The 144,179-nt window shown below is 40.0% G+C and overlaps 2 protein-coding genes and 1 pseudogene across 6 annotated transcripts; 1 reads left to right on the plus strand and 2 right to left on the minus strand.

Moving 5' to 3' along the window:
- Positions 1 to 19,098: 19,098 nt before the first annotated feature.
- Positions 19,099 to 68,558, minus strand: NDC80 (NDC80 kinetochore complex component). Of its 3 annotated transcripts, none has more exons than XM_062201424.1 (17): positions 68,429 to 68,558; positions 66,249 to 66,400; positions 64,989 to 65,066; positions 62,022 to 62,145; positions 61,746 to 61,918; positions 60,659 to 60,761; positions 52,763 to 52,852; positions 50,575 to 50,668; positions 49,224 to 49,330; positions 48,345 to 48,489; positions 40,766 to 40,971; positions 38,506 to 38,658; positions 35,677 to 35,766; positions 32,471 to 32,563; positions 30,901 to 31,031; positions 27,054 to 27,156; positions 19,099 to 19,402 (listed from the first exon to the last, which is right to left on the minus strand). In XM_062201424.1, the coding sequence occupies exons 2-17, from the start codon at positions 66,347 to 66,349 to the stop codon at positions 19,265 to 19,267; spliced, it is 1,929 nt and encodes a 642-aa protein (XP_062057408.1). In that variant the 5' UTR covers positions 66,350 to 66,400; positions 68,429 to 68,558; the 3' UTR covers positions 19,099 to 19,264. The 3 variants fall into 3 exon arrangements, with proteins under 3 accessions (XP_062057408.1, XP_062057406.1, XP_062057407.1); XM_062201422.1 differs by having other exon boundaries at positions 66,249 to 66,351; positions 68,429 to 68,557; XM_062201423.1 differs by having other exon boundaries at positions 66,249 to 66,357; positions 68,429 to 68,557.
- A 72-nt stretch (positions 68,559 to 68,630) lies between these two features.
- METTL4 (methyltransferase 4, N6-adenosine) lies at positions 68,631 to 103,442 on the plus strand. 3 transcript variants are annotated; one of them, XM_062201425.1, is made up of 9 exons: positions 68,631 to 68,898; positions 70,229 to 70,628; positions 72,881 to 72,943; positions 74,324 to 74,693; positions 76,287 to 76,356; positions 81,396 to 81,570; positions 86,727 to 86,833; positions 87,512 to 87,603; positions 102,575 to 103,442. In XM_062201425.1, exons 2-9 carry the CDS (start codon positions 70,236 to 70,238, stop codon positions 102,718 to 102,720), a joined length of 1,416 nt encoding a protein of 471 aa, XP_062057409.1. In that variant the 5' UTR covers positions 68,631 to 68,898; positions 70,229 to 70,235; the 3' UTR covers positions 102,721 to 103,442. The 3 variants fall into 3 exon arrangements, with proteins under 3 accessions (XP_062057409.1, XP_062057411.1, XP_062057410.1); XM_062201427.1 differs by lacking the exon at positions 86,727 to 86,833 and having other exon boundaries at positions 102,575 to 102,663; XM_062201426.1 differs by lacking the exons at positions 86,727 to 86,833; positions 87,512 to 87,603.
- LOC133766560 (large ribosomal subunit protein eL6-like) lies at positions 82,784 to 83,639 on the minus strand (annotated as a pseudogene).
- Positions 103,443 to 144,179: the final 40,737 nt, after the last annotated feature.

The following is a 144,179-nucleotide window of genomic DNA, read 5'->3' on the forward strand; positions in this document are numbered from 1 at the left end:
TAGTATTGTATTGTGCAGGTAAAGCTACAGCCTGCGACACTGGCATCTCATTAGGCTACTGGTTTGAGTCCCAGTTGCTCCACTGCTGCTCCGGCTCCCAGCTGATGTGCCTGGGAATGCAGCAGAAGATAGCCCAAGTGTTCGGTCACCTGTACCCATGTAGAGGACCTGGAGGAAGCTCCTGGCTTCAGACCCACCCAGCTCCAGCCATTGTGGCCATTTGGGGAGTGAGCCAGAGGATGGAAGATCTCTTTCTCTTTGTGTTCCTCTTTCTCTTTGTCAATCTGTCTTTTAAATAATTCTTAAGAAAAAAATGTTACTTCTCTCATCCAGCTGCAAATCTGTACCAGTTAACAATCCTCCCTCCCTCCTTCCCCTATACCCTTAACAGATTCAGTTAATCACTATTCTATTATCTGCTTTTTTGAGATCAATTTTAGCTTCCATTTAGAAGTAAGAACATGTGCTATTGGTCTTTCTGTCCCTGAAATATCTGACTTAACATAATGTCTTCCAGTTCCACGCATGTTGCTGCAAACAACAGAATTTAATTCTATTTTTTTGTGGCTGAATAATAGTCCTTTGGATACATGTACCACATTACTTTATCCATTCATCAATGGATATCTAGGTTAATTCCATACGATGGCTATTGGGAATAGTAAACCTGTGAATGCTATTGTCTGTTTGACATACTGATTTCTATCCATCTAGACAAGTACCCAGTAACAGGATTACTGGGTAATGTGGTAGTTCTATTTCTAGTTTTTGGAGAAATCCATACTGTTTTCCATAATGACTGTACTAATTTACATTCCCACAGCTTTGTGTGAGAGTTCCCCTTTCTTGTCATCTTCACCAGCATATGTTATTGTCTTTTTGATAACAGCCATTCTAACTGGGATAAGATGATATTTCATTATGATTTTGATTTGAATTTCCCTGATATTCAGTGATTTGGGGCATTTTTCCCACATACTTCTTAGTCATTTGTATATTCTCTTTTGAGAAATAACTTCAGCGGCTGGCATTGTGGTGTAGTGGGTTTAGCCTCTGTATGAGTCACCAGCATCCCATATTGGAGCGCTGGTTCAAGTCCCGGCTTTTTCTCTTTCAATCTAGCTCCCTGCTAATGTGCAAGGGAAAGCAGTGGAAGATGACCCAACTGCCACCCATGTTGGCGGACCCAGATGGAGTTCCTGGTTCCTGGCTCCTGGCTCCCAGCTTCAGCCTGGCCTAGCCATCTCCATTATAGCCATTTGGGTAGTGAACCAGCAGAAGGCAAATTTCTTTCTCTGTCTCCCTCTCTCTGTCACAATGCCTTTCAAATAGATAAATAAATCTTAAAAAATTAATCAGGGAGCCAGCACTGTGATGTAGCAGGCAAAGCAGCTGTCCACAGTGCCAGCATGCCGGCTGCTCCGCCTCCAATCCAGCTCCCTGCTGATGCACTTGGGAAAGCAGCAGAAGATGGCCCAAATATTTGGACCCCTGCACCTATATGGGAGACCCAGATGAAGCTCCTGGCTCCTGGTTTCAGTCTGCCCCAGCTCTGGCCATTGTGGCCATTTACAGAGTGTACTAATGAATGAAAGATCTCTCTCTCTCTCTCTCGATCTCTCTCTCTCTCCCTCCTCCTCCTCCTCCTCCTCCCCCCACCTCTGCTTCTCCCTCTGTAACTCTGCCTTTCAAATAAATAAGTAAATCTTTAAAACATCATTAAGGTGCTGGTGCTGTGGCATAGAGGTTAAAGCTGCCATCTGCAGTGCTGGCATCCCATATGGATGCCGGTTAGAGACCTGGCTGCTCCACTTCTAATCCAGCTCTCTGCTATGGCCTGGGAAAGCAAAAGATGTCTCAAGTGCTTGGGCCCCTGCACCTATGTGAGAGACTGGAAGAAGCTCCTGGGTCCTGGCTTCGGATCAGCTCAGCTCCGGCCATTGCGGCCATCTGGGGAGTTAACCAGTGTGTGGAAGACCTCTCTCTCTCTCTCTCTCTCTTTCTCCCCTCACCACTCTGGCTTTCAAATAAATAAAAAATTAATAAATAATATAAAAAAACATCATTAAGACCCATTTGCCCATTTTAAAATGAAAGCATATACTACTATTATTTTTTGTTCATACATGTTGTTTCAATAACGAAATTCAATAAATTTGATTCCTTACTCATAAAAACTCACTGCACACATTATGTACATGATGCCAAAGTCTACAGCACATCACAAGGGTTTTATGGACTCTGTGCATGGTACCATTACACCGAAGGAGGGAATTAATTAGCAGATATTTAGAGATTAAATTATGGTTATGCACAGCGTATTTGGCACTGTTCATTAGTAAAATCTCTTCCCCTCAGATATATGCATTGTTAGGTCTTAGTCACAATATGCTAGAATTTTCTACTCACATTAAAAACAGCTTTTAAACTTGCTAACAGTAATCAATTAGTTCTAAGAAGCACAACCAGAATTGGGAATGAAATCAACTCTCCAACTTCTTGCTATACTCCAGGCTGCCATCCATAAAGTAGGTATAATTTGGTAATTTTTCTATCATGGGGAGTGTCAAGAAGAATCTATTTAAAGACTACATCCTCCAAACACATAAATATACACAGAGCTCTTGATAAAATTATCAACGTTTTTAGGCATGCAAAGGGAGTCTTGATGATGCATCGTGTGTGTTGATTTAGCAGGCATTCTAGAATGACCAACGCCATTCAAGTAGCAGAGATTGTACTAGCAGTTGGGCCCATAAGGAGAAGGTTCTGAAATGCCTGTATCTGAATTCTGAGCCCTTAGTAACTTGTTTTAAGGGTCTCTTTCCAGGGCTACGAGAGATTCAGGTCATGGGCTACAGACCTACTTTGATGCCTACACTGTTACACAATGCAAGTAGAAAATAAAAGTACAACAACTCAAATGTTAAAACCTTAGAAACTTGTACTATACCCCAATTCATTTGACTAATTCCAGTTTGACAAATATTAAATCCTTTCACTTTGATTAGGCCCATTAAATTTGATTCACTAAAGCTGCACATATTCCAGAATATTTATGAGACATTTATATCTAATGTGTTTATAGAATGCATAAATTCAGTCTTAAGCAAAAATTTAAAAATTAATAGAAGTTGGATCACAGTCTAGGAAACAGAAATGAGAAATTCTTTATTAAAGTTTAGGTACACTGTAGTTTCACACAAAAATTTTTGCAATAAATTGACTTAAAAATGTTTTTCAAAGAAGACAACAAAAAACATTCTTCCAATATAAAAAAGACCATGAGGGGCCGACGCTGTGGCATAATGGGTAAAGCCGCTGCCTGCAGTGCCAGCATCCCATATGGGCGCTGGTTCAAGTCCTGGTTGCTCCACTTCCAATCCAGCTCTCTGCTATCGCCTGGGAAAGCAGTGAAAGATGGCCCAAGTCCTTGGGCTCCTGCACCCATGTGGGAGACCCGGAAGAAGCTCCTGGCTCCTGGTTGTAGATCGGTGCAGCTCCAGCCATTGTGGCCATCTGGCCATCTGGAAAGTGAACCAGCAGATGGAAGACTTCTCTCTCCTTGTCTCTGTGTAACTGACTTTCAAATAAATAAATTTTTATAAAAAATTCAGTTTAGTTGCTTTTATTTCAAGTATATTTTTAAAATCATAATGAGGTCTGTAATCCATAGGTGAATTATTTATTTTTTCAGTTATAAAATTCAACCAATTCCAGATCATTCTCCCCAAATCCAGTCTTCTTTGCTATTTTTCCAGATGTCTGAGAACTCACATGTAGACTACTACATTCTAAATGTACTATTTCAGTAAACTCATCACATATGCATAGATAAGAGTTTTCTGAAAATAGCGCATCAAATATAAAGAATGGTTTCTGAAATGAAATCAGCATATAAAAGAATAGATGTACTCCCATGTTTTTTGCAGCTCAATTCACCATAGCTAAGATATGGAATCAATGGAGATATCCATCAACTGTTGACTGGTTAAAGAAATTATAGTATATATACACTATGGAGTACTAGTCAGCTATAAAAAAAATGAAATCCTGTTGTTTGCAATAAAATGGGTACAACTGGAAACCACTATAGTCAGTGGAGTAAGTCAGTCCCAAAAAGACAAATACCATACATTTTCCCTGATCTGTGGTAACTAATAGAGTACCTAAAAGGTAATCAGTAGAAGTGGAATTGACAATTTGAGATTCAATCATTGTTTATAGCACTTGTCTTGACTGTTGAGGAATAGTGTTTTTTCCTTCATACTATTTGTTGAACTCTTTACTTAGTGTAGAGTTAATTTTGTGAGTATAAACTAAAAATAGATCTTTGCAAAAATTAAGAATGGGAACAGGAGAGGAAGGAGCAAGAAGGGTGGGTGTGTGAGCTGGAGGCAGGGTAGGGTGAAAAGTATCACTATGTATCTGAATCTTTATATAGGAATTACATGAAATTTGTATGCCTTAAATTTTTTAAAAATACAGGAAACGGGCCAGCGCTGTTGCACAGCAGGTAAAGCCGCTACCTGCAGAGCTGGCATCCTATATGGGTGCCAATTCGAGTCCCAGCTGCTCCACTTCCGATCCAGCTCTCTGCTATGGCCTGGGAAAGCAAGAGAGGATGGCCCATATCCTTGGGCCCCTGCACCCGTGTGGAAGACCCAGAAGAACCTCCTGATCCCAGCTTCAGATGGGCCCAGCTTCAGCAGTTGAGGCCATTTGGGGAGTGAACCAGTGGATGGAAGATTCTCTCCCTCTCTCTCTTTCTCTCTGCCTCTGCCTCTCTGTCACTCTTTCAAATAAACAAATACTTAATAAATAAATAAAAATAAACAAAAAAGTCCCATATCTTGGAAACTCCCCTTCACCTTCAGTCAAGCCAATATCTTTTGTAATAAGAAAACTTAATTCAGTGCTTGCATAAAATGGTTGCTGCTACTTACTTAATTATATATGTGTTTACATTGGTAGATTTACATTTACAAATATAATACTTATTAAAGTGGTGAAAAAAAGAAATCATTTATTCATTTCCAAAACAAGAGAACCAGTGCTGTCCTCTGTCATAAACAAGAACATGAAAAGTTCAATTATCTTTGCAGACGTTGGTAACATTTCTTCCACATACAGGTTTCAATCCTATTTTAAGGTTTTTTATGTGAAGTCATCATTGAGATTTTCTGAATAAAATTGCTAGGTGTTATTACATAAACAGGTTACTTTCAAAGAAAAGAGCTGTTTGCTAACTACCCTCAAATGTTTATTTTAAGTGAAAAACAGTTAATGGAAACATTTTTATAAAGCCAACTTTGGGTACTATATAGACTACGCATCAACAAAAAGGTAATCTAAACTGTCTTTCCCCTTAAAGGAAATTTTCTATCTTCACTTTTAACGTTACAAATTATTCATCTTTTTTGACTGCCTAATTCAATACATAAAGGTTTAAAATTTGTTTCGGAGTCGGCGCTGTGACGCTGTGACGCAGCAGATTAAAGCCCTGGCCTGAAGTGCCAGCATCCCATATGGGTGCCAGTTCGAGTCCTCTTCTGATCCGGCTCTCTGCTATGGCCTGGGAAAGCAGTGGAAGACAGCCCAAGTCCTTGGGCCCCTGCATCCGCACAGGAGACCTGGAAGAAGCTCCTGGCTCCTGGCTCCTGGATCTGCGTAGCTCCAGCCATTGTGGCCAATTGGGGAGTGAACTGTCGGATGGAAGACCTCTCTCTCTCTCTTTCTCTCTCCCCCTCCCTCCCTCCTTCCCTCCCTCCTCTCTCTCTCTCTCTCTTTCTCTCTCCCCCTCCCTCCCTCCTTCCTTCCCTCCTCTCTCTCTCTCTCTCTTTCTCTCTCCCCCTCCCTCCCTCCTTCCTTCCCTCCTCTCTCTCTCTCTCTCTCTGGCTCTCTTCTCTCTGTGTAGCTCTGACTTTCAAATAAATAAAATATTAAAAAAAAAAACACGCTGTGTTTCAGTACATTAAGTTGTTTTTCAAAAGATCTTCACAACTCAGACACCAGATTATGGACACCTGAGAACACTCTTGGATCACGTTGTGGACAGTAAGATAATGAAGACACGGAAATGGACGGGTATATGAAGGTAGGCATTCCCCCGCTTTGAAGGTGATAAAGCACCCTCACATTCAGAACACTTTCGCTTAATAAGTCAATATATGAGTCTTCAAATTTAAAGTCTGGCCACTAGGAAAGACTGAACAAAAAACTTACTCCCTTCTTTCCAAACAACCAAGACTGCTCTAACCACCCTCTCTTCTCCCCACAAAAACAGGGGAGTAGGGGTTGCAGCCTTTATATTTGAAGGTTCCAGCTCCTAGAACGTCGCTGCTGTTTGCTCAAAGTTGCAGGTGCATGGCTCTCCCATTTTATTTCCATACATACACGCGTGCACGCACACGCGCTCGCTCTGAAGTAAGGCACTTTCTGTATTCGCTGATAAATTTTGAGGGTATGAACTAGGTGTGTATAAGGTCTCAGGGGCGCTTCATACATCAGGGTCGCCTGGGTCCATCTCTCCAAAAGCCTGCAATCTCCCCAGACGTTGCTGACAGGCTGCATACTGACGCGGGGTAGAGAAAAAGTCCTCGTCACTGACGTGTGCGAGGGAAGGCAGCGAGTCAGACGGTCGCAGGTGGCGGGGAAGAAAGCCGCACGCGCGGTCCACAGGACCCAGGTTCGTTTCTGGCAGGATCAGGGCAGCCGTCGGAACCAGCGCAAGTCGTGAGCGGCTCTCCCAACACCTGCTTTTCCATCTTCTGGGGACAGCGCCTTCACTGCCGGATGGCAGCTAAGAACTTGATCATCCTTGTCATTACTATTGGTGAGTTATGCGGGACAATCCAAGTCCACAGAAGTTCCTCTTAAAATTTCCTCCATCCGCCTGAAATTCTTTCTTTGCGAAAATGCGCTGGTGGTCGCAGAGGCTAACCTAGGCGATGGTCCGAGAAGCTGGTCTCCTGCTCCTCCTGGGTAACCGCCCACCCCAAGGGCACCCCGGCAGCTTCTGCAGGGAACGGCTGGCGGCCAGACTTAACCCCCCACCCCCACCCCTACCCTCCGCGCGCGGGTGCCGGAGGGAGGTGCGGGCGGTGCCTGCAGACCGTCCGGGCGCGTGAAGCCGAGCGGCGCTAGGACCGCGGGAGAGGCGGTGCGGCCGCAGCGCCGCCCGATCCGGTTTCGAGCGCGGAACGCCGAGGCTGGAGGTGTGCGTGCCGGGGGGGCGGAGCAGCGCGCGGCACCCGCCCCCAGGTTCGCGCAGTCGCGTCGCACAGCTGTGGCGCGCGGGCCTTTTCCCTCCGTGCCTCCCCCGCCCCAGCGGCGGCGCGGGCTGTCGCTCCGCCCCGCACCCCAGGGACCCCAACTGTGTCCCTGCCGGCCAGTCGGCTTGCGCCCCGCCGCCTTCTTTCCATTCCCATCTTAAAATCAAGTTATTTGGGCTTTTTTTTTTTCCTGTTGTTTATTATACACCCTATAAATTAATCCTGTTTCAGATGAATAGTTCGCAAAAATTGCCTCCCATTCCGGAGGTCTGCCCTGTTGATCGTTTGCTATGCAGAAGCTTTTTTAGCTTGATGTAATACTATTTTTGCATTTGTTATCTATGCTTTTGGGGTCATATCCAAAGAAAATATTTTGCCCAGACCAATGTCCTGAAGCATATTCCTATATTTTCTTCCAGTAGTTTCGTTGTTCCAGATTTTACATTGAAGTCTTTGATCCGTCGTTAGCTGATTTGGGAATATGAAGAAATGAAGGGATAGTTTCTGCGGGTGGGAGACCCAGTTTTCTCAGTGCCCCAACTTTCCCTTCTCTGCTGTGTGGTATTGCTACCTATGTCAAAAAATCAGTTGGCTCTAAATAAACGGATTTATTTCTGGTTTCTTTATTCTGTTCCATTGGTCCATGTGCCTTTTTTTTTTTTTTTAAAGCCAATCCTGTGTTGTTTCATTTATCACTTTGTAATATGTTTTTATGTGAAGCATTGTAATGCCTCCAATTTTGTTCTTTCACCCAAGATTGCAAATTTAGGGATTTGTTCTGGTTTTATTTGATGAACATTGTATTGAATCTGTAAAGCACATTGAGTGGCAGTGTTGTACCTGAGTGAGTGCAAACAGAGGTGCACCACACACTGATGAAATCTGATGGTCCTTTACTGCTGGCGGTGGAGAGTGGGCTCATGCCCTAAAGAACTCTCGATCCCGAAGCCCAAAGCAACAGGGTTATAAAGGCAAAAACCACAAAATCAGAAGGGTAATACAAGGTTGCAAGGATCAGGGAGAATACATGGTTACTGGGGTCAAGCTGACCTAAAGCCTATGCGAAACTAATATCAATTATAACCTTAACAATACCAGTTACAATCTTAACAATTGCAATTACAATCTTGACATTAATCCAAATATTGGCCTAAATCATATGTAGGACATAGACAAATTACAGTCTTCTCATTAACTCAGGTGTAGCCTATCTGTTTTTAAGCTTGAGTGATCATGCTAGTGGGTTTCTATGCTTTGCCAAGGGTGATGTAGGGGACTGCTATTATCTGAGTGCTTAGGATCATAGTTTCAGACCGGTCTCACAGTGGTGGTGGTGGTGGTGGTGGTGGTGGTGGTGGGGTTGCTTTCTCAAGATGGAGTCTCATGTGCTCCAAAATGGAGTCCTTCCTGTCAAGGTGTTACTTCAGCATTGAGGTCTTAATAATATTAATTCTCCAACCCACGAACATGGAATGTTTCCATTTATCTGTTTCCTCTAAAATTCCTTTCAACATTGTTTCATAATTTTCATTTTAGAGATTATTCATTTCCTCGGTTAAATTCATTCCTGGATATTTTATTTTTTAATAGCTATTGTGAATGGAATTGCTTTTTTTCTCAGTAATTTCATTATAGGTATAAAATGTTAAAAGTTACTGATTTTTATTTATTGCTTTTTGTATTCTGGAACTTTACTGAAGTCCTTTTATCAGTTCTAGCAGTTTCTTGGTACAGTCTTCAGATTTTTCTATACATAAGGTAATTTTATCTACAAATAGGGATAATTTTACCTCCTTTACTATCTGGATATTTTCTTCCTCTTGTCTTATTGATATCGGAATGTGGGGTGCCATACGATATCATCATGTGCTTATTAATAAATTCCCAATATTAATAAACCTGTGTGGTTCTTGCTTAATATTCAGAGAAGAATTCTGAATACCAGGCATAATGAACGAGGCAGCATGATAGGTTTTTAAGCTTTTTATGCAGTGAAAGAAATGCATAGGAGTGAGGGCCCTATCTAAAAGAGACATAAATCTGGGTTCATACAGAGTACCAGGAGCCAGCTACGTAGAGGAACATTTAGTCCAGGATGTACGCTGGAGGCACAGGTGGAGTCTCAAAAGGTCAAAGAAAAGGAAAAAGGCTGTGCACACCATGTTCCAGGCTTTTGATCCACTTCCAAAGGGGAAGTGGTTAATTAACCTGATTGGCTGGTGGGCACACCGGTGTGGCCAGGTAGGGGCATGAGGTCACACAGGGGCATGGTGAAGGTGTGGTCTTCTAGCTCACAAACCTGATCTGTTTTATCCTGTATGCCTGCCTGCATCATTATCACCTTGGCTAATATTTCTTCAATTGTGGCATTTCTCCAATGTTGAATAAGAGTGGTGAAATTTGGTATCCTTTTCTTCTTTCTTAGAGGAAACAGTTTCAGCTTTTCCCTATTCAGTATGATATAGACTGTGGACTTGTCCTATATAGCCCTTATTATATAGAAATACATTCCTGGGGCCAGTGCTGTGGCATAGCGGGTAAAGCCACCACCTGCAGTGCTGGCATTCCATATGGGCACTGGTTCTAGTCCCAGCTGTTCCACTTCTGATCCAGCTCTCTGCTATGGCCTGAAAAAGCAGTAGAAGATGGCCCAAGTCCTTGGGCCCTTGCACCCATGTGGGAGACCCTGAGGAAGCTCCTGGCTCCTGGCTTTGGATCGGCACAGCTCTGGCCATTGTGGCCAATTGGGGAGTGAACCAGCGGATGGAAGACCTCTCTCTCTCTCTCTGCCTCTGCCTCGCTGTAACTCTTTCAAACAAATTATACATATATGTATAAATATATATATATAAATATATTCCTAATGTTTTTAGAGTTTTAATCATGAAAATTGTTAAATTTATTAGATGCTTTTCTTGCATCTGTTGAGATAATCCTATGATTTTAAGTCTTCATTCCAGTGGCATAGCGGGCGAAGCCACCGCCTGCAGTGCCAGCATCCCATATAGAGCCTATTGGCGTTCCAGCTGCTCCTCTTCTGATCCAGCTCTCTGCTATGACCTTGGAAAGCAGTAGAAGATGGTCCAAATACTTGAGCCCCTGCATCCATGTGGGAGATCCAGAAGAAGCTCCTGGCTCCTAGTTTCAGATTGGCGCACTTCTGGCCATTGTGACCATCTGGGGAGTGAACCAGCAGATGGAAGACTTCTTTATCTCTGCCTTTGCCTCACTGTAACTCTTTCAAACAAATAAATAAATCTTTTTTAAAAAACTCTTCATTCCACTGATGTGATGTATTACATTTATCAATTTGCGAATGTTAATGCATCCTGGTATTCCCTGGAATAAATCTGACTTAATACTGCTATATAATCTTTTTTTATGTGTTGTTGGGTTTGATTTGCTAGTATTTTGTTGAGAATTTTTGCATCTATATTCTTCAGGGATTTGATTTATAGTTTGTTGTATCCTCATCTTGTTTTGGTTTCAGGGCAATGCTGACCTTGCAGAATGAGTTTGGAAGGGTTTCCTGACTTCTGGAACATTGGGATAATTTAAGAATTGACGTTAGTTCTTCTGGAAAACTTTGATAAAACTTGAGGCTGGTATTGTGGTGCAGTGGGTTATGGCCCCACCTGCAGTACCTGCATCCCAAATAAGTGCAAGTTCAAGTCCTAACTGCTGATCCAGCTCCTTGCTAGTGTGCTGGGAAAAGCAGCAGGAACCTAAATTTTTGTGTCATTACTGCTGTCTCCTGGGGTCCATATTAGCATGAAGCTGGGATCAAGACCCAGAGTCAGGAATTGAACCCAGCGCTCTGAAATTGTTACCCCATAAGATTAAGGGTAACTTCCTTTGAAGGGGGAGTTAGAAATGAGCCTGTGTGTGTGTGTGAGGGATCTCAGGAAGAACAAAGCTTCCATTAGAAGGAAAGCCTGGGAAGCACACCTTGGAAGCAGTACAAAGTCTTGGCCATACCCTGAATACTTTACATGTGGTCCCAGCCATCCCCCCAAGGAATGCTCCCCAGGAGAATCCTGTCTGCCCAGCAGAGGCTACTCTGTCTGATAACAGGGCCCATAAAACCTTCACAGCCTCCTCCGAGGAAGACACCCTAAGGGAATCTCCGCTGCCAGGCAGCAGGTGGGCTAACCAGTCTGATAACACTGAGCAGTAAAACACTGGGAAGAATTTTACCTATTTTACACGTAGCAAAGCGTTTTTGTCCAGGAGAAGAGGGAGGAGGGGAGGGAGAAATAGAGGGCAGGACTGGATCCCACTTCTAAAAGCCCCAGTCTGAATACAGACTGCACGCTCAGCGCACTCTGCTCTCTCAGCCTCTCCTGAGATGCTGCCGTGGCCGGTCAGGTGTACTCTCTCCATCAAACTATATAATCTTGCTTTCCCCAGCCTGAATGACCTGGCAGATTCTCAGATTCCATCTGGATGGAGGCCCAACCATTCTGATGGGTGCCCTACAGCATTAAACTTTGCTATCTCGCTTCCCACTGCTGTCTCACATCTAAATTCTTTCTTGCTCAAAGACAAGAACCCCTAAGGGACTGTCTTTGGTAACCATATGGAATGCGGACATCCTAACTAGCACTTTAATTGCTAGGCCAAATATCTGCCCTCGTTTTTTGCAATTCTTGAAGTCTATTTTATCTGATGAGGGTATAGCTCCTCCTGCTTGCTTTGGAGTTCTGTCTGCGAAGTCTTTTTCAATTCCTTCACTTTCCGTCTATGTGTGTTCACTGATGAAATGAGTTTCCTGTAAGTAATATATAGTTGAGTCTTTTTTTAAAGATTTATTTCAAAGCAGAAATAGGAGAGTGAGTCTTTTTTTTTTGAAAAATGATTTATTTATTTATTTGAAAGGCAGAGTTACAGAGAGAGAGAGAGAGAGAGGAGAGACAGACAGAGATATCCCATCTGCTGGTTCACTCCCCAAATAGCCACAAAAGCTATAGCTGGGCTAGTCCAAAGCCAGGAGCCAGGAGCTTCTTATGGATCTCCCACATGGGTCCAGCAGCCCAAGGATACGGGCCATCTTCTGCTGCTTTCCCAGGAACATTAGCTGGAGCCAGAAAGCAGAGCAGCTGGGACTCAAACCTTTGCCTATATTGGATGTTAGCACAGCAGACAGCAGCGTTACCTACTTCATTACAGTGCCAGCCCCCAGAATCTTTTTTTTTTTTTTTTAAATCCATTCAGCCAGAGGCCAGCTCTGTGGCATAACAGGTGAAGCCACCACCTGCAGCACCAGCATCCCATCTGGGCACCGGTTTGAGTCCCGATTGCTCCAAGTCTGATCCAGCTCTCTGCTATGGCCTGGGAAAGCAGTGGAGGGTGGCCCAATTCATTGGGCCCCTGTATCCACGTGGGGGACCTGGAGGAGAGACTCCTGGCTCCTGGCTTCGGATCAGCTCAGCTCCGCTATAGCCATTGTGGCCATTTGGAAAGTGAACCTGCAGATGGAAGACCTCTTTCTCTCTCTCTCTCTCCCTCTCCCTCTGCCTCTCTGTAACTCTGCCTTTCAAATAAATAAATAAATAAATCTTTTAAAAAAATCCATTCAGCCAGTCTACTTTAATTGGAGTCCATTTACATTCGAGATTAGTAGTAGTAAACAAAGGCATGCTCCTATCCTTCTGTTAATTTTTTCCTAATTGTTTTGCACTATTTTCTTCCTTTCTCCTTCCCATATTGTTCATTTTTGTGGCTTGGTGGTTCTCTTTAATTAAAAAAAAAACATTTATTTATTTATTTGAGAGGCAGAGTTACAGACAGAAGGAGAGACAAAGAGAGGTCTTCCATCCGCTGGTTCATTCCTCAAATTGCCACAATGGCCAGAGCTGCCCCGATCCGAAGCCAGGAGCCAGGTGCTTCTTTCGGGTCTCCCATGCAGGTTCAGGGGCCCAGGCACTTGTGCCGTCTCCCATTGCTTTCCCAGGCCATAGCAGAGAGCTGGATCAGAAGTGGAGCAGCTGGGACTCTGACTGGCACCGACACCAGCAGTGCAGGCAGAAGCTTAACTACTACACCACAGTGCCACCCCCTTGGTGGTTTTCTGTATTAATCAGTTTTGACTCTTTCTTTTCTGTATCCACTTTCACTGATGAGTTTTGTGCTTTTGTATGTTTTCATACGGTGCTTGTCATTTGTAGTTTTTTCCCTGAGGAAATGCAAGAGTGAGGTCAGTGGGAAGAATGACAGCTTCTGTCACCAGAATTCATCTCAGGGCCCTAGTTGGTCCCCATCCTCTAGCTTCTCTGCTTTCCGTTTGATATTCACCTCACTCTACCACCTGGGCTTACCTGGTGCTGTGACTCAGACCTGTACCTGACAGAGATTTCCCCCACAGTTTAGGGTTGCTACACTTGTGTGTTCACACTAACAAAGGGACAAGGACAGATCAGGAGATGCTCAACTGGATCACATGGTTTTGCCACTATAGCAACTGCAGCTCCTTGCAGAGCTGGGTCATTTGTCCTGATCGTAATGATGGCTCCTATGTTCCCCTAGCACATGGAATCCAAAGTATTCTAAGTGGTACATGTAATCAGTAGGTAAACAGTAGCCTTGTTGTGTCTCTTGGCGAGAGTGTGTCCTTAGGGAACAAAATTTTCCACCCTGCAGTTGTATGGATGTGAAGCACTAAACCCCTAGTGCGTTACTTGGAGTGATGTGAAGTGGAACAACTCTTGGTTCCATTTCTTGATCCTCACTCCCATGTATTTTTCCTGTTTGATAAACAGATTCATAGGTGTTTTATTTATTATTTATTTATTTGACAGGCAGAGTTAGACAGTGAGAGAGAGACAGAGAGAAAGGTCTTCCTTCCATTGGTTCACCCCTCAAATGGCTGCTACGGCCGGCGCACTGTGCCTATCTGAAGCCAGGAGCCAGGTGCTTCCTCCTGGTCTCCCATGCGGGTGCAGGGCCCAAGCACTTGGGCCATCCTCCACTGCCTTCCCGGGCCACAGCAGAGAGCTGGACTGGAAGAGGGGCAACCGGGACTAGAACCCAGCGTCCACAGGGGATGCTAGTGCCACAGGCAGAGGATTAACCAAGTGAGCCATGGCGCCGGCCCATAGGTGTTTTATTTAATAATTATATTGCTTCCCGTAGGATGATATCCTATTCCTTCAGAGTTTCCTCCAAGGTTGACCTTTCATATGCTTCTTTTTAAGTCTGTTACAGCATCTTAGAAGACCAGTATGTGATACGATCAGTGGATCTCACGGTCCTGGATTCACTCCTTTACTTCTTTCAATGATCAGATGTTATGTATGTGGAATTTCCAGCTCGTTAATCAAGTATTCAGTAAGCCCCAGATAACGGTGAGACCTTAGGCTCAGAAAGGACAGAAAAACCTTTACCTAGAATGGGGGCCTATCTTTGTGAGGATGAAGTGAAGGCCCTTTTTTGTGAGGATGAAGTGAAGGCCCTTCTAGTGTGGAAGAGGCCTCATGTAAGTCAATTGGCTACCAACTAGCCAGTTGGTCTCTAGGGTTAGTGCTGAATCAGCAACTCTGTTTTGGTCTTGATGAACATTCAGAAGTAGTAGTTACTAGGTCAACCTTGGTAGGTGGGAATTCTTGCTATTGGGTCTACATGCGGCTTCCATCTCTGACAGCATGCCCGTTCCATATAGGGACCCATCATACAAGTTCTGCTTAATTTCAATGGCCCAAGTATTTTAATCAGCACCATTTCTGTTGTAGATGTTTTCTGGCAGGTGTTGACATGTGACACAAAAGTTTTCATACTTTGTGACCACTCTCATATGTTTATCCATCATGGCTCTACTCCAGGTGATGCTGCTTATCTTTCGGCCAGCAATTTCCCTTCTAGGCCCCAACACAAGGCCAGGCCACTGGCTATTGCTCTGGAATCTGCCTTGTCTTCTCATCTCAGGCCACTTTTCCTTCTACACATAGTGGATGATGAGGTGCTCTGCTCATAGTTTTGTCCATTACGAAGACTGTCCCTGACACAGGCTTCCAGGGCCACCTGTGATTGTGGCTGTAATACACCTGTTGAGTGTTTTCCCCTTATATGAATGAAATGACTCATGTATAAATTAAGCTCAGGACTTTTCCTTCCTATTCCAGCTGGGGCCCTCTGTGCACATACATGGAGACTGGGGAGGGAGCACTGACCCTGTCATGGAGGGTGGAATGAGGACCACAACTGCCGGCGTGGGCAGTGCCAAGGACCTGACAGATGTGCCTGGATGCACCATCCCCACCTTGTGATGGACTGTTCCGATAGAAAATGTTGCTCAGTCAAGTGTTCTGTTTCTACCAAGGCCTATATAACATGCCATGTACTCTTTCTCACAAGGTATGTGCACTTCTCTACATGGATGGCATGATTTATTCTACAATTCAAGAAATCTGGCACTGAAGCTCCATTGTATCTTTTCTACCACTGATTGACAACACTCTAGGGTTTGCAGGATGTTTGAAATGAGTAGGGCTGATTGCATCATGCCCTACACCCGGTGGCAGGTTAGTTGGGGAGGGAGAAAGTCCAGTCTGGGGCCTTAAAGCCGGAGCCGGGAACTTCATCCTGGTCTCCCACACAAGTGGCAGAGACCCAAGAACTTGGGACAGCTCTGCATCAGTAGGAAGCTGGACCAGCAGTGGAGCAGCCAGGACTCAAACCGGCACTCTTGATATGGAGATCTGGCACTACAGTGATTAAACCCACTGTACTGGTCCCCTGGAATATCTCATTGTGCCAGAAAATAAGGAACTACTCATAAAACGATGGAAAAATGTCAAAATAGGACCCACCTCTTTCAGAATAGCCTGACAGGGGTCCTACTAGCTAGACCTGGGTCAGTTTATTTGTTTTTAAAAATTTTTTTTAAATTTATTTCTTTGAGAGGTAGAATTAAAGAGGGAGAGACAGAAAGGCCCTCCATCTGCTGGTTCACTCTTCAAATGGCCACAATGACTGGAGCTGTGCTGATCAAAGCCAAGAGCCAAGAGTTTCTTCTGTGTCTCCCACGTGGGTACAGGGGCCCAAGGACTTGGGCCAACTTCTACTGCTTTCCCAGGCCATAGCAGAGAGCTGGATTAGTAGTGGAGCAGCCAGGACATGCACCACCACCCATATGGGATGCCAGTGCCACAGGCATAGGCTTATTAGCCTATTTCACTACAGCACTGGCACCAGATCTGGGACAGTTTGAACAGTAAAATAAGTGATAACAACCCACTGGATCTGATATACTGATATAATAAATGGTGAGGGGAAAGTTCTCCTTTACAGTAGAACATCAATAAGAAAGGATAAGATTTAAAAGTCACTTTTTGGGAATCATCATAGAAACAGGAGATATCCTGTTTGCAACTTACAAGTGAGTCAAGAAAAATAAATGGGGGTGAGGGAAAAAGATGATAAATGTAGTAAAATATTAGCTAGTGAATTTGAAGAAGTCTATTTGTATTTTCAGCCTTTTTAAAAAGTCAAATTATTTCAAAATTAAAAATGAGGAATTTGAAAACATTTTCATAAGGCTTTAATAACATTGAAAGCAAGGAAAAATAGTTCAATTTTTTAAAGATTTTTTATTTATTTGAAAGACAAAGTTAGAGAGATAGAGAGAGAGAGATAGAAAGAGAGAGGGAAAGTCAGTCTTCCATCTGCTGGTTCACTTCCAAAATGGCCGCAATGGCTGGAGCTGGGCTGATTTGAAGCCAGGAGCCAGGAGCTTCTTCAGGGTCTCCTATGTGAGTGCAGGGGCCCAAGCACTTGGACCATCTTCCACTGCTTTCCCAGGCCCATTAGCAGGGAGCACTACCAGAACTGGAGCAGGCAGGACTCGAACTGGATGCTGGCACTACAGGCTGTGCCATAGTGCTGGCCTCAGAGTTTAATTTTCAAAAAAGATTTATTTGAAAGTCAGAATTCAAGAGGGAAAGAGGTGGGAAGAGAGATCTTCCATCTGCAGGTTCACTCCTCTGATGGCTGCCCACAGTTGGGGCTAGGCCAGGCTGAAGCCAGGAGCTTCATCTGAGTCTCCCACATGGGTGGCAAGAACCCAAGTACTTGGGCCATCTTTTGCTGCTTTTTCCAAGCCATTAGCAGGGAATTGAATGGTGGTAAGCAGCCAGAACACAAACTGGCACCCATATGGGATGTTGGTGTTGCAGGTGGCGGCTTTAACCACTATGTCACAACTTAAATTGGGGAAAGACTGATTTGATCATACAGTAGATGAACAATGAAAAATAACTGATGCCCTTTAATGGATCTGGAAACTATGATAACCCAATTACTTGATGACAAAAAAGATGGAACTAGAGGAAGTTACATGAAGGCAGATTTTGGGAGGGAGGCAGTATGATACACTTCTGAGAAGCAGCATGCTCAAACATCAAACACTTGGAAGTAATGAACGATTTGGGACCGTCCTATCACTGGAAGTATTCAGACGAGGGCTAGGTAACCCTCTGTATTAGTTAGCTTTTTGTCCCTATTACAAATATCCAAGAGAAGCTACTTAAGAAGGAAAGCTTATTAGGTTCACAATTTTGGATGTTAGCCCAAGGTCTGGTGGCCCCGATGGTCTCGTATCTGATAAGGGTGGTTGATGGTGGAATGAATACAGAGGGAGCACGTGGTGAACCAGAGAGCAGAGAAAGCAAATGAGCCTGACACAGGCTTTAAAACCAACCCTCTCCTGAGAACTCCCTCCTAAAGACACACCCTCAATGGCCTCCCACTAGATCCTCCTCCTAGATAATGGAATTGGATCAAGTATCTACCCAAAAGTACCATCAATCCAGGACTTTAGGACTTAAACGTCGGTTATGGTTAGGGAGCCAAATCTTGTTGACATTTAATACCATCTACTGTATATGGTCTTCATTGAATTGTATTTCTGAAATATTTTCAGTCTCTAGAATTCTTGGAATTTTTATCTGGAATAATGTCTCCCTCAATGTTGCTAGTTTTAAAGATAAGCATGTTCTTTAGTGGTGCATCTCAAATTTAGTGTACATATGAACAACTTGGGAATCTTTTTAAAACATAGAGTTGGATTTTGATTTTGATTCAGTAGCCAAAACTATCAGATTTCTAGAATTTTAGGTGAAAAACACAATGACATTGGCAAATATTTCTTAAGTACTATACAAAATGCAGAAAGTGCAAAAGAAAAATGCAGTAAATTGGGCTTCATCAAAATTCCACTTTTGCTCCTCAAAAGATACTATTAAAATATAAAAAGGAATGAACTACTAACACACAAGACATGTATGGAACTTAGTCATTACATGGAATGAAAGATGCATGCCAACAACAAAAAACTGTACATAGTTCAAAAGCCATCAGAGGCCGGCGCCGTGGCTCAGTAGGCTAATCCTCCGCCTTGTGGCGCCGGCACACCGGGTACTAGTCCCGGTCGGGGCGCCAATCCGGTCCCGGTTGCCCCTCTTCCAGGCCAGCTCTCTGCTGTGGCTAGGGAGTGCAGTGGAGGATGGCCCAAGTTCTTGGGCCCTGCATCCCATGGGAGACCAGGAAAAGCACCTGGCTCCTGCCATCGGAACAGCGCGGTGCGCCTACCGCGGCGGCCATTGGAGGGTGAACCAACGGCAAAAAGGAAGACCTTTCTGTCTGTCTCCCTCTACTGTCCACTCTGCCTGTCAAAAATTAAAAAAAAAATAAATAAAAATAAAAAAATAAAAAAAGCCATCAGAGATACCATGTAAATGAATGGATATGACCAGATTTGGCCCACTTGATAGTTTGCTAGTTTAGACCATACTATCTATTTTTTCACTACATGAAGTTAGGCAAAAACAAGAGAGAAAAAAACACTTTACTGATACAATTTTATTAGTTAAAGGTACCTGTGTAACTGGTCTTTCAAATCTAAAGATAACAATCCAACCAGTTACCTTCAGGCTGTATACATTTTCAGCTAATGAACTATGTTTCTAAAAGACAGAAGGTAATCAACATTTTTATCTTCATTCGTCAGAGGCCTTTAGCAGAGCAGCATTCTTCTTATACTTTTCTGCAATCTCTCTAATATTTTCCCAGAGATCTTCAGACATGCATTCTTCATACTCTCTATCAACTTTAGCAATCTGTTCCTCAAGATGTTTCTAGTGGAAACAATTAACAATTGTTAATATAAACATTAACTTCTTTTAAAGTATTTAATCATGAAATTCACAAATAAGAGTATAATATTTATTAGTTATGAACAAGAATAAAAAGAATAGTCCTTGTATTGACCATATAGGCCCCTTTTGTGCACTTTCTTAATTATATGCCCTCTTTTCTTCCCCAGGGATAACCATGTAACTGAATTTTTTTTCTGAATGGTTTTTTTATGTTTCATTATATTTTACTACACAGTTACGTATGTAATTGTAAGTATTATACAGTCATGAGCTGAGAAATGTTCAATGACAGATGGTACACAAGTCTGTGGTCTCAAAAAATTTTATCACCTAGTGACATCTTAGTTTGTGTAGGTACACTCTTTATGATGTTCACTCAATGAGAAAATCCCCTAATGTTGCATTTCTCAGAATATGTCGTTGTTGTTAAGTGACACATGACTGTATTATTTAGTAGTACCTTTTTAAAAAAAAAAAAAAAAAAAAAAAGAGTTAGCTGGCGCCGTGGCTCACTAGGCTAATCCTCCGCCTTGTGGCGCCGGCACACCGGGTTCTAGTCCCGGTCAGGGCACTGGATTCTGTCCCAGTTACCCCTCTTCCAGGCCAGCTCTCTGCTGTGGCCAGGGAGTGCAGTGGAGGATGGCCCAAGTCCTTGGGCCCTGCACCCCATGGGAGACCAGGAGAAGCAACTGGCTCCTGCCATCGGATCAGCGCGGTGCGCCGGCCGCAGCGCACCAACCACGGCGGCCATTGGGGGGTGAACCAACGGCAAGGGAAGACCTTTCTCTCTGTCTCTCTCTCACTGTCCACTCTGCCTGTCAAAAAAAAAAAAAAAAAAAAGAGTTATTTATTTATTTGAAAGGAGGAGACAGAGAGAGAGAGAGAGAGAGAGAGAGAGAGAGAGTGTCTTCCATCCACTGGTTCATTCCTCAAGTGGCTGCAATGGCTGGAGCTGGGCCGATCTGAAGCCAGGAGCCAGGAGCTTCTTCCAGGTCTCCCAGGTGGGTACAGGGGCCTAAGGACTTGAGCTATCTTCTACTGCTTTCCCAGGCCATTGCAGAGAGCTGGATCAGAAGAGGAGCACCTGGGACTTGAACTGGTGCCCATAAAGGGTGTCAGAGCTATAGGTGGAGGCTTAGCACAACAAGCCAGAGCACTGGGTCCCACATGGCCTTCTCCTTTTTTTTTTTTTAAAAAAAAAAAAGATTGATTTATTTGAAAGGCAGAGTTGCAGAGAGCCAGAGGCAGAGGCAGAGGCAGAGGCAGAGGCAGAGGCAGAGGGAGATCCTCCATCTACTGGTCATTCCCCAAATGGCCACAATGGCCAGAACTGGGTCAATTTGAAGCTAGGAGCCAGGAGCTTCTTTTGGGTCTCCCATGAAGGTGCAGGGACCCTAGCACTTGGGCCATCCCAGGCCAAAGCAGAGAGCTGGACTGGAAGTAGAGCAGCTGTGTCTCAAACTGGTGCCCATAAGGGTTGCCGGCAATGAAGGTGAAGGCTTTATCCCCTATGCCACAGCACTGGTCCCCACATGGCCTTCTTATAAGGATATCACAGATTGGATTTGGGGTCACCCACTATGATCTTATCTTAGCCAATCACATTTGTGAAGATCTTACTTCCAAATAAAGTCACATTCTGAGATTCTGGCTACATACGAAGTTTGGGGGGCACTATTAAATCAAGAACCCTAGCACATAAACATTCTTCAGAGCAAGTAGAGTAGAACCACAAAGAAATGTACACTTAAGGTTTACTAAGGGCTGTCAAATTACTTTCTAAAATTTCTACAATTCCTACAATCTCTACAATCTCTAGCAGTGAGAACTTCCCTTTTCTCTACAATCAGGTTGGCATTTAGTGTTATGAAACTTTGATTTTTCCACCAATTTATTGAGTGTGGAAAATAGAATATCTTTTTATCTGTTTTTTGAGTTTTTATTTTTTTTCAACTTTTATTTAATAAATTTCCAAACTTTTTTTTTTTTTTAAATTTTTTTGACAGACAGAGTGGACAGTAGAGGGAGACAGACAGAAAGGTCCTCCCTTTTGCCGTTGGTTCACCCTCCAATGGCCGCTGCGGTTGGTGCGCTGCGGCCGGCGCACCACGCTGTTCCGATGGCAGGAGCCAGGTGCTTCTCCTGGTCTCCCATGGGGTGCAGGGCCCAAGAACTTGGGCCATCCTCCACTGCACTCCCTAGCCACAGCAGAGAGCTGGCCTAGAAGAGGGGCAACCGGGACAGGATCGGTGCCCCGACCGGGACTAGAACCCGGTGTGCCGGCGCCGCAAGACGGAGGATTAGCCTGTTAAGCCACGGCGCCAGCCCAAAGTATAACTTTTGAATTATAGTGGCTTTCCCCCCCATAACCTCCCTCCCGCCGGCAACCATCCCATATCCCACTCCCTCTCCCATCCCAATCTTCATCACGATTCATTTTCAATTATCTTTATATACAGAACATCAACTTAGTATATACTAAGTAAAGATTTCAACAGACTGCACCCACAAAGACATACAAAGTACAGAGTACTGTTTGAGTAGTAGTTTTACCATTAATTCACATAGTACAACACATTAAGGACAGAGGTCCTATGTGGGGAACAGGTGCACAGTGACTCGCATTGTTGATTTAACAATTGACACTCTTATTTATGACTTCAGTAATTACCTGAGGCTCTTGTCATGAGCTGCCAAGGCTATGGAAGGCTCTTGAGTTCATCAACTCTGATCTTATTTAGAGAAGGCCATATTCAAAGTAGAAGTTCTCTCCTTCCTTCAGAGAAAGTTACCTCCTTCTTTGATGGCCCGTTCTTCCCGCTGGGATCTCACAGAGATCTTTCATTTAGGTCATTTTATTTTTTTTTGGCCACAGTGTCTTGGCTTTCCATGCCTGAAATACTCTCATGGGCTTTTCAGCTGGATCCGAATGCCTTAAGGGCTGATTCTGAGGCCAGAGTGCTGTTTAGGGCATTTGCCATTCTATGAGTCTGCTGTGTATCCTGCTTCCCATCTAGGATCATTCTCTCCTTTTTAAATTCTACCAATTATTATTTGCAGACATTGGTCTTATTTATGTAATCCCTTTGACTCTTAATCCTATCTTTTTGATCAATTATGAACTTAAGCTGATCACTTTAATAAGTAAGATGGCATTGGTATATGCCACCTTGATAGGATTGAATTAGAATCCCCTGGCACGTTTCTAGCTCTACCATTAAGGGGTAAGTCTGAGTGAGTGTGTACCGAACTGTACATCACTTCCCTCTCTTATTCCCACTCTTTTATTTAACAGGGATCACTTTTCAGTTAAATATAAATGATTAAGAATTGTGTGTTAATTAGAGTTCAACCAATGGTATTAAGGGAACAAAAAAATACTAAAAGGAATAAAATAGTAAGTTGTTCCTTGACAGTCAGGACAAGGGCTGATCGAGACATTGTTTCTCATAGTGTCTATTTCACTTCAACAGGTTTGCTTTTAGGCGCTCAGCTAGTTGTCACTGATCAGGGAGAACATATGATATTTTTCCCTCTGGGACTGGCTCATTTCATTCAGTAAATTATGCAACTGATAAAGGATTAATAACCACGATCTACAAAGATATCAAGAAACTCCACAACATCAAAACAAACAACCCACTTAAGAGATGGGCCAAGGACCTCAATAGACATTTTTCAAAAGAGGAAATCCAAATGGTCAACAGACACATGAAAAAATGCTCAGGATCACTAGCAGTCAGGGAAATGCAAATCAATACCATAATGAGGTTTCACCTCACCCCAGTTAGAATGGCTTACATACAGAAATCAACTAACAACAGATGCTGGTGAGGATGCAGGGAAAAAGGGACAGGACACTAACCCACTGTTGGTGGGAATGCAAACTGGTAAAGCCACTATGGAAGTCAGTCTGGAGACTCCTCAGAAACCCGAATATAGCTCTACCATACAACCCAGCTATCCCACTCCTTGGAATTTACCCAAAGGAAATTAAATTGGCAAATAAAACAACTGTCTGCACCTCAATGTTTATGACAGTTCAATTCACAGTAGCTAAGACCTGGAATCAACCTACATGCCCATCAACAGAAGATTGGATAAAGAAATTATGGGATATGCACTCTACAGAATACAACACAGCAGTAAAAAACAATGAAATCCATTCATTTGCAACAAAATGGAGGAATCTGGAAAACATCATGCTGAGTGGAATATTTTTTCATATGTTTATTGGCCACATTTTTTTGTGAAATTTTCATTCACATCTTTTGCCCACTTACTTATTTTTCAAATAAATTATATATGAAGATACTTCCAAAGGTATAAAATAGGGCCCAGTGTTTTGGTGCAGTGAGTTAAACTGCCAACTGGGATGATGCCAGCATCCTGAGTTCTGGCTCAAGTCCCAGCTGCTCTGCTTCTAATCTAGCTCCCTGCTAATGCACCTTGGGAAAGCAGCACAAGATGGCCAGAGTGCTTGGGCCCCTGCCATCCATGTGGGAGGCCGGTTGGAGTTCCAGGCTCCTGACTTTTGTCGGGCCCAGTCCCAGCAGTGAGGGAGTGGACCCACAGAGGGAGATTCTCTTTCCCTCTCTCTCTCTGTAAATCTGCCTTTCAAAGAAATGAATTTTTTTTTAAAAAGATTTTATTCATTTATTTGAGAAGGAGAGTTATAGAGAGAGGGAGACAGAGATGTCTTCCACCTACTGGTTCATTCCCCAAATGGCTGCAATAGCTGGAGGTGGGCCAATCCAAAGCCAGGAGTTTCTTCCAGGTCTCCCATGTGGGTGCAGGGGCCCAAGCACTTGAGACATCTTCCACTGCTTTCCCAGGCAATCAGCAGGGAACTGGATTGGAAGTGGAGCAGCTGGGACTCTAACTGGCACCCACTTGGGATGCTGGCGTTGCAGGTGGAGGCTTTACCTCCTAAGCCACAGTACCAGCCTCCAAATAAATAAATCTTTAAAGAAAAAAAACACATCCAAAGGTAGAAAATATGTATTATCTTTTATTTACTTATTTGAAAGGCAGAGGGAAGGAAGGGGGAAGAGAAAGTCTTTCATCTGCTGGAACTGGGGCTGGGTCAAAGTCAAGAGCTGGAAATCAATCTGGGTCTCCCATGTGGAAACACAGATCCAACCACTTGGGCCACCTGCTGTCGCAGGGTGTGCATTAGCAGGAAACTGGAATAGCGAGCACAGCCAGTCTCCAATCCAGGTACTTGGATATGGGATGTGGGTATCCCAAACAGTTTCTTAACTGCTGTGCCAAATGTCTGCCTCTGCATTATCTTTTAATTCCATTTTGCCATGAAATTTTTTGAAGTACCCTCATATCTGAATGTTAATTCTTTATTAGTTGTGGCTCATTATTTCTCTTTTAATGTAGAGAAGACCTGAATTTATATTAAAAAAAGATTTATTGATTTGAAAGGCAGTGAGAGAAACAGAGGGAGAGGGAGAGGGAGAGAGAGAGAGGAAGGGAGGGAGGGGGAGGAGAGAGAGGTATTTTCCATTGGCTGGCTCACAACTCAAATGGCCTGGGAAAGCAGTAGAAGATGGCCCAAGTCCGTGGGCCCCTGTACCCACATGGGAGGCTCTGAAGAGGCTCCTGGCTCCTGGTTTTGGATCGGTGCAGCTCCGGTCGTTGTGGCCATCTAAGGAGTGAACCAGCAGATGGAAGACCGCTCTCTCTGTCTCTACCTCTCTCTGTAACTCTGTCTTTCAAATGAATAAAATAAATCTTTTAAAAAAATAGGCTGTGGGTACAATAGACTTAGGATGTAGTTTGTTGACCCTAGAATATCAAGCGACATATAGGGCCTATAACATGGGACTCTAATTAGGGACTGCTTAAACAAACATTTTGTCTGACAAGGAAAAAAATATCTAAAGATTCCATTAGAACTAAAATCCTGTTTTCTTTAGTTTAGCTTCATTATTTATTGTAAAATTTCTTCATACTAAGTTTGACTGTCTATGCTTTTTTCCATATATTATTATTTTATGATAGCAAGCATTTTATGTTGACTAATCATGACTTCTGGGTAGTATAGATTAAGCACTCATTAAGTATTTGTCGAATTTGGTCTGATTTTGTTGAAAAATACTGAACAGTACAGAAACTAATAATAGCAATTGGGCCAGAGTGGCAAAACAGGTTGATTGGTTGCTTACAACACTGGCATCCCATTTCTGAGCACAGGTTTGCAGCCCAGTTACTCCTCTTCAGATCCAGCTCCATCACTGTGTCTAAAAAGCAGAGGAAGATGGCCCAACTTCTTGGGCTCCTGTCACCTACATGGTAGATCAAGGGGGAGTTCCAGGCCCATGGCTTTGCCCTGGACCAGCCCTGGCTGTCGTGGACATTTAGGGAATGAAAGAGCCAATGGAAAGCCTTTTTCTGTTACTACTTTTTGAATAAAATAAACCTTAAAAAAAAAATAGTAATCTACAATCAGATTTTCAAATGTAATCTTATGTTAACTGATTAAAACTTTAATAGTTGCGGTTATTTTTCCATAAATACCTAATGATAAGTTATTACTGCATTAATACTGAGCAAGCTGGAGGTGCTAAGAATGTTGTCCATTGCTTAGTGCAACTCTTGATTTTACAGCTGAAGAAACCAAAGACTAAACAAAGTAAAATGATACACTTAGTAGACTTTCTCAATCCTATGGTATGATTGGACTTTTCTCTCATGCATGAACAGCTTTTGGAGAATAAGTTATTTACTTAAATCATTTTCTGGCCTCTGGCTCAGATGAACAATACTATTTGCATTTGATCTTAGCCCAAAGTTCATGAAGTGATGAACAATACTGTGAAAATAATCCATGCAAGATTATAGAGCCATTAAGTGGTTGAAGTAACAGGAAGTGAGGAGAATCCAGGTTTTCTGATGTAGTATTCAGGATGCTTTTCTTAATTCTTACCAATAAGCAGTTAATAGGACTGGGAAGTAAGAAAGCAGCAGGAGAGCTGATGAGAAATAGGGTATTATATGCTCATGTTTTTGAAAAATGAAAGCCTACTAATTTAATGATGAACATTTTCCTTTAAATCATTCTCAATTGGCAACACCTTATCACCAAATAAATTATTCAAGAATTTTGTAGTTCACAATGTATCCTAGCTTTTAGGTCTCTATGCAGCAGACTGGAAAAACAGTTGCTGTTGATCTTTCAAGCCATGTGAAAAGTGGGGATAAGAGAACTTTATGTTTCAGAAATGCTTTGTATTTATATGAAATTATAGGGACTAAAAAAATACTTGCATTGAGATATGCTGCTTCATCTTAATGAAATCCTAAATGCAGTAGTATGAGTGCAGTACTAACATATTTTCAGGATGCAGAATGTGGTCTGTTGCAATGATTTCATTATACTGTCGACACAATAAATACCATTACATGGTGTTTATGGGAACAAAATTGATTACTTCTATAAAACCCACAACTGTCTCCCTGCATTCCCTTGTTACACTACTAGAAAGGATTCTTCTGATAAATTTACCAGATCACATTCTCAGTAGAAATATAATTCATCAGTTTCTATAGAAATAAAGCAGAAATACACCATAGTCTTACAAACCTTCCAATGGAGGAAAGTCCTTCACACACTTACCTCCACAGATCCCACATGTGTAGCAACCATTTCTAAAAGACGCTGCAAGTTATTTCCCACCTTTCGTCTTTCTTCAGTTGTGGTCTGCACAACTAGTTGATATCTGTAGAATAAAAACTCTTGTTTAAGTTGTCTAGAAAATAAATTATATCAGTTCTAGTTAGATCATTTCTCATTTCCATATTGAATAAAGCCAAGCTGTGACTGGTATATGTATAGAAATACGTATATATTGCTATATGTATAATTTGTAAAGGTCCATTTATCAATCATTAAATCAGAAAAAACATTTTCAGATTCTTTGCAAACAAAAACACCACCCAAACCTCATGCTTTAATATTTAAAGCTCTGCAGCAAATGGTCTTAACAGTGTCTCCAAAAGGACTGTAAATACACAAGCTTTTGGCGGCAGGGAAAAGATTCATAAAGGGGTTAACAGAAGTTTACCTTTTGGCATTCAAATTCAAATTAAAAACAAAAGTGCATGCCAAGTACATCTCAACTAAATTTTCTATCCATAGACTACAAATAAATAAGAGGTATGACTTTGTCAATGTGAGAACTTTTGCAATCTCAATGTAAGAATTGTTTAGTTATCTGAAGGCCCTTTAAGACTTAAAAAATGTGTACTTTAAAAAGTTTGTAGAAAATCAAATTAAAAAATTAGTTCTTTTCATGCAAAAAGTTGAAATTCATGCATATTTTTTCATAAAATGCTTTTCCATGTACTTTTTGAAATTAAAAAAAAATTTTAAAGATTTTTATTATTTGAGAGAAAGAGAGTTACAGACAGAGAGAGGGAGAGAGAGAAACATTTTCCACCTGCAGGTTCATTCCCCAGATGGCTGCAATGGCTGGAGCTGCACTGACCCAAAGCCAGGAGCCAGGAGCTTCTTCCTGATCTCCCATGTGGGTGCAGGGGCCCAAGGACTTGGGCCATCTTCTACTGCTTTCCCAGGCCACAGCAGAGAGGCTGATTGGAGGTAGAGCAGCTGGGACTCGAACTGGTGCCCATATGAGATGCCGGCACTGCAGATAGTGCCTTTACCCAATATGCCACAGTGCCGGTCATTCCATGTATTTTTTTTATTTTATTTTATACTTTTATTTAATTAATATAAATTTCCAAAGTACAGCTTATGATTACAATGGCTTCCCCCCTCCCATAACTTCCCTCCCACTCGCAACCCTCCCCTTTCCTGCTCCTTCTCCCCTTCCATTCACATCAAGATTCATTTTCAATTCTCTTTATATACAGAAGATCAGTTTAGTATATATTAAGTAAAGATTTCAACAGTTTGCCCCCATATAGCAACACAAAGTGAAAAAAATACTGTTGGAGTACTAGTTATAGCATTAAATAACAGTGTACAGCACATTAAAGACAGAGATCCTACATAATATTTTTTTAAAAATTAATTAATTTTCTATGCCATTTCCAATTTATGTACTTTTTAAAACAAGATTGATTTATTTGAAAGGCACAGTTACAGAGAGAGAAGGAGAGATATGGAGAGAGATCTTCCATCTGCTAGCCCATTCCCCACATAGCTGCAATGACCAGGACTAGGCCAAGTAAAAGCCAGAGGCGTCCACCAGGTCCCCCATGTGAGGCAGTGGCCCAAGCACTTAGGCCATCCTCTGCTGCCTTCCCACGTGTACTAGCAAAGAGTTGGATCAGAACTAGAAGAGCTGGGACTCATATCAGCACCCATATAGGATGCTGGCGCTGGAGGTGGTAGCTTAACACACTGCGCCACAGTGCTGAGTCCTCCATGTAATTTTTGAAGACCTTTCAAATTTATACGTACAGGCTATGGAGTAAGTATTCAGTACAGTGATTTTTTATAGGCTATACAAGAGAATTATGTACACAAAGGCAGAATACTTTTCAAAGTAAGGATGCCACCATTTTTAGTTATTATACAGTACAGCTGAAGTTATTACTATGTTGGTTTTAAAAATTAAGTATTAGGTATCAGTGAGCACAATGTAATAACCTCATTATACTGTGAATTTCGCATTTACTCATGCCAGTTTCCTCATAAAGAAATACTAGGTGAATGCAGAAAATTGCATCCAGCTGATGTGAAAGAATGCACAAAGCAATTGTAAGAACATCTTAAATTTTGTCTCCCAGCTACTTCAGCTCACTGCAAATGCTGTGAACCACATATACCCACTACTGGTGTTCTATCCCATTTTCGATAATATTCTTTCCACCTCTTTAAAATAACTTACAAGGTTGCAATCCTCTGAATTCCCATTTTCCAGAATAAATTGCAGATCTGTTTAAGGTGAAGGGTCTCATATTGTAGCATTTATGTATTTCTCACGTGTATTTTACACGTGTACACTTTTGTGAAACATGTCAACTTTTTTTTTTTTTTTTTAAGATTTATTTATGTGAAAGAGTTACAGACCTCTAAACACTTGGGCCATCATCTGCTGCTTTGCTCAGGCCATTAACAGGGAGCTGGATTTGAAGTGGAAAGTCAGGACATGAACCAGCACCCATATGGATGCCAGCATTGCAGGTGGCAGCTTTATCCGCTACACCACAATGCTGGCCTTGTTTGTGAACATTTTTATTTCTCATCTTTTGTTTATGTGTATCACTGATGAAGATTTTAGCATTATGTCCTAATACCAATTTTCCCATAGGTCCTGTGATTTTTAGTGCATGATTTTGTACTGCATGGTGATTATAGGAAGGAATACATTGCATTATAGCAGATTATAATTTATAGTGCAGTTATCTTTCACTACATAATATGTGTACTTTTTAGGAAACACAACTTAAAAATATGAGCAGCTTAGTGAAGTTTATTAAATTCACTAACAGGGCCAGTGTTGTGAAGTAGAGGTTAAGCCACCGCCTGCCGATGCTGGCATTCCACACAGGCTCCATTTTGAGTCTCAGCTTTTCCACTTTCCAATCCAGCTCTCTGCTAATGTACTTGGAAAAGCAGTGGAGGATGGTTCAAGTCATTGGCCCCTGCACCCACATGGGATACCTGGAAGAAGCTCCTGGCTTTTGGCTTTGGACTAGCTCAGCCCTGACTGTTGTGACCAACTGGGGAGTGAACTAATGGATCGAAGATTTCTCTCTCTCTAACTATGTCTTTCAAATAAATAAAATAATCTTTAAAACAATCTTAAAAAAAAGTAAAATTCACTAACAAATAGAAGTTATATGAGTTGACTTAAAATTTTAAGTTGTTTTCAGGGATTAAAAGACATTTATTTAGGGGCTGGTGCTGTGGTATGGTGGGTTAAACTGCCATCTGCAGTGCTGGCATCCCATATGAGTGCCAGTTCAAGTCCCGGCTGCTCTACTTCTGATCCAGCTCCTTGCTAATGCATCTGGGAAAGAAGCCAAAGATGGTCCAAGTGTTTGGGTCTCTGCACCCTCATGGGAAACTTGTATGAAGTTCCTGGCTCCTGGCTTCTGCTTGGCCCAGCCTTGGCCATTGTGACCATCTGGGGAGTGAACCAGTAAATGGAAGATTTTTCTCTCTCTCCCTCTGTCTTTATAATTTTGACTTTCAAATAAATAAATACATCTTTTTTTTTTTTAAAAAAAGGGCATTTATTCATTAGACCTAACAATGAATAATTTCTTGGTTGGCTATAACTATAATAGCAGCAGAATATATGTTAAATTAAAGTTGTTTTGCTCAAGTTATATCTACCATTCCCTCCATATCAAATAGCTCCAAAATATAAAGACAAAAAAAAAGAAAAATTAAAAAAAAAAAAAACCACAAAAACAAAACATCTAGTTTTATAGAAATGTTAATTAATATGAAGGCAAACATATTAATCTTGGTGAGAAGAACTTACTCCCGCTGAACAGCATCTAATTCATTCATAGCTTCACTGAGGCCCTCATTAACAGCACTCTCTAGCAGGTTCTTGTGTTTCTCCAAGGATTCAAGCTCATTGGCACATTTTTCATCCTCTTCCTCAGCCTCCTATTAGAATAAAGTCATGATTATGGTTTTTAGATATTCATATTCTATATACTTTAGGTTGACTTAAAAATTTATGTAAAGCATTAAAAAAATTCAGGATATTTACAGCTTTATGTATACAAGACTTTAAAATACTCCTTTGAGGATTCTGTACTATAAACACATATGTGACCTTTTTTAGGATGCCTATATAGGATTCATTCAGCAGTATTTTCAAGACTGACTCATGGGACATTCTATGATATTTTAATTTTTTTCCATGAGCATGAGTTAAACACAAAGGTGTTTAATTATGGCTAGGCAAAGTAGTCCAAATTCATTAATTCTTAGGTTTGTAAAGATGAAGTATCATAAAATCTTTCATTCAAGTGATTTAGAGAAAACTTCAAACACTGTCATGGAGGACATATGAAAAAATAAAAATGATTACCAAATATCTCACATTTCACATGTAGATCATATTATGTGGTATATTTTGTAGAAATTTCACATTGCTTAATAAAAATGTATAGGTCCTAAATATGACACAGATCATGAGATATTTCAATTCTTGATACTTTGTTGGCATAGATGAGTAAAAAAATATATTGATGTATTTAAAATTTTCACAAAATTGTATAAGTGGCAATGAATAGAATCCTCTAAATACTTCTCTGAAACACTTGGTCAGGGGGAGGGGCAGAGTGGTGGGGGAACAATCTTATTATTTTACTTACCTTTTGGATTTCATGTAAATGGTTTCTGGAATTTGTCCACAACAGATATTTGCAATGACTCCTGATGGACAATTACATATACAAAAGACCCTATTGGGGCTTAACCTTAAGATGTATAATACTAACTCTCAATAAAAAGGCATAAGATTATGTTTAAGGGGCGCCGGTTTCTATCCCGGTTGCCCCTCTTCCAGGCCAGCTCTCTGTTATGGCCTGGGAAGGCAGTGGAGGATAGCCCAAGTGCTTGGGCCCTGCACCCGCATGGGAGACCAGGAGAAGCACCTGGCTCCTGCCTTTGGATCAGCGTGCTGTGCCGGCTGCAGCGGCCATTGGAGGGTGAACCAACGGCAAAGGAAGACCTTTCTCTCTGTCTCTGTCTCTCTCACTATCTACTCTGCCTGTCAAAAAAAGAAAAAAAAGAAAAAAAGAAAAAAAGAAAAAAAGATTATGTTTAAAACATTTTGGTCTTGCAAGGACACTGAATCACACATCTAAGCATAAAATAAAAGATAAAGGAATAAATGTGCTCTATTGTAAAAGAGCACTAATTCAAAAACAGGTTCTTTTTAAAGAGTAAAATAACTCCTGACAATAAACTCTGGAATAGAAGACTACAATAAACACCAAGTTATATAGGATATAATGCAAGGTTTCAGTTAGACATCAGAATATATGCTTAGGCAAGCTTTAGCTAGCTGATACTACACATGGCAAAATTCTTACCTTAACTTTTTGTTGGTAAAGATCATCCAGCTTTTGTACTTCTTCTTTCAGAGTTCTCACACCTCTCTTGCTTTCTGTTATCATTGTGTTCAACTTGGGGAATAAAACTTTGGTTGAAAAATCATAACTATATATCAAAGACATTTTTAACCAGTTAATAGAATTTTTATATTATCAGTCAATGAACTGAACTATGTTATTTCTTCTAGTCCTTTTGGACTCTAACTAATGTCAAAAAAATTTTATTGCTTCCAAAGAGGAATTAATTTAACGAAACTTTAAGGAAGTTTGTATCTGTTTTTCCATAAGTGACTGTGGAAGTGCTTTTGTGATTTGGAATTTATTATTTTCTCTTATCCTTTAACTTCGCACTATAATTATTTTTCATTTATTTGAAAGGCAGAGTTAGAGAGGGAAGAGACGGGGGGGGGGGGGGTGGTGGTGAGAGAGATAGAGAGATCTTCCATCCATTGGTTTACTCCCCAAATGGCCACAACGGCTGGGGTTATGCTAGGCTGAAGCCAGGAGCCAGGAGCTTCTTCCAGGTCTCCCATGTGGGTAGCAGGCGCCCAGACACTTGGGCCATTTTCAGCTGCTTTCCCAGATGCCTTAGCAGGGAGCTGGATCAGAAGTGGAACAGCTGAGACCTGAACTGGCATTCATATTGGATGTCAGCGTTGCGGATGGCACCTTAACCCACTACGCCGTATCTTATGGGAGTACTTTCTAAGCTCTCATATATGTCATGTTATATATTTCACATTATTACATCTATTAATATTACCCTAACTTATTCATAAGTGTAAATTTTTTATCTCTAATTTTGAAATTTAGTTTTATTTAGTTTTTATCAACTTTAGCTAGTTATCTAGTTTTCTATTTGTTAATTTTGTTGAATGATATTTGCTATTTGAATATAGCCAGGCATTTTTCCAAAGAACAATAATGTAACTACAAAAATGCAAATCTGATCAGCAGAGCTGTATACATGCCAGTCTTTTCTCCAATCAGGAATCTTTGAAATATGTATTTAACTCTAGAACACTGACATCAGGCCTAGCCTAAGGTAGGCTATTCCTATTGTTTGGAGTTTACACTTTTTTGAGAATCTACAGGTTTCATGCTCATTCCAACAAAAAAGAAAAACCAAATTGAAGTAGGCTAAATTTAGGCTTTACTTCAAAATAATCATACCAAAGGAGCACTTGTTTAACCAGTTATTATTCTTCATCATCTTCCCATAACTTGGTATTTCAGAAATCCCAAATTAAAGTAATAGTATGGGGGTTGGTGCTGTGGTGTAGTAGTTAAAGCTGCTGCCTGCAGTGCTGGCATCCCATACAGCTGCTCCAGCTCCGATTCAGCTCTCTGCTGTGGCCTGGGAAAGTGGTGGAAGATGGCTCAAGTCCTTGGGCCTCTGCACCTGTGTGGGAGACCCAGAAGAAGCTCTTGGCTCCTGGCTTTGGATTAGCTCAGCTCAGCTCTGGCTGTTGTGGCCATCTGGGGAGTGAAGCAGTGGATGGAAGATTTTTCTCTCTCTCAGCTTCTACCTCTCTGTAACTTTGACTTTCAACTAAATAAACAACAAAATCTTAAAAAAAATAAATAGTATGATGAAATTCCTTACTCATCTGTTACAAACAGATCTTATTTATTTGAGAGGTAGAATTAAAGACAGAGAGGGAGAGGCAGAGAGAAATCTTTCATTTGCTGGTTCACTCCCCAAATGACTGCAAAGCTGATCTGATCTGAAGCCAGGAACTTCTTCCAGGTCTCCCACGTGGGTGCAAGGGCCCAAGCACTTGGGCCATTTTCTACTGCTTTCCCAGGCCACACAGAGAGCTGGATTGGAAGAGCAGCAGCTGGGACATGAATGGGTGCCCATTTGACATGCCAGCACCACAGGTGGAGGCTTAACTTACTATATCACAGTGCTGTCCCCTATATTTTTGAGGAGTGGAAAAAATTCTTTCTTATGCAAAGTAAGTCTGGATAAAATCTGTCAAAATTTAAAACTTTCTGTGGTTACTAGCATAATTATTTATATTGACTACAATAGCAGTGTTCTATCCGAGGAACAGGTGCTAATGATGTTTCAAGGATCTCAGAAGCAGCAACTTTATGAAATGTATTTTTGGAAACACACGTCTATAGGAATACCAGGTCAATTTCTTCTGAAATTCCACACAGTCCAGAATGAAAAACTTGATAAAAAGAAAACCTCATAATCTATCACAGCTAAGAAGCCTCTAACCACAAATGATACATATCTACTTTTAAAGTATCCACTTTAAATCCCTTTTACTATAAAAAGGGATATTAAAAGGTCTCAAGTTAAACGAGGTTTTGGCTGGTGTTGTGATGTAGAGGGTAAAGCTGCTGCCTGCAGTGCTGGCTTCCCATATAAGCGCTGGTTCAAGTCCCAGCTGTCCCATTTCTGATCCAGCTCTCTGCTATGGCCTAGGAAAGCAGCACAAGATGGCCCAAGTCCTTGGGCCACTGCACCCGTGTTGGGGACCTGGAAGAAGCTCTTGGCTTCGGATTGGCACAGTTCTGGCCTTTGTAGCCATCTGGGGAGTGAACCAGTAGATGGAAGACCTCTCTCTTTCTCTCCGTAACTCTGCCTTTTAAATACATAAGTAAATCTTAAAAAAATAAAAATAAAAAAAACAAAAGAGGTAATTTTCTCAGGGACAACATTGTAGCAAAGCAGGTAAAGCTGCTACCTGTGGTACCGGCATCTCACATAGGTGCTGGTTTGAGCCCTGGATGCTCCACTTCCAACCTAGATTCCTGCTAATGTGCCTGGGAAGGCACCCACATGGGAGACTCAACTATTGTGGCCAACAGGGGAGTGAACCAGTGACTGAACATCTCTTTTCTCTCTCTCTCTCTCTGTAACTCTGCCTTTCAAGTAAACAAATACATACATCTTAAAAGAAAAAAAAAGGGGGAAATTCTCCATTTATTTATAAAAAAGGGAAATTTGGTTTCATATCACTTCATTATCAGTGATAATGTGAAGACTAGGACGTTTAAAATACGTAATCAATTACTTGAAATATTTCTGTCAAGAGGATACTCAACTCTCATTTCTCCACAATTTTATTAAAAGATTAATTCCTTAGCCATCAGAAACCATAAATTGTGCTTAATTTTAGGTTCAAAAATTTCATCTTTGCTTTTAAAACTGTTTCAATACTTACTTGTTCTAAAGTATCCTCCAAACCCATTTTTTTATTTAGAGCTTTATTAATTTCTTCTTCATTTTCATTCAGGAGTTCCTTGAGAGGTACCTATAAAATACAATGGAATATGGTTAATAAATGGCTTATATTTTATAAAATTTCTTTCATGAGACATCTACACATTGTGTTAGGAGTCACTTTTGAAGAAAAATAGTGAAGCTATTATATTTGTAATCTAATAAAGCAATGCTAATTTTTAGTGTAATATCTTTATCTTCCTTTTGAATATCTGCAAAATTTAAATTTGCTCACCTGTTCTAGAAATTCATTGATAATAAACCTTTTACAAGTACACTTCAGTTTATTGTAGTTTTAGTAATTTATATGTGGGTTGTAGTTCTCGCCGATTTAAAGCACCAAGGCCTGGAGTTCACAACTCAGTATTTGCCTTTCATTTATGAGATTTCCAATAACAGGAAAAGGGTGAATAAACTGATGCCAGGGCCAAGGAGGGCATCTGCTTAGATTCTAGGTGAAGGCTGTGGGGCCTGAGGCCAGAATCTCTCTCTGATTCCAACAAAAGAGAGTCATAGGGAAAAAAAGTTTACTGGGAGATGGACTTATATTCAGATATACCCTGGTCTCTAAGGAATCCCTATCCCAAGAACAGTTGCCAGTTTCTCCTAAGGAAACCAAATCTCCCATATCAGTACCCAGATGTGGAACCTCCCCAAATATGGGACCCCCATGATTCCACTATCTCCCCTTAGGTGACATGCCCATGGGGTGGTGTTGGGTTTCCTTCATAAGGACTGATCAAGCTTCCATTAATCTAAATGAGTTACCTTAAAAATCTGACTTTTCCTTGGAACTGGCTTATATGTTTTCCTTAATTCTACCTCAGCAACCTTTAGAGTTCTATTCTGGACTGATGATGATGCTAAGATGACCCATATTAATTAATATTCTCCCTAAGGGGAAGGATCACTAGGAACTGATGTCCTGTCTCCACCAAAAGTGCCTGAAGTTAGATCCTGCATGGGGCACTAGGGGAACACAGATGTCCTCCTTCAGCTCCATGTGGGTTACGTTCCTGCTGCCCTTCCTCTCTGTCACAGGACCCAACTGTCTCTCTAGAAATAGGGTCCTCTAGAAATAGGGACTCAGGACACCTCCTGTAGATTGTATTTTTAAGCTATGTTCTCTATATATATCAGTTTGTCTCAGTATTTTTCAACTAGTTAGTCTTAAATTGGCGGGTATTTCTTATATTCTGTTCTGGTTTTATTTCAGCATAGTACTTCATTGCTTCTAATTACGTTTTTCTTTTATTGAGGTGAAATCCATACTTTAAAACGGAAATAGTCAAAATGAATTTAACATAAAATTAAAAGTGCAATTCAGTGGTAGTTAGTATGTTCACAACCATCAGAGGTTGAAAACATCACCTCTAGTTCCAAAACATCTCATCAAGCCAAAAGAAAATTTTGTATGTTGCTATGTTTTGAGTAAGTTCTCTGGAGCTACTGAGTTTTAATTCTGATCTGCCCTTTTTCGAAAGATGCAATGGCTTCTTTAATATCTTTAAAACTTTTCACCAAAAACTACTTATAACATTTAGTATTGCCTCTAATTGATACAATTTCCATCTTTATTATTCTATTTGTTATGTAAAACATTTTCCAGAGGGCAAAGTACAATTCTCCTTTTTTGAACATGTATCCGGTAATCTTTGCAACAGTGATTTGATTCAGGTCATTATTTTCTTGTACTAGCTATGTCAAATTACTCTAATAGTGGTGAAGAAACTCTACCTTACTGCCTGGTTATCTATTGATAGATCAACCTACTTACCTTGTTAGCCTGTTACTGACTTCAGAAACAATTCAGGAAGAGTCTAAATATTTTCTGGTCGCTTTTTTTCCCCTTCCTATTGAAAATGAATCTAGCCTGATTTAGTCAAAATTTGTCTATCAGAACCTTTAATCTCTAGAAGTAGGGATGTATCCTTCCGGGTATTCTAATCTACAGCAGCTCACTGATAAGGAACATAGTATGCAATCGACAAATAAATAAATATTGAGTGAATGAATAATTTTCCAGAAGGAAAAATGCATAGCTTTTGCCTAAAATTCTTCAAAAACTAAGTACTTTGAAAATTGGCATTTTTGGAGGTTTGTAAAATACAAAATTCTGTGAATAAGGTAGAAGATAAAATAGAGCAATTATTTTTCTTTCCCAAGTTATCTACTTAGTCATATTTTAAAATTAGGTGCAGACGTCTCATTATGGACTGCTGGCACTCCTTAATGTTCCATGACACTTTATGCCTTCATGCATGTCCTTGTGCCTAGAATTCTTTCTACACACCACCTCCATAAATATATCATCTTTCAAGATTTCATTTCAGGGTCACAACCTTTGTGGAATCTTTCCTACTACCTGGGAAGCACTGATATTATGTCTTCTGATATTATTATGACTTCTGATGAAGCACATATACAGCCTTTATTTGTATATGTCTTTTACCCCTGAGGGGACTAGGAACAACTTGAGAGCAAGGGCTAGGTCTTTTTTGTCTTTATAGTCCTGATGTCCATTTTATATGTAATAACAGTTTTTATTGGATAGTTGAATAGATAAAGTAGATAGAAATGAAGAAAAGGCTTTATAATTTGAAGAGTTAGGTACAATACAGAAAAGATTTTTACTATTAAGAAGAAAGAACACAGAGTTCCACTGTTTTATTTCTTTGTTTAGTCTTGGGTTATGGACATACTGAGGTTCAAACTCTTACAGATAACCAATCAGAATATAAAAACCTTTGAAGTGATCATGATTACTTACATAAACTTGAGCCCTATATTTGACAAGGCAATTGGCACCAGCTTCAGGATTAAACTTAATTTCAAAGTCATAACCTTTGGAATTCTCAGCACCCTTAGGGATAAGTTTTAATTTTCTAGCCAATTTGTGGTACTCTGCTAGTTGTGTTTCAATCTGTAAGGAGAGAACACAAAAACATCAAACATAAAAACATTAAAAATAAAGCAATCGTAGCCTGTGTTGTGGTGTAATGAGTTAAGCCACTGCTTGTGATGCCAGCAACCCTGGTGTGAGTTCTGGTTGCTCTGTTTCTGGTCCAGCTCCCTCTAAAGCACCTGGCAAAGTGTGTGCGCCCTCGCCACCCACATGGGAGACCTGGAGGAGTTCCAGACTTTTGACTTCAGCTTAGCCCCGCCCTGGTTGTTGTGGTCATCTTGGAAGTGAGCCAGTGGATGGAAGATATCTCTCCCTCTTTCTCTGTAACTCTGCCTTTCAAATAAATAATCAAAGTACTCCTATTCCAAATGACTTTCCGTTTTATACAAAATATACTATGTCTATTTTAGTAGTTTAGTAATATGTAGTAGTAAGGGAGGCAGTTTTAAAAGATACAAAGAATGAAAGGTTTTATCTACACTAAATTTGTAGAATAAAGAGTATAATTGATTGCTAAACAATATATCATTGCTCTTACACTAACATTATCTAAATTCAGCTTTTGATCACTGCTACAGATTCATATCCCATTTCCCTGTTTACAAAAAAATAAGATCTTTCTGAAATGTGATTATGCCTGTTTAAAAATTTTAAGCCTTTTTTGGAGTTTTTAGGATAAAGCCAAAACTTTTAAACATGAAAACCCAAACTTCTAAACAGTCTTCACCGTCTGGTTTATGTTTCTTCCTCAAGTTTCATTTCTTACTATGTTCCTCCCAACCCCTTGCTATTAACCCCAGCCACAATGAAAAGCTTACACAACAGGCTGTTTTCTCTGAGCTGTCCTATATACTTCTTTGCTAACTTCCCTACCTTTGTTATGCTAACCCACCTTGTACTTCCCAATTCAGTTCACATGTTCTCTCTTTAAGGCAGCTTTTTCTAGAAACCACTTCACCCATCTTCCCACACCATGTACACTAAATCTGGGTTAGGCATACTATATGTCTTTTAAGAAATTATTTGTTTTTATTTATTTGAAAGGCAGATACACACACACACACAAGGTGGGGGATAGTGAGTGTGTTTGAGAGATGTCTTCCATTTGTTCCTCAAATGTTCACTCTTCAAACAGCTTAGACTAAGCTACGCTGAAGCCAGGAGCCCTGAGCTTATGACCACTGCCTCCCAGGGTGTGCATTAGCGGGCAGTTGGGATCAGAAGCAGAGCCAGTACATGAACCCAGGCAGTCCAATTTGGAATGTGTTCCAAGCGGTATCTTAACTGCTGCACCAAATGACTCTTCCAACTACGTTTCTTCAGTACCATGTGCAAACAGCTATCGGAGGCCTGCTCTCATGGTAGAAAATACAAACTAGATTGAAAATTTCTTTTTTTTTTTTTTGACAGGCAGAGTTGATAGAGAGAGAGAGAGACAGAGAGAAAGGTCTTCCTTTTGGCCGTTGGTTCACCCTCCAATGGCCGCTGCGGCCGGCGCATCGCGCTGATCCAAAGCCAAGAGCCAGGTGCTTCTCCTGGTCTCCCATGCGGGTGCAGGGCCCAAGCACTTGGGCCATCCTCCACTGCCTTCCCGGGCCATAGCAGAGAGCTGGCCTGGAAGAGGGGCAACCGGGATAGAATCCGGCACCCCGACTGGGACTAGAACCCGGTGTGCCGGCGCCGCAAGGCGGAGGATTAGCCTGTTAAGCCATGGCGCCGGCCTGAAAATTTCTTGATGGTAGAGTCTACATCTTTTTATTTCCTGTGTCCAGCATGGTAAGTGGCACACAATGGATGTCATGGAAATGTTTGAAGGATGAATAGTGTGAATGAAAAGGAAATGATGTCTTCTTCTGCAAAGTAAAAGGAATGGGATTTATGAAAATTATGTTCATGGCCTTAGAGATGGTTTTGCTTATTTCTTGGTTCACTGTTATCAAATAGTCTACCTTAGATCTGACTGAGAAATTTTAGTGTTACTGAACTGACATAAAGGGAAGACTATTTTGGTAAAATGTCAAATGCTTTAAAGTTTTACCACTTTACCCACTGAGTTCTCAACTGGGATAGACTTTTATAAGGTCAGCGCTGGTGAGCTGCCACTCTGGAAATGGTTATCACTTACAGTTTCTTTGCCTCTGGCATACTTTAGTTCTTCATTCCACAACTGCTGTTGTTCAGATTCCAGGTCCTTGGTTAATTTATTAATGGTCTGCTGCAATTCATTTTTTTCATGATTTATTCTCTCAATGTCTGCAACTGAGTACTTCTGGTTATCAACAATATTCTGTAGTCGAGTATTCTCCTGCTTCATTGTTTCACATTCTAGTTCTACATTGGAAAAAAAAATTTTTTTTAGTTTCTTCAATGCCTCCAAAGACACTGATGCCTTCATTTAATAGAGCTAAGATGCCTAAATTTCTATTTTTCTTTTTTTTGATAATTCTGTTTGATCCCACTATGTTAATAACATTGCTGAAGATGATACAATTAAAATTTTATGTAAGAACCTTATTTCCCTATTGGCTTGCTATGGTTTTCAGAAAGCTCTCTCTCTTTCTATACATATATATATATATATATATATATATATATATGGCCTTACACAAAATTAAGTATGCTTATATTATCTGTATATTTTGATGATTTATACTTAAGGAAGATAGTCTGTGAGTATATGATTCTCTGCAATAGTTCAAAAAGACTACAGTTTTTTATAAGTATAAAAACATTACACTACATCGGAGCTTACTTTTATTTTATTGACATTTTCAGTGGTTAGATTCTTGCTTTGTCTATTTAGCAAGAGTGTTTTCCATTCTCTTGTGACTCTTGGCCTACATAGAGAATGACAGTATTTTTAAAGCAGACTGGGACAAATGGATGAGGACGACCAAAGGGGCCAAGAGAATCATCCTGAGGACTGATACAATCAAAATGTTGACTTTTGCTATAGCCTGTTTGCAGCACAATACTTGAGAAGCTCTACATCTGAGCTTAAAATAGTTGATTTAAGTAATGACTTATTCATTTATTATAGGTCTCTTCACAAAAAAATCCACTATATATATATATATACACACACACATATATACGTATACATATATATAGTATTTAAATATGTCTCACCTACTCTTAGACATGTATAGCTTTAAATAATCAAGAATGTTACAACATTGATAGAATAAAAACATCTTAGGTTAACAGCTGTCAAAGTAATGTCTCAAACTAATCACTCTGGAATGGCAGAACTATTTCTTTCCTATTCAATTTGTAACTTGGAAAAAATTCTTATAAGAACAATTAGAAATATGACAATTCTCTTGATTAAATGTTGACAAGGAAGACAAAGTACTGATACTAGAAAGTATTAATTGCATTACAAACATTGTTATAAGAAATTTGTTTCTGGTTCTTTATCATGGAGAACAAAGGACAGTGATGAGGGGCAAAGTATAAAATATTTAAAAGTTTAGAGCCAGTCATATATATATATATATATGTATACATATATATATATATTTGATTTTATATATACATATAATCAGCTATTTGGAGCAAACAAAAAAATGACTCAGCATTACTCCAGATAATTACTGACCTTGACTTGAAAGATGATCAATTCTTAACAGACTAAGAGTTAAATCAAATCTTAAGTACCACCTGTACAACTCCTACAAAGGACAGACATAGCTTATAAAATCCTAAGAGAATAAACTAGAAATGGGTAAAGTCCTGGGAAAATATAATATTTTTTTTTTAAGATTTATTTATTTGAGAGGCAGAATTCCAGAAAGAGGGAGAGACAGAGAGAAAGGTTTTCCATCCACTGATTCACTTCCCAAATGGCTGGAACAACCAAAGCTGGGCCAATCCAGAGCCAGGAGCCAGGAGCCAGGAGCTTCTTCTAGGTCTCCCATGTGTGTGCAGCGTGCCAAGCACTTGGGCCATCTTCCACTGCTTTCCCAGGCCATTACCAGGGGGCTGGGTCAGAAGTGGAGCAGCTTGGACTCAAACCAGAGCCCATATGGGAGGCCAGTACAGTAGCCAGAGGCATAACCATAGTGCCAGCCCCTAGAATAGTTTTTAAACTGAAGCCCAGCGGCTCTGTGATTTGTAGAAATCTTCCTTTGCTCTCCTTCTGGCACCAAAGAAATTATCTAACAATCACATGTGCCACAAGTATTTTCCAGAGTTTTATGATTAAGATTGTTATTTGTGGCCGGCACCGCGGCTCAATAGGCTAATCCTCCGCCTTGTGGCGCCGGCACACCAGGTTCTAGTCCCGGTTGCCCCTCTTCCAGGCCAGCTCTCTGCTGTGTCCAGGGAGTGCAGTGGAGGATGGCCCAAGTGCTTGGGCCCTGCACCCGCATGGGAGACCAGGATAAGCACCTGGCTCCTGCCATTGGATCAGCGCGGTGTGCCTGCCACAGCGCGCCAACCGCGGCGGCCATTGGAGGGTGAACCAACGGCAAAGGCAGACCTTTCTCTCTGTCTCTCTCTCTCTCACTGTCCACTCTGCCTGTCTTAAAAAAAAAAAAGATTGTTATTTGTGGCCGGCACCGCGGCTCAACAGGCTAATCCTCCGCCTTGCGGCGCCGGCACACCGGGTTCTAGTTCCGGTCGGGGCACCGATCCTGTCCTGGTGGCCCCTCTTCCAGGCCAGCTCTCTGCTGTGGCCAGGGAGTGCAGTGGAGGATGGCCCAAGTGTTTGGGCTCTGCACCCCATGGGGGACCAGGAGAAGCACCTGGCTCCTGCCATCGGAACAGCACGGTGCGCCGGCCGCAGCGCGCTACCGTGGCGGCCATTAGAGGGTGAACCAACGGCAAAGGAAGACCTTTCTCTCTGTCTCTCTCTCTCTCTCTCACTGTCCACTCTGCCTGTCAAAAACAAAAAAAATAAAAATAAAAAAAGAACTTTAAAAAAAAAAAGAAAAAAAAAAGATTGTTATTTGTTTGTAAAAATGATGTTACTAAGGCACAAGGTATACATAAACTTTCTTTCATTGGGCTTTTGCTTCCCAAGAATGATAGCCCTTGCAGTTTTTCATCTTATTTCCAATCTGTTTCAGCAGTTGAGCTGCTTCAGTAGTAGTGAGGGAAAATAAGATGGTTATAGAAGACAAATAGGCTGGAGCAGGCAGAGATCAAGAATCTTGTTTATCAATTGCAAAATGTAACAGAATATATATATATATATATTTTATTTTTATTTTTTTTATTTTTGATAGGCAGAGTGGACAGTGAGAGAGAGAGACAAAGGTCTTCCTTTTGCCGTTGGTTCACCCTCCAATGGCTGCCGCGGTAGGTGCGCTGCGGCCAGCGCACTGTGCTGATCCGATGGCAGGAGCCAGGTGCTTATCCTGGTCTCCCATGTGGGTGCAGGGCCCAAGCACTTGGGCCATCCTCCACTGCACTCCCTGGCCACAGCAGAGAGCTGGCCTGGAAGAGGGGCAACCGGGACAGGATCGGTGCCCCGACCGGGACTAGAACCCGGTGTGCCGGCGCCGCAAGGCGGAGGATTAGCCTAGTGAGCCGCGGCGCTGGCCAGAATATATATATTTTTAAATTTTATTTATTTATTTGACAGATAGAGTTAGACAGTGAGAGAGACAAAGAGAAAGGCCTTCCTTCTGTTGGTTCACCCCCCAAATGGCTGCTATGGCCAGCGCTGTGCCAATCCAAAGCCAGGAGCCAAGTGTTTCCTCCTGGTCTCCCATGCGGGTGTAGGGCCCAAGCACTTGGGCCATCCTCCACTGCCCTCCTGGGCCACAGCAGAGAGCTGGACTGGAAGAGGAGCAACTGGGACTAGAACCCGATGCCCATATGGTTTGCCGGTGCCGCAGGCGGAGAATTAACCAAGTGAGCCACAGCACTGGCCCCACAGAATTTATATTTATATAGAATATACCTTTATATTATAATACTTATATATATATTCTTACTCAGACAGCATGTCTTTGGTAGGTCCCTCATGGTTTCAAATAGTTACATGCTTGAAAACATGCCAGAAAATAGAGTAATCTGAATAATGCCACTGAAATATGAAGATGCTTCAAAAAATTTGTAGAGGGGTGGACATTTGATCCAGTGGTTAAGATGCCATTTAGGATGCCCATATCTGACATCTGAGTGCCTGGGTTCAACTCCTGGCTCTGGCTGCTGATTCTAACTTCCTGCCAATGCAGACCCAGGTAGAAGATGGTGAAGACTCAAGTGGCTGGGCTCAGGCAGAGACCTGGATTGAGTTCCCTGGTCTTGGCTTTGGCTCTGACTGTTGCAAGCACCTGCAATGTGAACCACTTGGTGGGAGCTCTCATTGTCTTACTAGTAAATACAAAAATCTTAAAAAAGGTCATGGAGAAATGTAATTAAAAGCTATGTTTATACTGGTGCAAACATTTTCTTTCTTTATTTTTTTAAAATTTTTTATTATTTATTTGACAGGTAGAGTTATACACAGTGAGAGCGAGAGAGAGATAGAAAGGTCTTCCTTTCACTGGTTCACTCCCCAAATGGCTGCTACGGCCGGCACTGCACCGATCCGAAGCCAGGAGCCAGGTGCCTCCTCCTGGTCCCCCATGCAGGTGCAGGGCCCAAGGACTTGGGCCATCCTCCACTGCACTCCCAGGCCACAGCAGAGAGCTGGACTGGAAGAGGAGCAACAGGGACCAGAAACTGGTGCCCATATGGGATGCTGGCGCCACAGGCGGAGGATTAGCCAAGTGAGTCATGGCGCCCGCCCCTGGTGCAAACATTTTTTAAAATTTATGCACAATTTTTTTATAATATGTCTCTGGAACTTGTAAGCATTCCCTTATCTGGAAAAAGTCTTTGCAGATCTGACTAAATTTTTTTTTTTTTTATTATGTAGATACTTGGAAGAGTTGAGAACGAGAGAAAGAGGCAGAGGGAGAGAGATTTTCTATCTGCTGGTTTACTCCCCAGATGGCCACAACAGTCAGGGCTGGGGCAGCCTGAAGCCAGGAGCCAGGAACTTCTTTCAGGTCTTCCATGTGGGTGGCAGGAGCCTAAGTGCTTGGGCCATTTTTTGCTGCTCTCACAGGTGCATTAGCAGGTAGCTGGATTGGAAGTGAGCAGACAGGACTCCAACTGGGGCCCATGTGGTATGCCAGCATCAGAGCTGGCTGTTCAACCTGCTCTACCACAAAGCTGGCCCCATGATTAAACATTTTTTAAAAAAACTTGTCTATTTTTCATCTACTTGAAAGGAAAGACAAAGTGAGTGATATTGATTGAGATTGACTGATTGATTTTCTATCTATTAGTTTATTCCCAAAATGCCTGCAGCAGCCAAGGCTGGGCAAAGCCAAAGCCAGGAAATCCATCTGGGTCTCCCACGTGAGTGACAGGGGCCCAATCACTCAAGCCGTCAACTACTGCTTCCCAGAATGCATTACCAGGAAGCTGATTCTCAAGCACAGAGTTATCTGGGACCTAACTGGTACTCTGATATAGAATGCGGTTGTCCCAAGTGGCAGTCTAATCCACTGTGTCACAATGTCCACCCCACTTTTTGAGATGAGGTAATAACATTAGATTATCCAAGTGGGCCCTAAATATCATAACTGTCCTTATAGAATTCAGGCAGAAGATTTCATAGAAATAAAAGGAGACATACACACACACACACACACACAGAAGGAAATATGAAGGGAAGTAAAAACTATAGAGTGATAGGGATACAGCCCAGGAATGCTACAAGCTGCCAGAAGCTTAAAGAGGTAAACAACAGATTCTCCTTGAGTCCCTGCAGAGGGTGTAGACCTACCAGATCTTGGGAGTAGTCTCTAGAATTGTAAGAGAATGAATTTCTGTTGTTTTAAATCACTGTGTTTGTATTAATTTGTTTACAGCAGCATCAGGAAAACAATACAGAAGGCACTGAAAACTTGGTAGCCTGCTATAGACGTTTAACAGAGGAGGAAGAACATATGGGTAACAAAACTATTTCTAAATGTGACAAATCCAAAAAGCTCCATATTCCAGTTAAAATGCCCTCTTTTATCATCAAAGATGGATGTACTTATCTCTGAAGGGAGGAGAGAACTACTTTGTTTATGGCCTTGTCTAAATACTGAAGAAGTCTGTGGATTCAAAAGGTTTCCATAGCCTAGGTAGCTCATGCCAAGAGCCGCGGGTGATCACTGACCTCAAAAATAAGAATGTTAATTGTTAATTTAACAACAGGAGGCACTGTGCACTTACTCCCCATGTAGGACCTCTGTCCTTAATGAGCTGTTCTATGAGAATTAACTGTAAAACTTGTTTTCTTTTTTTTTTTTTTTTTTGACAGGCAGAGTGGATAGTGAGAGAGAGAGAGACAGAGAGGAAGGTCTTCCTTTTTGCTGTTGGTTCACCCTCCAATGGCCGCTGCGGCTGGCGCAGCGCGCTGATCCGAAACCAGGAGCCAGGTGCTTCTGGTCTCCCATGCGGGTGCAGGGCCCAAGGACTTGGGCCATCCTCCACTGCCTTCCCGGGCCATAGCAGAGAGCTGGCCTGGAAGAGGGGCAACTGGGATAGAATCCGGTGCCCCAACCGGGACTAGAACCCGGTGTGCCGGCGCCGCAAGGCGGAGGATTAGCCTGTTAAGCCACGGCGCCGGCCTAAAACTTGTTTTCAAGCAGTACTTTATACTTTGTGTGGCTGCAAATTGTTGAAGTCTTTACTTAGTATAGAGTTGGTCTTCTGTATATCAAATTAATTAAAAATGAGTGTTGATGAAGAGTGGGATGGGAGAGGAGTAGGAGGTGGGACAGGTGTTGGCGGGGAGGGCATGTATGGGGAGGAAGAACCACTATATTCCTAAAGTTGTACCTATGAAATTTGTATGCATTAAATAAAAGCTTTCTTAAAAAAGAAAGAAGAGCCTTGGGTGATCACTGACTTAAATTAACAACAGGAGTCAGTGTGCACTAACTTCCCATGCAGGACCTCTGTTGTATTATGAGAGTTAATGGTAAAACTTGTTCTCAAAGATATACTTAATTTTAGTGTATTAAGTAGAGGATATATTATGTCTCATAAGTTTTAGATAAGCCTAAGTGCCCAATTCCATTGCTTGTTTCCTTAGGTGCTTTTTCTTTTTTTTTTATTTTTTATTTTTTGACAGGCAGAGTGGACAGTGAGAGAGAGAGACAGAGAGAAAGGTCTTCCTTTGCCGTTGGTTCACCCTCCAATGGCTGCCGCGGCCAGCGTGTTGCAGCCAGCACACCATGCTGATCCAATGGCAGGAACCAGGTGCTTATCCTTGTCTCCCATGGGGTGCAGGGCCCAAGGACTTGGGCCATCCTCCACTGCACTCCCTGGCCACAGCAGAGAGCTGGCTTGGAAGAGGGGCAACCGGGACAGAATCCGGCGCCCCGACCGGGACTAGAACCTGGTGTGCCGGCGCCGCAAGACGGAGGATTAGCCTAGTGAGCCGCGGCACCGGCCTGCTTTTTCAATTAATGATTAAAACCTGTTCTCAAAGAAAAAAGTATATTATTGCAAAAGTTAAACCAAAAATAAGAAGTATGAGGAAGGGTGGAGTGAGGGAGGATGGGGTATGAAGTGTCATTATGTTCTAAAAACTGTATGTATGAGATACATGAAATTTGTTCCATTTATATAAATAAAAAATTTTAATAATAATAAAATAAAATGCAAAAAAGAGAGACCTCTTTTAGCATAGCTTTGCTTACCTACTCTAGAAATTTCTTCATCAAGACCATTCAATTTCTGGTCAAGAATAGCTGAATGAGATTCCAAATTGCTCATGTATGCCTGATATTTCTGAACATCTGCTTGTAAGGAGGTTTTCAGTTTTCTCAATGACTCTAGACGATTCTTTAAGAGAGAAGAATATTAAAATAGTTACTCTCATCAATAATCATTCCATACTTTATTTTATAATAAAGCAATATTATTTAAATTTATCTTATAAAAAGATAGAGTTTTTCCTTAGCTTTTAGAGGGAATCAAAGGAACTTTAAAAGGTGACTATGTTATTACTTGATTAATGAGATGGACTTTTCAAGAAGTCAGTTGGGGATAGCAAAATGAAGGGTCAGGGTGAAAAAGCAGAAACATGGAAATATGATATTTTTCAGAAAAGTCTAGGTGCTTTATTAGTGATTCACAAAATAAAATTAGATACAGGATATTATTATTTGGCTTTTAGAAAACCCTGAGCATTCAATACATTGTATAAACCCATTTATTACCATTCCTTTTTCACTAACTAGAAAACTCAGGTCCTCCTGTGAATAGTGCTCCCTGGAGGTATATAACACAGAGACAATGTTCAACAATACTTTTGGTCTTATGTAAATAGGTAAGAATCTTTCATCAGATTCCGAGCACCATTAATCCAAGACTGATAGACCACAGGGAAAACAAAGCTCCACAGATACCAAACATGTTTTCATTGAGAGTTCAGTCACACACAAAAAAATTTAATTTTTAAGAAGCTTACTTTGTTAAACCATTTAAAAAAATATTGATAAAGACAGCTGGTATTCTCTAAGGAGACCTGAGAGCCTAAAAGAGTTCTAAATATGTGCACAAAAATGGGTACTAACCGGTTCTTTTTCTCTTTCTTGTTCCAGTCTTGCAATCTGTTCATTTAATGCTTTGTTTTTTGCTGCTAATGATTCCAGCTTGAAAGCATCTACATTATATAAATCCTCTGGAGACAAAATCCAAACACTTTATAAGATTTCATGTCTGCTTAGAACATTATTCTCTATACTTTTGCTTTCTAATTTCCTTGTAGTCTTTCCTTAAAATACTATCACTGAAGTCAATCCCACCCCCCATTGTAAAATAACAAACCCTTTTCTTTACTTCACTGTAGTTTCTATTCCTCTTATCTTTCTTGATATTTTTCATAAAAATTATCATTGATTGATTTATGGTTGTTTATTTTATTATTACTATCTCTTTCTGGCTACTAGAATGTAAATATATAAGGGCAGGGATTTTTATTTCTTATTCATTACTGTATCCTTGGTGCCTGAATGGTGGCTGGCAAACAGAAGGTATAAATATTTGAACGAATGAATGCAATTTATATATTTAATTAATTATATGTAGAAATATCAATAACTCATTAGATTCTTTCTATATGAGATCACTATACAGAAAACAAAACATCATTTATCTTGCTCTTATTCCCATGTGAGCAAACTGAAACTGTCCTGGTAACTCTTAAGGAAGAGTTCCCAGGGGAACATAAGAGAATGCTTTCACCTTTTGAGCTAATAGTGACAAGGTGATAATCTCCTGTTTCGATCGATTTTATTGTTTTGGAGGAAAAGTTTCAAATATCTTAGATTTACTTATTTTATGGACCATTATGGCCTTTTTTTATACAATGCTATTTTGACAGAAGGAAAAACAATGTAAAAATAATACCTCTGGAATGTTTTAGAGTTAGCCAGTAAATACTGAATGACACTAGACTATATCTGAGTGAAAAAATAATTTCTTTATTAGGAATACAATGGCCCATTAACTTTCTCCAAGTTCTGAAAGAGTCTTTAGGTCTTTTAAATAACTGGTGCTTTAATTTCTCAAACAGCAAACCAATATCACAGGGACATTATACCCTAAAAGGAGTAACACTTGCTGACTATCTTCAGTACTTTTGTCAGTCTGTTTGGTACTTTACTCCACTGCCATAGAATCCTGCAATGCTTTGTCAGTAAGGTGAAGTATTTTGTTAAGGACACATGGTCATGCCTCAGGTCTAACACCACCACCAGTATTCTTTCTGCATAGTTAGTACTTCTCTCTATGGAAGAAACCAGAAAGCTTTCTTTCAATGCTCTTTAAGTAAGTAGTTCAGGTAAACATTAGATATGCTAAAACAAACTATCACTCCATAAACAGTTAAATGACCAAAAGCAAACACAGAAGAATAACACTTACTCAGCTTTGACTGCAACTCTGCATTCATTTCTTCAAAGCTGTCAGCACCAGTCATGAAACTCTCATAGCATTTTATGGTGTAGTCCAGAAACAACTGATTGAATTAAGCATAATACAATGATAATGTCATGATTCCTTATTAACATTTGAATTTAAAAAAAAAGTTAGGAATATTGAGTAGTTATATTAACTCTTAAGAGATACAAACCTAAGGTATATCATTAATCATGTTGTACAGACTCATTTGCTCTGTTACATCTAAATATGAATAATGAAGATGAAAATAACTTAAACTTGGATGAAGGTGATATTTAAAAATGCATCAATAAATCTTCAGAATTTTGAGGAGGTCAAACAAGGAAGTTTACGAATAAACGCACCACAACATAAAATGCATAAACTTAATCATCCTTAGGAATAAAGTGCCTTATGAAAAATTAAATGAACTGCTGATCATCAAAGTCCAATTAAATTGATAAGTCTAACTGTGAAAACTAGAATGTAATTAATAAAGGCTGTTATTACATTCTAACTTCAGGCTAAAAAAAACACACGATAAGTAGACATCAAAACAGTAGAACTGTGACTTCAGGCTAAAAAAATGGCATGGTAAGTAGAGACGTAAACAGCAGAACAGCATAGAATTCTTAGTATTTAGCTAGGAGAAAGTTATGCTATATTTTGTGGTCATGAGGTTGTTGGTCACTGAGAATGCATACCTTACTAGGGGGCAAGGATGGTTGATTAGAATGTTCCATAGCCTAAATGAAGTAAACATCTCTCACGACAGACCAATTCCCTTTGTGCTAATTCACTGTTTACTAAGCAGCCTTCTTATTACTTGGTTGATATAGAAGGGGTACCCGGAATAAGGCAGTATAAGTAATACTGTAAGTGAAAAGCTATATCACTGATGGTCAAATAATAAATTTTCATCCTACTTCAGATTAGTTTCTTGGATAAATGTCACAAATTTAATACTTAACAACTGTTGCTTGTAATTCTATTTTGGGGAACACTGAGGTGCAATTAAATGTATTCCAGTATACATCTGGGAGAAGAACTCTCTCCAGGGTGGGATCAAAAGCTTTCTAGGAGGCTCTCCAGTTGGAATCACTGCTGAAGTAGTCAAGAGTCATGTTCATTTTCATGGTGGGGAAAAGGGTAATGATATCATTTCCGTCAGTTGACGTATCTTTGAAATACTTCCCAGGCAGCAAAAAAACAAAAACAAAAACAAAACAAAACAAAAAAAAACCAAAAGAGACTAAAGCTACTCCTACTTTCCTTTTGTGACAGACTTCAAAGAGTAAGGATAGGATTGAGGAGGGAACAGTTTTATTTTCTTAGGAGCCTGTGTAGTAATTGGTCTTTTATGTATGCTATGGAACATTAATGTATAATTTCAACATTTTAAACTTATTACTCATATTGTTACCTTTGGATAAATGAGGTATCTTCAGAAAGTTCTTGGAAAATATATATTATGAGAAAACTATGTGTGGATTTCACATTTTTTTTTGGGCAGCAAAATAAACATCTTTTAACTTCATTTTTCCACAAATTTTTTGAAGTATTCTTGTAAACATTTCCATATTTTAGGAAATAAGGTGGGGTTAGTTACAGAATTTAGGTTCCAATAAAGTACTCATATGTGGTTTAATATAAAGTAAATATTAGGTTCCAAAATAGTATATGGAACCAGTTCAGCCAACCTGTTTATCTCAACTACTTCTAGAAGTGGTAGCTTGAATTATATGGAAATATCCCAAACTAAAAAGATCAAAATGAAACAAACAAAAAAACTACATGCAATATTTAAAGACTCAATTCACTATGCTTTGTAATTCTTAGCAAACAATTACATTAAAACAATGTTGCCAGAATGCCACAAGATAGAGAAGGAAAAGAAACATTATGTTTACAGCACATAAAATAACTTAATTCTAATCTCCTTTCATGTTTCATAGCTAACATTTCAGGTTTCTGTGTCTAGTAAATTTTAGGAAACTATAATATGACCCCAACAGTAGATCCATTGATCAATATTTCAAAAAATTAATTTTAGAAGTTTTTCAGGAAGCAAAAGGACAAACTCTATGAAAGAATATATTTACTTCAACAGTGAGAAATTTAATTAATAATATCAAGGCAATTCATTATTATAGTTTATGGTAATCTATAGTACCTTATTATGCATAATTCCATCTTCAGTTTCTTCTCCCCACGGCTGTCCATCATCAAACAAAGGTGAATTTTCTTTCATGGCAGTATATATCTAATTAGTGCACAAACAAGACAGAAGGTTGATGGGAGTTGATGTGGGAAACATAAAAAGCTTTCGTGCTTTACCAAAATCTTTTAGTGTAATTTTTTAGAAGCGTTTAATTGAATGACTAAAAGTCTGTTTTGGGTGGTTATACTGAATATATGTTAAATATGATCCTTTTGTTATTGAATGACTACAAGTCTTTTTTGAGAGGTTATACTGATCATATGTTAAATATGATCCTTTTGATATTTTAGTTAACTTAAAACGCTTAGGATTTAGAAAGATTGGGCTCTATATTTATTTCTGCTCCATGAGAAAACTATGTTGACATTTACATTATTATTAACCCTGTGATAACATACATATATATATATATATACACACACATACACATTTTTAATTCTAACAATCCAGAACAGAATTGTCACATAAAAGGTGAATCAATAATTATTTCTCTTTTATATAAGCTCATTTTTGTGCTTAAATGTTATCAAGTGACTCTTACAGTATACAAATATGAACTTTAGATAAAATTTTACAAAATAAAATCTTCAGAAATATTATTTAAACTTGAGACAATATATTATGATACATTGAAATAACTATAATTGACAAGCTAAAAGGATAATAACCAATAGTTTTTAAGGCACAGAAATTCCAGTTTGAAGCATCTCTCTTTTTTTTTTAAAGATTTATTTGAAAGAGTTACAGAGAGAGGGAGAGGCAGAGTGAGAGACCTTCCATCTACTGGTTCACTACCCAGATGGCTGCAGCAGCTGTGGCAGGGCCAGGCCCCAGAGCCAGATGCCAGGAGTGAAGCATCTGTTCTTTATATCTTTTTTTTTTTTTTTTGACAGGCAGAGTGGACAGTAGAGGGAGACAGAGAGAAAGGTCTTCCTTTTTTGCCATTGGTTTACCCTCCAATGGCCGCTGCGGTAGGTGCGCTGCGGCTAGCGCACCGCGCTGTTCCGATGGCAGGGGCCAGGTGCTTATCCTGGTCTCCCATGGGGTGCAGGGCCCAAGCACTTGGGCCATCCTCCACTGCACTCCCTGGCCACAGCAGAGAGCTGGCCTGGAAGAGGGGCAACCAGGACAGGATCGGTGCCCTGACCGCGACTAGAACCCGGTGTGCCGGCGCCGCAAGGCGGTGCTCTTTATATCTTAAAAATACAACCTTTCAAATGTAAAAAAATTAGAGAATTTAAATAAAATTGCCATAAAATATATATAAGTATATAAAATGAACATTAAACTTCAAAGAATAGAACAATGCATTAGGAGCACATAAAAGAATGTGCTTTCTGTTGAAAACAGTTATATATTTTATTATCCTGGGACTCATTTATAGGATTTGAGTTGCTTGCCCTCCTATGCTTTTCACGCAGTAAGGCACTCATATGTTCTATCTCAGGTAGATGCAGGGTTGCTCTATCAATTCATCTTTTATGCTTTCTTCAACAGGGCCTCAAGAGATAAATTTAATGAAGTCTGAAAGACCTAGGACAGAGCCCAAGGTGAAGAAAAGAATCTTTGTCATTAGAGTAGAAGCTTCTGTTGCTCTTTTCAAAAGTCTTCGTGAAAACTCTTGATGCTCTGCAAGGTTCAGGGAATATTCAAACACAGTGACAAATAAAACCACGGGAACTATAAAAAATTCTATACTATAAGGAATGGAAAAGTTCTGAACTAAGGAAATTTCACTGAAATTGTTTCAACTTAAAATTGTACAGAGACAAAAAGTATATATTTGAGTCAATGTTTTTAGCTAAAGGTGGCATTTTCCAAAATAACACCACTTCACAACATCGAACCTTGGGGTGGGGGTAGGGGGAAGAAGTCTGGGGGATCTGAGATAAGTCAGGCCCTGCTCACATTGGTCACTTCCCAAAAGGCTCACAAACTCTTAGAGCACACACAGCTCTCCTACTCACAGTCCTTTTGGAGTAGGTAGGGTAACTTTGGCTCAACTAATGCCACTCAAACACTGTAATAAGGTCTGATTATGTGCCAAGTTTAGTGCAAGTAGGCATAGTGAGAATGAGGAGAAATCAAGCTTTATTTCTAAAATACTAACAAAATGGGGCCGGCGCTGTGGCATAATAGGTTAAGCCTCTGCCTGTGACGCCGGCATCCCATATGGGCACTGGTTTGTGCCCTGGCTGCTCCTCTTTGATCCAGCTCTCTGTTGATGGCCTGGGAAAGCAGCGGAAGATGGCCCAAGTGCTCGGGCCCCTGCACCTATGTGAGGTGACTTCGAATTGGCCCAGCTCCAGCCGTTGCAGATATCTACAGAGTGAACCAGTGGATGAAAGACTTCTCTCTCTGTCTCTCCTTCTCTCTGTAACTCTGCCTCTCAAAAAAAAAAATACTAAAAATACAACCTGGGGCATACCAAAGAATAATGAACAGTGAACAAAAAGAAGTTATTAGGAAACCAACAAATATAGTCATAGGCCAAAATAAAAATAATACTCTCAATAGATCCTACGAAAGCATATGATAAACTTCAATGATTATTCTTGATGAAAGCAGGTAAATTTCAACATGAAAGACAAATCTTCTATTCAAATATATCATAACTAAATAATAAAACATTATATTTTGGAAAATAGTGATAGTAATAGAAACTAATTGAGAATAGTAGGAATAAAGCAATTCAATAAGGATAATAAAGATAAAAAACTCTTTTACCAGCAATAACCTTAAAAAATGATGAAATAAAGTGTTCACCACAGTAACAAAGCACATGGGATCAATTAAAACACTGTTTGATATAAAACTATAAACTTTTACTAAAGGGACAGAAGAAATATGAACACTTGAAAGAGTAAATACTTTGCTAAATGAAAAGACTAATAAATATTTTCAGGATGAGAAATTTCTCCCAATAGGTAATACAAATAATACAAAAACATCCTTAAAAAAAAATCTCACAAGATATTTTTTGGAATTGACGAAATAGTGATATTAGAGGGGTTGGTGTTTGGCCTGGTGGTTAAGCTGCCAGTTGAGGCACTCACATCTCATTTTGGAGTGCCTGGGTTCAAATCCCAGTTGCACTCTGATTCCAGCTTCTTGCTAATGCAAACCTTAAGAGGCAACAGGTGATGGCTCAAGAAATTGGGTCCCTCACACCTACATGAGATCTGGATTGGGTTTCCAGTTCCTGGCTTCAGCCTGGCCCAGTCCTGGCTGTTATGGACATTTGGGGAATGAGCCAGTAGATGGGAGCTCTCTGTATCTGTCCCTCGAATAAATAAATAAATAAATAAATAAATATCTTTTTAAAAAGTGAGGATATGGGAATAGCTAGACACATTGTGAAAATATTTGTCAACTACATAAAATATATTAGATGGGGCTGATGTTGTGGCACAGAGGCTAAAGCCACCACCTGTGACACTGGCATCCCACATGGGCGCCAGTTCAAGTCCTGGCTGCTCCTTTTCTGATCCAGCTCCCTGTTAATGTGCTTGGGAAAGCTGCAGAGGATGGCTTAAGTGCCTGGGCCCTTGTACCCACGTGGGAGACCCAGATAAAGGTCCTGGCTCCTGGCTTTGGCTTGGTCCAGTCCTGGACATTGTGGTCATTTGGGGAGTGAACCAGTGCATGGAAGAGCTCCCCACTCCCAGCTTTGCTTTTCAAATAACTAAAATAAATCTTAAAAAAAAAAAAAAAAAAGATGCAGGTTGTCTCCTGTTGGAGTGCCTGCATTTGATACCTGCCTCCTGATTCATTTCTCGCTAATGCAGATCCTGGGAGGCAGGAGTGATTACTCGAGTAATCTAGTTTCTGCTACTCATGGGGGAGACCTAGGTTAAGTGCCTGACTCCTAGCTTTGGCTTAGCTCAGTCTCCCCTGTTGCAGGCATTTGGGGAATGTACCAGCAGATGGAAGCTCTCTTTCTCTCAGGAAAAAAAAAAAAGTGGTGGTTTGGCATAGCAGCTCGAGTCATCAGGCTCCTGGCTTTTGTCTGTCCCCACCACAGTTAGTGCAGGAATTTGGGGAGTGAACCAGTGGATGGAAGATCTTTCTCCCTGCTTTTCCAATAAAATGAAAATTAAAAAAAATTTAAATGCTTCCTCTTTATTATGCTAAATAAATTACAGATGAATTAAAATTGAAACACAACAGAAGTCATAAAATACTATGAAAAAGCTGGGTGATCTTATTAAAAAAAATCAAGGAGTAAAGGAGGCTTCCTAAGTTTAGCTAAATTTCTTGGCTTATGTTAAGTGGGAGAGATAATTAGAACAAGAAACCTGCAGTCTCATGGATTTTCACATTGCTGCAGTGTTCGGTTCTACCATATCCAACAAAACAAGTTGGGAAGGAGGGGATTTCAAGCTAAACAATGGCTCCGGTATCACTGCAGAAAGGTTATCTCCCAACCATCTAACAATACCACAGGCTGCTTAGGCAAACACGCATGTGGTGTTTTAGTGACAAGAGGAGTATCTGACAGATACGGTGAGAACAGAGAGGTGGTTATTACCAAATGCTCACATACATCATGGGGGTAGAGACAAATTGGATGCATAATTGTTATATAAAGTCCAATAAAATCTTTTATTAATGGGTTATGTTATTGGATTTCTATTCCTATCTTGACAACTAGAAGTACTGAATATGTCAGCAAGGCTCCTAGTTGAAAATTAATCCACCCAGTGCCTGGCTACATTTACTTAAGGGTTTGCTGATGGCCAAGAGAATGTCAGGAGGACAATATTACTTTTAAGGATTGCAGCACTAAGTAGGACAGGAAACTCAGAAGAGGAGACTTTATTAGACCAAATTAAAATTCACATTTCTGAATAGCTGAAATACAAAATGTAAAATCAAAAGGAGAAAGGGGAAAAATATGCTGCATCATAGAGACAAGGGCTGATTTCTCTAACTCAAGCACTTTTTAAAAAATATTTGTAAAGTCTCACTTTATTTGAAAGACAGAATAATATACACACAGAGACAGACAAACACACACAGAGATATTTTCCATTTGCTAGTTCACACCCCAAATATTTTCCAACAGCCAGGGATGTGTCATGCCAAAATCAGGAGCCAGAAACACAATCCTTGTCTCTCATGTGGCTGGCAGAGACCCAAGTATTGTTTCGTTTTCTTTCTTTTTTTAAAAAGATTTATTTATTTATTTGAAAGGCAGAAATACAGTGAGAGAAGGAGAGAGATATAGAGATCTTCCATTTGCTGGTTCACTCCCTAAAAAGTTGCAACAGATGGGGCTGGGCCAGGTGGAAACCAGGAGCTTCTTCTGGATCTCCCACATGGGTACAGGGGCTCAAGCACTTGGGCCATCGGAAGTGGAGGAGCTGGGATTTGACCCAGTACCCATAGGGAACGCCAGCACTGCAGGCTGAGGCTTGACCTGAGCCAAGTACTTGAGCCATCACCAGCTGCCTCCCAGGGTGCCCATTAGCAAGAAGCTGCATTAGAAGCAGAAATGGGATTCTTTTTTTTTTTTTTTTTTTTTTTTTGACAGGCAGAGTGGATAGTGAGAGAGAGAGAGAGAGACAGAGAGAAAGATCTTCCTTTTTGCAGTTGGTTCACCCTCCAATGGCTGCTGCGGCCAGCACATCTCGCTGAAGTGAAGCCAGGAGCCAGGTGCTTCCTCCTGGTCTCCCATGCGGGTGCAGGGCCCAAGCACTTGGGCCATCCTCCACTGCCTTCCTGGGCCATAGCAGAGAGCTGGCCTGGAAGAGGGGCAACCGGGATAGAATCCGGCGTCCCAGGCGGGACTAGAACCCGGTGTGCTGGCGCCGCAAGGCAGAGGATTAGCCTGTTGAACCATGGCGCCGGCCAGAAATGGGATTCTATTTCAGGCACTGATATAGGATGCGGGGCTCCCAAGTGGCAGCTTTATTCATGCACCATAATGTCTACCCTTTTACTGCTTAAAAAGTGAATATATATATATGTTCAAATAAAATGGAAATATATAGAATATATATTATATTATATTTTTATATATTTATTTCCATTTTATTTGACTGGCAAAGAGATTCTGTATCACCAAATGCTTTAAACAGGTGGGGTTAGAGCCCAAAACTCACACATGGTGGCAGTCATGAATAGGCAGTTATTGTAATTGTGATAAAGTTCAAATTTAAGAATAAAAAATGCAAATACAAAAAGAAGCTATAATTTTTGGGTCATGTTGTCAATTATTAAAAGCATTAATAAGGGGGCCAGCAGATTGTGATGTAGCACCTTAACAGGTTACCTGCAGCATCAACATCCCAGTTCGGACCAAATGTTCAAGTCTTCGCTGCTCCTTTTCCAATCTAGCTCCCTGATGATAGGGCCTGGGAAAACAGTGAAAAAGGGCCCACATACTTGGGGCCCTGTTACCTATGTGCGAGTGAAACCTCATGTGTGAGAGTTTCAAGCTCCTGGCTTCAGCCTGGCCCAGCCTTGGCTGTTGTGGCCATTTGGAGAGTGAGCCAGTGGATGGAAGCGTGCTTTCTTGCTCTCTGTCACTCTGCCTTTCTAATAAATAAAAACATATCTTTAAAAATAAATTCCCCCCAAATTGGTAAGTTTAATATATAAGGAGCTCAAAATCTTAAAGTTTAATATTCAGCAAAATAATGAAATACAAAATAGGCCAAAAAGCATGCACAAGTTAAAAAAAAATACAAATAACAAACCAAAGTATAAATTGTTTGTCTATAAATAAACAAGCTGTTTTTCATCTCCCAAAATAGTAAACATTTTAGAACAATGCATATGGTACAAGAAGAGGGTATGTTCCTATGTTGTTGAGGAGTTTTTAATTGGTACAACTATTCTGGAGGAAAATGTCAATGTATCAAGCCTAAAAAATATGCAGTCATGCACTGCTTAAGGACAGGGACATGTTCTGAGAAATGCTTTGTTAGGCAATTTTGTCTTGTGCAAACATTCAGAGTGTACTTACACAAACCTAGATGGTATAGGTCAATCATTCACGATGTGGCCCCTGATGCAATCAAGAGATGCAGTAAACACGAGGTGCATGAAGCTGCTGCCAGCGTAAGACGGCATATTGTTTTACAGTAAACTTTTTTTAAATAAGTAGGAGTACATTCTAAAATAACAATAAAAAGTATAGTATAGTAAATACATAAACCGGTAACAGTCGCTTATTATCAAGTATTATTTATTATACATTATTGTTCATGCTGTACTTTATGACTGGCAGCACAGGTTTATTTACACTAGTATCACCACAAACACAAGTAATGTGTGGTGCTACAACATTATGATGGCTACGACATCACTAGGTGATAAGAATTTCGCAGTTCCATAGTAATCTTTATGGGACTGTTGTCATTTTTATGGTCTATTCTTGACTCAAACGTCGTTACGCAGTGCATGACTGTACTTACTTTGCACAGTAGTACTGCACTAAATGCTTTAAGTTGTTGTTTCTAAGCTGGGAGATTATGGCCATCTTACTCTGAAGTTTTCCAAAACTTTTTGTAATGAATATAGACTATACTTAAAAAGGGAGAAAATGAATTTCATGGGCGAAAACAAAAAAGGCAATTTCCTTTTGATTCATTTTTTTGAGCTGTAAAAACTCAAGAAAAAAAATAATCTCCTTGCCAGTGTGGTACTTCCTTCCTCTCACTTCTAGTATCATGTGTTGACAGTTTGAAGAAGTTAAATGTGCTTTAAACAATAAAAACTCTGAAGCAGACTTTGAGATATCCGGCAAAAGCAAGACTGTGAAACAGAAATATCTTTCTGAGAAAACAAATAAACAAACAACTTTCCTATGTGTACATTTTAAAACGTCAAATCAAATACCTTGATGCAGTCTATCAGCCAAACCAAGGCTGCCACAATGTGAGGCCATGTATGAGGGGCCCCCACTGTATACATGGAGCTTTTGGATAGTGCAAAAGGATATCTATGAAAAATTAGAAAAAATAAGATAAGTTAATATGTCAATTCAGTAAAAATAATGGCTCAATGAAAGATGAAGCTACATTTTAAAAATTCGTCATAATGCCCCATAGTCTTGACTTGTTTGGAAGTAATCCACTTGTTGCAATTCTGTCCTTAGCTTTCTCTCCAAAGATTTTGCATATTTTTGGCTTCTTTTCTGCAGATTTTGCACATATATCCCCTAAATTGCAGAACTTGATTTACAGAAAGTAGGCTGGTCTTCTTCTAGCATATCTTTTGTTCCCCTAAATTCAATGTATCCCCAGTAAACTACATGTATATATTACATATATATACTCCAAATCCATTTCCCACCCCATGTTTACTCTTTATAGTCCTGTTCAACTTCATCTCGCTCTACTTTCACCAGGACTGAATCTGACATTTTTGCTTCTGTGAAATCTTTGATATCCAATTTGTCCTTCCTATTCCCTATTACTTGAGCAGCTCAGATGAAGCCTGCAGATTTGACTACTCCTATGGTTTAAACGTTTATCCTTCAGAGTTTGTGTGCTGGAAACGTTATTGCCAAAATCATGTTAATGGTATTTGGAGATGGTACCTTTGGGAGGTGACTGGGTCAGGAGGGCGCTGTGCTCATGAATGCCCTAGTTCATTCATGGGTTCGTGTATCATTAATGGAGTGGCTTTGTTAGAAAGGTGAGTTCTCTCTGACACACTTACTCTATCTTACTGTGTGATAGCTGCCATCATGTTCACATTATGAACCTGCAAGAAGGTTTTCACCAGATGCTGAATAGATGAACTTGCCAGTCTCCAGAACCATGAGCTGAATAAGCCTCTATTCTTTGTAAATTATTCAGTCTCAGTTATTTTGTTATAGCTACGAAAATAGACTTACACATCTATATTCTTTTTTTGTGTGTGCCTCTTCAAATTATCCCACGTGTACTGCCTATCCTAATGAGAAATATAGCATACATACCCAAGGTCTTTAAAGATTCTTGGAACTTCTTCTTCAAATTTTGTGTCAGGAAGTTCATATGAAGGGCATAGGAAGCCATAAAGAAAAGTGAAGATCTTTAGGAAGTCTTTAACAGATGGAGCTTGTAGAGATTTCATGGATACACTATATGCATAGCCATTTTCTGTAAGAAACTAAAATAATTCTCATTAAATGTTGAACATTTTGTAACTGAAAAACGAATGGGAGGTACCTAAGGAAATATTCACAATTTAAGCTATTTAAATTATAAATTACCTCACAGAGTTGTCGAATACACTGCTGAATGAATGCTTTGTCATTCAGTGGTCTTGGGTCCTTGATTTTTTCAGAACTGGAAAATATACCAAATTGACTATTCCGGGATCCATGTCCACTAGTTCTGGAAATATATTTTTAAAAAATCAGTCAAGACTATTTCCTTCTGTGGTAAAGTCTAAATTTAAGTCAATAGTATATATATATATATGTGTGTGTGTGTGTGTGTATATTTTCCTTTTAAATATTTATTTATTTATTTGAAAGGCAGAGTGAGAAAGATTTTTTCTATCTGCTGGTTCACTTCCCAAATGCCCACAACAGGCAGGGCTAGGCCAGGCTGAAGCTAGGAATCAGGAATTCCATCTGGGTCTCCCTTGTGGGTAGCTGAAATCCAAGTACTTGGGCCACCATCTACTGTCTTCTAGCTACGTTAGTAGGAAGCTGGATTGGAGGGTCAGAGTAGCTGGCACTTGAATCAGTCACTGGTATGGGTTGCAGGTTTGTCCCAAAAAGGGGCTGAACGCTCTGTACCACAATGCACATTTTTTTTTCTTTTTTCTTTTTTTTTAAATTTGAGAAGCAGAGACACAGTTCCCATCTACTGCTTCACTCTCCAAGAGCTGGAAATGGCTGGAGGTGGGCTGGGGCATAAGACAAGAGCTAGGAACTTAATCCACATGGGTGGCAGGAACCCAATTACTTGAGTCATAATTGCTACCTCCCAGGGTCTGCATTAGCAGGAAGGTAGATTCAGGAGCTAAAGTTGGGACACAGTATAGCACCCAGGTACTATGAAGTGGGACACGGGTATTCTAACTGGCACCTTAACCACCAGGCTGGCTGAATGCCCTGAAACTGATAATTATATTTTAATATCAGCATCAAATATTAACATTTTTATTTTACCAAAAAAGAATTTTCTTATTTATAGCAGAGAAAAAGAACAAATAATGCACAGTAAAGTATGAAGTTACAGCACATAACAGATAATTTAGATATAAAATGAGAATAAAATATTCTTCTGGTGCTTGTATTGTCAACATACCCACCATCCTCTAAGAATACATATTTTATTTTGGTCCATTAGATCTTCTTTATCAACTATTCTCCAAGTCTGTTCAATAGTCTAGATTCTTTTGCAATTCTATACACTTCTCCACCATTGTGGTTTCCCTCCTCCTAACCTCTTCATTTAGCATTTTCTTGTAGGCAAAATGCCTTTGAGGATTGATTGAAAGAGCTAATACAGATAAAGCACTTAAGACAATGTTTAGCTTACAGAAATGTTCAAGAAACATTAGATTTTATAATTATCATCATCTCTTTTAATCAATCCTTAGAACTGCTCTATGAGGAGATGCTGATAACGTTTCCATTTTATACATAAGGACACTGAAGCACAGAGGTTAATTTACCCAAGATCACATAACTAGTTACATTTTGTCCTGTTAATCTGTTTTATGTCAAATTTAATTTGTAGTTCAGCAAAGGAACCTTGAAGGGTGAAGAAAGCCATTTATCACTCCCCTCCAATCAATCCTTCCCTTTTCTCCACACAAGACAAACACTGATCTACTTTAGAGAGTGAATCTCTCTCTCTCTCTTTTTTTCCCAAAGATTTATTTTATTCATTTTTAAAGACCCAAGTTACAGGGAGAGAGAGAGGGGGAGACAGAGACAGATCCTTCATCTGATGGTTCACTCCCCAAATAGCTGCAACAGCTGGGTGTGGGCAAGGCTGAAGGCAGGAGCCAGGAGCTTCCTGGGTACAGGGGCCCAAGGACTTGGGTCATCTTATATTGCCTTTCCAGGTGCATCAGCAGGGATGCTGGATCAGAAGTAGAGCAGCCAGGACTTAAACCAGTGCCCATATGGGATGCTGGCATAGCAGGTGGTAGCTTAATATGCTAAGCCACAACACTGGCCCCCAGAGAGTGATTCTTAAAGTGCTACATAGGGATTACTGAGAAGTCAACATTATTTGACAGTAAGTCAGAGCAAAACACAGTATTTGCTTTTTTCATTCTTATCCTCTCATGAGTGAAGTTTTCTGTATGATGAATATTGTAATAGACTGAACATAGCAGCAGATATGAGCATCTAGCTGTCTTCTATTAAGCTACACATTAAAGAGCTTCGTAAAACTGTAAAACAGGTGGGGAAAGTATTTCTGTGAAACATCATTTGGATATTTATAACATCATTCGCAGGACATACAAAATTATCAACTTGAAAATTAGCCTCCCATATATTTATATATATTTATTGAATTTTGAGTCCTGCCTGCAGTTGCCTTGGCAGGGCCAGACCAAATGATTTCGCTGGCCTGTAATGGCTTCTGGGTTGGATGTTCCCCATCCATGCTGTAAATGTCACTCTTCTCACTGAGAGTGCTTATGAAAATTTTTTTAAAATGAAAAATAATTTTTGGGGCTGATGGGTGCTTTTAAATCATATACATTATTTTGAAGTTTAAATTCTAATACAATTAATTTCAATGGATATGGCTCACAAAACAAAAGCTCTTTCAGGAGCCACCATTTAGCTTAGTGGTTAAGATACTGGTGAAGATGCCTATATCCTACACTGGAATACCTGGTTTGATACCTGACTCTGGCTCCTGGCTTCAGCATCTTGCTATAATGTAGACCTTGGAGGCAGCAGTGATAGTTCAAGTAACTGGGTTCCTGCCATACCGCTTTGAGACCTAGACTGAGTTCTCAGCTCCTGACTTTAGCCCACCCCAGCCTCTGGTTGTTCCAAGCCTTTGAGAAATGAACCAAATATACTTCTTAACACCATCTACAAGAGATAAAACATAAAACTTTAACCTTTTAAAATAGAAGAAAATTAGATTGTAACTTTTCTTGAAAGGGACTATGTTATCTAATTTTTTGTTCTCTCAGGGTATCAATGCATGGCTATAGGAATTCTTTCATTAGAACTAATAAAAAATATCATTACCTTTTACCAAACACGGAGACTTTTCTTTCGGATGTGGGTTTGTTTACACTCAACTTTCCAAAGGTTGGTTTCTCTTTGCTTTAAGTAAAATAAAAAACAAGTCTTCAATATTTATATGTATATGTATAAGTATATATATATAAAGCTAGTTCAAGAAACTTTGGAAAATATATTGGAACCAATATTTCTTCTCTGTTCCCTAAAAAATTATTTAAAATCCTAAAAATTTTTAGCAGCAACCATATCTGATATACATGAGATGGGCTAAAAGATAGCATAAGTTACAATGCTAAAAATGTTAAGAAACATATTATTAAAATATATACATTTTAATAATTTTAATATTAATGATTTAATTCTATGATTTTATATTAAATATATAAATTGATGAAAATAACTTTAAGGAAAAAGAAAAATATGAACAGATATATTCAGTTAAAGATGGTGGTTAAAGCCTGCTCTTTTTCAGAATGTAGCTGTACTTCACATTCATTATGTAAATTACAGACAAAAAAATTACACTAGTAAGCTTTCAACTTGTAATGCAATTTGAAGCATAAAATCTTTTGGTTTAAGTGATGTGCAGTTGTACAAAAAATTCTGTCTAAAGTATTCAGAAGGAAAACTATTTCAAATTTCTAAAAGTAGCAGAGGCTCACACTAGTAATATAAACCTAAGTAATTTAAGAAAAATTCGCAAGTAACTTTTACCTTAGTACTAGAGGATTTCTATAACTCTTCAGTGGCTTTCAAATAGCTTTCTGTTAACTGGAAGAAATTCACTCATAGGGAGAAACTGCAGTTTATGACAGCAAGTTCTTTTGGACACTTTCCTCCAGTGAATCATGAGGAAATAGTTTGGAGAAGTGCTTAGGCTGCTATTACATTACAGCTTATCATCTGGTTTAAGAACTTTGCCTGTTGGAAACACCTCAGTAAAGTGAAAGGTACAGCACAGAGCCTGCTCAACCATACAGCTCTAGGATAAAGGAGAAGGCGGCTAAAAGGGAATCAATAGTCCTCTTAGGAGGCACCTGGTAAAGCAGCAGGCTTTGGGGATTTAAAAAACAAATGAGATGACACACGATACTTAGTAGTATGCCCACTTTCAGACTTCATTGGCCTTAAATCAGGAACCACTGGGAACAGACAGGACTCACGAGGACATCACTCACATTATATCTCTTATTAATCATTTTTACCATTTCTTTACTCAAGAACATAAGGTAAGCAGTGAGAACCCCAGGTGGAGGTACTTACGTCTGAGGTGTATGAAGGCTTTGTCTGTTGAGGTCCTGCGATCGTAACTCCTGCATAGAGAGGCGGCCAGCACCACCAGTGGAAACTGAGCTGCGCTTCATGGCTATGACCGACAGTCAAGAATTCAATATTAGAAAAATTTTATCTTTATTCTGAAATATAAAGGCAGCCAAGTTTCACTATTTCATCAAGGTAACACTTCCCATGGGCTATCTTCTTTGTTCATGCACCTGAAGTCCTCATTTACAAAGGACATCTGTTAAACTTCATTTAAAAATATTTGAGAGCTGGGGCCAACGCTGTGGTGTAGTAGGTAAAGCTGTCGCCTGCAGTGCCAGCATCCCATATGGGCACCGGTTCTAGTCTCTGCTGCTCCACTTTCTATTCAGTTCTCTGCTGTGGCCTGGGAAATCAGTAGAAGATGGCCCAAGTCCTTGGGCCCCTGCACCCACATGGAAGACCTGGAAGAAGCTCTTGGCTCCTGGCTTCGGATTGGTGCAGCTCTGGCCATTGCAGTCATCTGGGGAGTGAACCAAGGGATGGAAGACCTGTCTCTCTCCCTCTTCTCTTTCATATAAATAATAAAATAAATCTTTAAAAAATATTTGAGAGGAAGAGAAAGAGAGAGAGACACACACACACACAGAGGGATGTTCTATCCCCTGGTTCACTCTCTCAGTGCCCATCTGTGGACTGGGCCAGGCTGAAGCCAGGAGCCTGGAAATCAACCTGGCTCTCCCACGTTGGTGGCATGGATCTAAGTGCTGAACCATCACCTGCTGCTTCCCAAGGTGCACATTAGCAGGAAGCTGGAATTGGAATCACGACTCCAATATGGGATGTGGGTGTCCCAAGATAGTCAATCTACATAAACATTTACTAAATGCCCACTATGTATAAGGGAGTGTGCTAGGCAGTGCAGGAGATACAAAGATGAGTAAAGTTTGATTCTGGCCTTCGCAAGGCATCCATGGGATACAAAGTCCTGAATATTAAGCCCTATCTTATCATTGCTGTTACAGGTGCCTATTTTTTTTCTTTTCATATTTATTTATTTATTTGAAAGGTAGAGTTATAGAGAGGGAGAGACAGAGGCATAAAGAGTTTGCCATCTGCTGGTTCACTCCCCAAATGCCCACAATGGCACGGCCAAGGCTGGGCCAGACTGAAGCCAGGAGCTTCATGGGGGTTTCCCACGTAGGTGCGGGGGCCCACACACTTGGGTCATCTTCCACTGCTTTTCCAGGCCCAAGCTGGGAGCTGGATCGGAAGTGTAGCAGCTCAGACTTGAACCAGCGCCCATATGGGATGCTGGCCAAGCAGCTATGTCATAGCAGTGGACCCTGCATGTGCCTACCTCAGTGAGAAGTTGGAGGCAGCCTGAGAATAAATCTCAAGTTCCCTTACGCACTTAAACATCTTTCCTTTTCTTTGGTTTCAAAGAAAGGAGCTATCCTGTTTTCTTGGATAATGCCAACCTCTCCTGCATGTCCTCTCCTGGTTCACAGTCAATTACTGTCCTCTGGCGTCAACCTCTCCTCCAACAAGTATAAAATCACCGGATCCACCAAATGGCCTAGGGCTGACCCTAGTTTCAAAACCCATTGACAGCTCATTCCCTTCACAGCCACTCAACAGGCTGTCTCCCAGGATACTCAGAATCCACAAGCCTTCCGATCCTGCCTCTGCAGCGTCAGACACTCCCCAAGTGGCCTCCCCGGCGCCTGCGAAGCGGACATCTGTGTGGCCGCCCCGCTCCTTCCCTGGGCACCCTTCTTGTTTTAGTGCATGCTGGTTCATCTGTCATCCTTCCCCTTCTCACCTCTACGCCCCTCCCAGGCTCCACGCACCGTTGTAAACGTACTTTCAAGATTTCAGGCTAAGGTTTCTAGACGGGCTCCGTTCAGGGCCGCCGAGACGCTCCGTGAGCACCCAAACGCAACACTCAGTAGCAAACAGGTCCTCTCTGGTTCTTCCCCTTCCCTCGCTCCAGCCTCTCTTCTCTCCATCAGGGTCCCCTAGGCACCCCCATCTCCCTTGAGAGTACCTTGCGAGCGGAAATTTATCGGACCCGGTGCCACCAGCCCCTGTCCCAATCGTAAACACTAACCCGCAGCCCCTCACTGTGTCCCGCCAGAACCGCCCAGCAGCACCAACGCCGCCCCAATGTCATCAGTTACCTTCCCTCCAGCTCCTGACACGACTCACGCGCCCAACTCCTGTAAACCGTGTGACACTCCGCTAAAAGTGGGAACAGCCGCCAAAACCAGAGCTTCCTCCGCCCGCCCGCCCGGGCGGTTTGAATTTTAAAATCTCCGCCGGAGCTGACGTCACGCGCACGACGTGCTCACGCATGCGCAACACTCTCGGACCCGCCCCTTGTCTCCGGGATTTGCTTGCTGGTCGCCGCCCGCCGCCTCGCGGACACACTGGGGTCTGTGGGCCAGTGGAAGCGCTCCCTGCGGAGTCTGGCCGGACCCGAGAGTTGGCTCCGAAGTTTCGAGGGTTCTACGTCGCCAGGGAGCGGCTTTAGAGCCGAGCCGCCCGGGAAACGTTTTTCCGTACAACCACATGGCGGCGCCCGTTGACTCTTAGAGGAGAAATCTGTTTTGCTTTGCCCTGAGAGTGGAGGCTTGCAGAGCCTTTGGCGGTGAGAGCCTGGGAAGCCGGCCTGCCCTTTGCTGACACGGGGCGCGGCTAGGTCGGAGGTGGTGGCTGTGAATGTGGGTGCAGTCCCCTCCGAGGCCGCGCGCGGGCTCCCGGTTTGGAGGTGTGACTGCTCCCCGGGGTTTCTCGGTCTCTAGTGGTGGGTGGCCTGCAAGAGACCAGGAAGAATCAGGGTTGATTGGGAAGGGCTAGGAGCTGGATGCGAAGCGGAGAAGCAGGAGAGGTCACGTCAACCACAGTCGAGTAGGGACTCCCCTAAATTTGAACCCAGAGACGCGCACTGTCCGTTACTGGAGAGGAGAAGGTCGGGGGTGGGAGAAGAGTTCAGGGCGAAGACCCAGATACTTTTGTCTTACAACAGTTGTGCCGACGATGGAGTTGTCGTGTTCGGCAAGTCGCCGTTCTTGTTCGAGTTTCAGTATTCCCGTCTGAATGTCTATGTCGCTAGCCATTGCAAAGGGCTCCTCACCCCCTTGTGACCAGAGAGGTGGGACCGGGCATCACCAGGATCACCATCAGTAGCGGCAATTAGCATTTATGTGAGCAAGGGCAACGTGTCAGGCGTGATGCACTGTATTGCATGTGGAATGTCTCATTTGCTTCTCTAAACAGAAATGTCATAAAAAAAAAAAAAAAAACTTTGAGGCTCATTGAGATCAAATAACTAGTCCATGGTCATGCTGCTAATACAGGGAATCAGACATTTGAAGCCAAGTGCTGCAGTTACTAACTGTGCTGTTTACCACTTCTTAAGTTCTCCAGTATATTAGATTTAGAAAGCTATGTCCAGAACTGAAAATGAGTTTCTGTTTTTCAAGTAAAGTGAGAATAAATAAATAAGTAAAAATGGAGGCAGAAATATGGCGCAGCACTTAAGTTGCTGCGTGTATCACCCATATTGGGTCTTCTCATAATGGAGTGCCTGATTCAAGTCCCTGCTAGTTTGCTTTGGATTCTAGCTTCCTGCTGATGTGCACCCTGGGAAGCAGCAGGGGATAGCCCAGGTACTTGTGTTGCTGCCGACCACATGGGAGACCTGGATTGAATTCTAGGCTCCTGGCTTTGGCCTGGCTCAGCCTTGGCTGTTACGGGCATTTAGATAGGGAATCAGTGTTTGGACAATGCCTATATGTCTCTGTGTCTCTGCCTTTCAAATGAAATGAAAGTAAGTTAATTGCAGATCAGATCTTCTTGTATCAGATCTTCATATATGAAATATATGTTTATTGAAATACGGGACAATTCACTTGATCCAGAAAGTTGGGTTTTGTTTCTAATTCTCAGCCTTTTTTTTTTTTTTTTTTTTTTTAAAGGAAAAGAATGTCTGTGGTACACCAGTTGTCACCTGGGTGGTTACTAGATCATCTTTCTTTCCTTAACAAGATAAACTATCAAATTCACAAGCCTCATGAGCCTTGTTGCAGTAAAAATGAGTCCACTTCTCTCCACTTGGCTTCTCTTCAAATGGATTCTATGTCTTCGTTTGGAGCCTCTGCTGCATTTATTGCTTCTGACTCTACTGCTAAGCCACAGAATGATATTGGAGGAAATTGTGAAATGTTCACACAGAAATACATTTTTCGATCTGAACTATTTAATATCACCAAACCTTATATAACTCCAGCTATTCACAAAGAATACCAACAAAGTAATGAGAAGGAAGATCTAAAGAATGATATTAAAAAGGAGAACTCCACTTCTATTATTGGGAAGGTAGAGTTTTAAGACACACTCATTTTTCTACAGAAAACGTGAATTTAGTATTTCAGTGTGTCAAATATCTTGTGATTTATTCAGTATAAGAAAAACCAAGAAACTATAAGAAAGCTTTGGTATAATCAAAGTAATTTTTAACTCTTTCCTGACATTCTGTATATTTTCAAAGGGTATATTGCTAATTCAGAAGTAAGAAAAATTGGCTTGGAATCGAATGTTCTGTAAATTAAAATCAACCAATCAAACAACTGTTAAACGTTACCTGCTTAGGCATTTGTGTGAATTGCATGTTTTTACACCTATTTTTTGCTGAAAGATATGTTTCTTTTTCCTCTGCAAATTTCCAAATCAGAGTTTTCAGAGATATTTAGAGACCATTATGGAATAAGCTTGTATAATAAAAGTTTGGAAGAAGGTTGATATTTTGGAAGTATCTGGTGCTAAAAGTAGAAAGCTGTGGAAAGCATATCTGTTTGTAAAGTACAGTTATTTGTCACATTCTAAGAAATGTGTCATTAGGTGATTCCAGCAGCGTTTGAACGTCACAGACTGTACTTACGCAAGCTGTGATGGTAATGTCACGAGGTGACTTAATCTTACAGGACCAGTGTCGTATATTAGGTCTGTTGGTGCATGACTGTATCATTGTCCCTGAATTACTGCTACCAATTCACACAAATAACAAGCATTTAAACACACTGGTGCATCTTTCAGTAAGTTGAGAATTCCATACAAGATCAAGTTATTGTTTATGTTTTAATATTATTATTATATTTTAATACTTTTTATGTTTTCAGAAGTTGAGAGATGATTATGGGAAGTCCCTATAAGATAAATTATATCTGTGATTTCTCTGGTACTGATAAAAATTCGTTATTCACTAGCAAATGTTCTGTGTCTATGTGTTATAGTACACAGAGTGATGGAATAACATAACATAATTCCTGCCTTCATTAATCTTAGTAGAGAAGAAAGATTCTAAATGAGAAGGCATGTTGTGAATTAGAGTAAAAGTCATATTTATTACATTGTTTTAGGTACCTGAAATAGAACTTTTAATATTCTTTTCTTGTATTTAGATTTTTCCTTTTAAGCAAATGTTTATTGATCATCTACTGTATGTCAGATCCAGAAGGGAAAATATGTAGGGTTGTCTGTGATCTCAGTGAAATGATATGTAGGTAATATATCATTACTATTAATAATTCAAACAAATAAGCATTTACAGAGGGCTTTGCACCTTATAGAGTATGGACATGAAAAAATTTTGATGTTTAATCTCTCCTATGTTGGGTAAATTCTCATTTCAAATGAAAAAATACAGATGAGCATATGTAATGAATGTTACCTTGATGTATTTTATCCTGTTTCTGATATGCTAAGGCAACTTGTACAATTAGCCCAATATTAAGTCCATTTATTCAGCCAACAGAATTTTATTAACCTGGTAGGAGTTTGGTACCATGTAAGTAGCGGGAATTAAGCAATCAAAAGTACAAAGTCCCTGCTCTGTAGTGCATGCTCTTACATGTACTTTTCTATGGAATTGTTAGAGAAAGAACAGGATTAATAAATCTGATTTGTACTTAACCTACAGATGAAAGAGCTATTAAAATATATATTGGAATATCTTTTAATAATAGGATAGTTTGTCTCCTCAGAATGAAGAAAGTTGAGAGTAATTATACCATATATGAGGCTACTTCAAAAAGTTTCTGGAAAGATGTACTTAAAAGGTAAACTTGATGCAAAAAATTTTCAAACCCATACATAGGTTTTTCATAATGCATGCTTTCCATGACCTTTTTGAAGAACCATCTTCTAAGTGGATTTCAAAATTTTTTTCACCAAAATAAACCTATCTTTTAATTTCATTTTCCTTTTTGAAGTACCTGATAAGTGACACTGGTAGTTTTTCATGCACTATTGCAGTTTCCTTATATCCCATGGGTGCTAGTGCTGTATTTTATTGTGTGGAACTATTTTTCTGGTAATAACAGATAAGGCTGAGGCTACTTTATATCACCCATTTTGTTTTTATTTTATTTATTTATTTTTACTTTGGAAACATACCTCCTTGATCTATATATACCCTTTGTATTGATTTTGATCTCCATTATATAATTATTACCTCTTGAAAACTTGAGATACATAATATGAAAAAAGTGATAAGATATTACATTTTAAAATATCAATATTGTGATAGATGGTAACATAACTGTCCCCCCTGTAATTTATCTACCCTTTAGAAGCGCAAAAGATGTGTTACTTTCAATCAAGGTGAATTGGATGCTATGGAATACCATACAAAGGTAGGTGTAAAATGTTTTTTGATCACATTGGAAGATTAATGCAAATTAGTATAAAATAAATATATGACATGAGTAAGGATGTTCTTCAAAATCAAGCATTTTGATCAGGGCTAGAATTTAATAGTGATCTGTTACTTTTATAGTATTGAATAGTTTAAATCAATTTTTATTGAAGCTTCATAAGTATCTGTTAGTTTAAATATCTAACAAATTTAAATTTATGCTATATTGACTAGAGATTTTGGAAGTTATAAAAGCTCATTGTCCATAGATAAAATAATATATAGTAAGATGGTGGCATAGGACTATCATTGTGGTACAGTGGGTTAAGCCACCGCTTGCAATGCCAGCATCCTATATGAGCACTATTTCAGATTCTGGCTGTTCCACTTCTTCAGCTCCCTGTGAATGTGCCCGAGAAAGAAGTGGAAGTTGGCCCAAGTACTTGGGCTCCTGCCACTCATGTGGGAGGCCTGTGTGATGCTTCTGGCTTCAGCTTGGCCCAGCCCTGACCATTGCAGTCATTTGGAGAGTGAACCAGTGAATGGAAGATTTCTCTCTGTTTCTGCCTCTCTGTAACTCTACCTTTCAAATGTATAAATAAATCTTAAAAAAAAAAAAAAAGATGGTAACAGAAGAAAGCATGAGTAATGTGAAGGTTTCATTATTATTGTTTTCCTTAATGTGAAGGCTTAAATGGACTTAAACCTCAAAACTGAACTAAATAAGCCTTTTTTCTTTATAAGTTAGCTGTCTCCTATTCAATTTGTAGTAGTGAAAAGCTGACTAGTACACTCTGCTTTTACTTCTTTTGGGTATATATCCAGAAGTGGAACTGCTAGATCATATAGTAGCTATATTATTAACTTTTTGAGGAAATACTAAGCTGTTTTACATAATGGCTGCACCATTTCACATTCCCACCAGCATGCTATACACAAGAGTTCCAGTTGCTCCACATCCTTGCCAACACTTATTTTCTAGTGGTTTTTTTTTTTTTTTTTGTGGTAATAGCCATCCCAGCAAATGGAAGTGGTATCTTATTGTGGTTTTTATAAACATTCATCTAATGATTAGTGATATTGGGATCTTTTTATGTGCTTGTTGGCAATTTGGATATCTTAGAGAAAAGATATATTTTCTTATGTTTATTAGTTAGTTATTTCATTGTCAGTGAATTTATGAGTTTTTTCATTCTACATTCAAAGGTATACTTACATAGTCTTTTTGTTGTGTTATAGAATTGTTTTACTGTAAGCATTAAGAATGTTGATTTTAATCTGTAAATTCAAGTATTCCAAGCACAGTAGGAATTTTGTTACTTAGAAAATTCTTTGATCGTCAGTGTCCTTTTAATGTACTTAATTTTTTTTCTTACAGGTCAGGGAGCTGATTTTGGATGGATCTTTACAGTTAATCCAAGAGGGTCTCAAAAGTGGTTTTCTTCATCCACTATCTGAAAATCAGGACAAGTGTAGTGAGCCTGTCACTTTGCCACCTGATACCTGCAGTTTGTCAGGACTATGTGCAATGGCAAAGAATTTGCCTTTATTCAGTGAAACTGAGCTTCAGACATTACAATTGATGGATGATGACATGTCTGTTACAGAGAAGGATTTATTTTCACGGCTTGTTGAAAACAGCTCTAGATTTACAAGAATGATTACTTTAATGGGACAGAAGTACTTGCTGCCACCAAAAAGTAGTTTTCTTTTGTCTGACATTTCTTATATGAAACCACTTCTGAACTGTAAGTAATTATGCTTATTATTATAACGTGTTTTTCTGCAGCCTCAAAATACATAGTCTGAATTTTGAATAAAGGTCAACATTTATGAGAGGAGGAGAAATACTTTCCAGTGAAAATTTTCTTTTAAGTTCAATTTTAAAGGTCTGACTTTTGCTTTTTAAAAATAATTTAAATTCTTAGTATGAATAAAATGTCAAGAAATTAGTTCCCAAGAGAACAAAAACAGTTAATTATCTGTACTTTGGAATTCAGAAATTAGTTGTGTTTAATCAAGTGACTTTATTTAACTTTTTTTTGTAGCAAAGTGAAAACATTTCAGTTAGGAGTATAAATTCCCGGATCATACCTACACTTTTAGGTTACATGCTAAGCCATTGTTCAAGTTTACTGTGTAAAATTTTTTGAAATATTTTTCTGTACAAAATCAAAACATTTAAATATAGAAGTCCATAGTCATATAGATTTGTATTTAAATTTAGATACTGAAGCTCTATTAACTGGGTGGTTATGCTCTTTGCCTCACAAAACTGAGCCTTAGTTTTCTAATCTATAAAATAGATATTATAATACCTGCTTCTGTTTGGGAATTAAGTGATATCATCTATATCAAACTGTTAGCCATTTATATATTTTTAACAAATTATAACCATTACAGTATTTTAAAGGAAGTGGTAGGGAAGAGTTTGTTTTTTTCTTTTTAAAACTAGACTTTATTTCTAAGAGCAGCTTTAGTTTCACAGCAGCAATGAACCAGAAAGTACAGAGTTCCCATATCTATGCTGTCCCCACAGGTGCATGGCCTCCCCTAATGTCAATGTCCTAATGGTACATTGTTTACTCTCAGTGAACTTACACTGACACAGCATCATCCAAAGCATATAGTTTACATGGGAAAAGTTCTGTTTTTGAAGATACATTTATTTGAAAGAGTGACACAAGAGAGCGAGAGTAAGAGAGAGAGAGAGAGAGAGAGAGATCTTCCATTCACTGGTTCACTCCCCAAATGGCTGAGGCTGGGCTAGGCATAAGCTAGAAACCAGGGTGGCAGGGGCCCAAGCCTTTGGGTCATATTCTATTGCCTTCCCAGGTGCATTAGCAGGAGTCTGGATTGGAAATGGAGTAGCTAGGATTCCAGTATAGGGTGCTGCATTGCAAGCAGTGGCTTAACCTGCTGTGCCACAATGCTGTTTGGTTTTTAAAGTGATTTTATACGGGCTGGTGCTGTGATGCAGTGAGGGCTAGGTATCTGCCTGCCGGTGCCAGCCTTTCGTATGGGTGCTGGTGTGAGTCCCAGCTGTTCCTCTTCCAATCCAGCCCTCTGCTATAGCCTGGGAAAGCAGTGGAAAATAGCCCAAGTGCTTAGGCCCCTGCCACCAGCTTGAGAGACCCGGGAGAGGCTTCTGACTCCTGGCTTTGGATCAGCCCGGCTTTGGCCATGGCGGCCATTTGTGGAATAACCAGCAAATGGAAGACCTTGCTCTCTCGACCTCTCCCTCTCTCTGTCTGTAACTGTCTCTCAAATACATAAATAAATCTTTAAAAAAATTAAAGTGTATATAGAGGGTATTTTCTGAATTGTATCTTTGTTTTCAGGTAGGAAAACATTTGATGTGATTGTGATAGATCCACCATGGCAAAACAAGTCAGTTAAAAGAAGTCACAAGTAAGTGGAATGAATTATCTGTTAGATAAGCTTTTTAAAAACTATAGTCCTTTTTTGTGTGTTCTAGTTGAATACATTGTAAACATTACTTTATGATGTAAGTTATTTGAAAGTATTCAACTGTTTTAAATAGTTATGTTTTAAATTCCTTATTCTCTCCTTTTTAATAATTTAAATAATTTTTTATTTTCTTATTTTTTAAAGATTTACTCACTTATTTGAAAGGCAGAGTTACAGGGAGACAAGAGAGATCTTATATCCACTGTTTGACTTCCCAAATGGCCACAACAGCCAGGGTTGTGCCAGGTTGAAGCCAGGAGCCAGGAGCTTTATCTGGGTCTCTAATGTGGGTGCAGGGGCCCACGTATTTGGTCCATCTTCTGGTGCTTTCCTGGATATTAGCAGGGAGTTGGATCAGAAGTGGAGCAGCCAGACTCAAATTGGTGCCCATTTGGAATGCCAGTGCCGCAGGTGGTAGCTTAACCTGCTGTGCCATGGTACCAGCCCCAATATTTTTTTTTTTATTAAAAAATGTAACTAGAGAGATATCTCATTTTAGCTTTGATTTGTATTTCCCTGCTGATTGGTGGTGTTGAGCATTTTTTTGGTGTACCTCCTGGTCATTTGTGTATCTTTTAAGAAATGTTTGTTTAGAACTATTTGTCCATTTTTAAATTGGATTAATTGCCTTTTTGCTGATGAGTTGTTTGAGTTCCTTGTATATTAGGGATATTAACTCCTTGTCAGATATATAACTTGCAAATATTTTCTCCCATTCTAGCAAGTTGCCTCTTTACTCTGTTGATTATTTTATTTGCTGTGCAGAGTCAGTTATCCTCTTGGTTCCTGGCTCCTAGATGATTCTCTTGGACAACAGCTATAAGTGGGTGTAAGAATGTCAAGAAGCATGTTTATTAATTGCCAAGGCTATTGCCTCAACCAGTTTGAGATTGTTTCAGTAACACCAATGGGTGATATTTTTGCCTTTTTTAATATCAAATTCTAAAGTTTATTTCTATAAATATTTCTATCCTGGGGTTGGTGCTGTGGCGCAGTGGGTTAAAGCCCTGGCCTGAAGCACCAGTATGCCCTGTGGGTGCCTGTTCTAGTCCAAGCTGCTCCTCTTCTCATCCAGCTCTCTGCCGTGGCCTGGGAAAGCAGTAGAAGATGGCCTAAGTCCTTGGGCCCCTGCACCCACGTGGGAGACCCAGAAGAAGCTCCTGGCTCCTGGCTTTGAATTGGCGCAGCTCCAGGCATTGTGGCCATCTGGGGAGAGAACCAGTGGATGGAAACTTTCTCTCTGTACCTCTCTCTGCAACTCTGTATTTCAAATAAATAAAATAAATCTTTTAAAAAAAAAGAAATATTTCTGTCCTTCATGATCTTCTATGAAAGTTGTCTAACTCATTCTTAATTTTTTTATTTTTAATTTATGACACTGTTTCTAGTTTGTATCAGCTGTTAGAGTGATAAATTCATTTAGTTATTAGAATCACTTCATTTTTTATTAAAGATTTATTTTGTTTATTTTAAAGGCAGAGTTAAACACACACACACACACAGAGAGAGAGAGAGAGAGAGAGAGAAAGAAAGAAAAGAGAAAGAGAGGAGACAGAAAGAGAGATCTTCCCTCCCCTGATTCACTTCACAGATAGCCACAACGGCCAGGCCTGGGCCAGGCTGAAGCCAGGACCCAGGAGCTTTCTCCGAGTCACCCACATGGGTGGCAGCGGCCCAAGGATTTGGGCCTTCTGCTGCTGCTTTTGGCAGGAGCTGGATCAGAAGTAGAGCAGCTGGGACTTCAACCTGCACCCATATGGGATGCTGGCTCTGTAGGTGGCAGCTTTACCCGCTGTGCTATAGTGCTGGCCCCTTTTCAGTTTCTTTTTATCTGAAGCATGGAGTTTTAAATTTTTATATTGTCTAAATTAACTATTTTTTCTTTTGTTACTTATGCTTTTGGTATTATATATAAGAAATCTTTGCCTAAACCGTGATCACAAGAATGTATACCTATGTTTCTTTTAAGATTAAGTAAAAGTTGCATATTTTCTTTTATTTATTTATTTATTTTTTGACAGGCAGAGTGGACAGTGAGAGAGAGAGACAGAGAGAAAGGTCTTCCTTTGCTGTTGGTTCACCCTCCAATGGCTGCCGTGGCTGGTGCGCTGCAGCCGGCGCACCGCACTGATCCGAAGGCAGGAGCCAGGTGCTTCTCCTGGTCTCCCACGTGGGTGCAAGGCCCAAGCACTTGGGCCATCCTCCACTGCACTCCCGGGCCACGGCAGAGAGCTGGCTTGGAAGAGGGGCAACCGGGACAGAATCTGGCGCCCCGACCGGGACTAGAACCCAGTGTGCCGGCGCCGCAAGGCGGAGTATTAGCCTATTGAGCCATGGCGCTGGCCGCATACTTTCTTTTTTTAAAAGATTTATTTTATTTATTTGAAAGGCAGAGAGAGAGAGAGAGAGAGAGAGAGAGAGAGAGAGAGGTGTTCAATCCACTGGATCACTCCCCAAATGTTCACAATGGCTGGGGCTGGGCCAGAATGAAGCTAAGAGCCTGGAGCTTCTTCCAGGTCTCCTACATGGACGCAGAGCCCCAAACACTTGGACCATCTTTTGCTGCTTTCCCATGTGCATTAGCAGGGAGCTGGATTGGAAGTAGAGCAGCCGGGACTCGAACCGGCACCCATATGGTATGCTGGTGTCATAGGTGGAGGCCTAACCTGTTATGCCATAATGCTGGCCCCTATGATCATGTACTTTTTTCAGAGCAGGTATAATGGTAGAATCCTTACTGGACTCAACTGAGGAGTAAAGTAAAAGTAGAAAGGCTAAGGGCATACCAGTCCTTAGCTTACTTGTAGACTTCTTTTCTCTCTCTATGCTCCCATCCCTTCCATTCTTCTCCCTGTTTCTCCCCTCTTCTTCCTTCCCTTTTCCTCTCTTTTACTTTCTTCCTCTTTTCCCTCACTACTTCCACCTTCTGTCCTGTTTCTTTTTGAAAATGGCATAATGTAAGCATGTTTATGGGCTGATGGTGAAGAACTACTATAGAGGTTGAAAATACATTGGGGGTAGGCATTTATTTCACGCTTAAGATGCTGGTTCAGTTACTTGCCTCCTGTATTAGAGTACCTGGGTTCAAGTCCTGGCTCTGTACATGATTTTAGTTTCCTGCTAATGGACACCTTGGAAGGCAGTAGTTGATGACTCAAGTCATTGGATTCCTGCCACCTTCATAGGAGACCTGGAATTGAGTTTGCAGCTCTTGACTTCAGCCTGGCCCGGACCCAACTATTGTGAGCATTTGGGGAGCAAACTGTGGAGGGGAGTGCTCTCTCTTTGTCTCTATGCTTCTCAAATAAATAAATAAATTAAAGGAGAGGAAACAATGGTGTTACATGATGTCAGAATATGGGGATAACATAACACAGCTAGAGAGATAAGCTTTAATAGGTGAAGTCATGCTCTTAAGTCTTTTAAGAGGAAATGTACAGAAATAGGAGGAACTAGAGGATTGGGTAGCTCTAGGAGCCCAGTGTCCTTCATTTTTACTGATCTATGAGTTTACTTCATCTGAATAGAGTGTGGTTGGACAAAGGACCTGAGAAGTAGTAGGGTTTATAGTACTTGGCCATGGATAAATGAAATAACTCATAAATAGTTTTAAGAGCCTGAGGATGAATTTAATTTTAATGGCCCAGTTGCTCTGTTCTGCACTTTCGCTGCATGAAGAAGTTGAATTAAATTGTGGCATTGATTTAAGATCGGAGGTTTGCAGGAACTGTGAATCTGAAGGGTAGAGAGGGGAATGGGAGATGATGCTAGCTAGAAGACAATTAATGACTGGTAGTCTATGGAGAGGAGGGATAAGTGTGGCTCAGGAAGACTCTGTATGGTGAAGGGATGGGCACCAGCTTTGATAAGGTCAAAGAATAGGTAAGGCCTAGAATGTTACAGCCAGGTATTAATGTTTATGGTTTCAGAAATGGAGCAAGTGTGAGCAATGTTAAGGTCCAGGTTATGGCATTGGAATGGATTATTGAAGTAGAGTGAATACAATTGTATTTTTTTAAAGGTGAAAAATAGTTAAGTTATACACATTGTATGGATTGTGCTTTGAAATTGCCCAGGATAATGGCAAGATTTGTGATAGTGAGGTAGAGGTATCTCAGAGCTTAAGTCCTCATTTAGTATGGAGAATGAGTTCACCAGGGAACATTAGAGATTAGCATTGCTGAAAAGCATACCTCTCAGAGAAGGGGGTTTTATGCAAAGGTGGATGAGTTAAAGCCTAGAATCAGCAATAGGGAGCTAGGAGAATACTGACCTTGTATGTGTTGAGTGTTGAAGGAAGAGTCATATTTCTTTGGGTACTGTAGAGTAAATAGTATTCTAACAAGATAAATTAGACTTCATAATGGTTAGTGGCAAGGACATACAAACTAGAATTTTTTAAAAATGAAAGTGTAGGGACATCAGAGGATTGGGAAGAAAGAAAGGAGGAGGTTGATAGTTTGTGGGTGAGATAATGGATGATGAGAGGGGTCAGCATTTCGTGCAGGATTTGAGAATACTAGGGGAATGAGAAACTTTATTGAAATAAATTGGCTTTAGAGTTACCAATTTCACAGTAGTTGGTGTCAGGCAACTGTGTCTGTAGAATTTGGTCTGGGTTATTGAGACACTAGTTACAAGACTTACTGTGATAGTGTTCCTGTATACCATACAGATTATGGTATCTAAACAGTGTTTACTTAATTTTGAATGAGAGAAAAATGCATCATAAATAGTAATATTATTGAGTGATAGTGCATTAAGACAACGATTTAAAAAATACAGTCTGATGATTTTAAAATAGAAAAAATGAAAAATGGTTATTTCTGATGTGTATAATAATATGTCCACTTGGTGTCACTGTGGCTTCATATTTAGCTACACAAATAACTGGGGGCATTGCATTTGGGGTGTTACTTCCTTCCCTTTTTTTTTTCTTTACAGTAAATTTTGCTCATTTTTTTCCTGTTCACTTTTAGATACAGTTATTTATCACCACAAGAAATAAAGCAAATACCTGTCCCTGAACTGGCTGCTCCAAACTGTCTTGTTATTACTTGGGTGACCAACAGACAGAAGCATCTACGGTTTGTAAAGGAAGAGCTCTATCCTTTTTGGTCTGTGGAGATAGTTGCCGAATGGCACTGGGTAAAAGTAAGTTCAGAAGTAAGCTTATTTGTTAATATAGTATGACATGCAGGGAATATGAAGGTGATATTAATTTTAAGATTCATTTTATTTATTTGAAAGGCAGAGTGTCAGAGAAAGAGAGAGAAACAGAGAGACAAAAAGATCTTCCATCTGCTGGTTCACTCCTCAAATGACTACAATGGCCAGGAGCCTGTAACTCCATTCGGGCCTCTCATGTGAGTGGCAGAGGCCCAAGTACCTGTGCTATTCTGCTGCTTCCCAGGCACATTAGCAGGGGGCTGGATTGGAAGCAGAGCAGCTGGGACTAGAACTGGGACTCTGATATGGGATGCCAGCATTGAAGGTGGAGGTTTAACTGGCTATGCCACAGTGCTGGTCCTTACTTTTTAATGCTTAATGTGTGCCCATTTCCCTCAACATGATCTAATTAAAACTGTTGTTGTGCTGTAATAAACACTTTTATCTTCTTATTTTTAAAGCTTTTACTTATTTATTCTGTCTTTTCTAGTAGCATCCCCAACTGCTGGGAGGAGGTTAGTCAGGGAGATACCAAGATGAAATTTTAAAAAGCTTTGATGTCTTTAGTTTAAAAATGCTGGGGAATCTGTCCATCACCAAGCATAGGAATGGTATCATCCTTCATCATCTTCCCTTCTGCAAACCTATAGTCACTCTTCGTGATTGATCCCCTCCCTATTGTTGGGGATGATGGCAAAGAATAGCAAACTAAGTCATTGTAGGTGGGGTGGGAAGATGCCAGAACCAAGAACCTTCTAGGTTTGAAATCTTATATTCTCAGTGCTCTATGTGCTGAAACATTTGTCTTTGAAAGACATGAATTCATTTCTGGGGTTGGTCAAATGGTCTTTAGTATCTCTACAAATGCATAAAAAAAGAAAAATAAGATACAAGTTCAGAGTTCATCGAATATTCTCTTAAAGGTGACTATTCAGATGAATTACACAAGAGCTCTCCTCTCAAATTTTAAAAGGATTAGCCATGTTATTATCAGCTCAGTGTTTAATATTTATATAGCTGGTATATTCATTTTATATGCAATAAAGTATTTTTTTTGCTTTGTATGAATATATGTTTTACAGCCTACTGGAATATTTTCTAAAGGCTGTATACAATTTTTCCATATTTTAAAAATTAGTTTATGGATTTTTTTTGTTTTAGGTGTTATTAGTTATTTAATGAGATTGTCCTGTGTAATTCAGAACACCAGTTTGTGACGGTGAATGCCATTTGTTAGAGCAAAACAGATCGCAGGTAGCCTTGGAGCTGAGGAGCAGCCTGGATTTTTGGCAATATTTGTGAATCCACAGCTTTCTGATCAGTCTTGTGCTGCTCTGTTATCTTGTTATTTCTCTTTCTCTGTGTTGAAGACCTCACTTTCCTGGTAGCTGGGCTTCTACAGCTGCTGCTTTTGAAAATAAGCATCAGCAAGATGTTTTGGGATTTTCACACCGCTTATTTCAATTTTTGTGGATGTGGCAATGACAGATTTTTGGTGTGTTCTATTCAGAGGAATCCAACTGAGGGAAAGAGGTCCAGTCACAAGCAGCAAACCACTGCTCAGCTGCTTCCGGAAAACCCTGCTCTCGCCTCTGTGACACCCAGTGAGGATGAGGAGAATGGCCCAAGTGGCGATGCTGGCCCACGGTTTCCTCCCGGGATGACTGAGGGGCTTTTTGCTGTGGCTCAACAGCTTTCGCGGGACATCTTCGGTGGGACAGTGTTGAGGCATTTTGCTGAACTGAATGACCTTGCTGCCACCATTCTTGTTACCACCAGCTGCTTTTGTGATACTAGCAAGAACCTTCTCCTTCTTTTCAATCCTGAATTTGGGAGCCATGTGCTTCTTCTTATACAGGGCTTTCCTGGGATACATGGCTGACCGGGAGTATCTGCCAGTCCCTCTCACCAGGACAGGTTTTGGTGCAGTGGGGCTTCCCTTTCTTTGTCTTATCTTTGAGTTTCTTTTTTTTTAGCTTTGCATTATCTGCCTTCTTGGCTGGAGATTTCTTCTTAGTGTCTGGCTTTGGAGCTGGAGCTTTTTCACCCGCCATCTTACCAGATCTTTATGGACTTTTAAAGCAAATACTTATCTATCAGTTATATCTTTGTTGGTGTACTTTGGTTTTACTTTTGGTTGATTTGGTGTAGAACCGTGACAGGAATGTAACATCCCATTCTACCTTGCCCATTATGATAGTTCTTTTTTCCTCAGGGATTGGGGCCAAAGTCCACAAGGGGTCACTTTCTGAAATCAAGCCCAGTCAAATGTTAATATATAAAAGCTAAGACTATTCATTCATAGTTGTAATCAATTATAAAAGATGTATAAATCCAGAATTTAAAACAAAAATGCAACATCTGACATATTTATTAGTTAATCATACATATTGTTAAAAGGAGTTACCTGCATTGAAAATAAAGACTATCCAAAGAATAAGAATTTGACAGTGTTTATACAGCACTATGTATAAGAGACACAGTTGTGACTAGCACTAGAGGAGAAAAAAAAGGATGTTCAAATTACTGAATTGATTGTTGATACATTGATATAGGGTAAAAGGCTTTATAGTTAACGGATACAGATATTCCAACAATGATATCTTCTCATGGTATATCAATGAGTTGATATTAAATTATATTTTGAGTTTGATTAGCTTAAATGAATCTTCGAGAGTCTGGTCATATTATGGTGGAAATGATAAAACTGAATTTCTGAATTTATAATTTCAAGGGCTAGTGACCACTCAGCTTCTTTTTCTATTTTGACAGTATTTAATGACACTATTTTCTGTTTTTTTTTTTTTTTTTTTTTTTTGACAGCGTGGACAGTGAGAGAGAGAGACAGAGAGAAAGAGAGAAAGGTCTTCCTTTGCCGTTGGTTCACCCCTCAATGGCCGCTGCGGCTGGCGCGCTGTGTCCAGTGCACCGCGCTGATCCAAATCCAGGAGCCAGGTGCTTCTCCTGGTCTCCCATGCGGGTGCAGGGCCCAAGCACTTGGGCCATCCTCCACTGCACTCCCGGGCCACAGCAGAGAGCTGGACTGGAAAAGGAGCAACTGGGACAGAATCTGGCTCCTGACCGGGACTAGAACCTGGTGTGCTGGCACCGCAGGTGGAGTATTAGCCTATTGAGCTGTGGCGCCGGCCAATGACACTATTTTCTTAAAACTAAAGGAAAAAGCCTTTTTGTTTTTCTTAGAAAGATTTATTTATTTATTTGAAAGGCGGAATTACAGAGAGGGGGAGACAAAGGCAAAGAGAGAGAATGTTTCTTTTGCTGGTTTACTCCCTAGGTGGCCACAACTGGCCTGGCTGGGCCAGGTCAAAGCCAGGAGTGTCCCATGTGGGTGCAGGGGCCTAAACACTTGGGGCATCTTCTGCTGCTTTCCCAGGCCATTAGAAGGGAACTAGATCAGAAGTGGAGTAGCTGGGACATGAACTGGCTCCCGTATGGGATGGCAGCACTGCAGGTGGTAGCTTTACCCGCTATGCCACAGCACTGGCCCTAAGGCCTTATTGTGATCTACTTAGTCACATAGCCAATAACCAGTAAATATCATTTGAATGATTTAATCAGTAAATTGGTGATAACATGGTGTTCAGTAATGAATTTGAATGAATATGTTACTCAAATATAGGAAGGTGATAAATTATATTTAAAATACTTAGTCATATATTTTAAACCTCTATATCTATACTGTCCAGAATGGTAGCCAATACCACAGTAGCTGTCCAGTACTTGAAATGTGGCTATTCCAAAGTAAGATGAACTGTTAAGGGTAAAGTATAAAACAGACTTCAAAGTGTTAATATGGCAGAGAGAATGTAACATCAATAATTTTTTAAATTGATTGTGTATTGAAATAGTAATATTTTGGATGTTAGATTAAATTAAATATTTACTTAAAATTCACTGCAATGTTTTACTTTTTAAAATGCTGTAATTTTGCAGACTCATAGAATGAAATAGCTTTAAGTAACACTCTGACCTCAGAATCAGCCCCTAAGTCTTCCCAGTCTGGCTGAAAAGCCCCTGAGAGCATTTCAGGCATGGAAAGCCAAGATACTGTGGAAAAAAATGTTTTACATGTAGGATCTCTGTGAGTGAGACCCCAGTGGAAAGAAGTGGTCATAAAGAAGGATGTACTTTTCTCTAAAGGGAGGAGAGAGTGTCCACTTCACTTATGGCCTTGTCTAAGTGCTGAAGGAGTTTGTGGATTCAAAAGGCTTCCATAGCCTAGGCAGCTCATGTCAAGAGCCTTGGGTCTCACTGACATCATACATAAGGGTATTAATTGTTAAATTAACAACAGGAGTCACTGCGCACAGGAGTCACTAATTCCCCATGTAGGCCCTCTATCCTCAATGAGTTGTATTGTGAGAGTTAACTAGTAAAACTAGTTTTCAGCTTTGTGTGTGTGTGTGTGTGCGCAAATTTTAAATCTTTACTTAGTATAGAGTTGGTCTTCTGTGTACAAAGTTAACTCAAAATGATTCTTAGTGGAGAATGAGACTGAGAAAGGGAGAGGGAGGAGGCGGAGGGGTGAGAGTGTGGGTGGGGCTGGCACCGTGGCTTAACAGGCTAATCCTCCACCTTGCGGCGCTAGCACACCGGGTTCTAGTCCCGGTTGGGGCGCCGGATTCTATCCCGGTTGCCCTCTTCCAGGCCAGCTCTCTGCTATGGCCCGGGAAGGCAGTGGAGGATGGCCCAAGTCCTTGGGCTCTGCACCCGCATGGGAGACCAGGAGAAGCACCTGGCTCCTGGTTTTGGGTCAGCACGATGCGCCGGCTGCAGCGGCCATTGGAGGGTGAACCGACGGCAAAAAGGAAGACCTTTCTCTCTGTCTCTCTCTCATTATCCACTCTGCCTGTCAAAAAAAAAAAAAAAAAAAAAGAGAGTGTGGGTGGAAGGGCAGGTATTGTGGGAAGAATCACTATATTCCTAAAATTGTACTTATGAAATTTGTATTTATTAAAAAATTAATTCATTAATTAAAATGCTATAATTTAAAAGTTAGATTTGTGGCTCATTATATTTTTATTGGACAGCAATAGCTTGATAGTTTAATTTCTTTTGGGGGGTGGAAACTATTATAAAGATAGAGAACATAACCCTTTTTATTGACTCCTTCCTATCAGATCACCAATACAGGAGAATTTGTGTTCCCATTAGATTCTCCACACAAAAAACCTTATGAAGTTCTTATATTGGGAAGAATTCAAGAAAAAGCTACTTTATCATTAAGGTAGGAAAGGTAATTTTTCAAAAATCCCTAACAGTGACCAGATTTTTCTTAGTATTTACTTTTTTGAAGTTGTGAACATGGCACATAGCAGAAAAATATGAATTGTGTGGCAAATGAGATTTTTATTACCTTTGTTGCATATAGTGTATAAAGTATATAATTTTTTGTTGGAGAGGAAATTATAGGAAATGTCTCAATATTTAAACTATTGATTTTCTTCATTAAGTCTATTTTTTTAAAGGTTTATTTATTTATTTGAGAGGCAGAGTTACACAAAGAGAGAAGGAGAGGCTGAGAGAGAGAGAGAGAGAGAGAGGTCTTCCATCTGCTGGTTCACTCCCCAATTGGCTGCAACGGCTGGAGCTGAGCCGATCTGAAGCCATTAACTTCTTCTGGGTCTCCCACATGGGTGCAGGGGCCCAAGGACTTGGGCCATCTTCCATTGCTTTCCCAGGCCACAGCAGAGAGCTGAATCAGAAGTGGAGCAGCCACTCAAACCAGCGCCCATATGGGATGCAAGCACTGCAGGCAGCGGCTTTACTTGCTACGCCACAGCACCGGCCCTGAGTCTATAATTTGTTTTGAAATTGATTCTGTTTGAAAGGGAGAGAAAACAAAGCAACTCCAAAAAAATTGTTCCTTAAAATATAATTTTCTCTTTTGTTCTGTTTCATTTAGGAATACAGATGTGAAAGTGCTCCCCATTCCAGATCACAAATTAATTGTCAGTGTGCCTTGTATTCTACATTCACATAAGCCACCTCTTACTGGTATGTTTTTATGAAATAGAATTGTTATGACTTTTCAAATTGAAAAAAGGACTGAATTTAGTGTTTGAGTGGTCTGTAGACTTGGTAATTAAATCACATATGTGTTGTTTTAATTAATATTCTAAAATTTTAGAGCAGAATTTTCAAGTAGAGAGCCGATTAGTCTTTTTTAAGTTTATTTATTTATCTGTTTATTTGAAAGGCAGAGTTTCAGAGAAGCAGAGGCAGAGAGAGAGATCTTCCATCCTCTGGTTCACTCCCCACATGGCAGCAATGGCTGCAGTTGGGACAATATGAAGCCAGGAACCAGGAGCTTCTTCCAGATCTCCTACGTGCGTGCAGGGGCCAAGCACTTGGGCCATCTTCCACTGCCTTCCCAGGCCATAGCAGGGAGCTGGATCAGAAGTGGAGCAGCCAGGTCTCAAACTGGTGTCCCTATTGAATACCGGCACTGTAGGTTTCAGCTTTACCCGCTACGACAAGCAATGGCCCTAGCAGATTAGTTTTGTACCTGACCTCAGCTTTTCCTGTTGGACCATTTTTCAGATTTCATTTAACTGTGTTGCTCCCCCATCACTGCCCTGGCACAACAAAGACTGATAAGATCTCTGAGGATGTAGTTCAGCTGGGTGCTTTTCTTTTACCACCAGGGCCCTATCCTTTGCTTGTTCCAAAACCAGGAGCACAGAACAGTGGTAATAAGAGTGATGATTAGAATTCCCCTGATATTTCCTAGAGCCTTTCAATTTTATGTTTTTAAAGAGGTAATATTGCTTTTCTGAAATATTAGGAAGGTAGTTGCTGCAGCCTGCAATTCTTACCAATTTTTTTTTTTAAGATTTATTTATTTCTTTGAAAGAGTTACACAGAGAGAGGAGAGTCAGAGAGAGAGAGAGAGAAAGAGAGATCTTCCATCCACTGGTTCATTTCCCATTTGGCTGCAATGGCCAGAGCTGTGCTGATGCGAAGCTGGGAGCCAGGAGCTTCCTCTGGGCCTTTCCACACAGGTGCAGGGGCCCAACGACTTGGTGATCTTCTACTGCTTTCCCAGGCCATGGCAGAGAGCTGGCTAGGAAGAGGAACAGCGGGACTTGAACCGGCTCCCATGTGGGTTGCCAGCACTGCAGGCAGTGGCTTTACTCACTACGCCACAGCACCAGCCTGTCTCACCTGTTTTAATGCTTTGGTATAATATCCATCATTCAGTGAAATTAAAGTATAAGAAATAGTGGAGAGTATTAGCTTTGAGATTAACATGAGTTTGAATCCTGGCTCTGCTGCTTGGGTGCATTACTTGAATCCTTTTCCACTTTATATTTCTCATTTAAAGAGGGAACAATGATTTTAATCTTTCAGAGTTGTAGGGTAGTTTATAATATACTATATATGCACATATATGTAATTTATTCATTTACCTAAGAGATAGGGAAAGACTGACAGAGATTGCCTATCTGCTCATTCACTTCCAAAATGCCAACTGATGCTGGGCCAGGCCAAAGAGCAGGAGCTGGCAACTCTATCTGGGTCTCCCATGTGTGTGGCAGGGACCCTTAGGGCTGTCACCTGCTGCCTCCTTGTGTGTACCATTAGCGGAAAGCTGGAATCTGGAGTGGAACTGTTCTCCAACTGAGGCACTCTGATATGGGATGTAGGCATCTCAGGTGGTATCTTAACGGCTATACCAAATGCTTGCCTGCTTATAATACATTTAAAATTCTGTAGTAATGTGCAAGTTCAGAAAATACTAAATTTTTAAAGTGAGAGTTTAAAAACAGATGTAAATCTTTGAGAGATCTGAATTTAATATTCAAAATATTTTCAAAGAATTTCTTCAGGAATATATTTTATTCACTTAGTGATTCCTGCTTTAAAAAGCCCACAAAACTCATTCAGCCTGCCACTAAGGAAGGTATAAGTGGCTTATCATTTTATTTTTGCAGAATGCGGGATAGTTCATAATCCAGGAAATAGTGATCACAGATTTTGGTAGCATCAGAATTGCTGTTATCTTAAATTGCTTACACAAAGGAATCTCTACAGTATTCCTTAATTTGATAGATCTTGAGATATCTGTGTGATGATCCATTGTTTGACTTGGATTCTCAGTGAATAATCACCTTCAAAGAATGAACTATATACTCTTCAATGTATTCAATTTGAGACTTAACTGAAAAGTGAGGTTGTACTGTTCTTTGAGAAAAAAATTAACGTTGGCAATAGTTACACTTAATGAAGAAAATCTAATTTGTATTCCTCTTATTTATTATCTTTATCATTTAGTGAAAACCAAATCTTAATTTAATGTTTGTCTTAGAGCTTATATTTTACTTCAGAAAATTCAAAACTAAGACTGAAAAGTGTTCATTATCAAATGCTAGTTAAATCTATTAATTTCTTTATTTTATTTTTTCATTTTTAATTCTCTTTATATACAGAAGATCAATTTAGTATATATTAAGTAAAGATTTCAACAGTTTGCACCCACATAGAAACACAAAGTGAAACATACTGTTTGAGTACTAGTTATAGCATTAAATCACAATGTACAGCACATTAAGGACAGAGATCCCACATGAGGAGCAAGTGCACAGTGACTCCTGTTGTTGACCCAACCAATTGACACTCTAGTTTATGGCGCCAGTAACCACCCTAGGCTCTCGTCATGAGTTGCCAAGGCTATGGAAGCCTTCCAAGTTTGCCGACTCTGATCATATTTAGACAAGGTCATAAAAGATAGGGTGAGGCTCCTGCCATCAGAACAGCGCGGTGCGCCGGCCGCAGCGCGCCAACCGCGGCGGCCATTGGAGGGTGAACCAACGGCAAAAGGAAGACCTTTCTCTCTGTCTCTCTCTCTCTGTGCACTCTGCCTGTAAAAAAAAAAAAAAAAAAAAAAAAAAAGATAGGGTGAGGATAGTAACCAATGTTCCTAAGAGTGGCATTAACCAGGTATGAACAATTATACAGCATTAAGTGGGGAAGAGGACCATCAGTACACACAGGTTGGGAGTAGAGCCATTGGTGGTAGAGTAGAGGTTATGATTACGAAGGAATAAAGCCCAAGTGTGCTAGACAGGGTCTAGAACAAAGGACAGAGTCATTATTAGAGGAGCTAAGAAAGGTGCTGTCTAAGCTACAAGTAATTTTTCTGATTGAGAGGCAAATAGAACCTGACAGAAGGGGCTTGATAATAATCTGTTGGGCTTTAGGCCTTGTGAGTTAAGAGGCCCAGACCTATCTATCTCTTCACTTGGGGTACATCCTAAGGGAGGTGTGAACCTTCTAGGGGAAGGCACTCTGTTGACTTTCATTACTTGGCTGGCCTGGGAGGAGAGCTGGCCAGGTAAAGGCAGGTGGCATCTCTAACAAGAAATTTACAGTTCTGCCTTCAATGTTACTGACCCTACTTGACCATCCCCTCAGCTGCAGTGGTCACTTTGGAAGTTGGGCTGAGTGAAGGGCTTTTCAGCTTAGAGCCAATAAGATCTGTGGCTCTGACCTGGGCATCCTTCGACTCCAGGGCAGGTCCATTTCCAGTGATCCAACTCTTGGCAGAGCAGCCAGGGCTCTTCACAAGTTGACTTCTGCTGAAGCCCAGGCTTACCACATTGAAAGCCACTGCAGTGGACTGGCCTGTTGGGTCTCCTTGAGGGCAGATCACTGTACAGATCAGCCATTAATAGGCCTGCCACCCATTGCTTCTGATGCCGAGCTTTCTTTTCCTCCTGGTTTGTATTAAAGCAGACCAGAGGATGCAAGTCAAGGGAGTGCCCAAGTCCCATCTCTAATCTTCGGTGGCCTGAACTACAAGTCTATAGTCACAGGCATGTTCTGTAGTAGTTTTTCTAAGGTAGACAATGCCCATGAGGAAGATTATATTCTCACTTTAAAACTTTCTTTCCCTTTGGTCTGAAAGGGAGGTTTTTTCTGCTTACTGTTTACTTCGCTGACGGCAAAGTAAATCTAGCTATGAGATTATAATCTAAGCTCTTATTTTGGCTATGCTATTACAGAAAAATGTTAGCCATCTCTTTTATAAGGTCTAAAGATTAAATTGTGTGTCCTTATTATTATTTCTTCTTCTTCTTCTTTTTTTTTTTTTTGACAGGCAGAGTGGATAGTGAGAGAGAGAGAGACAGAGAGAAAGGTCTTCCTTTTTGCTGTTGGTTCACCCTCCAATGGCTGCTGCGGCCGGCGCACTGCGGCCAGTGCACTGCGCTGATCCAATGGCAGGAGCCAGGCACTTATCCTGGTCTCCCACGGGGTGCAGGGCCCAAGCACTTGGGCCATCCTCCACTGCACTCCCTGGCCACAGCAGAGAGCTGGCCTGGAAGAGGGGCAACCGGGACAGAATCCGGTGCCCCGACCGGGACTAGAACCCGGTGTGCTGGCGCCGCAAGGCAGAGAATTAGCCTAGTGAGCTGCGGCGCCGGCTAAATTGTGTGTCCTACAGATTCCTTCATGATAGAATTAGTTTCCTACCTTGAAGAGAATAGAGAAATGAAAGAACAAGTTGGGATTAGAATAGAGAAATGAGGGAGGAAGTCCTAGATCGCTTGCTGACAATAGAAATATTACATCAATACTTAGCAAACAGTTTCAAGCATTGGATAACAACTTAAGAAACATTTACCAGAAGGTCCAATGCCTTCTATAAATTGTAAGAATCATGTATTTGGAAACACCTCTTAAATATCTAACATGGTGTAGTTTGTTTAACCAGTAAACTTAAGCACAACCATATAAAATGTTTTTAGTTTGTTTCTACCAACAAGTATAAAACATATGATACACAGATTCAGGTCACACGAATTAAAATGTATCTTTGATTAATTTTAGCAGCTTAAATTTATGGAGAATCTTATCTATAAGCCAATTAAAATAAAATTCTTAATAAAATTTTCCCATGTGGACATACAATATGTACACACATATAATATAACATAATAGACCAATATAACAATTTTAATAATAGCTTTTAAAATCTTTAACTCTTTTTGAAGATTGCCAATTGATTTGAATTGCTTTTTGTTTTTGGTAACCTCAGTTAACCATACTTTCTCTCAGTTGGTACTGTTTAATACATTATTGGCTTCGTCTGTTTACAGAGCCATCCCAAAGTACTGAATACAATAGAAGTGGCTGGAAAAAGTCCATAGGAACCTATAGGAGGATAGCTAAACACAGAACCAACAACACTTTAGTTTTATGAGCAGCAAATCATATATAACTGTGGATGACAAAAGATTTTAAGTTGCCATGTTTAAAATTATAAACTCATCAGCCAAGAAGAGGCACTTGCATACTTCACAGTATTTTTGAAAGCACCTGTAGGATTTTACAAGTATTTAACCCTTTAGGCCTCTGGGGCTTTCTCATTAAGATAACTATCATGTCTAGTAACACAATATCATTAGATTTTTAAATTCTCAAACATTTGTATTAGTAGCATTTTCCATTATAGAAACTTAAAATTTAGTAACACGTCACGTTTTTTTTTTACTGGACATAATAATATCCTCTATTTAATACACTAAAAGGAAGTGATTCTTGATAATACATTTTACTATTAAGTCTCATGGTACAACTCTTTGGGGACAGAGGTTCTGCATGAGAAGTTAGTGCACAGTGACTCTTTTTTCTTTTTTCCTAATTTTTTTTTTAACTTTTATTTAATGAATATAAATTTCCAAAGTACAGCTTATGGATTACAATGGCTTCCCCCCTCATAACTTCCCTCCCACCCGCAACCCTCCCCTTTCCTGCTCCCTCTCCCCTTCCATTCACATCAAGATTCATTTTCAATTCTCTTTATATACAGAAGATCAGTTCAGTATATATTAAGCAAAGATTTCAACAGTTTGCTCCCACATAGCAACACAAAGTGAAAAATACTGTTGGAGTACTAGTTATAGCATTGAATAACAGTGTACAGCACATTAAAGACAGAGATCCTACATGATATTTTTAAAAAATTAATTAATTTTCTATGCAATTTCCAATTTAACACCAAGGTTTTTTTTATTTTCAATTATCTTTATATACAGAAGATCAATTCAGTATATACTAAGTGAAGATTTCATCAGTTTGCACCCACACAGCAACACAAAGTGTAAAAATACTGTTTTAGTACTAGTTATAGCATCACTTCACATTAGACAACACATTAAGGACAGATCCCACATGAGATGTAAGTACACAGTGACTCCTGTTGCTGACTTAACAATTTGACACTCCTGTTCATGGCGTCAATAATCTCCCTAGGCTCTAGTCATGAGTTGCCAAGGCTATGGAAGCCTTTAGGGTTCGCCAACTTTGATCTTATTCCGATAGGGTCATAGTCAAAGTGGAAGTTCTCTCCTCCCTTCAGAGAAAGGTACCTCCTTCTTTGATGGCCCCGTTCTTTCCACTGGGATCTCACTCACAGAGATCTTTCATTTAGGTCTTCTTCTTTTTTTCTTTTTTCTTTTCCATGGTATCTTGGCTTTCCATGCCTACAATACTCTCATGGGCTCTTCAGCCAGATACGAATGCCTTAAGGGCTGATTCTGAGGCCAGAGTGCAATTTAGGACATCTGCCATTCTATGAGTCTGCTGTGTATCCTGCTTCCCATGTTGGATTGTTCTCTCCCTTTTTGATTCTATCAGTTAGTATTAGCAGACACTAGTCTTGTTTGTGTGATCCCTTTGACTCTTAGACCTATCAGAGCCATCAATTGTGAGCTGAAATTGATCACTTGGACTAGTGAGATGGCATAGGTACATGCCACCTTGATGGGATTGTATTGGAATCCCCTGGCACATTTCTAACTCCATCATTTGGGGCAAGTCCGATTGAGCATGTCCCAAATTGTACATCTCCTCCCTCTCTTTTTCCCATTCTTATATTTAACAGGGATCACTTTTCAGTTAAAATTTAAACACCTAAGAATAATTGTGTGTTAATTACAGAGTTCAACCACTAGTACTAGAACAACAACCACAACAACAACAAAAATACTAAAAAGGATAAAGTATTACATTATACATCAACAGTCAGGACAAGAGCTGATCAGGTCATTGTTTCTTATAGTGTCCATTTCACTTCAACAGGTTTCCCCTTTGGTGCTCAGTTAGTTGTCACCGATCAGGGAAAACAAATTATTTTTCTCCCTTTAGGACTGCCTTATTTCACTCAGCATGATGTTTTCCAGATTGCTCCATCTTGTTGCAAATGACCGGGTTTCATTGTTTTTGACTGCTGTATAGTATTCTATAGAGTACATGTCCCATAATTTCTTTATCCAGTCTACTGTTGATGGGCATTTGGGTTGGTTCCAGGTCTTAGCTATTGTGAATTGAGCTGCAATAAACATTAAGGTGCAGACAGCTTTTGTGTTTGCCAATTAAATTTCCTTTGGGTAAATTCCAAGGAGTGGGATGGCTGGGTTGTATGGTAGGGTTATGTTCAGGTTTCTGAGGAATCTCCAGACTGACTTCCATAGTGGCTTAACCAGTTTGCATTCCCACCAACAGTGGGTTAGTGTCCCTTTTTCCCCACATCCTCACCAGCATCTGTTGTTGGTAGATTTCTGAATGTGAGCCATTCTCACCGGGGTGAGGTGAAACCTCATTGTGGTTTTGATTTGCATTTCTCTGATTGCTAGTGATCTTGAACATTTTTTCATGTGTCTGTTGGCCATTTGGATTTCCTCTTTTGAAAAATGTCTATTGAGGTCCTTGGCCCATCTCTTAAGTGGGTTGTTTATTTTGTTGTTGTGGATTTTCTTGATTTCTTTGTAGATTCTGGTTATCAACCCTTTATATGTAGCATAGTTTGCAAATATTCTTTCCCATTCTGTCGGTTGCCTATTCACTTTCCTGACTGTTTCTTTTGAAGTACAGAAACTTCTCAATTTGATGCAATCCCAAATGTTAATTTTGGTTTTGACTGCCTGTGCTTCTGGGGTATTTTCCAAGAAGTCTTTGCCGGTACCTATATCTTGCTGGGTTTCTCCAATGCTCTCTAATAATTTGATGGTTTTGGGTTGTCGATTTAAGTCTTTAATCCACGTTGAGTGATTTTTTGCTTAAGGTGAAAGGTAGGGATCTTGCTTCAAGCTTCTGCACGTTGAAATCCAATTTTCCCAGCACCATTTATTGAATAGGCTGTCCTTACTCCAGGGATTAGTTTTGGATCCTTGATCAAATATAAGTTGGCTGTAGTTGTTTGGATTGATTTCTGGTGTTTCTATTCTGTTCCATTGGTCTATCCATCTGTTTCTGTACCAGTACCATGCTGTTTTGATAACAACTGCCCTGTAGTATGCCCTGAAATCTGGTATTGTGATGCCTCCAGCTTTGTTTTTGTTGTACAAGATTGTTTTGGCTATTCGAGGTCTTCTGTGTCTCCATATGAATTTCAGCATCATTTTTTCCAGATCTGAGAAGAATGTTTTCGGTGTCTTGGTTGGTATTGCATTGAATGTATAAATTGCTTTTGGGAGAATAGACATTTTGATGATATTGATTCTTCCAATCCATGAGCATGGAAGATTTTTCCATTTTTTGGTATCCTCTTCTATTTCTTTCTTTAAGGTTTTGTAATTTTCATGGTAGAGTTCTTTAATGCCCTTGGTTAAGTTTATTCCAAGGGATTTGATTGTTTTTGTAGCTATTGTGAATGAGATTGATCTTAGAAGTTCTTCCTCAGCTGTGGGATTGCCTGTGTATACAACGGCTGTTGATTTTTGTGCATTGATTTTATGTCCTGCTACTTTGCCAAACTCTTCAATGAGTTCCAGCAGTCTCTTAGTAGAATTCTTTGGGTCCCCTAAATAAAGAATCATATCATCTGCAAAGAGGGATGGTTTGAGTTCTTCCTTCCTGATATTTATCTCTTTAATTTCTTTTTCTTGCCTAATGGCTCTGGCTAAAACTTCGAGAACTATATTGAATAGCAGTGGTGAGAATGGGCATCCCTGTCTGGTACCAGATCTCAGTGGAAATGCTTCCAACTTTTCCCCATTCAATAGGATGTTGGCCGTGGGTTTTTCATAAATTGCTTTGATTGTATTGAGGAATGTTCCTTCCATACCCAGTTTGCTTAGAGTTTTCATCATGAAAGGGTGTTGTATTTTATCAAATGCTTTCTCTGCAACTATTGAGAGAATCATATGGGTTTTCTTCTGCAGTCTGTGGTGTATCACGTTGATTGTTTTGCGAACTTTGAACCATCCCTGCATAGCAGGGATAAATCCCACTTGGTCTGGGTGGATGATCTTTCTGATGTGTTGTTGCATTCTATTGGCCAGAATTTTACTGAGGATTTTTGCATCTATGTTCATCAGGGATATTGGTCTGTAATTCTCTTTCAATGCTGCATCTTTTTCTGGATTAGGGATTAAGGTGATTCTGGCTTCATAGAAGGAATTTGGAAGGATTCCCTCTTTTTCGATTGTTCTGAATAGTTTGAGAAGGATTGGAGTTAGTTCTTCTTTAAATGTCTGGTAGAATTCAGCGGTGAATCCATTTGGTCCTGGGCTTTTCTTTGTTGGGAGGGCCTTTATTACTGTTTCAATTTCTGTGTCAGTTATGGGTCTGTTTAGGTTTTCTATGTCTTCCTGGTTCAATTTAGGTAGTTTGTATGTGTCCAGGAATCTGTCCATTTCTGATAGATTTCCCTGTTTTCTGGCATACAAGTCCTTGTAATAATTTCTGATGATTCTTTTTATTTCTGTGGTGTCTGTTGTTAACGTTTCCGTTTTCATCTTGATTTTTATTGATTTGGGTCTTTTCTTTTTTTACTTAGTTGGGCCAATGGGGTGTCAATTTTGTTTATTTTTTCAAAAAACAACTCCTCATTTGGCTGATTTTTTGTAATTTTTTTTGATTCAATCCTGTTGATTTCTTCTCTGATTTTAATTATTTCTCTTCTACTGGATTTGGGTTTGGTTTGCTGCAGATTTTCTAGATCCTTGAGAGGACTTGAAAGCTCATCTATTTGGTGCCTTTCCAATTTCTTGATGTAGGCACCTATTAATATAAACTTTCCTCTTTTTTTTTTTTGACAGGCAGAGTGGATAGTGAGAGAGAGACAGAGAGAAAGGTCTTCCTTTTTGCCGTTGGTTCACCCTCCAATGGCCGCTGCGGCTGGCGCATCATGCTGATCCGAAGCCAGGAGCCAGGTGCTTCTCCTGGTCTCCTATGCGGGTGCAGGGCCCAAGGATTTGGGCTATCCTCCACTGCCTTCCCGGGCCATAGCAGAGAGCTGGCCTGGAAGAGGGGCAACCGGGATAGAATCTGGCGCCCCAACCGGGACAAGAACCCAGTGTGCCGGCGCCGCAAGGTGGAGGATTAGTCTGTTAAGCCACGGTGCTGGCATAAACTTTCCTCTTTTTGCTGTATCCCTTAGGTTTTGGTATGTTGTGCTGTTATCCTCATTTAGTTCCAGAAAATTTTTGATTTCTCTTTTAATTTCTTCTATGACCCATTGTTCATTCAGGATCATGTTGTTCAATGTCCATTTGTTTGCATATGCTCTAGGGATTCCCGAGTTGCTAATTTCCAATTTCATTCCTTTGTGGTCTGAGAAGCTGCATGGTATGATTCTAATTCTTTTGAATTTGCTGAGACTTTATGGCCTAGTATGTGGTCAATCCTAGAGAAGGTTCCATGTACTGCTGAGAAGAATGTAAATTCTTTATGTGTAGGATGAAAAGTTCTGTAGATATCTGTTAGATCCATTTGGGCTATAGTGTCATTTAAATCTACTGTCTCCTTGTTGATCTTCTGTCCTGTTGATCTGTCTATCTCTGAGAGTGGAGTATTGAAGTCCCCCAGTACTATTGTATTGGGGTCTAAGTCTCCCTTTAAGTCCCTTAACAAGTCTTTTAAATAAACCGGTGCCCTGTAATTAGGTGCATATACATTGATAATCGTTATATCTTCCTGTTGAATGGATCCCTTAATCATTAAATAGTGCCCCTCTTTGTCTCTCCTAACAGTTTTTGTGGTAAAGTTTATGTTTTCCGATATTAAGATGGCTATGCCTGCTCTTTTTTCATTTCTGTTGGCATGGTATATCTTTTTCTAGCCTTTCACTTTCAGTCTGTATACATCATTGTTGGAAAGATGTGTTTCTTGTAAGCAGCAAAAAGATGGGTTTTGTTCCTTAACCCAATCAGCCAGTCGGTGTCTTTTAACTGGACAGTTCAGGCCATTAACACAATGTGACTATTGATAAGTAGTAACTTTGCCCTGTTATTTGCCAAAGATATTTTCTAATATATGCTTTGAGATATCTGTGATCTTTTGCTGCACGTCACATCTTGAGAGTACTTCTAATATAATCCAAATAGCCCGATTGGTTGGTGTCTCTATAAGATGAGAGACATAGGTCCTTTGATTTTTTCAGTTGGGCCCAAACTATCAGTTTCTTTATAGTAGAATGAAATTTTATTTAATAATTGCTCTTAAAAATTTTTTAAAATAATGAATGGAGAATTAGTCTTGTCTTGTAGACTGCATCTTTGAATTGTACTTCTGCTGTATTATCAGTAGAGAGCAGTACAAATGCATTTTTAAGATTGAGGATGTTATAAAATGAATTATATTTTGGAGAAAAATATGAATGACTCAATATATGTGATTCTTAAGTTCTGATAAGCAAGACATATTTGTAATACTTTACTTTTGATTTCATGTGAGTATTTTAGGTATTTTAGGTCTAGGGTGGTGCCAATTAAAGCTAACAAAAATGACTTTCATTATTCTGCAGTATAGTTTATACTGAAATCATAACTCTAGGGATTCGAGTTAATACACATTCTGTATAAAATGCTTAAAACTTTTCTGTAAATATTCTTTTTTTTTTTTTTAATTTTTGACAGGCAGAGTGGACAGTGAGAGAGAGAGACAGAGAAAGGTCTTCCTTTTTGCCGTTGGTTCACCCTCCAATGGCCGCTGCAGCCGGCGCGCTGCGGCCGGCGCAACGCGCTGATCCGATGGCAGGAGCCAGGTGCTTCTCCTGGTCTCCCATGGGGTGCAGGGCCCAAGGACTTGGGCCATCCTCCACTGCACTCCCGGGCCACAGCAGAGAGCTGGCCTGGAAGAGGGGCAACCGGGACAGGATCGGTGCCCCGACCGGGACTAGAACCCGGTGTGCCGGCGCCGCAAGGCGGAGGATTAGCCTAGTGAGCCGCGGCGCCGGCCTTCTGTAAATATTCTTAAATGCAAATTCATAAAAATTGCTTTTAAAAATACCAAGTTTTTTTAAATTTAATTTGTTATTCCTGTTATATCCTGTTGCAGAATGTAAGCTCCACATTGGCAGCATATTCCATTTTGTAGTGATATATTCATTTACTATATTTTTAATTTTTGAAGTTTCCTCCTAGAGCTTGAAAGCTAAGCCATCAATAGCTGTGGCTTACAGGCTAACATGGTATATGCTTAAGTTTAGGGACTTAAGGTTTAGAAAAATTATGAAGTAAAAGTATTCAGGTAAAAAAACTTTTTTTAACCTTTGAGGAGTTTATGTTCCTTTTTACTAGTTTGTTTACTAGAAGTTTCTGTGTGAAGAGTGAAACATAGATGATGGGATTTTTGTGCACTGATGTTTGGGTCACTTTTTCCCCTGCTCCTGCCTCACCCTTCCAGTCAAAAGTGAATGACTGGCTGTGCATGGATTGCTCCCTCTGCATTGGTTGGAAATTTGCTTTACTAATGCCAGGTGCTTTGTAATTACCTAAGTGTTTGCATTTCATACTCAAATTTATATGTTTGCACTTATTTTTAATCAGTATTAAAAATTAGAATAGTATATTTCCATTAATTCATGTTTATTTCTTTTGCCTTGTTTTGAAGTAAAACAAATGTGGCTGACATAACTCGGGTTGATTTTCTTTTTATTTTCAACTTGAAAGAAAAAAAGCATGCAAAAATATATTGAGAAAGTCAGATGATAGTAAATGGCCTTAGGTTGTACGTATTTTCCCACTCCAAATACCTGGTCATCTTTAGCTATTTGATTATAAAACATGGATATTCTGGTTCCTTTGTTCAGTTCCATAGCACTGATTATAATTAGTGCTTAGAAGAGTGAACATTTTTTTGACCGACTGACTCTAATTTAAAATTCCCAGATAGGGATGCCAACACCTTTACGGCACAAAACTGAATGAACGAACTAAACAAAAACAAATAAAATCTTGCTTCAGCATAACCTTTGACCACATTAAAAGTAAACACAGACTGGTAAAGCATTGAATTCATGGGGTGAAACTGGAAAAGTATTATAGGGTTATTATCCCTCTAAGACTCTGGGAAAGCTTTCTCTTTTAAGTTTAGTAGCACTTAATTATAATATTCTTATAAAAAGGACTACAGGTCTTCATGCCAGCATTTTCCAGAAGCTAATGAAGTTCAAATTCGAGATCTATTGCATTATAGACAATGAGAACTTTCAGTTCCTCTTTGATTTTGGGAAAATAGACAAGTGAGCAAGCATTTTTGCTGTGAGAGCAATTTAAGAACCTTATAAATCTAAAGTATTTGATATATTGTCTTTTTAACCTTACCTAAATCAAGTATTCCTCAGGAAGGCTAACCCAAAATAGCAACTATAAACTATATGTTACCTGTTCTAGAGACTTTGTTCTCGGAAATATTTTTTTTCACCCTGTTCCTCTTACTGGGATTAGTATAGGTAACCAGCAACATGACTAAGGTTAAAGCAATTTAAATATTTTCCATTCAACTGAGCATGTGCTTTTCAAAGAAAGTTTTCGTGGTGGTGTTTTCTTTCTTTTAGTGTCACTAGTTGTTTAGCCAACACGTGTGTGTGTGCGCATATGTGTGTGTGTGTGTGTGTATGTTTCCCCAACAAAACATAATTTTCAGTACAGTAGGTATTAATATTGAATAGGGAATACTTAACTTTGGAAATAATATGATGAAAGTTTAGGCAAAGAAAAATTTATAATTTGAATAAAGTATATATTTTTTAAAGATTTTATTTATTTATTTGAGAGGTAGAGTTAACAGACAAATGGAGAGACAGAGAGAAAGGTCTTCCATCCACTGGTTCACTCCCCAAATGGCTGCAATGACTGGAGCTGGGCCAATTTGAAACCAGGAGCCAGGAGCTTCTTCCAGGTCTTCCATGTGGATGCAGGAGCCCAAGAACTTGGGCCATCTTTCACATAGCAGAGAGCTGGATTGGAAGAGCAGCAGCCGGGACACAAACTGCAGGTAGAGGTTTTGCTACAGCGCCCAGTCCCAGAGGAATGTTCTTAGTACTACCAAGTTACTAAGGGCCTTAGTTAATTGTTGTTGTTTTTATTCTAAATATTTCTATATCTAACTCTTCATTTACTACTGTTTGACTAGACCATATGCTACAAAGAATCTTGTATATAACTTTATTTTTAAAGTAGGTTGTTTTTGTATTGTTTCTATAGAGTTCTTTTTGATACATGGATTACATTTACTAAAAAATAAATTTAGTACTCAGGGAATATATGTGTATTATTGGAAGATTGTAAAGTCGTTTTTGAGTGTTGAAAAATGATATTTCTGGGGCTGGCGCTGTGGTGCAGTGGGTCAAAGTCCCGGCCTGCAATGCTGGCATTGCATATGGGTGCCAGTTTGAGTCCTAGATGCTCCTCTTCTGATCCAGCTCTCTGCTGTGTCCAGCCAGGAAAACAGTAGAAGATGGTCCAAGTCCTTGGGCCCCTGCACCCACGTGGGAGACCTGGAAGAAGCTCCTGGCTCCCAGCTTTGGATCAGTTCAGCTCTGGCAGTTGCGGACATTTGGGGAGTGAACCAGCAGATGGAAGATCTCTCTCTCTCTGGCTCTACCACTCTCTATAACTCTGTCCTTCAAATAAATAAAACAAAATAAAAAATGAGATTTCCTTTTTTTGAAAAACTCAACTGTTGAATTAAAATTGATTTCTTTCCTAATAATTTTTTTTTCTCTTTTTTTGAACAGAGGTCCTCAAAGACTACATCAAACCAGATGCAGAATGTTTGGAATTGTTTGCTCGGAACTTACAGCCAGGTTGGACTAGTTGGGGCAATGAAGTTCTCAAGTTTCAGCACGTGGATTATTTTATTGCTCTGCAGTCTGGATGCTGACTATGATCTTAGTTAAAGTAGTGGTTTCGTGAGTGTTTCCTCACCCTTCTCCTTTCATTCTAATTGATTTTTCCTTTTATTACCAACCAGCGTGTTAAAAAATATACTAGGAGTTGGTTTTCAGCAAAGTGGTCAGGTATGACTATTGTTCATGTGTTTTTGAGATGAAGTTAACTTTGATTGTATTAATGCTCCATGTTGTTCTAGCCTCTATATAAAGAAAAAAATTGAAAGAGGGCAAGACTACACTGTTGAGTAAGTTCAGAAAGCATCTACTGTGGACCAGAGGGATCACAATCTAAGGACGTGTTGGGTTTGGCTCGTCCAGTGTTGTTCCAAAAAAAAAAAAAAATTAATAAAAAAAAGAAAAAGTTGAGCCCTAATTAAAAAAATAAACAGAATGTTTCACATGAAAGTTCAGATTTCTGCTTCTTGAACATCAGAAACTCAGGTTACACTGAGCTCTGTGTTCATTCCTGGCACCTGCAGGACAGCAGTAGTAGGGCACTTGGGGTGGCTACTTGCTGTCCAGTTTTGCACAGTATTACTTCTTCCATGCTGCTCACTTGGATTCTCTACTTGACCCTGTATGACCCATATTTGTACCTCTGGTATACTATTACATTCTTGAAAAAGTGTAATGACCTAGCAAGTACTATGCCAGTGTGTTAATGTTTATATAACAGTTTTATAGGGTTTTCAAATAGTATTCAAGGTCACTTTTCAAGTACTAAAATTTTTCCTGTTTTTCTAGAAGAAAATAAAAACATTTCTTATAAAAACATCAGAATGTAAGCACTACTTATTGTGAAAAATATTTTATTGTTTATACATTTTTCTACAAGTAAATATTTACTAAGCAGAATATTTTGACTGAAATGATTCTTTGAAAAGCATGCTTACTAAATATTATTTTTTGATATTTTATTTTAAAGATTTATTTATTTATTTTAAAGGCAGAGTTACAGAGAGGCAGAGGCAGAAAGACAGAGAGAGAGGTCTTCTGTCTGCTAGTTCACCCCTCCAAATGGCTGCAATGGCAGGAGCTGGGCTGATCTGAAGCCAGGAGCCAGGAGCTTCTTCCAGGTCTCCACGTGGGTGCAGGACCCCAAGGACTTGAGCCATCTTCTACTGCTTGGTCCCTGGCAAGCACTGAAATATTTTCTCATTAATTTTATATTTGTGCAAATATTTATCCTTACTCAGTTTTTGAGCTTTTATTTTTATATCAAACACAAGTACTGAAAGAGAAAAATAATTTATATTATTTAATTAACAATTTTAAATTAAAGTCTGTTTATTTGAAATATATATATAGAGATATCTTCCTTCCTTCCACTGGTTCACTCCCCATGTACCTTCAATAAGATGGGCTGAAGCAAGCTGAATCCAGGAACCGGAAACTACATCCAGATCTCCCACTTGGGTGGCAGGAACCCAAGTACTTGGGCCATCATCTGCTATTCTCAGGCACGTTAGCAGGAAGCTAGATTGAAAGTGAAGGTAGGTCTCAAACTCTAGCACTCTGATATGGGAACAAAATGAAGCAGTATGAGCATAGAACTTCATTACCAGTTAGTTTTAGTCATCTGATCTGAGATACTTACATACTATAAGGCATATTTGTTCAGAGCTTTTTTCTGTTACTTTTATACCTTGTAAGACCTTTGTGCTTTTTTCCTGTCATATTGCTTTTAAGGATTTAAAGTATTTTAGTAGCAGCCCATATAGCATTATAGTGGGGAAAGCCACTGACTATAATGTTGGCATCCCATATCAGTATTGGTTTATGTTCCACCTGCTACATTTCTGATCCAGCTCCATGCTAATGCATGGGAAAAGCAGCAGAAGATGGTGCCAGTGCTTGAGCCATTGCTACTTACATGGGAAACCTTTTTCTCTGTCTCTCTGTCACTTTGACTTTCAAATGAATAAATAAAAAAAAGTGTTTTAGGACGGTTGGTATTTTTTTATTGCTTGAGTAAAAGGATGGAGTTAACATTTGTTGAAGAATGTGTTAATTTTTTTTTTAAGATCTATTTTACTTATTTGAAAGGTAGAGTTAGAGAGTGAGACAGAGAGAGATCTTCCATCTGTTGATTCACTCCCCTAATGGCTGCAGCAGCCAGGGCAGTGCCAGGCTGAAGCCAAGAGCCAGGAGCTTCATCTGGACCTCCCACATAGCTGCAGGGGCCCAAGCACTTGGGTCATCCTCTGTTACTTTCCCAGATGCATTAGCAGGAAGCTGGATTAGAAGTGGAGCAGCCGGGGCTCAAGCAGGTGCTCATATGGGATGTTGACATTGCAGGTGGTGGTATAACCTGTTACTCCATAACACTACCCCCAAAGAGTGTTTTAATTCTTTGCTATGCTTTTTACATATTTTATTGCTTTGAATTCTTGTACTTCCCTGAGAGATACCATCTTCCTTTAGAATTTGAGAACATTGAGACCAAGTGACCATTTTTATCCATAAACACATAGTAAATATTGAAGCCCAGTTTGTGTTCTCTATATGAACATGGAAATCTGAGCAGATTACTGAGGACTTTGGAAGTGATGCCATTGGACTCTAGCCTGTCTCCACTAGTTCTAAAGTTTTATGTGATTTGGAGTTGCTCAGAACTATGACATTACACTGGACATACTGGGCAACCCACATAATGAAGACCTTCCAGATGTTTTGTCATGGAATAGATAACTACTAATACCACTCAAAAACACTTAAAAGGAATTTGCCTGTTAACATCTTAACCTTGGAATTCTTGGCACTGATTCTTATTGGGAATCCTTTAGAGAAAAATCACAGAACAGTTAACTGCTCTTTTGGAACCAGAGCCTCTTAACTTTGTCTTTTGCATCACTTGTCCTTTCTTGTTCAGCCTTTTTCTGTACCATATAGTCAAAGTTTAATTTCTTTTCGTTTTCTTGTCCACTGGACATAGGCTCTTTTTTGTAAGACAGACAGACAGCTCAGAGCAGCATACTCAGAACATTCTAAGGTCAACTTGACTAGGTTTGAACCCCAGCTGAGCTTTTGACTGAACAGGTTGATTAAGTCTCTGTGCCTTAGTCTTTGTATCATAGATCTGGGCAATAATACTGCCTGACAGAATTATGAGGATTAAGTAAATTAATACATGTAAGACACTTAAACAGAGGTTGGAGCATTTTAAGCCTTCAATAAATGTGAGGACTTCCTGCATATTTTTAATTTCAGATCAAAAAGCTTATGACAGTCTGGGCTGTAATTCAGGGAACTCACCAGAAGTTAAATGTTAGCTTTAATCCTTTGCCTGAGCATTACTAGCCTGCCTATAGAGTTTTTGTTTTTAAACATTCTTTTTCTTTCTTTAAAGGTTGATTTAGTTATTTGAAAGGCAGAGTTACAGAGAGAGAAGGAGAGATAGAGATTCCATTCACTGGTTCACTCCGCAAATGGTGCAACAGCTGGGGCTGAGCCAGGGCGAAGCCAGGAGCCTGGAACTCCATCCAGGTCTCCCATATGGGGTTCAGGGACCCAAGGACTTCTGCTGCTTTCCAAGGTACATTAGCAAGGAACCAATTGGAAGTGGAGCAGCCAGGGCACTAACTGGCACCCACATGGGATTCTGGTGTTGCAGATGGTGGCTTATTTTTTGTTTCCCTCCCTCCCTCCCTCCCTCCCTCCCTCCCTCCCTCCCTCCCTCCCTTCCTTCCTTATTTTATTTATTTGAGAGGTAGATTTACAGATAGTGAGAGGGAGAGACAGAAAGGTCTTAGCTAATCTGAAGCCAGAAGCCGGAAGCTTCTGCCATATCTCCCACACAGGTGCAGGGGTCCAAGCATTCGGGCCATCTTCTACTGCTTACCCAGACCACAGCAGAGAGCTGGATCAGAACAGGAGCAAGCCGGGACTAGAACTGGTGCCCATATGGGATGCCGGTGCTGCAGGTGGAGGATTAACCCACTGCACCACAGTGCCGGGTCCCCAGATGGTGGCTTAACTTGTTGCACCATGACTGTGCCCCCCCCCCCCCCCCCGATCCAATTTTCTAAACTGCACCTGATTTCATACATGAGGAAGCTGTGAAATCTTTGATTCTCATTATTGTCCTGCCTTAAAGGCCACATGTGACTTTGGACCTGAGCCTTTGTTCTATCCCTGCTGCAAATGATTCATTTGGACTTGAAGCTGTTCAGGTGGTTAGAAAGGAGGAGATAAAGTAAGTATAAGTCCAAATAGTTTATGTTGTTGTTACCAGTAACAGGATGCAATGATCAACACAGAACTCCAGAGGTGGGGTCGTAAATTCTTGGCTCTATTGACCATTCTGCTGCACCTGGAAAGCAAGTCAGAACTACCAAGATATCTCCACAACTCACATTTTCCCCATAAATATTCTTAGAAGTTAACTTAGATCTCCTGGGACATTTGTGAACTTGTCTAGAATCTCTTGGATATTTTATCCCTGGAACTATTTAAAACAAGGTGATCTCTAGGAGTAGAGAGAGTGAGGAAAACTCGAGATCAGACCTAGGCCTACTTATTAGGTAACTGTGACATGGGTTAACTTTGCATGACAGCTAAGGTGAATGGTGATTAGCAGTATGAATTCTTTTTAGTCAGTATCATTAGGGGAAAAAATCTAATATCCAGCTTGCTTCTCAACTGCTTTCCCCAACATTGTCCATATGTACCTTGAGTATTAATCAGATTGGATTATTTGCTATTACCTGGTTGAAGTCTCCCTCCAAGCTTTTGCTCATTTTATTTCCTTTGCCAGGAATAAACTAGCTATGTTTTGAGATCTCCTTGTTCTATATATTGTCTTTTTTTTTTTTTTTTTTTTTTTTGACAAGCAGAGTGGACAGTGAGAGAGAGGGACAGAGAGAAAGGTCTTCCTTTTGCTGTTGGTTCACCCCCCAATGGCTGCTGCAGCCGGCGCACCTCGCTGATCCGAAGCCAGGAGCCAGGTGCTCCCTCCTGGTCTCCCATGCGGGTGCAGGGCCCAAGCACTTGGGCCATCCTCCACTGCACTCTCGGGCCACAGCAGAGAGCTGGACTGGAAGAGGAGCAACCGGGACAGAATCTGGTGCCCCAGCCGGTACTAGAACCCGGTGTTCTGGTGCTGTAGGCAGAGGATTAGCCTAGTGAGCCGTGGTGCCAGCCAATATTGTGTCTTAATATTTAGCTTTGGAATGAATTTGAGCAATAATTTAAACTATGGTATCTTGAGCTTTTTCTGAGAACTAAGAAGGCTGATGTTTAAACCTTGTAGGATTTTTTTTTTGGACAGGCAGAGCTAGACAGTGAGAGAGAGAAAGGTCTTCCTCCCGTTGGTTCACCCCCCAAATGGCTGCTATGGCTGGTGTGCTGCGCTGATCCAAAGCAAGGGAGCCAGGTGCTTCCTCCTGGTCTCCCACGTGGTTGCAGGGGCCCAAGCACCTGGGCCATCCTCCATTGCCTTCCTGGGCCCCAGCAGAGAGCTGGACTGGAAGAGGAGCAACCAGGACAAGAACCCAGCGCCCATATGGGATGCAAGTGCCACAGGTGGAGGATTAACCAAGTGAGCCACAGTGCCAGCCCCAAACCTTGTAGGATTCTTATGAGGATGAAGTGAAATGACATGTAATGGTGGCTAGCATAGGGCTTGCTACCTAGAAGCTATTTAATATATATTCATTTCTTATTATTTAACATCTTTTCAGCCACAGAAACAAATCACTACATTCATAATAGCTTAATTGCAGCACTCATTAATAGTGTAAACATTTTTAGGTTGTAAGTTTTGGGCAATTCAGACTGGGTTTGCTGTTTTGGATCTTACAAGACTAAAAAGTAATGTGTTGGCTGGGCTGGACTCTTGTCTGGAGACTTTAGGGAAGAATCTGTTTCCAAGTTCACTTAAGTTGGTAGCAGATTTCAGTTCTCTATAGTTGTGGGAGTAAAGTACCTGTTTCCTTGCTGGCCTCTTGATCATGAAAGCCAAAATAGCATGTTGAGTCCTTCTCAGTCTTTGAATCTCTCTGACTTCAACTCATGTAATCATCTAGAGGAAATTCTGTACTTTTGAAGGGTTTTGTGATTAGATTACCACACTCTGGATAATATAACCACATGAGTGAAATTTTATGTTTTCAGGTTCTGACCAAACTCAAAGGGGAGTAGATTATACAAGGATAAAGGGCATTGGGAGTAATTTTTTGAATTTTGTCTATTATTGTCCAACCTCTGGCCCCCAGTGATTCATGTTTGTCCCACATGTAAAATACGTTCATCTATTCATCTCATAACCAGGCTTGCAAGGTTATGATAACTTTTTAAAAAAGATTTATTTATTTATTTGAAAGGCAGTGTTACAGAGAGGTAGAGGTAGAGGTAGAGATAGAGAAAGAGAGAGAGGGAGGGTGGGAGGAAGGGAGGAGGAGGAGAGGGGGAGAGAGGTCTTCCATCTGCTGGTTCACTCCCCAGATGGCTGCGATGGCTGGAGCTGAGCTGATCTGAAGCCAGAAGCCATGAGCCAGGAGCTTCTTCTGGGTCTTTCACACAGGTGCCAGGGCCCAAGCACTTGGGTCACTTTCTGCTGCTTTCCCAGGCTATGGCAGAGAGCTGGATTAGAAGTGGAATAGCTGGGACTCAAACTGGTGCCCATATAGGATGCTGGTACTGCAGGCGGTAGCTTTACCCACTACACCACAGCATGGGCCTCAGGTTATACTATCTTTAAAGTTGAGAATCTTATCAGCTGAAAAGTCCTAAATCTAATCATCTAACTCTTAAATCAGGTGAAAACAGAGGATTTTGTAATTAGTCATTAGGTACAGCCCCTGAGCAGAGCTCCTCTCCTGTGGGCCTCTGACACTAAAGTCACCTGCCTCCAGTACTTGTCACCCACAGTTAGTGGGACTGGCCTAGGATAAGAGCCACTGGATAGCCATCTGGGGTTAAAAAAAGGGGCTGGAGGGGGAAGTCTCATTGGTTTGAAGTAGTTTTAAAATCCAGCCAGGTAACTCCAGGCAGTGTTCCTTGATTGGATTTTAAGATCTGGCAACATATACTTATGCCAGTTCCACACTGTGTTGATTATATAGTTTCACAATAAATCTTGAAACCAAATAGGGTCAGTGCACAAACTTTAGTTGTCTTTATTAAAAGTTATTTTGGCAGGGCCTGTGCTGTGGTGTAGAGGGTTAAGCCACCACCTGTAGTGTTAGGATTCCACATGGGTGCAGGTTTGAGCTCTGGCTACTCTACTTCTGATCCAACTCCTTGCTGATGGACCTGGGAAAGCAGTGGAAGATGACCCAAGTTTTAGGGCCCCTGCATCCAAGTGGGAGACCCGGAAAAAGATCCTGTCTCCTGGTTTCAGCCTGGCCCAGCCCCAGCCATTGTGGCCTTTTGAAGAGTGAACCAATGGATGAAAGACTTCTCTCTTACTGCCTCTGCCTCTTTCTGTAACTCCACCTCTCAAGTAAATAAATAAATCTTTAAAAAAAATCATTTTGGCTATTTAGGTACTTAGAACTTCCACATAAATTTTAGAATCAGATTGTCAATTTCTACAAAAAGAGCCTACTGTGTTCTGATTGGAGGTAAATTGAATCCATAGATCAATCTGGAGACAATGTCAAGTGTATCCTAGTACAGGCAGTCACTGTGCTGGTACAGGCATTTGGCTTCATGATTAAGATGCCTAATGAAATTTGCATCCCATATCAGAGTGCCTGGCTTTGAGTCCTGGGTCTGTTCCCAATTCCAGTTTCCCGCTAATGCACACTGTGGGAGGAAAAAGTGGTAGCTCAAGTTGTTGGATCCCAGCCACCCATGTGTGGGAGACCTGGATTGAATTCATGGCTCCCAGATTCAGCCTCATGCAGCCCTAACCATTTTGGACATTTGGATAGAAAACCAGCAGATAGCCTACGCGAAGTTCACTTCACAAAGATACACACAGACTGAAAGTGAAGTAATGGAAAAGGATATACCAGGTGAATGGAAACCAAAAGTAAGAAGGCATAGCTATCCAGATAAAACAGACTTTAAATAAAAAACTGTTTTTCAGAAGTTAAACATTACTTTGCTTTTCAGAAAATTGCCCATCTGCGGCCCTGAAACCAAAAGCACTTGATCGCTTGAATTATTTTCATAAAAGGTCACCTGAACCCCAAATCTGAACATTTTAATGAAAGTAAATCTTCTGGAAAGTTTCCTCTAGTGTCTTTGGAAATGTAAAGCCATTGTTTTCTTCCACAATACTGTGGTTTAGAGATTGGGCACTTTATTTTATATTGTTGAGTATACTTTAGTAATATTGTTAATTTTGCTTTTTAAACATATTTGTTAAAATCACATGTACATCCAGAAGTAAAGCCTTTGCAAACCAAAAAAAAAAAAAAAACTTGTAAAAGATAAAGAAGGGAATATTTTGATAAAAGGTTCAATTCATGAAGAAGACATTACAATCATAAATATATATGCACCCAACACCAGGCCACTCAGATATATACAACAAATTCTATTAGACTTAAAGGGAGAGATAGACTGCAATACAATAACAGTGGGTGATTTCAGCACCTCTCTGTTGTCAATGGACAGATCATCCCAGACAAAAAAAAATAAAGTTTCATTGGAATTGAAACATACTATAGAGCAAGTAGAATTAACAGACATTTATAGTACATGTCACCCAGCAGCTACAGAATACACATTCTTCTCATCAACACTGGAACATTTTCTAGGATAGACCACATATTAGGCCACAAATCAAGTCTCAGCAAATTTAAAAATATTGAAATCATACCATGTATCTTCTCAGACCATAAAAATAGAAATCAACAAGAACAACAGAACACTCATAAATACTTGGAAATTAAACAACATGCTACTGAATGATGAATGGGTCATTGGAGAAATTAAAAAGGAAATACAAAACTTTCTTGAAATAAATGAAAATGAAAATAAATGAAAATCAAAACCCATGGATACAGCAAAAGCAGCATTTTTTTCCATTGTTCATTTTTATTTTTTTATTTTTTAACTTTTATTTAATGAATATAAATTTCCAATGTACAGCTTATGGATTACAATGGCTTCCCCCTCCCATAACTTCCCTCCCAACTGCAACCCTTCCCTCTCCCGCTCCCTCTCCCCTTCCATTCACATCAAGATTCATTTTCAATTCTCTTTATATACAGAAGATCAATTTAGTATATATTAAGTAAAGATTTCAACAGGTTGCACCCACATAGAAACACAAAGTGAAACATACTGTTTGAGTACTAGTTATAGCATTAAATCACAATGTACAAGCACATTAAGGACAGAGATCCCACATGAGGAGCAAGTGCACAGTGACTCCTGTTGTTGACCCAACCAATTGACACTCTAGTTTATGGCACCAGTAACCATCCTAGGCTCTCGTCATGAGTTGCCAAGGTTATGGAAGCCTTCCAAGTTCGCTGACTCTGATCATATTTAGACAAGGTCATAAAAGACAGGGTGAGGATAGTAACCAATGATCCTAAGAGTGGCATTAACCAGGTCTGAACAATTATACAGCTTTAAGTGGGGAAGAGGACCATCAGTACACACAGGTTGGGAGTAGAGCCATTGGTGGTAGAGTAGAGGTTATGATTATGAAGGAATGAAGCCCAAGTGCGCTAGACAGGGTCTAGAACAAAGGACAGAGTCATTATTAGAGGAGCTAAGAAAGGTGCTGTCTAAGCTATGATTAAGTTTTCTGATTGAGAGGCAAATAGAACCTGACAGAAGGGGCTTGATAATAATCTGTTGGGCTTTAGGCCTTGTAAGTTGAGGCCCAGACCTATCTATCTCTTCAGATGGGGTACATCCTAAGGGAGGTGTGAACCTTCTAGGGGAAGGCACTCTGTTGACTTTCATTACTTGGCTGGCCTGGGAGGAGAGCTGGCCAGGTAAAGGCAGGTGGCATCTCTAACAAGAAATTTACAGTTCTGCCTGCAATGTTGCTGACCCTACTTGACCATCCCCTCAGCTGCAGTGGTCACTTTGGAAGTTGGGCTGAGTGAAGGGCTTTTCAGCTTAGAGCCAATAAGATCTGTGGCTCTGACCTGGGCATCCTTCGACTCCAGGGCAGGTCCATTTCCAGTGATCCAACTCTTGGCAGAGCAGCCAGGGCTCTTCACAAGTTGACTTCTGCTGAAGCCCAGGCTTTCCACATTGAAAGCCACTGCAGTGGACTGGCCTGTTGGGTCTCCTTGATGGCAGATCACTGTACAGATCAGCCATTAATAAGCCTGCCACCCAAGCAAAAGCAGTATTAAGAGGAAAGTTTACAGCATTGAGTGCTTATGTTAAAAAAGAGAAATGTGTCAAAGATCTAATGATACATCTTGAAGACTTAGGAAAACAAGAACAAACCAAACTCCAAATCAGCAGGAGTTGAAAAATAATGAGGATCAGAGTGGAAATAAATGAAACAAACAAAAAACCCCAACAAGACAAAAAAAAAAAAACACCCTTTTTTTTTTTAAGGTGGATAAACAAAATAGATAAATCTCTAGATGGAAAGACAAAAAACTCAAATGAAATTAGAGGTGAAAAAGGAGATTACAACTGACATCACTGAAGTATTAAAGGATCAGGAAGTTTCCAAGATGGCTGAATAGGGAGGGAGCTTATTGCTTGAGTCTAGGGGAAGACAGTTAAAAGAAATATTGGAGAGAGTGCAATCTCAGGGAAGAGTAAGGGAGAAAATGGCAGAGGAAACTCCGTGCAAATTAGAGGGATACTGTGGACCTACAGGGAGGGTGTGGGCATGCACAACTCAGAACCCCAGAGGTGAGAGCCCCAGCACCAGCTTTAGAGAGTGGGGTTAGACCAGAATGCAGCAGGCCAAGCCACTGGTGGTAAAACTGTGGGAAGAGCCTGGCGTGAGTCTGGCTTGGAGCCCCAAGGGGGACAGTGTACCTGCCAACCTAGAGGAAAAAAAGGGGGCACGATTCTTTCTCCCCAACCACTGGGCTCTGTCATCCTGTAACTAGCCAAGAGATGATGGGTGCCAATTTGGACATATGTAACAGCTGCACCAGCTTGTGTCCATGCACCTGTCGACCAGCTGAGAGGAGACACCTGAGCCTGGATGGGAGCATTGGCAGGGGCATGGATGCTCATAACTGTGGAAGCCTTGTGTGCTGGGACTGTGAAAACACTGTGGCTGTGTAGGAGGGTACAGGGTATGGCTGGGTCTTTGGGAAGTCCCTGTGGGTGGCTCCACATGCTTGGGGCTCCCTGATTCCCTGGTAAAGGTCATTGTTGTGGAATCCATGCTCAAACTGAGGACTGCACTGATCTTTTGTGTGGCTCTTGTGGCAATGTGGATGAATTATTGTACTTACTGGGGATTCCTCCTAGGCATTGTTCTCTTTGGAGGTGAGGAGGTGAGTGTGAGACTATGCCAAGAGAGCTGAACAAATATATCCTCTGATAAAAAAAAAAAACTTAGTACACCCAACTTGTTGTCACCTTGAACACTCCCTCCACCCTGGAGCACTGAACACTTCTCCCAGGCAACACCCAGCACATGTCTCTGGGTATTCACTGAAAGAGTAGACACTCCACTAAACCACAGAGTCATAGTCCAAAGATAAAAGCCATCACGGGGCAGGGTGGGGGGCACAAGTATCTCCACGAATGCCTAAAAGATAGCAATTCAAGAAACAAGAATAAGGAAGACAACATTATGCCCCCAAAAGAACACAACACAGCAATACTAGAATGTGAAGATGACGAAGATGAAGAAACTGAAGAAATCCAGAATCATAATTAAAAAAATTGATTGTCAGATTACTTAGAAGTAATAAGAAGCAAATCCACACATAACATGAATGAAAATTTTTCCCTTGAAATTGAGATTTTTAGAGATATCAAAATGAAGTATTGGAAACAAAGAATTCAATAGATCAAAAAAATGCAGTAGAAAGCCTTAACAACAATGTTAGGGATTTATGGGATACTATCCAGTGACCCAACAAACATGCCTTAGGAGTTCTTGAAGGTGAAGAAAGAGAGAATGAATTAGAAGGCCTTTTTCATGAAATAATTACAGAAAGCTTTCCTAATTTGGAGAAAGAAAGGGAAGTCCAAGTAAGGGGAGCTCATAGAACTCCTAATAGACATGACCAGAAAAGATCTTCACCATGAACATTGTAAGCAAACTCTCCACATTAATTCATAAAGAAAAGATTCTAAAATGTTCAGGAGAGAAACACCAGATTACTTTCAGAGGATCTTCAATTAGACTCATAGCTGACTTCTCATCAGAAACCCTACAGGCTAGGAGAGAATGGTGAGATATATTCCAACTCTTAAGAGAAAAAAACCTGTCAACTCAGAATACTGTACCCTGTAAAGCTCTCATTTACCAATGAAGGTGAAATAAAGACCTTCCATAACAAATAGAAATTGAAAGTATTTGTCACCACTCATCCATGCTTACAAAAGATGCTTAAGGATATACTACACACAGAAACACAGAAACGTGGTCATCACTACAAAAGAAGATGAAGTCAGAAAATCTCCCAGTAAAAGTACAAAGGAAATCCAAAGTAAACAATAGGAATATTTTTGGAAAAAAGACAGGGCCAAGTCATTACTTATCAATAGTCACCTTGAATGTAAATGGCCTCAACTCTCCAGTTAAAAGACACAGACTGGCTGAATGAATTAAAAAACAAAACCAATGTATTTGCAATCTACAAGAAACACATCTCACTAACAAAGGTGCATGCAGAGTGAAAGTGAAAGGATGGAAAAAGATATTCCATGCTAACAGGAACTGAAAAAGAGCTGGTGTAGCCATTGTAATATCAGACAAAATGGTTTTTAACACAAAAACTGTTAGAAGAGTCAAAGAAGGGCACTAGGCAATGATGAAGGGATCAATTCAACAGGAAGATGTGACTATAATGAATGTATGCATACCTAATTATAGGTCACCTGGTTATTTTAAAAAAAAGTTGATGGATCTAAAGGGAGATATAGACTTCCATATAATAGTAATGGGGGACTTCCAAACCCCATTTTCAGTAAGGACAGATCAACCAGACAGAAAATCCACAAGGAAAGAATAATCAACACTACAGACCAAATGGACCTAATGGATATCTACAGAACTTTTCATCCTACAGTTGGAGAATACACCTCTTCTCACCAGTGCATGGGACTTTCTCTAGGATAGAGCACATGCTAGGCCATAAAGCAAGTCTCAGCAAATTAAAATAAAATTGAAATCACACCATACATCTTCTCTGACCACAATACAATGAAGCTGGAAATCAGCAACTCAAGAATCTCTAGAACCTATGTAAACAAAACCTATGTAGATGAACAACATGCTTCTGAATAAATATTGGGGCATAGAAGAAATCAAAATATAAATGAGAGTTTCTGGAAACAAATGAAGATGACAATAGAACATATCAAAACTTATGGGATACAGCAAAAGCTGTTTCTCTCTTTCTATCCTTCCCTCTCCCCTTCCCTCTCCCCTTCCCTCTCCCCTTCCCTTCCCTTCCCTTCCCTTCCCTTCCCTTCCCTCCCCTCCCCTCCCCTTCCCCTCCCTCCCCTTCCCTCCCCTTCCCTTCTCCTCCCCTCCCCTTCCCTTCCCTTCCCTTCCCTTCCCTTCCCTTCCCTTCTCCTCCCCTCCAGTCTACTTCCCCTCCCCTCCCCTCCCTTCTCCTTCCCTTCCTTTCCCCCCAACTTTTATTTAAGGACAACAGACTTCATGCATTTCATATGTACAGCTTTAGGAATATAGTGATTTCTAGGGTCTTTTATAAGATCTCTTTGCCTATGCCAATGTCTTGCAGGGTTTCTCCAATGTTCTCTAATATTGTGATGGTATTGGGTCATAGATTTAGGTCTTTAATCCATTTTGAGTGGATTTTTATAAGGTGTAAGGTATGGGTCTTACTTCATACTTCTGCATGTGGAAATCCAGTTTTCCCGGCACCATTTGTTGAAGAGACTATCCTTGCTCCAGGAATTGGTTTAGCTCCTTTGCCAAATATAAGTTGGTTGTACATGTTTGGCTTGATTTCTGGTGTTTCTATTCTATTCTATTGGTCTATTCCTCTATTTTAGTACCAGTACTAGGCTGTTTTTATTATAACTGCCTTGTAGTATGTCTTGAAATCTGGTATTGTGATGCCTCTGGCCTTGTTTTTTTTTTTTTATTTCCCCCCCTCTAATTTGCGTGGAGTTTCCTCTGCCGTTTTCTCCCTAACTCTTCCCTGGGACTGCACTCTCTCTACTCTTTTAAAGCTATCTTCTAGACTAGAGCGGTAAGCTGCCTCCCTACTCTGCCATCTTAATCCAGTCCAAAATCATTGTTAAGAGGAAATTATATAGTAATTGGTGCCTACATCAAGAAAATAGAAAGGCACCAAGAAATTGAGCTATCAGTGCATTTCAAGGACCTAGAAAAACAGCAGCAAACCAAACCCCAAGTTACTAGGAGAAAAGAAATAATTAAAATTAGAGAAGAAATAAACAAAATTGAAACAAAAGACAAAACATCATCAAAATAAAGAGCTGTTTTTTTTAAAAAAAATAAAATTGACACACCATTGGCCCAACTAACAAAAAAAAAGACCTGAATCAATAAAATTAGAGATGAAAAAGGCAGTGTGATAGCACATACCACAGAAATAAAAAAAAATCATCAGAAATTATTACAAAGAGCTATATGCCAACAAATTTGGAAACCTAGAAGAACTGGAGATTGCTGGACACATAAGACCTACTTAAATTGAGTCATGAAGACAGAAAACCAAAACAGACCAATAAACAAGACAGACATTGAATCAGTAATAAGGACTCTCCCAAAAAAAAAGCCCAGGAGCAGGTGGCTTCACTGCTGAATTCTGCCAGACATTTAAAGAAAAACTAACTCCAATTCTTCTCAAGCTCTTCTTGAAAGAGGGAAGCCTCCCAAACTCTGTGTGTGAAGCCAGCATCACCTTAATTCCTAAACCTAAAAAAGGATACAATAGAGAAAAGGTACTACAGACCAACTTCCCTGATGAATATAATGCAAAAATCCTCAACAAAATACTAGCCAATCGAATCCAATAACACATCAGAAAGATCATTCATCCGGACCATGTGAGATTCATCCATGATAAGAGACAGTTCAAATTTTGCCAATCAATCAATGTAATACATCACATTAACAAGCTGTTAAACAAAAACCATATGATTACCTCAAATGATGCAGAGAAAGGATTTGATAAATACAACACCCTTTCATGATGAAAACTCTAAGTAAATTGGGTATAGAAGGAACATTCCTCAACACAATCAAGGCAATTTATGACAGACCCATGGCCAGCATTCTAGTGAATGGGGAAATGTTGAAAGCATTCCCAAGCCGGCGCTGTGGCTCAAATAGGCTAATCCTCCACCTTGCGGTGCTGGCACACCAGGTTCTAGTCCCGGTCGGGGCACTGGATTCTGTCCCGGTTGCCCCTCTTCCAGGCCAGCTCTCTGCTGTGGCCAGGGAGTGCAGTGGAGGATGGCCCAAGTGCTTGGGCCCTGCACCTGCATGGGAGACCAGGAGAAGCACCTGGCTTCTGCCTTTGGATCAGCGTAGTGTGCTGGCTGCAGTGTGCCGGTCTCGGCAGCCATTGGAGGGTGAACCAAAGGCAAAGGAAGACCTTTCTCTCTGTCTCTCTCTCTCACTGTCCACTCTGCCTGTCCAAAAAAAAAAAAAAAAAAAAAAAAAAAAAAAAAAAAAAAGCATTCCCACCAAGATCTGAAACCAAACAGGATGCTCACTCTCACCATTGCTATTCATATTGTCCTAGAAGTTTTGGGCAGAGCCATTAGGCAAGAATAAGAAGTCAAAGGAATACAAATTGGGAAGGAGGAAATCAAACTATCCCTGTTTGCAGATGACATGATTCTATATATAGCGGAACCAAAAGAGTCCACTAAGCGACTATTAGGACTCATAGAAGAGTTTGGTAAAGTGGCAGGTTTTAAAATCCACACAGAAAAATTAACAGTCTTTGTATAAACAGACAATGCCATGGCTGAGAAAACACTTCTAAGATCAATCCCATTCACAATAGCTACAAAAAATTCAAATAGCATGGAATAAATTTAACCAAGAATGAGAAAGATCTCTATGATGAGAATTATAAAACATTAAAGGAAGAAATATAAGAAGGAAGAAAAAAATGGAAACATCTTCCCTGTTCATGGATTGGAAAAATCAAAATGTCCATACTACCAAAAGAAATTTACTGATTGAATGTGATACCAAACAAAATACCAAGGACATTCTTCTCAGATGTATAAAAAATGATGCTGAAATTTATATGAAAGCACAGGAGACTCTGAAGAACTAAAGCAATCTTATACAACAACAACAAAAAATACTAAGAGGCATCACAGTACCAAATTTTAAGACATACTGCAGGATGTATAATCATAACAGCCTGGTACTAGAAAAACAGATGGATAGACCAATAGAATAGAACAGAAATGCCAAAAATCAATCCATGCTTCTACAACAAGCTTCTTTGACAGTGGAGCTAAAATCAGTCCCTGGAGCCTGGACATTCTTTTCAACAAATGGTGCTGGGAAAACTGGATCTCCACATACTGAAGTATGAAGCAAGACCCCTATCTTACACCTTATAAAAAACCCACTGAAAATGTATTAAAGACCTACATCTATGACCCAATACCATGAAATTATTAGAGAAGATTGGGGAAACCCTGCAAGACATTGGCCTAGGCAAAGAGATCTTGTAAAAAACCCCAGAAACACAGGCAATAAAATCCCAAATTGACAAATGCGATTACATCAAATTGAGAAGCTTCTGTGCTGCAAAATAAACAATCAGCAAAGTGAAGAGACAACTGACCAAATGGGAGAAATTACTTTTAAACCATGCAAATGATATAGGAAGAATAACCAGAAAATATAAACAGCAACAAAACAAAAAACCCAGTTAAGAAATGGGTAAAGGACTTAAATAGGCATTTTTTCAAAAGAAGAAATTCAAATGGCCAACAGACAAATGAGAAAATGCTCAGGATCACTAGCTGTCAGGGAAATGCAAATCAAAACCACAATGAGATTTCACCTCACCCCAGTTAGAATGGCTTTCATACAGAAATGAACAAACAACACATGCTGGTAAGGATGTCGGTAAAAAGTTATTCAGTCCTCTTTTGGTGGAAATGGTAAAGCCACTGTGGAAGAAAGTATAGAGATACTTCAGAAATCTGAATATAGACATACTATATGACCAGTCATCCCACGCCTGAGAATTTACCCAAGGGAAATGAAATCAGCATATAAAAGAGTTATCTGAACCCCCATATTTATTGCAACTCAGTTCTCCATAGCAAAGACATGGAATCATCCCAAATGTACATCAACTGAAGACTGGATAAAGAAATTATGGGATATGTACACAATTGAATACTACACAGCAATAAAAAGTGAAATCTGGTCATTTGCAACAAAATGGATGAAACTGGAAAACATCATACTTAATTAAATAAGCCAGTCCCAAAATGACAAATACCACATGTTCTCCATGATCTGTGATAACTAATAGAACAGTTAAAAGGTAATCTATAGAAGTGAAGTTGATACTTTGAGATGCAATGGTTTTGAACAGTTCTTTTCTCATCTTTTGAGGAAGAGTTTTTTTTTTCATACTATTTGTTGAACTATTTTGTTAGTGTAGAGTCAATCATATATGTAGAATGTTATTTGAAAATAGATCTTAGTAATAAATAAGAATGGGTATAGGAGAGGAAGGAAGAAGAAGGATGGGAGTGCAGGTATGGTGGGTAGAATCACTATGTTCCTGAAGTTGTATTTATGAAAAACATGCAGTTTGTATATGTTAAATAAAATGTTTCTGGGAAAAATAAATTACATAAATTTTGTTTTAAATAAAATCTTGCCTCTCCATAAAAAAGAAATATAAAGGGTCATTAAGCTACTATGAAGAACTGTATAGTAATAAACTGGAAAACCTTGAAGAAATGGATAATTCCTGAATTCATATAACGTACCAAGATTAAATCAAGAAGATATAGACAATATAAACACACTACAAGCAATAAGATCAAAGCAGCATTCAAAAATCTTCCATGAAGGAAAAGTCTGTGACCTGACTGTTTTACTACTGAATCTACAAAGCATTCAAAGAGGAAATAACTCCAATACTCTTCAGACTATTCCAAAATATCTAACAGGATGGAACCCTGCCAAACTCTTTTATGATGTCAGTGTTACTTTGATACCAAAACCAAATGAGGACACAACATGAAAAGCACAGGCAAAAAAAGCAAAACTAAACAAATGGAACCTTATCAAACTCAGAAGTTTTTGCACAGCAAAGAGAACAAGCCATAGAATGAAGAGACATCCAACAGAATGCAAAAAAATATTTGCAACCCACCTGACAAAGGATTAATATCCCGAATATATCAGCAACTTAAAAAAAAAAGAACAACAACAAAAACAAAAATAGCAGTCATTTGCAGTTGAGAAATGGGCAAAAGACTTCAATAGACAGTTCTCAAAAAGAAAAAAAAATACATATGGCCACCAAATATATGAAAAAAATGCTCAACATCACTAACCATCAGAGAAATGCAAATTAAAAACACAGTAAGATTTCACCTCACCTATGGCTAAAATCCAAAATGCAGAAAATTACAAATACAGGGGAAGATGTGAAGAAAAGGGAACACTTACACACTATTGATGGGAATGTAAATTAATTCAGCCATTGTGGATAACAGTGTGGATATTTCTTAAAAAGCTAGAAATAGGCTTGCCATATGATCCAGCAATTCCACTACTGGGTATATAGCTGAAAGACTTGAACACAGTGTATCAGAGATATACTTGCATCACCATGTTTATAGCAGCACTGTTCACAATAGCCACAGTTTGGAATCAATTAAGGTTTCCATCCTCAGATGAGTGGATAAAGAAAATGTGGTATAAATATTCAATGGAATATTATTCAAGTATAAAAATAATGCAATTCTACCATCTGCAGCAAATGGACACAACTGGATGATATCATATTGAGTAAAACAAGCTGGTCCCAGACAGAGAAATAATGCATGTTCTCCCTTATATGTGAGAACTAAAATTTCAAAACAAAAAAAAAATGACTTTTTTTTTAAAAGATGGAATGTTCTGTTTATTATCAGGATGGTTGGCTCGCTCATTCATTGAAAGCACTTTTCATTCACTTAACAAATTTTCTACCTGACAGATTCTCCAAACCTAAATCCAAAAGACCATTTTCCTTTAGCATACTTAACATTTTGAAATCCAAAAAAATACATATTCCTGAAAAGAATAACACCCACATCTACAATGATAGGAGGAATAGCATTAGAAAACTAAAATAACCTCAGCTATGTAAAGCTCATTTAGAACAGAAGTGTGATCAGAATGAACAGAGGTTATTGGTGCTCCCAGAAAAACTGGCTTTGAACACCACAAATATTTAACCTGTCCCCTCCATGAAGTGTTCTCCCATTTCAAATACTATTGCATTTGTATTCCAGCCAAGTTCTGTACCATAAATTTCAGGAAATGACTGTTTTTACCAGCACTGCTGCAAATATAGTTTTGTAAAACTGTGTTTTATACAATTGTCAAACCAAAAGTTAAGAATGTTTTACTATTTAGTTTTTTTTTTAAAAAACATTTTATTTAAAGTATAAACATTGCATGTATTGCATATATATAGCTTTAGGAACGTAGTGACACTTTCTACCCTACCCTCCCTCCTGCCCATGTTCCCACCTTTCTTCTTCCTCCTCTCCTATTCTCACTCCTAATTTTTACAAAGATCTTTTTTTAGTTTATTTTATACTCATAATAGTAATCCTACACTAATAGTATTGAAACAAATATAATGAAGAAAAAAAAAACACTGTTTCCTCAACAGTAGAAATAGAACAGTAAATTACCATCAAATCTCAAAATGTCAATTTCACTACAATGCATTACATTTTAGGTGCTCTATTAATTACCACAGATCAAGGAAAACTTATGGTATCTGTCTTTTTGGGACTGACTTATTTCACTAAGTAAAATGGTTTCCAGTTGCATCCACTTTGTTACAAAAGACAGGATTTTATTTTTTATACTGCTGAGTAGTATTCTATAGTGCATGTATACCATAATTTCTTTTTTTTTTTTGACAGGCAGAGTTAGTGAGAGAGAGAGAGAGACAGGGAGAAAGGTCTTCCTTCTGTTGGTTCACTCCCCAAATGGCTGCTATGGCTGGCGCGCTGCGCTGATCCGAAACCAGGAGACAGGTACTTCCTCCTGGTCTCCCATGCATGTGCAGGGCCCAAGTACTTGGGTCATCCTTCACTGACAGAATCCGGCACCCCAACTGGGACTAGAACCTAGGGTACTGGTGCCGCAGGCAGAGGATTAGCCTAGTGAGCCACAGCACTGGCCTGTATACCATAATTTCTTTATCCAGTCATTAGTTTATGGACATCTGGGTTGATTCAGTATCTTAGCTATTGTGAATTAAGCTCCAATGAACATGGGGGTAAAGATAACTCTTTCATATACTGATTGCATTTTGTTTGGGTAAGGAGTAGGATTCCTGGGTCATATGGTAGATCTATTTTCAGCTTTCTGAGATATCTACTTACTGTTTTCTGCAATGGCTGCACCAGTTTACGTTCCTACTTATAGTGGATTATGGCACCTTTTCCCTCACATCCTCATCAGCATTTATTGTTTGTTGATTTCTGTATGAGAGCCATTCTAACTGGGGTGAGGTGGTGAAACCTCATTGTGGTTTTGATTTGCATTTCCCTGTTTGCTAGTGATCCTGATCATTTTTTCATTTGTCTGTTGGCCATCTGAATGCCTCTTTTGAACAATGCCTGTTCAAGAACTGTGTCCATTTCTTAACTGGGTTGTTTATTTTGTTTTTGTTGATTTTCTTGAGCTCCTTTTAGATTCCGGTTAGTAATCCTTTATCAGTTGCATAGTTTGCAAGGAATTTCTCCCATTCTGTCAGTTGCCTCTTCAGTTTGCTGAGTGTTTCATTTATAGTGCCAAAGCTTCTCAGTTTGATGTAATCCAATTTGACAGTTTGGGCTTTGATTGCCTATGCTTCTGTGAACTTTTCCAAGAACTTTTCGCCTATGCCAATGTCTTTTTTTTTTAAAGATTTATTTTATTTATTTGCTCTACAGAGAGAGGTAGAGACAGAGAGAGAAGGAGGGTCTTTCATCTGCTGGTTAACTCCTCAAATGGCTGCAATGGCTGGGGATTGAGCTGATCTGAAGTTGGGAGACAGGAGCCAGGCTCCAGGAGCTTCTTCCAGGTCTCCCAAACAGGTGCAGGGGCCCAAGGACTTGGGATGTCCTCCGCTACTTTCCCAGGCACATTAGCAGGGAGTTTAATTGGAAGTGGTGCAGCCAGGAATTGAACTGACATCATATGGGATGCTGGTGCCTCAGGCCGTGGCTTTTAACTCACTGTGCGAGAGTGCCGGTTCCGTCAATGTCTTAAAGAGTTTCTCCAATGGTCTCTAGTAATTTGATAGTATCAAGTCATAGATTTATGTTTTTGACCCATTTTGAATGGATATTTTTATAAGGTGTAAGTTAGGGGGTCTTATTTCATACTTAATGCATGTGGAGATCCAGTTTTCCTAGCACCATTTGTTGAAGAGATTGTCCTGGTTCCAGGGATTGATTTTAGCTCTTTTGTCAAAGATAAGTTGTTTGTAGATGTGTGGGTTGATTTCTGGAGTTTCTATTCTGTTCCATTTTGGTCTACACATATATATAATACCAGGCTGTTTTGATTACAACTGCCCTGTACTAGGTATTGAAATCAGGTATTGTGGTGCCTCTGGCTTTGTTTTTGTTGTATAAGATTGCTTTAGCTATTCAGGGTCTCTTGTGTCTCCATATGAATTTTAGCATAATTTTTCCTAGATCTGAGAAGAATGTCATTGATATTTTGATTGGAATCGCATTGAATCTGTAAATTGCTTTCAGTAGTATGGACACTGTGATAATATTAATTCTTCCAATTCATGAATGTGGAAGACTTTTTCATTTTTGGGTCTTCATTTATTTAATGTTATGGAATTATCATTGAGATCTTTGACTTCTTTGATTAAATATATTCCAAAGTATTTAATTTTTTTGTGGCTGTTGTGAATGAGATTCATCTTGGAAGTGCTTTCTTAGCCATGGCATTTGTCTGTGTATAAAAAGGCTGTTGATTTTTGTGTGTTGATTTATTATCTTGCCACTTTACCCAACTCTTCTATGAGTTCCAATAGTCTCTTAGTGGAGTCTTTGGTTCCTCTATATATAGAATTATGTCATCTGCAAATAAGGATAATATGATTTCCTCCTTTTAAGTTTGTATCCCTTTGATTTCTTTTACTTGTCTAATGGCTCTGGCTAAAAATTCCAGAACTATATTGAATAGCAGTGATGAAATTGGGCATCCTTGTATGATTCTGGACCTTAATGGGAATGCTTCCAACTTTTGCTATTCAATAAGATGCTGGCTGTGCATTTGTCATTAATTGCCTTGGTTATGTTGAAAAATGTTCCTTCTATACCCAAGTTTCTTAAGGTTTTATCATGAAAGGATGTTTTATCAAATGTTTTCTCTGCATCTATTAAGTAATCATATTGTTTTTGTTCTTTAGTTTGTTAATGTGATATATCACACTTATTGATACATGAATGTTGAACCATCCTTGCATCCAGGGATAAATCCCACTTGGTCCAAATTTTCTGATGTGTTGTTGGATTTGATTAGCTAGTATTTTGTTGAGGAGTTTTGCATCTGTGTTCTTGGTCCATAGTTCACTTTCTCAGTTGTCTCTTTTTCTGATTTAGGAATTAGGGTGATGGTGGCTTCATGGAAGGAATTTGGGATTCCCTCCCTTTCAATTGTTTTGAGTAACTGGGAAGAATTGGATTTGTTGTTCTTTAAAGGTCTAGTTGAATTCAGCAGTGAAGCCATGTGGTCCCAGGCTTTTCTTTGCTGAGAGAGTCTTTATTATTGATTATATCTCCCTCTTCTTTATTGGTCTATTTTGGTTTTCAGTGTCTTTATAACTCAATTTTGGTTGATTGTATGTTTCCAGGAATTTCCATTTCTTCTGATTTTTTAATTTGTTGGCATACAGCTCTTCGTAGTAATTCTTGTTGATTCTTTTTATTTCTGTGGTATCTGCTGTTACATTGCCTTTTTCATCTCTAATATTATTGATTTGGGTCTCTCCCTCTTTTTTTTTGTTATTTGGGCCAATGGTGTGTCAATTTTGTTTAATTTTTTTCTAAAACAACCAGCCCTTTGTTTCACTGATGCTTTATATTTTTTTGGTTTTGATTTTGTTCATTTCTTCTCTAATTTTAGTTGTTTCTTTTCTCCTACTAGTTTTTGATTTGGTTTGCTTTTGTTTTGCTCTGTCCTTGAGATGCATTGATAGTTCATTTATTTGGTGCTTTTCCATTTTTTTATGTAGGCACCAATTGTTATAAACTTTGCTCTTAATACTTTTTTTTGCTGTATCCCATAAGTTTTGAAATGTTGTATTGTCATCTTGATTCATTTCCAGAAATTTTTAAATTTATTTTTTGATTTCTTCTATGATCCACTGTTCTTTTAGGAGCATGTTGTTCAGTCTTCATGTGTTTTCTTATGTTCTCGAGATTCTTGAGTTGTTGAATTCCGTCTTCATTTCATTGTAGTCAGAAAAGATGCATGGTATGATTTTGATTTTTTTGGAATTTGGTGAGACTTGCTTTATGACCTAGAAAGTGGTCTAATCTGGAGAAAGTTACATGTACTAATGAAAAGAATGTGTATTTGCAACTATGAGATGTATGTTTCTGTAGATATGTGAGGTCCATTTGATACATAGTGTTAATTATCTCTGTTGTTTCTTTTTTGATTTTCTGTCTATTTGATCTGTCTATTGATCCAAGTGGGGTGTTGAAGTGCCCCATTACTATTGTATTGGAGTCTTTGTCTCCCTTTAGATCCATTAACATTTTCAATAGCCAGGCGCCCTGTCATTGGGTGAATATACATTTGTTATAGTCATATCTTCCTCTTGAATTGATCACTTAATCATTACATAGTACCCTGATTTGTCTCTTTTAATCATTTTTGTGTTAAAGTCTATTTTGTCTTATATTAGAATGGCTATACCTCATCATTTCTGCTTTCTTTTAGTATGGAATATCTTTTCCCACCTTCATTTTCAGTCCTCACGTATCTTTGTTCTGAAGTGTGTTTTTTGTAGGCAGAAAATTTATGGGTCTTTTTATATACTTTTATTTAGTAAATATAAATTTCCAAAGTACAGTTCATGGATTATAATGGCTTTTTCCCCCCCCCAAACTTCCCTCCCAACCACACCCCTCCCATCTCCCACTCCCTCTCCCATTCCATTCACATCAATATTCATTTTCAATTATCTTTATATATAGAAGATCGATTTAGTATATATTAAGTAAAGATTTCATCAGTTTGCACCCACACAGAACACAAAGTGTAAAATACTGCTTGAGTACTAGTTATAGCATTAATTCACATTGAACAACACATTAAGGACAGAGATCTACATGAGGAGTATGTACACAGTGACTCCTGTTGCTGACTTAACAATTTGACACTCTTGTTTATGGCATCAGTAATCTCCTAGGCTCTAGTCATGAGTTTTCAAGGCTATGGAAGCCTTTCGAGTTCGCTGACTTCGATCTTATTTAGACAAGGTCATAGTCAAAGTGGAAGTTCTCTCCTCCCTTCAGAGAAAGGTACCTCCTTCTTTGATGGCCCATTCTTTCCACTGGGATCTCACTCACAGAGATCTTACATTTAGGTCCTTTTTTTTTTGCCAGAGTGTCTTGGCTTTTCATGCCTAAATTACTCTCATGGGCTCTTCAGCCAGATCTGAATGCCTTAAGGGTTTTTCACTGCTGTATGGTATTCTATAGAGTACATGTCCCATAATTTCTTTATCCAGTCTGCTGTTGATGGGCATTTGGGTTGATTCCAAGTCTTAGCTATTGTGAATTGAGCTGCAATAAACATTAAGGTGCAGACAGCTTTTGTGTTTGCCAATTAAATTTCCTTTGGGGAAATTCCAAGGAGTGGGATGGCTGGGTTGAATGGTAGGGTTATATTCAGATTTCTGAGGAATCTCCAGACTGACTTCCATAGTGGTTTTACCAGTTTGCATTCCCAACAGTGGGTTAGTGTCCCTTTCTCCCCACATCCTCACCAGCATCTGTTGTTGGTGGATTTCTGAATGTGAACCATTCTCACTGGGGTGAGGTGAAACCTCATTGTGGTTTTGATTTGCATTTCCCTGATTGCTAGTGATCCTGAACATTTTTTCATGTGTCTGTTGGCCATTTGGATTTCCTCTTTTGAAAAACGTCTATTGAGGTCCTTGGCCCTTGATCAGCCCTTATCATCATTGTTGATGTACAACTTAATACTATATCCGTTTTAGTATTTTTGTTTGTTCTACTTAATACCATTGGTTGAATTCTGTAATTAACACACAATTATTCTTAGGTGTTTAAAGTTAATGGAAAAGTGATCTCTGTTAAATATAAGAGTGGGAATAAGAGAGAGAAGGGATATACAATCTGGAACATGCTCAAGTTGACTTGCCCCAAGTGGTGGAGTTAGAAATGTGCCAGGGGATTCCAATACAATCCCATCAAGGTGGCATGTACCAATGCCACCTCACTAGTCCATGTGATCAATTTCAGGTCACAATAGACCATAATGATAGGTCTAAGAGTCAAAGGGATCACATAAACAAGACTAGTGTCTGCAAATACTAACTGATAGAATCAAAAAGGGAGAGAACGATCCAACATGGGAAGTGGGAGACACAGCAGACTTAAAGAATGGCAGTTGTCCTAAATAGCACTCTGGCCTCGGAATCAGCCCTTAAGGCATTCGGATCTGGCTGAAGAGCCCATGAGAGTATTTTAGGCATGGAAAGGCAAGACACTCTGGCAAAAAAACCAACCAACCAAACAAACAAAAAACAAAAACAAAAACAAAAAACAAAAAATAAAAAACCAAACAAACAACAAAAAAACCTAAATGAAAGATCTCTGCGAGTGAGATCCCAGTGGAAAGTACGGGCCATCAAAGAAGGAGGTACCTTTCTCTGAAGGGAGGAGAGAACTTCCACTTTGACTATGGCCTTGTCGAAATAAGATCAAAGTCGGCGAGCTCAGAGGGCTTCCATGTCCTGGGCAACTCATGACTAGAGCCTGGGGAGATTGCTGACGTCGTAAACAAGAGTGTCAATTTGTTAAATCAACAACAGGAGTCACTGTGCACTTACTCCCCATGTAGGATCTCTGTCCTTAAGGTGTAGTTCAATGTGAATTAATGATATGACTAATGCTCAAACAGTATTTTACACTTTGTGTTCCGTGTGGGTGCAAACTGATGAAATCTTTACTTAATATATACTAAATTGATCTTCTGTATATAAAGATACTCGAAAATGAATCTTGATGTGAATGGAATGGGAGAGGGAGTGGGAGATGAGAGGGTTGCGGGTGGCAGGGAAGTTATGGGGGGGGAAGCCATTATAATCCATAAACTGTACTTTGGAAATTTATATCTACTAAATATAAGTTAAAAAAAGAGAAAAAAGAAAAATGTCTATTGAGGTCATTGGCCCATCTCTTAAGTGAGTTCTTTGTTTTAATGTTGTGGAGTTTCTTGATCTCTTTGTAGATTCTTGTTATTAACCTTTTATCTTTTGCATAGTTTACAAATATTTTTTCCCATTCTTTTAGTTGCCTCTTCACTTTCCTGACTATTTTTTTTGCAGTACAGAAACTTCTCAATTTGATGCAATCCCAAATGCTAATTTTGGCCTTGACTGCCTGTGCTTCTGGGGTCTTTTCCAAGAAGTCTTTGCCGGTACCTATATCTTGTAGGGTTTTTACCATGATCTCTAATAATTTGATGGTGTCGGGTCATAGCTTTAAGTCTTCAATCCATGTGGAGTGGATTTTTGTGTAAGGTGAAAGGTAGGGGTCTTGCTTCATGCTTCTGCATGTGGAAATCCAATTTTCCCAGCACCATTTCTTGAATAGAGTATCCTTACTCCAGGGATTAGATTTGGATCTTTGGTCAAATATAAGTTGGCTGTAGATGTTTGGATTGATTTCTGGTGTTTCTGTTCTGTTCCATTGGTCTATCCATCTGTTTCTGTACCAGTACCATGCTGTTTTGATAACAACTGCCCTGTAGTATGTCATGAAATCTGGTATTGTGATGCCTCTGGCTTTGTTTTTGTTGTACAAGATTGCTTTGACTATTCGAGGTCTCCTGTGTCTCCATATGAATTTCAGCATCATTTTTTCCAGATCTGAGAAGAATGTCTTTGGTATTTTGGTTGGTATTGCATTGAATGTATAAATTACTTTTGGAAGAATGGACATTTTGATGATACTGATTCTTCCAATCCATGAGCATGGAAGATTTCTCCATTTTTTGGTATCCTCTTCTATTTCTTTCTTTAAGGTTTTGTAATTTTCATCGTAGAGATCTTTAATGCCCTTGGTTAGGTTTATTCCAGGGTATTTGATTGTTTTTGTGGCTATTGTGAATGGGATTGATCTTATAAGTTCTTTCTCAGCCATGGCATTGCCTGGGTATAGAAAGGCTGTTGATATTTGTGCATTGATTTTATATCCTGCTACTTGCCAAACTCTTCTATGAGTTCCAATAGTCTCTTAGTAGAGTTCTTTGGATCCCCTAAATAAAGAATCATATCATCTGCAAAGAAGGATGGTTTGAGTTCTTCCTTCCTGATATTTATCCCTTTAATTTCTTTTTCTTGCCTAATGGCTCTGGCTAAAACTTCAAGAACTATATTGAATAGCAGTGGTGAGAGAGGGCATCCCTGTCTGGTACCAGATCTCAGTAGAAATGCTTCCAACTTTTCCCCATTCAATAGGATACTGGCTGTGGGTTTTTCATAAATTGCTTTGATTGTATTGAGGAATGTTCCTTCCATACCCAGTTTGCATATGGTTTTTTCATGAAAGGGTGTTGTATTTTATCAAATGCTTTCTCTGCAACTATTGAGAGAATCATATGGGTTTTCTTCTGCAGTCTGTTAATGTGGTGTATCATGTTGATTGCTTTGTGAATGTTGAACCATCCCTGCATACCCGGGATAAATCCCACTTGGTCTGGGTGGATGATCTTTCTGATGTGTTGTTGCATTCTATTGGCCAGAATTTTACTGAGGATTTTTGCATCTATGTTCATCAGGGATATTGGTCTGTAATTCTCTTTCAATGCTACAACTTTTTCAGGCTTAGGAATTAAGGTGATGCTGGCTTCATAGAAAGAATTTGGGAGGATTCCCTCTTTTTCGATTGTTCTGAATAGTTTGAGAAGGATTGGAGTTAGTTCTTCTTTAATGTCTGATAGAATTCAGCAGTGAATCCATCTGGTCCTGGGCTTTTCTTTGTTGGGAGGGCCTTTATTATTGTTTCAATTTCTGTGTCAGTTATGGGTCTGTTTAGGTTTTCTATGTCTTCCTGGTTCAATTTAGGTAGGTTGCTTGTGTCCAAGAATCTGTCCATTTCTGATAGATTTCCCTGTTTGCTGGCATACAAATCCTTTTAGTAATTTCCGATGATTCTTTTTATTTCTGTGGTGTCTGTTGTTAACGTTTCCGTTTTCATCTTCATTTTATTGATTTGGGTCTTTTTTTTTTTTTGGTTTGTTGGGCCAATGGAGTGTCAATTTTGTTTATTTTTTTAAAAAAACCAGCTCTTAGTTTGGCTGTTTTTTTGTAATTTTTTTTGGATTCAATCCTATTGATTTCTTCTCTAATTTTAATTATTTCTCTTCTCCTACTATATTTGGGTCAGGTTTGCTGCAGATTTTCTAGATCCTTAAGATGAATTGAAAGCTCATTTATTTATTTATATCTCAATGCCTTCAGGAACTCCTAGAACCCAAATGTTGGGTTTTTTAATAGTATCTTGTAGATTCCCAACAATATTTTTTAGATTTCTAATTTCCTCATCTTTTCTTTGGTTTGACTGTATACTTTCCTGTGCTCTGTCTTCTAAGTCTGATATTCTCTCTTCTGTTTCACTGACTCTGTTTTTAAGGCTCTCTAATGGGTTTGTCATTTGTTCTCTTGAGTTCTTCATTTCATTTTGATTTCTCTTCACTATCACACTTTCATGTTCTACTAGTTTCTGTGTTTAATTTTGATTCCTCCTTAAGATTTCATTTTCACAATAGAGATTTTCTATCCTGTCCAGTAAGAATTTCTGTAGCTCAATCATTTGTTTTTGAAAACTTCTAAATGTTCTTATCATAAATTTTTTGAAATCCGTATCTTGCGTTTCTTCCATCTCATCATCTTCATAATCTTGGCTTGGGGTGTCTTGTTCATTTGGGGGTGTCATAATGTCTTCCTTGTTCTTGTTTCCTTGGTTTCTGCATTTATTGCTTGGCATTGTAGAGATATTCTTTTGATTTTTCTTCCCTCACTGTGCTGTTTTTTTCTTGTTATACTATTACTGTACTAATTGGACTGTCTGCTTTTGATGGAGCTTTAGCGGCTTGAGATGGGTGTGGCCTGAGATCTCTGTTTGGTTCCTCAGGGTTAAGGGTGTGCCAAAGGTGACACTCCCAGGTTAGGTGTGGTAAATCTCTCTTTCTTTCTTTCTTTTCTTTTTTTTTGATTCAGAAGTGAAGTAATTTTGCACAGCTGAGTGGAATTGAAGGTAGTCAGCTTCAGATCTCTGGCTCCTGTGGGTATAACATTCACCTGCTCTTTCCCAAGGACCACACAGGGAATCTGTGCTGCCCTCAGTGTGGGCTCAAATTCTCCTGCAGTCTCCCACTGTATTGCCAAGGTTACCGAATTGTAGCATCTTTGGAGAGTACTCACGTGAACTCCATGAGTTCTCTCACCCACCGTCTCTTTTTTCACAGTCTTAGTTCATTAGCTCCACATATTCACTAGGTCCTAATCTCCTGTTATTTCAACCCCCCAGAGTCAGGTTTTTCTGCTTGGCTGAGGGTGGGCACAGACCTGAGGTCACGCAGTTTTTACGTATGTCCAAAATGGCTTCTTCTCTTTTTCTTGCTCGCCTTTGAGAGGTGAGCAGGGAGAGAGAAACTCTTGTCCGTACTGGTCCTTTTTTTTCCCCCTCTCTCCTCTAGTTAGCCTGGTGAACTTCCCCCCACGGGGCTTTAAGCCTCATTCCCTCTAGGCTCCTCCTTCTGCTTTCCCGCCAGTGTCTTGGGCTACTGAGGTTCGGCTCACCTTGTGTTCCAGCGCTGGTGCATAGATTCCGCCGCTGGTGTCACGAGCCATGGGCTCCCACGCCCTCCATGCAGGTCCACTGTGAATCACTAGTTCCAGAAGAGTTTCCTCTGCTGTTTCTTCCATAACTCTTCCTTGAACCTGCAGTATCTCCACTTTTATTAAACTGTCTCTTCCCATACCATCTGTGTGCTCCCTTTCTATTCTGCCATCTTTCCGCTCTCCTGGGTCTTGTTTTTTTAAACCATTGATTCAGGTTGTATCTTTTAATTGGAGAGTTTAGGCCATTTACACTCAAAGCTACTATTCATAAGCAACAACTTGGCCCTGCCATTTTCCCATAAATATTCCTTCCATTTGCTTTTGATTTCCTTTGTACTTTTACTGAGAGATTTTCTACCTTCACATTCTTTCATAATGATGACTGTGTTTCTGTGTTTCAGTGTGTAGCACATCCTTAAGCATCTTTTGTAAGGATGGACAAGTGAGATATTCTTTCAATTTCTCTTTATTACAGAAGGTCTTTCTTTTTCCTTCATTCATAAATGAGGCCTTTGCAGGGTACAGTATTCTGGGTTGATCATTTTTTATTTTAAGTCTTGCACTATATCTTAGCATTCCCTTCTAGCTTCTATTGTTTTGAATGAGAAGTTATCTGTGAGTCTGTGTTGGAATGAGAAGGCCATGCCAAGATGGCCGCTGGCAACAGAAACTGTCTGGCAACAGGCTGTGACTGGACGGCTTCAGAAACCACATGACAACGGAGCCTGCCTGGCAACAGGCTGTGATTGGATGGCTTTGGAAACCACATGGCAACGGAGCCTGCCTGGCAACAGGCTGTGATTTGATGGCTTCGGAAACTTCCTTGTTGGACATTGCCTAAAATCTCCATTACAATATGGCACCTGGCAGATGTTCAAGAGGCGTGTTTTTGGCTGCTGCCGTTAAGCTACATAAGATCAGACCACCGGCAGGGATAGGTCCGCTTTAGTTCCGGACATGTGGACAGTGCGTGATCCCTATACTTTACTTAAGGTGCCCTTGTGCGTGGTCCACCCGTGCCTGCTTGACCTTTTCTCTGATTGGCTCCCCTACTGCGCATGCCCTTTGTAAGCTTTATAAGCCTGTACACTTCTTCAATAAAGTGGTTCCTGCTTCGACAGAACTCACAGGTGCTTGTGGTGTGTTCATCACCTGTTGACCTTACCCGTCCCATTCGCCTTGTTGGGTAGTGTCTGTAGTGGCCCCTGCTGGTCAGGGCCCAGCTTAGGGCTTGAGACCCTGACACTTCCTGGCAACAGACTGTGATTGGCTAGGGCATAGACTGGCCCTTGACCTGATTGGCTGCCTTGGCTATATAAGCTGCTGTACCAACTGAAATAAACGAGTTTGTGGGCTGCTAACCTCTGGCCTGCTTTCACCTGACTCCCAGGGTCTGTGTGGTGACTCCGTGCCTCTTGCCCCCACCATGCTCCTCCTCTCAGAACGAATCCACCTCAACATGAGTCTAATTGGAGATACTCTGGAAGTAATCTGGCATTTCTTTTGCATATTTTAGAATCTTTTTTTTTTTAATATGTTTTACTGTTGAAAGTTTGACGACAGTGTGTCATGGTGAAGATTTTTTCTGGTCATTTCTATAAGGAGTTCTGTGTGCCTTGTGTTCTTGGACATCCTTTTCTTTCTCCAAATTAGGGAGGGTTTTTGTAGTTATTTCACTGAATAGGCCTTGTACTCCATTCTCTTTTTCCATATCTTCAGGAAATCCTAAGACCCATATGGTTGCTTGATAGTATTCCATAAATCTCAATACTTTTTTTTTAAAATCAGAGCCTGTGATAGCTCCTTTATTTTCTTTTTATTTAAGGTATACTAACTTCATGCATTTCATAAATACAAATTTAGGAACAGAATGATTCTTCCCATCTTTCTCTCCTTCCCACCACATTCTCTCCCCATTTTCCCCCTCCCTCTCCTATCCCCTTCTTAGTTTTTTGTTTACCAAGATCTATTTTCAATTAGCTGCATACACATAAAATTACCCTATGCTAAGTAAAGAGTTCAACAAATAGTATGGAAAAACCCTTTTCCTTAACAGTGTTTCAACAAGAGCCACTCAAAGTTATTGCATCTCAAAGTCCAACACTGTTTTTAATTTTTCTTCTTCTTTTTTTTTTTGGTCTGACTGAAAAAGTTTTCAAAGATTTGTCTTCTAAGTTGGATATTTTTTCTTATGCCTCACCAAGTCTGTCATTGAGACTTTCCACTGTATTTTTATTTGACATATTGAATTACTCATTTGTAGTATTTCATTTTGATTTTGATTTCAATGATCTCAGTTTCATGGGAGAATTTTTCCTTCAAGTCACATATAGATTGCCCTAATTAATGAATTTGATTCTCATTGCTTTTGAGTAATGCTATTTTTTTTTAACTTTTATTTAATGAATATAAATTTCCAGTGTACAGCTTATGGATTACAATGGCTTCCCCCACCCCATAACTTCCCTCCCACCCGCAACCCTCCCCTCTCCCGCTCCCTCTCCCCTTCCATTTGCATCAAGATTCATTTCAATTCTCTTTATATACAGAAGATCAATTTAGTATAAAGATTTCAACAGTTTGCACCCACATAGAAACACAAAGTGAAACATACTGTTGGAGTACTAGTTATAGCATTAAATCACAATGTACAGCACATTAAGGACAGAGATCCCACATGAGGAGCAAGTGCACAGTGGCTCCTGTTGTTGACCCAACAAATTGACACTCTAGTTTGTGGCGCCAGTAACCATCCTAGGCTGTCGTCATGAGTTGCCAAGGCTATGGAAGCCTTCCAAGTTTGCCGACTCTGATCATATTTAGACAAGGTCATAAAAGACAGAGTGAGGATAGTAACCAATGATCCTAAGAGTGGCATTTACCAGGTTTGAACAATTATACAGCATTAAGTGGGGAAGAGGACCATCAGTACACACAGGTTGGGAGTAGAGCCATTGGTGGTAGAGTAGAGGTTATGATTACAAAGGAATGAGGCCCAAGTGCACTAGACAGGGCCTAGAACAAAGGACAGAGTCATTATTAGAGGAGCTAAGAAAGGTGCTGTCTAAGCTACATGTAATTTTTCTGATTGAGAGGCAAATAGAACCTGATAGAAGGGGCTTGATAATAATCTGGTGGGCTTTAGGCCTTGTAAATTCAGAGGCCCAGACCTATCTATCTCTTCACGTGGGGTATATCCTAAGGGAGGTGTGAACCTCCTAGGGGAAGGCACTCTGTTGACTTTCATTACTTGGCTGGCCTGGGAGGAGAGCTGGCCAGGTAAAGGCAGGTGGCATCTCTAACAAGAAATTTACAGTTCTGCCTGCAATGTTGCTGACCCTACTTGACCATCCCCTCAGCTGCAGTGGTCCCTTTCGAAGTTGGGCTGAGTGAAGGGCTTTTCAGCTTAGAGCCAATAAGATCTGTGGCTCTGACCTGGGCATCCTTCGACTCCAGGGCAGGTCCATTTCCAGTGATCCAACTCTTGGCAGAGCTGCCAGGGCTCTTCACAAGCTGACTTCTGCTGAAGCCCAGGCTTACCACATTGAAAGCCACTGCAGTGGACTGGCCTGTTGGGTCTCCTTGAGGGCAGATCACTGTACAGATCAGCCATTAATAGGCCTGCCACCCATTGCTTCTGATGCCGAGCTTTCTTTTCCTCCTGGTTTGTATTAAAGCAGACCAGACGATGCAAGTCAAGGGAGTGCCCGTGTCCCATCTCTAATCTTCGGTGGCCTGAACTACAAGTCTATAGTCACAGGCATGTTCTGTAGTAGCTTTTCTAAGGTAGACAATGCCCATGAGGAAAATTATATTCTCACTTTAAAACTTTCTTTCCCTTTGGTCTGAAAGGGAGGTTTTTTTCTACTTACTGTATACTTCGCTGATGGCGAAGTGAATCTAGCTATGAGATTATTATTTGAGTTCTTATTTTGGCTATGCTATTGCAGAAAAATATTAGCCATCTCTTTTATAAGGTCTAAAGATTAAATTGTGCATCCTACAGATTCCTTCATAATAGAATTAGTTTCCTACCTTGAAGAGAATAGAGAAATGAAAGAACAAGTTGGGCTTAGAATAGAGAAATGAGGGAGCAAGTCCTAGATCGCTTGCTGACAATAGCAATATCACATGAATACTTAGCAAACCGTTTCAACCATTAGATAACAACTTAAGAAAACATTTACCAGAAGGTCCAATGCCTTCTATAAATTTTAAGAATCATGTATTTGAAAACACCTCTTAAATATCTAACATAGTATAGTTTGTTTAGCCAGTAAACTTAAGCACAACCATCTAAAATGTTTTTAGTTTCTTTCTACCAACAAGTCTAAAACATATGATACACAGATTCAGGTCCCACAAATTAAAATGTGTCTTTGATTGATTTTAGCAGCTTAAATTTATGGACAATCTTATCTATAAGCCATTTAAAATAAAACTCTTAATAAAATTTCCCCATGTGGACATACAATATGTACACACATATAATATAGCATAATAGACCAATATAGCAATTTTAATAATAGCTTTTAAAATCTTTAACTCTTTTTGTAGATTGCCAATTGATTTGAATTGCTTTTTCTTTTTAGTAACCTCAGTTAACCATACTTTCTCTCAGTTGGTACTGTTAATACATTATTGGCTTCATCTGTTTACAGAGCCATCCCAAAGTACTGAATACAATAAAAGTGGCTGGAAAAAGTCCATAGGAACCTATAGGAGGACAGCTAAACACAGAACCAACAACGCTTTAGTTTTATGAGCAGCAGATCATATATAACTGTGGATGACAAAAGACTTTAAGTCGCCATGTTTAAAATTATAAACTCATCAACCAACAAGAGGCACTTGATTACTTCACAGTATTTTTGAAAGCACCTGTAGGATTTTACAAGTATTTAACCCTTTAAGCCTCTGGGGCTTTCTCATTAAGATAACTATCATGTCTAGTAACACAAGATCATTAGACTTTTTAATTCTCAAACATTTGTATTAATAGCATTTTCCATTATAGAAACTTAAAGTCTGGTACCACATCACATCTTGACAGTCCTTCTAATATACTCCAAATAGCCTGATTAGTTGGTGTCTCTATAAGATGAGAGACATAGGTCCTTCGATTTTTTTTCAGTTGGGCCCAAACTGGAAAAACCAAAGTCCAGGATTTACTGGAAATTGTAGAGACCAGATTGTTTGAAACTTTGATTTTTTGAATGCCTGTCAAGAATGCCAAGAAGGCTCAAAATCCAAAATATCTGGTTGAAATAAGATTTCTTAAAATCATGACATAACATAGACCAAATTTGATCATTGTTACGAGGTGATTATTCAAATTTTTGAAAAAAGCACATATTTAAATAACCCATAGCTCTTAATAAAAATACAGCTGTTTTTGAACAATTAGAATTTAACAGACATCAAGAGAACATAATAGATTACTTTAACACATTGCTTTAACAGAGCATCAGAGTTTAATTCTATGTCAAAGAGAAATTGAGCTTCCTGTGATCTTTTGCTGTGAGGTTTCCTTCCTTTACCTTCTTTCATATTGGTGATCATGTTTCTGTGTTTCTGTGTGTAAGACATCTTTAAGCATCTTTTGCAGGGCAGGATGAGTGGCGACAAATTCTTTCAGTTTCTGTTTGCTATGAAAAGTCTTAATTTCACCTTCATTCACAAATGAGAGCTTTGCAGGATATAGTATTCTGGGCTGGCAGTTTTTCTCTCTTAGTACCTGGGCTATGTCTCGCCATTCCCTTCTAGCTTGTAGGGTTTCTGATGAGAAGTCTGCTGTGAGTCTAATTGGAGATCCTCTAAGAGTGATCTGACGTTTCTCTCTTGCACCTTTTAGGATCTTTTCTTTATGTTTCACTGTGGTGAGTTTGATTACAACATGTCGTGGTGAGGATCTCTTTTGGTCATGTTTATTAGGGGTTCTATAAGCTTCCTGTACTAAGATGCCTCTGTCCTTCTCCAAACCTGGGAAATTTTCTGCTAGTATCTCACTGAAAATGCCTTCTAATCCTTTCTCCCTCTCCATGCCTTCAGGAACTCCTAGAACCCGAATGTTGGGTTTTTTAATAGTATCCTGTAGATTCCCGACAATATTTTTTAGATTTCTGATTTCTTCTTCTTTTCTTTGGTTTGCCTGTTTCCTTTCCTGTTCTCTGTCTTCTAAGTCTGATATTCTCTCTTCTGCTTCGCCCATTCTGTTTTTAAGGCTCTCTAATGTGTTTGTCATTTGATCTATTGAACTCTTCATTTCATTATGATTTCTAGTCACTATCAGAGTTTCTTGTTCCACTAGTTGTTTCATTTCATTTTGATTCCTCCTTAATATTTCACTTTCACGAGAGTTTCTATCTTGTCCATGAAGGATTTCTGTAGTTCAAGAATTTGTTTTTGAGAACTTCTTAATGTTCTTATCAATTTTTTGAGATCCACTTCTTGCATTTCTTCGATCTCATCATCTTCATAATCTTGAATTGGGGTGTCTTTTTCATTTGGGGGCGTCATAGTGTCTTCCTTGTTCTTGTTAGCTTGGTTTTTGCGTTTGTTGTTTGGCATGTTGGAGATATTTGGTTTCTTCACTGTGGTGTTTTTTCTTGTTACACTATGGCTCTATATTAAGTGGACTGTCTGCTTTCAGTGGAGCCTTAGAGGCTTGAGATGAGTGTGGACTGAGAGCTGTGTTTGGTTCCTCAGGGTTGAGGGTGTGTCAAGGATGACACTCCCAGGTTAGGTGTGGTAAATCTCTCTTTCTTTTTTTGATTTAAAAGGGAAGTAATTCCGCATAGCTGAACGTAATTGGAGGTAGTTAGCAGGCAAATGATATACCCACAGGAGCCAGAGATCGGAAGCTCTTTCCCAAGGACCACACAGGGAATCTCTGCTGCCCTCAGTGTGGGCTCCAATTCTCCTGCAGTCTCCCACTGGGTTGCCAAGTTAGATGCTAATCTCCTGTTATTTCACCCCTCCCCCCAGAGTCAGGTTTTTCTGCTAGGCTCAGGGCTGGTGCAGACCTGAGGTCGCCCTGCTTATGACGTATGTCCAAAATGGCGCCTGCTCTGTCTTGCTCGCCTTTGAGAGGTGAGCGGAGAGAGAGAAACTTGTGTCCGTATCAGTCACTTTTTAAATTTTTTTTCTCTCTCTTCTAGTTAGCCTGGTGAACTTTTCCCCACGGAGTTTCAAGCCTCGTTCCCTCTAGCCTCCTCTTTCCGCTTGCCTGCTGGTATCTCGGGCTATGGAGGTTCGGCTCACCTCGCGTTCCAGCGCTGGTGCGTTGAGTCTGCCACTGGTGTCCCGAACTTGGGCTCCCACGCTCTCCACGCAGGTCCACTGTGAATCACTAGTTCCGGAAGAGTTTCCTCTGCTGTTTCATCCCCTACTCTTCCTTGACCCTGCAGTATCTCCACTTATATTAAAGTTTCTCTCCCCCCGGACTAAGTGTGCTCCCTGCCTATTCCGCCATCTTGCCGCCTAAAACCGAGTAATGCTATTATTAATCTTTTGAATTCCATTTCAGACATTTCACAGTATCTTCATCTTCACATTCTAATATTGAAGTGTTGTTGTGTTCTTTTGTGTGTGTGTGTGGGATCTTGTCTTCCTTACTTCTGTGTCTTGAATTTCTACATTGTAAAAAATACTTGTAAAAATACTTGTTGGGGTTGGCGCCGTGGCTCAACAGGCTAATCCTCCGCCTTGCGACGCCGGCACACTGAGTTCTAGTCCCGGTTGGGGCACCGGATTCTATCCCAGTTGCCCCTCTTCCAGGCAAGCTCTCTGCTATGGCCCGGGAGTGCAGTGGAGGATGGCCCAAGTGCTTGGGCCCTGCACCCCATGGGAGACCAGGATAAGCACCTGGCTCCTGGTTTCGGATCAGCGCAGTGCACCGGCTGCAGTGCGCCGGCCACGGTGGCCCATTGGAGAGTGAACCAACGCCAAAGGAAGACCTTTTTCTTTCTCTCTCTCACTATCCGCTCTGCCTGTCAAAAATTAAAAAAAAAAATACTTGTTGGTTTTTTCCTCTGATGCTTTTATCCATGAACTATGCCTCCATGGCCTAGTGTAATGTCTGTTCTTTCAGTGAATACCCAGAGGTGTGTCCTGGGTGTGGCCAGGAAGTTCTGGCCAATCCTCCAGTGCGGGGTGAATGTCCAGGGTGACACCTAAATTTGGCATGGTATATCACTCTTTTGAGCAGAAAGGAGAGTATGATTACCTCTGCTGGCATAATCACACCTTCACCTCCTCTCTTGCAAAGTAGTCAATGCCCAGGTGTTAGCCCACAGTGGTTGCAATACTCATCCACGCTGCCACATGAACCTCACAAAGGATCTGTGCAGTCCTCAGTGTGAGCATGGATCCCATTGCAGTGACCCACCCAAGGTAATCAGGGAGCTCTGAGTGTGTAGAGCCACTCACATTGATTGCTCAGAGACTCAGTTACACCCTACACTCTCTTGTGCAGACACAGAATTCCCACAATTCAGCACACAGGAGTCCCACAGGGTGCAGAGAATCTACTCCGCTCTACTAACCTGGCCTGTCCTCAGCAAGACAGAGGCATTCCCAGAGCAAGCTGCCTGTGGGTGCTCATCTAGGCAGTTTGAACCCTGGAGCCTGTGATATGTTAAGAGGCTGGGGGCACTTTACAGTCCTGCATGAGTGCCTAGTCCCCTTGTCAATCCTCCCACCCAGACTCAGTCAGTGGGGAATGAGGATTTTTTTCCCTCTGGTAGGCTGTCTGGATCACATGGGTTCACAACACCTGCCAGTGGCCTCTCCCACTCATTTAGCAATGTTGCCTTCTCCCATCTGGTTTCCAGGTGCATGCAGCTGAGATGCTGTGGCCACTATCACTAACAAGATGATGTCTTGTCCCAGCCAGTTACTATGCACGTGCACAAGAGCTTCTGCAGCTTCTGCTTAAGCCCCAAATGGCACCTGTCCTCTCTCAGCCAGTCGCCAGGTGCCGTTGTGTGTGTGCATGTTGGGGGCGGGGAGAGAAAAGGGCCCCTTTTTTTCACTTGGTCAGTGAGTACCCTATCCTCCGTGGGGCTCCAGGCCGAACTCATGCCAAGCTCTCCCTCCAGAGCATGGGCTTCTGCAGTCTGATCTTACCTCACTCTCCAAAGCTGGCGTTTTTTCCAGCTCTCAGCTGCTGGGGTCATGTGTTTTATCCATGCTCATGCTGCACATCCACACCTTCCACGCCGATCCGCGGCATTCCTCTTCCTTCTGTAGACTTTTCACTATAATTTTCTCTCTAGCTCTCTCCTGAGAATATGCTTCCTCCATTTTTATTATTATTATTTTTACTAGTTACCCTTAGCCTAGAGCAATATGCCCTTTCCTATTCTGCCATCCTGGAATCTTCTCACTAGTATAATTTTAATGATCTTTGATTACTTTAAGATTTACTGTATCTGGGTGAAATGGTCATTTTTCCATTCAATTATTATTTATTGTCTATAGCCATTGTCTGTATTCCCCCCAAATTAGAATCTTTTTGCTTTTTACTTGTTAAACTCTTTATTCAACTAGTGAAGTATTAAGACTTTTTTTTTTTACTGTAATGTAAGGTGAAAATATGTTATCTCAAAAACTAAAAACAAAACAAAACAAAACTAAAGAACAGAAAGGGAGAAGGAAGGAGAGTGGGAGGGAGAGGAGGAGAGGGAGGAATGGAAGGAGGAAGGCAATATTATCATGTTCTTAGAATTGTTTAAAAAATTCACATTAAATTTGTTAAAAACTAATTAAAATTAAGATAAAAAATTAGGAAAAAAAAGAAAACCAGCATCTAGGAGCTACCCTTCTGTGTCTTAAAAAACAAAAAAAGGAAAAAAGTGAGAGATCTATTCCTATATTATTGTTTATAAGTCAAACAACAACCGTGAAAAGCAGCTATTTTACAGATGATGAGAGGGAGAGCCAAGGACGTTAAGTACTTACACAGATCACACAGATAATATGTGACAGAACTAGCATTCAAGGCAAAGTAGACAAGATTTTAGACTCTTTAATACTTACCTTCTACAGCCATCCCTATCAGATACTATGCCTTGCTGCTATAAGTAATGCCAGAATATGCTACTTTTAGCATACAGTTTAGTATTTTCTGATTACAAATATGAAAATGAAGCAGCATGTAGTTGTTTTTTTCTGGTCTCTACAGTGAAATGGTGTTTTGTTCAGACTGGTGTAACAAAAATACCTTAGATTGGCTAACTTAAAAACAACAGAAACTCATTTCTCATAGTTCTAGAAGCTGGGAATTACTAGATTAGGGCACTGGAAGATCTGATGCCTGATGAGAACCTTTCCTTTTAGATGGCAGCTGCTTGTAGTGTCCTTACCTGGTGGAAAAGACAAGGCAGCTCCATCTAATCTCTTTTATAAGGGCACTTAATGACCCCTGAAAGGCCCTAGCCCTTAATACCACACAATAGAGAGTAGGTTTCAATATATGGATTTTAGGATGGTGCATTCAGAACATAGCAGATGATAGGTGATGTCATTGCCCTTGCTGCTAGCTAGCTATGAAATACTACCTCTCAGATACCATTTAACATACAGTCTTGAGAAATATATTTCTTGAAACCAATTGAGACTTGAAAGTACTTTCTGTCTTGAAGAAGGAGACAAGAGGATAAAAGAATCCAGTTAGTATCCTTTTAAGACGTAGTAAGAAACATTATTTAAGGATCAATAAAATGGTAACTTTGAATAGGCAGGATATCTGCAGAATAATGTGACTTTCATTGCTTTATGTGAAATTATGAAAGTGTAGCTGTAATTACAAAGGATTATCTTATATATGCGACTTTTAAGTAATTTTCTACCTTTATTCTTTTTCTTATTTTCTGCAAGTCTTTAGTCATGCCTTTTTGTTGTTGTTTAATATTTTTTTATTTGCCATACTATCCCTGTGGCCTTCTCTCTCTTTTTTTTTTATTTTTGACAGGCAGAGTGGACAGTGAGAGAGAGAGAGAGAGAGAGAGAGAGAGAAAGGTCTTCCTTTTCAAGTT

This window comes from Lepus europaeus, chromosome 9, assembly GCF_033115175.1.
Source record: "Lepus europaeus isolate LE1 chromosome 9, mLepTim1.pri, whole genome shotgun sequence".
NCBI classification, from domain to species: domain Eukaryota; kingdom Metazoa; phylum Chordata; class Mammalia; order Lagomorpha; family Leporidae; genus Lepus; species Lepus europaeus.

Coding starts and splice junctions, on each gene's coding strand:
- NDC80 (XM_062201424.1), bottom strand. CDS start 66,349: ATGAAGCGCAGCTCAGTTTCCACTGGTGGTGCTGGCCGCCTCTCTATG. Junction 61,919..62,021: donor GTATTCGACAACTCTGTGAG/GTAATTTATAAT, acceptor GAATTATTTTAG/TTTCTTACAGAAAATGGCTA. Junction 49,331..50,574: donor AGAGTTGCAGTCAAAGCTGA/GTAAGTGTTATT, acceptor TTTTGTCTCCAG/AGGATTTATATAATGTAGAT.
- METTL4 (XM_062201425.1), top strand. CDS start 70,236: ATGTCTGTGGTACACCAGTTGTCACCTGGGTGGTTACTAGATCATCTT. Junction 70,629..72,880: donor CCACTTCTATTATTGGGAAG/GTAGAGTTTTAA, acceptor TCTACCCTTTAG/AAGCGCAAAAGATGTGTTAC. Junction 86,834..87,511: donor AAAGCTACTTTATCATTAAG/GTAGGAAAGGTA, acceptor TGTTTCATTTAG/GAATACAGATGTGAAAGTGC.